This window comes from Nuphar pumila, chromosome 6 (genome assembly GCF_984573655.1).
Source record: "Nuphar pumila chromosome 6, dmNupPumi1.hap1.1, whole genome shotgun sequence".
Taxonomy (NCBI): domain Eukaryota; kingdom Viridiplantae; phylum Streptophyta; class Magnoliopsida; order Nymphaeales; family Nymphaeaceae; genus Nuphar; species Nuphar pumila.
This window is the reverse complement of record NC_143254.1, coordinates 112,882,869-112,998,818: the sequence shown is the minus strand read 5'-3', so window position 1 is coordinate 112,998,818 and position 115,950 is coordinate 112,882,869. Positions and strand designations below refer to the sequence as shown.

General features: G+C 37.4%; 1 protein-coding gene across 2 annotated transcripts; it reads right to left on the bottom strand.

Annotated features, from left to right (window-relative positions):
• Nucleotides 1–39,323: 39,323 nt before the first annotated feature.
• Nucleotides 39,324–101,810, bottom strand: LOC149835753 (uncharacterized). Of its 2 annotated transcripts, XM_090008732.1 has the most exons (7): nucleotides 101,554–101,810; nucleotides 77,296–77,388; nucleotides 68,163–68,310; nucleotides 54,425–54,719; nucleotides 54,111–54,165; nucleotides 40,431–40,542; nucleotides 39,324–39,698 (listed from the first exon to the last, which is right to left on the bottom strand). In XM_090008732.1, the coding sequence occupies exons 1-6, from the start codon at nucleotides 101,668–101,670 to the stop codon at nucleotides 40,468–40,470; spliced, it is 783 nt and encodes a 260-aa protein (XP_089864858.1). In that variant the 5' UTR covers nucleotides 101,671–101,810; the 3' UTR covers nucleotides 39,324–39,698; nucleotides 40,431–40,467. The 2 variants fall into 2 exon arrangements, with proteins under 2 accessions (XP_089864858.1, XP_089864859.1); XM_090008733.1 differs by lacking the exon at nucleotides 77,296–77,388.
• Nucleotides 101,811–115,950: the final 14,140 nt, after the last annotated feature.

The window sequence follows — 115,950 nt, the reverse complement described above, 5'->3', positions numbered from 1 at the left end:
CAATGCAAACCGAACTAACCCAAACTCCAAACTAGACCCGTTTTGTAATCAAACTCGTTTCATACCCAATCCAAACTAGAACCATCTTGGACCGACTCATCACCCAAATTGACCTCAAAACCGTACCTGATTTATACCCAAACTCGTTTCAAGTGAACAACAATTTTAAAGAATAATTATTTTAGAAGATAATGATTTTTATTCATTGTGAATATCACACAATATTGGTATTTTTTTTCGTTTTACATTGACATAATTGATTACTTTCAAATAATGTTTGATTTTTTTTTTATAAATTTTGGTATGCTTTAGACTAGTGATTCTTCGAAGCTTTTTCAATTTATGAGTGACATAGTAGTGTTATAATTTCTCACCTGATTTTCTGTTTAAAACCTGACCCGATTTATACCTGAACCTTGTTAACCCATACAGGCCTACAATTTGACTCGTACCAAGACTGAATACAAACTTGAACTAAATTGATGTGGTGTGCTTGGAATGAATTTTTAGACTCAACTAAAATGGGTCTATTTAAAACATGGCCTGATTTTTTACCTGAACCCATTAGCCCATATGGGTCTACATTTTCATTCGTGCGTATTGGGTCAGATCTGTATAATTTTTAGACCCTTTCTTAAAACAGGTCTAAGAAAACCTCACCTGAACTGACCCAGTTAAACCTTGGCTCGGATTTGATTCATGTCAAACCTGATGTCAAATCAGGCCTGAGGATTACTCCCAAACTATGTCAGAGGGACATGCCGTTTTGGCTGCATGTCTCTGGTGACACGAACGGACACGCAGACTCGGACACCAAATTTCAATATCTTTAAAATAATATTTTGATTCTATTTCAGTAAAAAAAGCCATTATGGTGTTAAAATACTCAAAAAATAGTTTTTATTGATTAAAAAAATAAAAGATTTTGTGTCCTCGTGTCCCATTTTTAAAAAACAAAATTGAACTTTCAAGTCGAATCTGAATTCCCCCGTCCTTGTGTCCACTAATCATTGTGACATGGCTCCCAAACCAAACTATCATGAATTTATTCCAAAATTTGTTTTGGGTTTGACATTTATTTTATACTCGTATGGGTCCAGGTCTCGTTATCTAGTGGGTTAAAGAGTTTGGATGCAAATTGGCTTGGCCTAGGTTAGAGCAATCCTGGTACAAATTGAGGCAAGGGGCTTCATACATTGGAGCATGAATGAGTTTAATTCTTTATCAGTTCGTCGTTGTATGTATTGGTAGGGCTAATAATTAAACAAACTGAACTACATGAGCTTGAAGTGTTCAAGCATGCGAAAGCGAGTATGAGAGTGAAGACAAACAAACTAATACCATGAACAAAACAGACGAGGAAATAGAACAAGAATGTAGAATCTCTTACCATGCTCTTTTGGTGTGTTCGTTTTGAATTCCATACATCAACAATAAGTAAAAGTGTAAAATCTGTAATTTTTTGATACTTCACGAGAAATAATAGTAAATTAAGGTTAAAATATTATTCAAAATTAAGTTATAAATTTAATTATAATTCAAGTATTATTTGAGATTCAGAATAAAGTTTGATTTGAGAATTTATTCTGAATCTGGGTTTTGATTTTTATCGGATCTAATCTGAGTTTAACCTGAACTTAACTGAATCTTAATTTGAGCTTTCATAGTAGTGAGGATTCAAACTAAGTATATATTTTAATTTAATATTTTATTGAATTTTGATTTCAATTTTGAAAGTTTTATCAATCTGAATTCTGATTCGAAAATTCAAATTTGAATCGGATTTGGATTTGAATTCGGATTTAATAAATGTCTTGAACAATATAATTAGATTTGAGACTTAATCAAATGTTAATTCAAGTTTGAAACCTAATGTACGAAACTAAAATGAAATCAAATAGTCAATACGACAACAGGTTTGTCGACTCGGGTAAGAATCATTTTGGAAGGGAATTATTAAGAAAATGATATTTTCAGAAAAAAAATTATAGTGATAACACTATAGGGTTTATAGGGTTTAGAAAAAATTATTAATATGTGAAAGGAACCCCTACACGTCCCTAGGTCTCATCGACCTCATTGAGGTTCGAATTTTTCAGAAAGTATTTCTAAAGAACTTGAATTAACCCTTAAGAAATAAATGGATGTTTATATTTAAATTTGTAAAGATTTTAATTTAAATTTAATTGAAATTCAAAGTTAATTTAGGCTTAAATGATATTTAGAATTTAAGTATAAGGTGAATTTGAAATTTCAAATCATATCATTCGGTAAAATTAGGATTTTTTACCATTATTGGAATTAATTAGAATAAATAAATTAAATATTTAAATCTTTGAAAATATATTAATAAAATTTATTTAGGCATGAATTTATCTTAACTAAATGCATTGGTATTTTATGTAAATTTTAAAGTAATTTATGAAGCATTTTAATTTAATTTAAAATAAATTTAACTTGAATTTTATGGAATGAATTTCAAAAATTAACTAAAGTTTATAAAATGGTAGGAGTCCATAGGTGGGCCCTCCCATCCTATGTGGCATCCTATCTAAAGTTTTAAATTGATTTAAAACAAAAACAAACTAGAAATTGAAGTTAAAATCAAAAGTTGCCAAAAACCAAGAAAAAAGTTGAAAAAGTCAATACTTTCCAAAAATAAAAAATAAGCCCCCATATGGGTAGAGCCATTTTTGGAAGACCCTAGAAGGGTCCAGCAAGGGATGGACCCATTAAGGGAATTGGAAACTAAACAATAAGAAAAGGAAACAAAGAAAGAAAAGAAAAGAAAAACAAAAAAACTTAGCAAGTCAATGGCTTGCCAAACAAGCAAGCCATGTTTTGAAAATTAGTAAGCCAAGGGGGGGAGACGTTCCATGCTTATGGGCCCCATAAGCTTATTTGACCTCGTACAATATATATAGTACCTAAGCATTAGAGAAAAAAAAGAAAAGAGAAAGGTTAGAAAACAAAAATAAAAACATGGGCTGGAGGTTAGGAGATTTAGAAAGGTTTAATAGAGGAGTCCAAGAGATATTAAAGGGGCTGGGAGGGGATCATGCCCCACCCTATTGAAACTTTTTTTTGTGCTCTCTCTCTCTCTCTCTCTCTCTCTCTCTCTCTCTCTCTCTCTCTCTCTCTTTTCTCTCTTTTCCCCTCTTCTTCCTCTTTGAGTTTTTTTTTTCTCCTTCACTAAGCAAGGGGATTCAGACCCCACGTTCAACTTAGGCTGAGCATAGAACCGCAGCAACCATACGAAAAGAGATGAGGTGAATCGTGTAAGACCCGCAAAATTATCTGAGGATTTCACTGTTTGCATTAAGTTGATATACATATATATTTTCGTGTGGTTATGAGGTTGAATCACATAATTAGCTATAATTTGATTATGTCTTGTGTTTCAGCTTTATGCGCGCGACCCGAAATCGTGTAAGTACACTGTGTAAGTAAGAAGAGCCTAAATCCGGACGAATTAACTTTTGAAAATTTAAGGGTAAGTTTATTATATATTTTTATAGTTTGTTCCTGAATTTGGGACCTATACGATAGTACGCGAGTCGTAACGAGCGTATTTCTTGCAAACGAAGGGGAATTTCTCAAAGAAGCTTTGAATAATTCATGTCAATTGAGATTGGGGAAATGAGTATTTGATTTATTAAAGTCAAACTTTATTTCAAAATCGTTAAATGAGCATTTCTTTTTTTATATTGTTTAATTCTTCATTTTGGGTTTTGGATTTGGAGTTGGCTTGGATCCATGGACGTCCCAGCCCCATCATGCGCCCCTCTAGGAGGACGTCTATGGCCATGAGGACCAACTGGTCCATGGTTGACCAGCTGGGCGGTGGCAAGACTGTAAAAACCTAACTTGAGATTTAAATCCCAGCCATGGGTTGGCCAAGTGGGCGGCAACCCATGGCAATTTTGAAAACCTTTTTGTGCAGCCAAAAGGTTGCACATGCACTGAGTGTAGGGGGCGGCAAGCCTTGGACATCCTCTGTAATTTTCACAAACATTAAATGCTTTTTCAAAACCCCTTGAATGGCGTTTTTGAAACAATGTTTATATCATTTCAAAACTTGGTTTTCTATTGGAAGTATGGGCGGCTATGGGGGGGCGTGGAGCACCCCAGCCCTCCATCTTCCCTCTTTAGATCTCAGTCGTCCAATCGTGAAGCCCTAGCTACTTAAGGCTTTGGGAGGGAAAGAGAGAGAAATATTGGGCGATTTTCTCTCTCTCTCATCTCTTCTCTCCTCTCTTGCTATCCTTTCTTCTCCCTTTCTCCCATCCGTGGACGCCATCTCCGTCTTCACTATCAAAGCCTCGAATGTGAGACACCTCTTCCCATATCCATGTTGTGGGTTTCGATTGAGCAAGCGTCTACGTGTTCTTGCATTTTCGTGAGTTACCATTACACGTTTTTATTTCAGATTTATGGATTTTAACGAGTATGCTTGCATGCATTGTGAATGTGGTTTTCGGTAGAGCATGCCTTCATGAAATTGTTTTTCCTTGTTATGCAATGTAGCTGCACAAAGGGTTGAGGCCATTCCACAGTCTTGCATTTTTCCTTGGTTTTATTGTGTTTTCTTCATTATTTTGGGCTTGACTCGTGGTAACCACGGTGCTGCCATGTTATGGCAGTGAAACCATGCTGCCAAGGCATTTCTCATTTTGGCAAGGAGGCCTTAGACCGACCCTATGCTCAGCAGCCATACCCAGCTGGGTCGACCCTCTTGGGTTCGGATGCTGCTGGCTTGGGAAAGGCAGATCAAGCTATGGTGGATCGCACCATTGCTTCATTTTTTTTCTTGTATTTTACTTCATTTTCGTTCTAGCTGGCCATGGACGCCATGGTCCATTTATCCTTCTTTTTCTGTTCGGTTGGACCAGTTCCAACCAGCTGGGCATGTTCAACAGGTGCATCCCAGGCCGACCACAAACGGGTCAGCCTGGGCGCCTTTCCCCTTTGTGGCGTGATCCTTGGCCGAACCCACCAACTCGGGTGGGTGTGGGTCGGTTTTCCTCTGGCCTGACGTGGTCTGGACCGAATATGGTCCAGACCTGTCAAAGGCCTGTTCCGAACTAGGTTCGGTTGGGGCGTCTCTCTCTCTTCCCATTTCATTTTTTTGCAAACCCATGCCAGAGCCCATTTCGGGTAGCTGGGGGTTTTCTGTTGGCCTGACGTGGTCTGGGCCGAATCTGGTCTAGACCTGTCAGAGGCCCGTGGTCAAACCCAGTACGGTTAGGGGCGTCTCCACCCTCTAGCCCCAAAGGCTAATTTCGGTGGGCCAGGTGGGTTGCATCTGGGTGCAAGCTGCAGCCTTGCACCCTCTGCGTTTTGGAGTGGGGACTGAGCCTCACTTGGGCCTGGACACTCAGTCCAAACTGTGCTCTGGGCCAAGCAAGTCCTGCAAGGTCTGGACCAGTCCGTCCAGACCTGGGCTATTTCCCTAGTAGTTGCAACCTGTGTGTGTGTGTGTGTGCGGACTTTTCCCCGGACTCGGCACACCTAGTCCAAGGCTCCTGCCCTTGTAACAGGGTCAGGTTGGCGCCGTGAGACAACATAGCCTGTTGTCTTCACTTTTCGGTTCAGCAGTGTTGCCCAATTGGGCCTGCTGTGTGCGCGTGGTGCCCCATGGCACCAAGTGGCGGGTCGGTTGGTGAGTCTGTTTTGGACAGACTCTCACACAACAGCTGGAATATATATTCCTCCATTTCATTGCGCCTTTGAGCTCCGTTAGCGAGCCTCCCGGGCTGCAGCCTATGGGCTGCATGTGAGTTTATGAGTCAGGTTCCACATGCCCCGACAATTCCATAATAGTTGACTTGCCATGACGTAGACGAAAAACACACGATCGCTCCAAAGCAAATATAAATATATACATAGTTATGTATGCGCAAAGAGATGGTAAAACCCGTCGATTGAGTAGTATGGTTTCACACTGTTATGCATGTGCCCGCCTTTGCATAGAACGTAAAATGCTTGCAAATGATACCCTTTTTTAATGCCTTTAAATAAAACAAGGTCTTTTTGAAATTAAGAGATTTATGACACTTCTCTTTCTCTTGTCATACACGGCACAACACAAATTATGTAAGTGTATCATCGTTGTGCTAAGTATCATAATGTACGATAAAACATCTCAAAGCACGTGCATTGTTGCACATTCTAGCACAAGAGCAAGTGTATGAATGAATGCGATCACAAGCTCATATTCGTGAAATTTGGATGCACGAATCGCTTGACAATTAAATGTGTCCCGTTTTGTACAAAAGAACTAGAGGCACTTGGTATGATTGAATGGTCTTATGAGACTTATGTGATAATTGGAACGCATTGGCGAGTTGGTGTGGGTGATGGCCCCACCTGTGAGACGTGCTCGCCTATGTTAAAGACATAGTTTTGTATGTTTCTACACATCTCGTGTTTTTTTTTCTAGAGATGCCTTACCGTGGCGAAATGTTTCTAACTGTCTCATCGTAATGCTCAATGCTCTGTATCATCACATTGCTAGTTCACATACTTGTGGCATGATGCACATATATGCACACTTATATCTACGTACAATTCAAGGCAAATTATCTATTCTGCATGACTTATTCTCTTGTGATGTTACGTTGGTTGATTATGTTCTGTGATGCGTACCATGTTACTCTGAACGGTGTAATGGATAGTTGTAGTCAATTTCTCATGTCTTGCTTAATTGCATTGACTCGTGCTAGTTGTTATCGCTTATTGCTCCATGTGTAGCTTTGTCACTCTTGTATACCTGCTTATGCTATACTTGTTCAATTATTGTGAATGAATGAATGAATGTATGAGAAATGATAAGATTTGCTTTCGTTTTTCACATATTGGTATATTGTGTTTTGGTTTGTCTCACCTAGGGGTGGCAATTTCTGACACGACCCGCCAACCTGCCTCTTAGGCGGGTTCGGGTTGGGCTTAAGCCAACCCGTTTAATAAACGGGTCGACCCGCGTAACCCATTTATTAAACAAGTCGGGTTCGGGTTGGGGGTATGCCAACCCGCCAACCCGGCTGACCCATTTAATAAACGGGTTAGGCGGGTGGGTCAACCCGCCAACCCGCCTGCCAACCCGCCAACCCGACCCGTCAACCTGACCCGCGAACCTGAGAACCCGTTTACCCGACCCAACCCATTTATTAAATGGGTTGGCGGGTCGTGTCGGGTTACCCGTTTATTAAACGGGTCAGGTTCGTGTTTGCCACAGCTGACCCGTTTAATAAACGGGTCGGGTTCGGGTTGAGGTATGCTGACCCGCCAACCCGTCGGGTCGACCCGCCAACCCGACACGATTGCCACCCCTAGTCTCACCAGTACTGACCCCATTTTATGGGGATACAGGTGTTGCTTCTAGGCATGCGATGGAGTTCGATGTGCGGCAGAGGACATGAACTCACTCTTCTAAAACCTCAAGATCTTGGCAGTGTTTTTGTAAAGGGAATGGTTGTACTATTTGTAAATTGTGAATAATAAAAGTTGTTTCAAATCATGTTGTTTCACCTTGTGATCCGCCCAAAGCTTTCCACTTGCTTTCCCTTTTAGCACTTCCGCATTTGCACAAATGTTTTCAAAAAAAAAAAAAGTTTACCCTAAATCCAAAGAATTTTCAAAGTCAGGAATTCTGGGGCATTGCAAATCGAGTAGAAGAAATCTGCGTGTTTTCGATTAGAAGAGGCATTTTTATCAAAAAGGTAGGTGGATTTATACTTCTCTTGCAAAAACAGAACCTGTAGCATAAATTTCACTATTTTTTCACAAGAATAGATTCTAAACAAACCCTCCCATGCATGAGTTTGTCTTAGGGCCATTGAAAGATGAAAAAAGGAAGGCTTTTTTAAGAGAAAACCTCTTTCAAAAACATGTTTTGCTCAAGTAATTGTTATACATAGTAATACCTATCACAGTAATCGCTATCAAAAAAATTGCTATACATAGTAATTGCTAACACATTAAATTGTGACATACATGACATATTTATGTATCTTGGTCGCACTTTTCTCCTCTTCAACCCATCCCTCCAACCTATGCCTTTCTTGTTGCTCCATTGCCTTCCACTACTTTTCTACTACTACCGCCCCTCGCTCCATCATCTATGTCGTCTGCTTTTCAATTTCTTTCTTCCTTCTCTTCCTTATACTTTTCTCTTTCCCTTTCCTCATCTTCCTCCTCCTGCTTGTTCCTTTCTCTTTCCTTCTCTTTCTCATCCTCATTCTCCTTCCTTTGCCTTTCCTTCTCTTTCTCATCTTCATTCTTCTTCATTTGCTTTTTCTTCTCTTTCTAAGCCTCTTTTTCCTTCCTTTGCCTTTCTTTCCCTCATCCCGATGCTTCTTCCTTTCCTTCTCTTCCTCCTTCTTCTTCAATTGCCTTTCCATCACCTCCTCCTCCTACTTATTCTTTTTTTGCCTCTCCCTCTCCTCCGCCTACTTCATTTCCCTTATCCTCTTTCGCTGTGTTGCACGCTCTTTGATCATCTTTTGCCTTTCCCTCTCAAACCCCTCCTCTTTATTCTTCAATTGTCTTTTCCTCCCCTCTCATCCTCCTCATTCTTTTTTTGCCTTTCCCTCTCCTCTGCCTTCTTCATTTGCCTTTGCTTTTCATTCTCCTCCTTATTCCTTTGTTTTTTCTTCTCTTCATCATCCTTCTTCTTCATCTTTAGTTCTTCATCATTCTTTCTTTGATCTTCAGCCTCAATATCTGATGGATAATCCTCTGCATAATACAATTTCAATGCTTTGTCCCTGTCTTTATCATTCTCAATCTTCATTATATTTTGGTACCTTTCAAAATGCTCAGATAGATGGGACTGGCGGACAACTTCTCTAATACTCATCCCATAGAACACCACGGTATTTCTTCTTTGACGAGCTGCAAACATTGCTAACCTGCACAACACATTAATTTAATTGCATCATTATACGTTACAACCGCCTTCCCAAGTATATAATAATATAAATTATCCCATTTGTTAAACGATCACCAACATTACAAATCGTCACAATATTTGGCTTCATAAGTAAACATCGTTGTAAGATTTAGCAAACTTAAGTACAAATCAAGCTATCTTCATAAATACACATCAATATTGCTTTAAATATATAAATCGTAGCGGATTCAAACTTATAAATTGTTGTATAAATCACAACCTTCATAAGTACATATCGTTGCAATGTTTGGCCTTCGTAAGAACCAATCGTGCTAACAGTTTTTTGATGCCCATAAGGTGGATATGTACAAATTGATTTTTTTTCGTATGATAATAGGTGTTATTTAGCATGGAGACGACCACTGAATTGTAAGATTTAACATTCAGATTTACAAATCAATTTGTTTGCATAACGAAACCTTACACAAAACTCACTGAAACGATAGGAGTTTTGGTAATCCTACAGTTGAGTAAGAAACACCCAGAAGGTAGACACAACAAATGGTGGCAACGATGCTACCACTGCGCATAAAACGAAAAAGGATGCTCTAGCGATAGCAGAAGAAAGCAAAGGATGCTCCGACGGCAGCAGAAGAAAGCAAAGGATGCTCCGACGGCAATAGAAGAAGGCAAAGAATGCTCCGATGAACTTTGCTGCTTAGGGCAAAAACAAAATGTTTGGACTTTTTAAATTCTTAAGTTAAAGCTTCCTACGCAAACTTTGCTGCAAATTTTGGCGCGTTCATGATGCGTCGTTTCACTTTTCTAGATAGAGGGCAATTTTGTCCTTTTCATGAACCGACGTTTCAGTTTTCTAGATGGAGGGCATTTTTGTCTGTTCCATGAAGAGAATGGCAGTAAAGGGTACTTAAGTCTTTGCAACTAAGACACTATTTAATGGTAACACACGTGAGGATACAAGCCGCACGTGATATTATATGTGGCGCTCATTGGGACCCCAAACACAAGATGTAGCTAACGGCCGTCTTCGGGGGGGGGGGACATATAACCTGCTTCCAGGAGGGTGTTGTACCTGTGTGGCCACTGGTATTGGTATTCGTACATCCTAGGGCATGGGACATGCCAGTTTCAGATTTGACCTGATCTAGACATTACCTATTACCTATTATGTTTGATCATTTCATCCATTCATCATGGTTGTTTTCATCCTTCCATGTATTTTGTTTATATATATATATATATATATATAATGTATGGGCCACTGGAATATGAGAACTAGAGTGTGAAATGGGATTTTCAAGGTTTTTTTTGTTTGTTTTTATAAATCCGACTGTATGGCTGTGATCAACATGTTTGGTTTTAAAGGAATCATCCGATTGTGTTGCAATGCATAAGCAGAATTTTTCAAGGCTTGAAAATCAACGACTCAAAATTTTCGTAAATATTCAAGCATAAAAAAATCATGTTTTTTTTTGTCGCAAAAGCATGATTCAACAGTCGATTCTTAGCAAATAGACCACACTAAATACATCTGCAAGGTCGGATTCACAAAAACATGGGAAATGCTTAGTGCACTGGTGTGAATTTTGAAAATTGCTTTTTAAAACAATATTTTTAATAAAAACAAGTGTGAAGGCCAGACACCAAACAATAAAAACCGGCTCACACAAGTGGTGGAGTCCGGGTCGATCTCAGGGAATGAGAAATACTTGTATTCAAACACAAGCTAAACTACTCTTTATTGCCAAAATAAAAAGAATTAATTAAATAACTAACTAACTAAGAGAGTACGACCCTACGCAGAGGGCTTAACAAAATAATTAAATGGTTTTATTACAAACCCAATTAATAAAATAAAATAACACCCTAATCTAAAAAGAAAAGAAAAGGCTTCAGTGCTTCGAATCTTCTTCTCCCTTCTTGAGGTAATGTATGTTTTCTTAAACTTTTGCTTTTCTGAGGGCTCCCTAAGGGCACTTCTGAGAGTCAAAATCACTTTTCTCGCACGTTTACCCACTTCCTTGCAAAACACAAAACAAACGCGAAGCAGAAACAAGAAATCTACGAAAAATATCAACAGGACATGCCAAAAATCACAAAAATATAAATGAATAACACGAACTAACTATAATACTAATTATAACAACTACCCTAAAAGACACAATGGAAGAGCAAACTAAACGTTACCTACAACAACATAAAGAAGTTAACAGTGAACCTATACGGTGGAAACACTAAACGTTTGGAGAAATCACTCACGACTAATGAATAGGAACATGACTTACCATGAATATACTATATTTACGTGACTCTGTATGCTAATAGTACTAAGTTAGAAAACTAATCAAATTTACATCTAATGCAATGAGATGACTAATGTCTAACTACAGTGAGTGAACTAACTAGGATAATAACTAGTTAATGAAATATATGTGGACTATTAACCAAAACTTAACAACTTAATCAAATTGACAACTAAGTCTAATGCCATATGCTACTAAAAATTTAATACACTAAGATTAATGCAAACAGAATAAACGCTAAATGCAATGAGTTGTGAAACTGATATGTGGAACAACGACTAAATAACACAGAAATACCAAAGCAAAGGACGTTGATTCAAGAAAACTAAAACAATTTAAGATCCTATATGCAAAGACCGACTAATAATAATCAAAATTTTATTAACAAAAACAATGCTACACGTAAAAGACTACACCAGCTGAACAAAGAAATAAGAAAACTGTAACATGCGTCTATCACGTTGATTGTCAACAATGGTGGACAGGAACACTAACCCAATGTACTAATAAATAACGAATGCCTTTAGCAAATAATGAACTAACATGATGATGAATTAATAAAATGAATCCAGAAAAAAACTAATGCAACATTTAAACAATGACTGACTAATGCAGCTACGTCAATGCAATAAAACAAAACAGAACAACTAATGTATGCCCAGCACAGAAATCAAATAACGCTATTGTATGTCCAGCAGCGTCAATCACACGTTGTATGTGTGGTTGACGCTGTTAGGTAAACAAGTTTTTTTTTTCTACAACTTGAAACGCTGTAATTTTTCTTTTGTAAAAACCTAGACCTCTACTAGATCATGAACGACTCAAATAAACCTATGACAAAAAAAAAACATGTAGCCACTGGTTGAACAAAGTAACGACAAAAATGCAGAACATCACTAAGAAAATCTATTCTTTTCATCTACTATCTAAAACGATAAAAGAAAAATTAAAGCCAAGAACACTTTACGCTACGGAGATGGAGGAAAAGAAGTTTACCTGAGCAGCTGGATGGGTTGAGGAAAGAGCGGCCTCTCACGATCTATGCCTGTCATGCTGCACCCCTTGATGGTAGACGATGAAGAAGATGCTGGTGAAGAAAAAGGGTAGAGGAAGGGAGGAAAGACGTAGAATAAAGAAGAAGAAGAAGAAGAAGAAGAAGAAGAAGAAGAAGGAAAAAAAAAGAAACTGGCTGGAAGGAGAGAGAGAGAAAGAGAGAGAGAGAGAGGGAAAGGGGGGGCATGAGTTTCAAAGGGAGAGACCCTTTTCTTCTCTCAAACATCTAATTTATAATGTTTTAATTAGGTTTTGGGGAAAAATTTCAAAAGGAGTCTGTATATATTTCAAATATTTCAAACAACTTCATTTTTTTGAAAGTATTTTCCAAAAACTTAATTAATTTCTCAAAAAGGCTCAGAAAGGGTTCACATTGCTCAATTTAATATCTGATAAAAAACTTTGAAAACCTTCGCAAACAAGCATTTTTTAAGCAATTATTGACATGATCATGCATGAAAAATATATGATTTTATGTGTAGAAATTATGCATGATCAAATACCCCCATGCTTATCGTTTGCTAGTCCTCGAGCAAACTGAAGCAAAAACAAAAAGGATAAACTAAAAAAACCTAATTCACTTTCGTAGGAATCACGGTTGCATTTAGCGTATGCAACAAGCCCTTTAAACCCCTGGGTTACCCCAGTGGACGAGTAAGGTCTCGTGAGGGTTTACAGTGATGCTACCCACAAACATCTGTGTCAAGTATGCATAAGAATTTTAAAATACAAAGCATTAGGCCGTTAAGGAGTTCGTTTCCACAAATATTTCATGTCATTGCATCATCAAAACATGATTAGAGTCTTCTACTTGCCACCACAGAATAAAATATTTTCTTTCACTTTTCTAAATAGCATAATCATTTATGTTTCATCCTCAGAAATTCAAATATATACATATCATTATTTACTTATCCTCACTCATATGTGTTCTGCACAGGTTTTCTCAATATTTTCTTTTAAGCAATGAACTTTTCTCTTTTATGCTCTTTTCTCTTTCTTGATTTTCAATTTTCCACATTTTTCAAATTTTTTTTTTCTTCTGAGCACTATACCCAATTTCCAGTTTTTGTGACCCATGTAACGAGCTTTGGGTCAGTGACTCCCAGGCCAGACGACCTTAGGGCACCAGATACAAAGTATCCCTCAGACTTAATTGCTCGAGTCACTAGACCTTCAATTTTCTATAGTTTACGTATAGTCTACTTCTCTGTCATGTGCAATGTCAATATCTATTAGGCTCTCTATAAAGTCCATGTAACGAGCTTTCGGGTCGATGGCTCCCAAACCAGATGGCTTTAGGGCACCAGGTGTAAACACCCCTCAGGCTCTACTTGCTCGAACAAAATAGGCCACAGATATCAACGTAGACAAAAAATTGACTTCCTTCATTATCCTTTTCGACATGCAACTCAAACACTTCAACTTGTGTCTAAGCCCATCTACTAGGAAGTACGAAGATATCAATCAACTAAACGTATGCTCTTTTTCACTTTTTGAGCTCATAAATGTAATATTGTTCATTTGCTTATTTTTCAACAATAAAACTGTGCATATTCATACTTGTGATTCAAAATAGACTCTAACATGCATCTATAATCATTTCTTTGAAATCAACATAAGTAACCATGGTTTTCTAGATCCGTGTTAGAAAAAGTTTTTCGTGGGGCTTAAAAATTCTCTAAAAACGTTAGATGTTGCAAAGCAGTCATATAAGTTCAAACTCATTCCCTAAAAGCCTAATTTTAATGAGTTGACATAAAAAAATGCAAGTACAACGACATGAAAAGTTTAGGTGTGCAAACTAAACCCTCCCCCATGCTTAAATGACACTGTCCTCAGTGGCACTCCCCCATGCTTATATGAAACTAAGGGACTGCATATGAAAAACAAGATAATCGGGAGAAAAGAGCAGAAGTCACCTGACATGTAAATGCATGTCGTACGAATGCACAAGAATGGATACCTGATCTAACAATATACTCATGAGATACAAGAAAGCAAGGCAAAATAACGAAAAACCATCTATGATATTTACTAGATCCTACTAAAAATACAACATACAAACCTGTGCTCCCCCTCATGCATCCATGAGGTTAATAGCCTCAATGTCTTGCTGCACCACCATATCAGAAATGTAGGGCTTCAGTCGCTGCCCATTAACTTTGAAAATGCTACCCGTTCGAGGGTCCAAAAGATCTACCGCTCCATGTGGAAAAACTCTATGGACTATGAATGGTCCATCCCATCTAGACTTCAGCTTCCCTGGAAAAAGATGGAGACGTGAATGATAAAGCCACACCTTTTGACCAGGCTCGAACTGCTTCCTCACAATATGTTGATCATGGAAATGCTTGGTTCGAGCCTTGTATATTTTGGCACTCTCATAGGCTTCATTGCGCAACTCCTCAAGCTCACTCAACTGCAACTTCCTCTCAGCGCCAGCTTGGGCCATATCAAAATTGAACTTCTTGATAGCCCAATATGCCCTATGCTCCAATTCAACAGGAAGGTGGCATGGTTTCCCAAAAACCAATCGGTATGGGGACATGCCAATCGGAGTCTTGAAAGCAGTCCTATAGGCCCAAAGGGCATCATCAAGGCGCTGAGACCAGTCCTTGCGGTCTGGTCGGACTGTTTTTTCAAGAATCCGCTTGATCTCCCTATTGGAGACCTCGACTTGGCCACTAGTCTGTGGGTGGTAGGGTGTGGCAATCCGATGATGTACCGAGTATTTCCTAAGTAAGGAAGCTACTTGTACATTACGAAAGTGCGTACCACCATCACTAATGATCGCTCTAGGGACTCCGAACCGACTAAAAATGTTATGCTTGATAAATCGGAGCACCTCCTTATGATCATTGGTTCGGGTGGCCACGGCCTCGACCCATTTGGAGACATAATCAACCGCCACTAGAATATAAATAAATCCGAACGAAGGCGGGAAAGGACCCATAAAATCAATGCCCCACACATCAAAAATCTCAACAATCAAAATAGGAAGGAGGGGCATCATATCACGCTTGGCGATGCGTCCCGTCTGCTGACAGCGCAAGCACCTCCTACAAAAATCGTGAGCATCTCTATGCAATGTCGGCCACCAAAATCCTGACTGGAGGACCTTTGCGGCTGTCTTTCGACTAGAAAAATGACCTCCACAAGCCAAGGAATGACAGAATGATAGAATGGAGTCATACTCCTCCTCAGGAACACACCTACGAATCATCTGATCCGGGCATAATCGAAACAATTCTGGTTCCTCCCAAAAATAGTGCTTTACCTGCGAGAAAAATTGATCTCTCTCATTGCGGTTCCAGTGCGAAGGGTACTCTCCAGTCACCAAAAAGTTGATGATATGCGCGAACCAAGGCAAACGCTTGACATGAAAGAGCTGCTCATCCGGAAATGAATCATCAATCTGCCCCTGATCAGTGGATGTCTCCACTGTCAATCTGAATAAATGATCTGCTACAAGATTCTCACATCCACTCTTATCTCGAATCTCGAGATCAAATTCTTGTAACAGAAGGATCCATCGAATGAGACGCGGTTTGGCATCCTTTTTACTCATCAAATATCGTAATGCTGCATGATCTGAGTAAATGATGACCTTGGAGCCTAACAAATATGATCGAAACTTCTCAAGAGCAAAAACTACGGCTAGTAATTCCTTCTCTGTGGTGGTATAATGCATTTGCGCATCAGAGAGGGTCCTACTAGCATAATAAATCACATGAGATCGTCGCTCAATCTTCTGACCGAGAATCGCTCCAACCGCGTAATCTGACGCGTCACACATAATCTCAAATGACACTGACCACTCAGGAGATCGAAGAATAGGAGCAGTAGTCAAAGCTTCCTTCAGGGCCAAGAATGCCTTCAGATAGGCATCATCAAACACAAACGACTGATCTTTCGTTAGCAAGTTGCACAACGGTCGAGAAATCTGGCTAAAGTCCTTAATGAACCTTCTATAAAAACCTGCGTGCCCTAGAAATGATCGCACCTGCCGCACAGAGGTCGGTGGAGCTAATCTAGCAATGGTCTCTACTTTGGCCTTATCAACCTCGATTCCTTTCTCAGACATAATATGTCCAAGAACAATCCCTTGTCTCACCATGAAATGACTCTTTTCCCAACTAAGAATCAGATTTGTCTCCCTACAACATTGAAGCACACGAGATAACTTTTGGATACAATCGTCAAATGAAGAGCCATAGACCGAGAAATCGTCCATGAAAATCTCCAGGACATCATCCATCATATGTGAGAAGATCGCCATCATGCACCGCTGAAATGTAGCCGGGGCATTACAGAGCCCAAACGGCATTCTCCTATAAGCAAAAGTGCCATATGGACAGGTGAACGTCGTTTTCTCCTGGTCCTCGGGATGAACGGCCACCTGGTTGTATCTTGAATAACCATCCAGGAAACAAAAATACTGCTGGCCCGCGAGTTTCTCCAAGATCTGGTCGATGAACGGCAGAGGGAAGTGATCCTTCCTAGTTGCACTGTTCAACTTTCTATAATCTATGCATACTCGCCATCCCGTGGTAGTCCTCATGGGGACACTTTCTCCTTTTTCATTCGTCTCTACAGTGAGCCCAAACTTCTTGGGGACAACCTGGGTAGGGCTCACCCACTGACTGTCGGAGATGGGATAAATGATCCCTGCATCCAACCATTTGACTACCTCCTTCTTTACCACTTCCTTCATATGGGGATTTAGTCTCCTTTGCGCCTCTCTTGAGGGTTTAGCCCCCTCATCCATGATAATCCGATGCATGCAAAAGGAGGGATCTATCCCCTTCAAATCTGCCACCGACCATCCAATCGCCTCTTTATGCTCGTGCAAGACCTGTAAAAGCTGACACTCTTGTGTTTCAGTCAGGTCTGCGGAAATAATGACAGGGAGAGTCTGATCCTTGCCTAGGAAGGCATACTTGAGTGAGACCGGTAAGGGCTTCAACTCAAGCTCAGGCAGACTCTCTATGGATGGTCGGGCTGGCTTTTCTGCCAATTCAGGAAGCGGCTCGAAGTGCCAGGTCCAACTCAGATCACTTGTCTGACTCTCTATCGACCCATGGCCATCTTCTTTGAGTGATTCATCAACCTCCTCCTGAGGTGGATCACTCAATAACCAGGTATGCTCTGCTTCTACCAGGTCCTGAATGAAGTCGACCTCGAAAGAAGCCTCATCGCCGGCAGGTCCCATCGCCGCATGAAAAATGTTAAGCCTCATCTTCCTGTTGCCAAATGAGACATCCATCGCACCTGTGCGGCAATTAATGCACGCATTGGCAGTGGCCAGAAAGGGGCGTCCAAGAATAATGGGGGTCTGTCGCATATCATTAACTCCCTCCATATCTAAAATGATGAAGTCGACAGGGAAGTAGAAGTCCTCTACCTTGACTAACACATCTTCCAAAATCCCTCGCGGGACCTTGATTGATCTATCTGCAAGCTGCAGGGTCATAGGTGTTGGCTTCATCTCCTTTAATCCAAATTTGTCATAAAAGAAACCCGGCAAGATATTGACACTTGCCCCAAGGTCGAGCAATGCACGCTCGACAGTGATGTCTCCTATGACACACGAAATAATTGGAGTCCCTGGGTCCTTAAGCTTTGGTGGGGTTTGGTGCTGCAACACCGCACTCACCTGCTCAGTCAAGTATATCTTCTTCGGCACTTGTGACTTCAACTTTCTTTTCTGCGTACAAAGCTCCTTTAGAAACTTTGCGTATGCAGGGACTTGCTGAATGACATCAAGCAAGGGGAGGTTTATCTGAACGTGCTTGAATATCTCAAGCATCTCCTGCATATTCACTCCATGTTTGCCTAATGACTTCGGCCTCTCTAACGCCTCAGGAAAGGGGGCTTTGGGAGTATAGGACTTTGAAGGCTCAGATGGTAGAGCCCTCTCGCTTTCCTGAGGTGGGACGGTAGGGACAGACTGCTTCTCACTCGTTTTCTCTTTTTCTTCTGCAGCCTCCCTCGCTTGGTATTGCTTCCCATTCCTGAGGGTGATTACTGCTTGAGCCTGCTCTTGATGGGCATCTGTCATATGCAAGCCATGCATCGGCTCCTTACCCCTAGGGTTCACCACCGGTTGGCTAGGTAAAGCTCCCTCACTCCGCCTGCTAAGCGCCTCAGCGAGTTGTCCCATTTGCGTCTCAAGCTTCGCAATAGAATGTGTATGGGAGCTCAGATTGGCCTTGATATCTGAGAAGGCTTGCAACATCTTGTCCTCAAAAGACTGGCTGGACGAAGGCTCCTGGGACTGAGGTTGACTATAAGTAGGCTGAGCTGAAGGGTAGCTGTTTCTCTGAAATCCAGGGCGCATAACCGCCTTGTCTGGGTTGTCTTTGGGACGGGTTGGGAGGTTGGGCTTGTGGATTTCTCCATGAAAAATTGGGATGGTTCCGCCAGCCCGGGTTATATGTACTGGAATATGGATTGGGTGCAGGTCTAGCAAAACTCTGCGCCATCTGAGCTTGTTCCTGGACAAACTCAGGGTACTGTGGTGCAACGGGGCAATCAACAACATGGTGTGCAGGGCTAGCACACAACGCACACACCTGTAGGACTCGAGAGGGACCCGACAACAACTGATCCAATTTCTGGGACAGTTGGTCGACCTTGTTTTGCAACTCAATGTGCATCCCTATCTCGAATATACCAGCCTTCTTCGCGCCATCTTGCACAGGTGTGGCCCTCTCAGATCGTGAAGCAGAAGCATGGTGCATGGAGTTCTCGCTCAAGGTCTCAAAAAGGGACTTCATCTTCACTTTTAAGCATAAAAGTGCCCCCACAGGCAGCGTCAACCATTTGACGGTTCTTCTCAGTGAGACCATCATAAAAATATTGCACCAGCTGCCAACGGGGCACCTGGTGGTGGGGACACTTGCGGAGAAGATCTTTCATCCTCTCCCACGTTTCATGAAACATTTCTCCCTCGATCTGTGAAAAGCTGGTGATGGCTTTTCGATACTGGTTCGTCTTACCAATTGGGAAGTATTTCTTTAAAAACTCCCTTTGCATATGTTCCCAAGTGGTAATTTGAACTGTATCGAGGGCCTTCAGCCAATGCTTGGCTTTATCCTTAAGGGAGAAGGGGAATAACGTCAACCTTAACGCGTCATCTCCAAAATTGTTGATCCGCACCGTAGAGCAGATCTCGAGAAATTCGTCGAGATGACGGTATGGGTCTTCGTTGCTAAGGCCATAAAAGGAGGGTAACATCTGGATGACACTGGCCTTGATTTCAAAATGGTTCGCTCCCACATCAGGTCTTGTGATGCAGGAGGCAGGAGTGTATGTGTTGGGCATGAAGTACTCCCTAAGAGGACGGATCAACTGCTGATCTTCAGCCATGGGGCTGGATTGATGGGCTCTCCTAAAGAAAGATTCGGGATCCTCAACAAATTCGGCAAGCTCAGGTTCAAGCGAACGTCGCCCGTGCATGCACCAAAGGGTAGACCGGTGCAGCAACCGTCCTAAATTGGGTTTTTCTACCTAACTAACGCGCTAGCGGCCAAACCACACAAAGCGAGTAACACAAACAATTACTGAAAACAAGAAATAAACAAGCACCACGCAGTTGCACTCAGTAGAGAATTTACAAAAATGAAATCTATGTGCACGGTACCAATCGTACACAGTCACTTCTAAGGGGATCCTAATGGGTGAGCTGTGCAGAAAAGTAAGCTTGTCTCTACGGTATGCACACACGTGGTTCTAAGCCTAAATGCGAAAAGCAAACTAAACAATCCTAATTAAAGAACTGAATTAAACTAACAACCTATAAATACGAGAACAAACACAAGGCAATAAAGTGAATACTAGTATTTCGCCGTTCCCCGGCAACGGCGCCAAAATTTGGTGTGAATTTTGAAAACTGCTTTTTAAAACAATATTTTTAATAAAAACAAGTGTGAAGGCCAGACACCAAATAATAAAAATCGGCTCACACAAGTGGTGGAGTCCGGGTCAATCTCAGGGAACGAGAAATACTTGTATTCAAACACAAGCTAAACTACTCTTTATTGCCAAAATAAAAAGAATTAATTAAATTACTAACTAACTAAGAGAGTACGGCCCTACGCAGAGGGCTTAACAAAATAATTAAATGGTTTTATTACAAACCCAATTAATAAAATGAAATAACACCCTAATCTAAAAAGAAAAGAAAAGGCTTCAGTGCTTCGAATCTTCTTGTCCCTTCTTGAGGTAATGTATGTTTTCTTAAACTTTTGCTTTTCTGAGGGCTCCCTAAGGGCACTTCTGTGAGTCAAAATCACTTTTCTCGCACGTTTACCCACTTCCTTGCAAAACACAAAACAAACGCGAAGCAGAAACAAGAAATCTACGAAAAATATCAACAGGACATGCCAAAAATCACAAAAATATAAATGAATAACACGAACTAACTATAATACTAATTATAACAACTACCCTAAAAGACACAATAGAAGAGCAAACTAAACGTTGCCTACAACAACATAAAGAAGTTAACAGTGAACCTATACGGTGGAAACACTAAACGTTTGGAGAAATCACTCACGACTAATGAATAGGAACATGACTTACCATGAATATACTATATTTACGTGACTCTGTATGCTAATAGTACTAAGTTAGAAAACTAATCAAATTTACATCTAATGCAATGAGATGACTAATGTCTAACTACAGTGAGTGAACTAACTAGGATAATAACTAGTTAATGAAATATATGTGGACTATTAACCAAAACTTAACAACTTAATCAAATTGACAACTAAGTCTAATGCCATATGCTACTAAAAATTTAATACACTAAGATTAATGCAAACAGAATAAACGCTAAATGCAATGAGTTGTGAAACTGATATGTGGAACAACGACTAAATAACACAGAAATACCAAAGCAAAGGACGTTGATTCAAGAAAACTAAAACAATTTAAGATCCTATATGCAAAGACCGACTAATAATAATCAAAATTTTATTAACAAAAACAATGCTACACGTAAAAGACTACACCAGCTGAACAAAGAAATAAGAAAACTGTAACATGCGTCTATCACGTTGATTGTCTATCACTAAGAAAATCTATTCTTTTCATCTACTATCTAAAACGATAAAAGAAAAATTAAAGCCAAGAACACTTTACGCTACGGAGATGGAGGAAAAAAAGTTTACCTGAGCAGCTGGATGGGTTGAGGAAAGAGCGGCCTCTCACGATCTATGTCTGTCATGCTGCACCCCTTGATGGTAGACGATGAAGAAGATGCTGGTGAAGAAAAAGGGTAGAGGAAGGGAGGAAAGACGTAGAATAAAGAAGAAGAAGAAGAAGAAGAAGAAGAAGAAGAAAAAAAAAAGAAACTGGCTGGAAGGAGAGAGAGAGAGAGGGAAAGGGGGGGCGTGAGTTTCAAAGGGAGAGACCCTTTTCTTCTCTCAAACATCTAATTTATAATGTTTTAATTATGTTTTGGGAAAAAAATTTCAAAAGGAGTCTGTATATTTTTCAAATATTTCAAACAACTTCATTTTTTTGAAAGTATTTTCCAAAAACTTAATTAATTTCTCAAAAAGGCTCAGAAAGGGTTCACATTGCTCAATTTAATATCTGATAAAAAACTTTGAAAACCTTCGCAAACAAGCATTTTTTTAAGCAATTATTGACATGATCATGCATGAAAAATATATGATTTTATGTGTAGAAATTATGCATGATCATGCACACTCTAGTTCTCATACTTCTAGTTCTCATATTCTAGTGGCCCACATATATATATATATATATATATATATATATATATATATATATATATATATATATATATGGGTTAACATTTGGCAATGATGACATGAACATCAAATGCCTCTTTCTTTTTCATTTTTTTGTTTTTTCATGAAACCAACCTTATAGATGTGATTTATATGCTTTTTTAGTGGGAATCGGGTTTTGAATCACCTGATTATGGCATGTAGGCATGTTTATATGTCTTTAAAAATCAATGACCTATAATGTGTGATACTTTTTGGGGTCATAAAATCATGTTTTTTCATGAAAAGAAACATGATTCAAAAGCCCGCTCTTACTATTTGAAATATGTTGAGTACATCTATGAGTTCTGATTGGATCAAAACAGCATGTGCCTATGACGAGGTGGCATGACATCATGGCACCATTACCAAATGTTTTTCTTGTATCCTATATATATATATATATATATATATATATATATATATATATATATATATATATATATATAAGATTAATATTTGTTGCTATTGAAGGCACAAAACTATTGAGCTGAAAATCATTGGTTCAAGCTTTATCAACTCAATCTGACCACATATATGTGTTCAGCATGATTTGTTGGCTAAGGATCAAACCTTGAATCATGTTATTGTGATTTAAAAATATGATTTTTTTGATTCATGAATTTTTGTGCATTGTGGGCCATTGATTTTTGAACCCCTTTCAAAACTCATTTTCTACTAAACAAACATAAGGTCCCATGTACATAAAAATTAAAAAAATATGGAAAGCAGGTAATTTATACTTCACAGTCTCATCCCTTCAATAGAACCATATATATATAACTTTTAGAAATTTACGTGTTTATGCGTTGTACCATTATTACCGTACGTATACCAGCACCCTAACCCATACCTATGTGACATAGCTTGAAGGTAGTCACTCGTTTATTGTTTACCTTTTTGGGATGGTAAAATATGAGCAGTAAGGTTAACAAATCTCTGTTCTTCTTTAACTGCTTCCCAGGTAATCAGTGTCAAGTTCTAATGCTAAAAAAAGGAACACAGACCAAACACCTCTTAAAAATTAAAGCATACCTGAAAGCAAAAATGAAATTGCTAGACAAACCCCAAAGGAAGACCACTACATGATATTCATTTTTGTAAGTTCTAGTGCCTCTGGAACTCAGTGTGTGTCAATTGAGATCGTCAACCCCACTTCAGAAGAGCTAAAACCCACAAAACTCCTGAGATTTGCTGGAGTTGACCAACCAGATATACTAAGACATGTAGAATACTATTGATGTGTGACTAGAGTATTTCAGTTTCTTGGTCCACTACCGTGATCTTTCTCACGATCATTTATAATAAGCTAACAGACTAAGAGCAGAATTAGTAGTCCCATGCTTAGCAAGTAATCCTGATATAAAGCATCCTAGCAAAAGTTACAGTACTTGAAGGCTGTGCTGCATTCTTGCTGCAACAGAAAAATTGGACTTCAATTTATTTTAAAAGGAAAAGTAGATACAAGTAGGCAGATATTATAAAAAACAAATCAATAAATCTATTTTTTGTCATCAGCTTGATGTCCATCTGATAACCTTTAACTGAAAAGAAAATGGTTGTCGAAAGGAACTAATGAGCAGTGATCCCATGTTTTTCGTTGGCAATGAGTCATTTTCTTGCTTTCCAATGAGTCATTTTCTTGCTTTCTACTATTTCTTATGTATTTGTTTGTTGCTTGCATGTGTTGATAAGCTATTTTTGTGATAATTGTAACTTCTCATTTGCATTGGTTCTGATAGTGATAAAGAAATGTTTGGTTCTGATTTTCATTATAGCAATGGTGTAAGACCACTTATTTGTCTGCACACATTGGAGCCTTCAGGTGTCTAGATCTATTGGGGATGCATATCTTAAGAGGACAGAATTGATTCTTGATCCATCATTCTCACGCTTCCGGCTTGCCGAACCACTCTGTCGGCCTGTGTTATCTGCTGAACCATCCATATATACTAGAGTTATACGACCTCAAGATGAATTTTTGATATTTGCATCTGATGGCCTATGGGAACACCTGACGAACCAGCAAGCTGCTGAAATTGTGCACGCTTACCCTCGGAAAGTAAGTATATTCTGCTTGCAATAGATGCATGATTGGCTTGTATTTCATTGTTTTCATACACCTATATCTTATGGATATTCCATTTTACTACCCGTTCTGTTTCCCCTTGTATTTTGGAAACTTCATAAAAATCACTGTACTCCCATCTCAGCAGCGGTATCCATGTGACATAGCCATACACACTCTGGAGAAAAGTTGACTTGGGTACAGCTACTCCATAATTCCCATTCCATATTTGCCTCATAAACTAGTATGAAAACTTCATAAAATGGTTGTATCCTCGTATCTGCGCCATATCAATGTGACATAAGGTTTAGGCTTGGACTTTCAGCTTGATCGAGTCCATTGAACTGGTGACTTAACACAGTTGGGCGGACCTGGTCCAAGTTGGTTGATTCCTTATTTTGTATTAGATTTTTAATTTGCTAAAGGGAGGTAACTTTTTCTACTGGACTTGGCCCAAGTTAACCGAAGCAGGTTATATGCCCCCCCCCCCTCCCCACCCCAACATGCATGTGCGTGTTCAGGGGGGCACCCACATATATAAGCACATGGGGCTTGTATCCCCGTGTGTGTCAGCATCACTTAGCGTCGAAGTCTGGTGCGGTTGCAAAGACTTAAGTACCATTTCCTGCCATTCTCGTCATGAAACGATGATTCAAGAAAAAAACAAAAATGTCCTCCATCTAGAAAAAGGAGGATGATCTTAACTCTTCAAAGTCCAAACATTCTGTTTTCACCCTAAACAGTAAACTCTTATGATATCGTCGATTCACCCTTTGACGATGCACATCTGCTGTAACAGGAGCTCCCTTTGACGACACACCATCTGTCGTCGGAGCACTCTTTGCCGTCGTTTTCTATCGTCGGAGCACCATTTTCCATCGTCTATTGCCACTGGAGCACCCTTTGCCGTCGTCTGCACAGTTACCACCATCGATTGCATCTACCTTTTGTGTGTTTCTCCTCCACTGGCGGATTACCAAAACTCCTACTACTTGTTATTATAGTTAGTAAATGTTTTAAGTTTTGCTTTTTGGTGTTTAAATGTGATAGGGAATTGCGAGGAGGCTTATATGAACAGCCTTGCAAGAAGCAGCCAGGAAGAGGGAAATGAGGTATCCGGATCCGAAAAGGGTTGACAAAGGTATTCGGGGCTTCTTCCATGATGATATAAGTGTCATTGTGTTATTCATAGATCATGAGTTGCTTGGTAGGAATGTTGCCTTGACAGATCTCTCAGTGAGAGGATTTATATATGGACTCAGTTGGAACCTCAGATAGGAATTAATAGGCATGACAATCAACCGTGAGCACATCGCAGCATGCGGTGGCGTGTAAGTCCCTTTCTACATGTTCTCTAGCTGTCCTTTTCACCTAGTCAAGGTTAGGTGTGCCCTTGTTGATCTTTCAATTTACATTTTTTCAACATCTCAATGATGGCATTTTCATTTTAATGGTTTTCCGTTTTTTTTTTATTATTATGATTCTTTTTTTTTGCATGTATATGTCTATGATGTGTGTATGGTATGCACGGCTCGTGTACCATTCATGGTTGTGAACTTTGTGTGTAAAGTGGATGTGTTCATATATGCATATATCTATGTACCCATCCCCACCTTAAATGAACATTAAAACATGTGGCGATGAAAGGTTTCATACCATTAACGTCTTTTAAAGAGAATCCAGAGCTGCATCTTGGTTGTTTGGTGTCTTTTTCCTTCGCTTTTGAAACAAGGCCTAGGTGTCCCATGAAAGCAGATGGGAGAAATTAAAAGAAATAAAAAGGAAGATCCTCACCCACTAGTTCACATGGCCTGAAGATCTGTCACCTCTTCATATTTCCATGAAAACATTTCCTCTTTGTAAGAGTGTCCAATGACCGGCTTTCTTTTGTGTCACTACAAAATTGTCCGAGAAAGAAGTCTTGGCATGTTTACTTCAACGCGATCTGAAGGCGTGTAGGGGTATGCTTCCCATGCAAACCTGGTGAGTCGAATAAACTCGAGGCTCACAGCCCACTATCATAGGGCTGGTAAACAAGCCCAAAAAAATTAACTGAGATAGCTCGTTCAAGTTGAGCTCGAGCTCATGACAAATCCAACTGAACAGAGTTTGAGCTGGCTCGTTCCCAAAAAGTACGTTGTTTCAAAGCTGAAAGTAATAGAATTTGAACCTTAGACCTATTGAGCAGAGTTCAAACTTGCTTGTTTAAAGTGAAAACCCATCATTTTAAAGCTAGAGGCAAATTCTAAACATATTGCTTGCAAGTCAAACACTTCGACTATTTATTCTACATAACATTATATGATAAAATTTATCTAAATTATTATCACTTAACGAGCTTGCATGAGCCAAGCGGAGTCCATCATTTCATGTTTGGCTTGTCAAAACATATTTTATGAGTTTGAATGGGGACTGTGTTGTGTGTTCTATCCGGAAGATGCATTGTTGATAGGAGCCCCACGAGCTTATATACGTGGCACTCATTCGAACCCCGAACATGCACTGTAGCAAACAATGCATCTTGGGGGGAGGGGACATATAACCTGTTTCGGTTTGAATGAGCTCTTTATCAGCTGCACCACCTACAACTCGTCTCATTACCCAGCCGTACTAACCCAGGTTGGTTTGTCAAATTGACCTAGCTAGCCAACTTGAGCATCCCAAACATCTGTCTGAGTCTGAACTTTGTCGAAATATTTTGCACATTTATGAGAAGGTGCAAAGAGCCCGTTGACTTGAACACTTTTACTAAACCAGGCAGTGCATCCCATGTGTTCCTATTTTGTGTCTCACACGAACCATTGCAGGCTTATTAAAATAAAAGCCGCCTTCAAGTACTCAGGTTTGTATTCATGACCCAGAACCAGCGGCTCTCCCTGGTCTCCATGATGTTCTCCAGGGTCTTTGTGCTCTTTTTCCTGGTTGCCTTCTGTGAGCTGTCTATTTGCAAACCGATGGCGTCAGGAACGCAAGTGGAGATACCATTGTCCAAGCCCATCAGTTCTGCCGTTGATGGACCTTCACATTCAGCCTTTTTGAAGGCATTTTATGCCAACAATGGGCAACGGAACCTTGGCAGGTGTTCTAATGGATGCAAGGAATTGCCGGGTCACCACGTTTGCTGCTTTAATAGGATTTGCAAAGACATCTTGACCGATTCACTTCACTGCGGTGCTTGTGGTCATCGTTGCCCTTATCGCAAGAGGTGCTGTGGAGGATTTTGCACCGATACAGAAAATGATAGAAACCATTGCGGAAAATGCAAGAGGCGGTGCCCAACCGGTGAGCCATGCATCTGTGGCATGTGTGGCTATAGCCACGGCCATGCTTATGACCAGCAGCAGGGTTTGAGCGAAGGTGGACCATGAATATGTCACGATTTATGTAGTAAAAGTAATATTGGTATGGTTCAGTAATAATCTCGTTTGATAAATACAGCGGATGTTAGTGAGGCATATATAGATAATGTCAAGGGTCTAGGATTGCATCTCTCTCTCTCTCTCTCGGCGCTTGCAAAATGCAGTGAGCCAATGGTCAGCCTGTCCAAGCCTCGACTTGGTGACTCATGTTACGGAAGTCCTCTTCTAGATGGCATGCACACAGAATGATTATCTGCAGTTACATGTATCGAGATCTTGAGCTTGTGCTTTTTTCATCAGACAAATTTTATTAAATAAAGAGAATTGCAAAGTGCACTTTCCAATTGTTGTGTTTTGATTGGTTAGGCTGGGGTGGACGAAAACATGAGAAACCTGGCACCCATAGATGGCAGGATTCACAAAGTCATTCCACCCAAGAAAACAAAAACTCAGTTCTTAATTGTATGTGTTGCACATGCCTCCTAGTTTGTGATTTTTTTTTAGAGAGAAAGCTGAGGTTAGGCAGACCCTACCTGTTTATTAATATGAGCAACATTTACAGTGAATGTAAGAGAGGGTTTCAGTTGAGAAGCATGGCCGTTCATTGGCGATTTTCACCTGGTTTAGTGAGGGGGCCATGCTGTTACACCTGAGTGGTATGGTACAACCAACAACAATAAAAACAAAATAGAATCCAAAATATGAGCTGGTAACAAGATGGTTTGGTTATTCCTGGGTTTAAACTACATTCGGACACCAATTCTGCTACTCTACCAAGACCAGACTCCAGAGTGGATGGAATACTGCACAACCATCCAACCCTAAGCTAAAATAATAATTTACTTCTGTTATTCCATTTTTCTGATGAGGCAAACTGCGGGATGCATCCCTTTATGACTCTGGAATGCATAACTGAAATCTTTTTCATTTAATTACACAAACAAACTACACCCAGGATTGGAGTGCTCTTAGCTTACCAATACTATGGTTGCCGTCCCTTGTCAATTCTGAGAGAGCCTCTTGTTTCGCTTTGCAGAAGAGAATGCCCATTGGGGGTAGGGAGCGACCTCCTCATCCACGAGCTTGCCTAAGACCACATAGGGATGTATGCCTTTGCCTTTGGCACTCTGTCGAGGATCGTATCTCTGCAAAAACTCAAATCTACTTGTCACTGGCTGGTCGTGCTATGCTCTGTTAGTTTTTGCAATCCCAGTTCACATGTTGTCCCTCTACAAAATTCCCAAGAAATCAGCGAAGAGAATAAATTGCATCATGTGGGACTCTTTATGGTGAGCAAATAGTGCCCCTCTTGTCAAATGGCACACGGTAACCCAACCGATTGATTATGGAGGAATGGGTGTTAAAAGATATTCTTCTGCTTAATAAGGCCCTTGTGAAATGGTGGTAGGCCCTTGTGGTAGAAGAGGTCATGGATGTCCTTTATGAAAAAAAAACAAAAATTGATCGTGTTGTACAGCTAATACGATGCATTTTTTGAAATGCCCTATAAATTTAACTATTCTCCTCACGTCCAAAATTGTAAATATTTTATTTTCAAAATACCTTTTTACCTTTAGAACAATAGATTTTTTAAATATATGCAAATTTTTTCTCAAATATGTGATTATTTTTTATAGTTGTTGGAAAGCTGAGATATGACCCTATAACTTTTTTGTTTTGAGTAAGAACTAAAAACCCTTCTAGTATTTTGGTTTTTGAATTCCAAAATTGAGATAGAAGCATGTTCTGCAAACAAGAACAAGCGCAAATGCATCTTTTCTATCTGTTCTATGCTATTTTTCATCTACATACACTAAAAAAGAGAATAGAGATAAATCAGGACATTAGCTTTTCAACACCACCAAGATGACCTTGATCTGATAAACGATTGGGGAGAAACGTCATCTGGTCCAATCTGCATAACATGCTTCTATTTAGGTTTTGGATCTCAAAAAAGGAAACCATAGGGGTTTTTTTTATTCTAACTCAAAACAAGAAAGTTATAGGCCTATATCTTATCTTTTCAACAACTATAGAAATATTGTTTTTCGAAATCAGAGCGAAGAGATACAGACATGAGAATAGATACTATTATACAAAAAATATATATGCGATTTTTGCATATACTTTTTGTGATTTTCTCTTAAATACATATGGAGTTCCTCTTATATATGTGGTTTTCTCCTAAATATATGCAATTTCCTCCTATATATATGTGATTTTTCTCTTAAATATGTTATTTTTCTCCTAAATATATGTGATTTTCTCTTAAATATATGTGATTTTTCTCCTAAACATATGATTTTCTCTTAAATATATGCGATTTTTCTCCTAAACATGCAAATTTTGCATATATTTTATGTAATTTTTTCTTATATATATATATATATATATATATATATATATATATATATATATATATATATAGTTCCTCCTATATATGTGATTTTCTTCGTAAATATGCAATTTTCATATATAGTTATTATGATTTTTTTTAATTATATATGATTTTCTCTTAAATATATGCAATTTTCTTCTAAATATATGTGAAGTTCCTCCTATATATATGATTTTTTGTTCATGAAAACCATATATATTTAAAAAGAAAGTCACATATTTAAGTAAAAATTGATATAATAGGAAAAAATTACATATATTTAAGAGAAAAATTGCATATATATGAGAAAAATTAATCATATATATTTAGGAAAAAATTGCATGTTTAGGAGGAAATGACATATATTTAAAAGAAAAATTACATATATAAGAGAAAATCACATATATTTAGAAAAAAATCGTATATATAAGAGAAAATTACATACATTTAGGAGAAAATTGCATATATAGGAGGAACAACACATATATTTAAGAGGAAATCGTAGAAAATATATGTGAAATCACATATATTTTTTCTACAAAGTAGTGTTTATTCTCAAGTCTGTATTTCTCCACTCTAACATTGAAAACCTGTGTTTTTATAGTCGTTGAAAAGCTGAGACATATGCCTATAACTTTTTTGTTTTATAATGGTAGAGTCGAAAACCCCATTAGGGTTCCTATTTTTGAGCTCCAAAACTAGAATAAAAGCATATTTTGCATACTGGAACAACTGAACAATGTATCTTCTAGAGAACGTTTCTCTCCAACCGCTCATTAGATTAAGGTGATATTGGTGGCATTGAAAAGCTAATGTTTTAATCTATCTTTGTCTTTTTTTTTTCTCAATATTTAGTGCATGTAGCTGAAAAATAGTATAGAATAGAAAGAAAATGCGGAGTTATGCATGTTATAGTCTGCAGAGCATGCTTCTATTTCGATTTTGAAATGTAGAAATAGGAACCCTGTAGGGGTTTTCAGTTTTAACTCAAAACAAAAAGTTACAGGGCTATGTCTCAGCTTTACAATGACTATAAAAATGTAAGTTTTTGACATCGGACCAAAGAGATATAAATATGAGAACAATGATTGTTTTGCAAAAAACAATCACATATTTGAGAGAAAAATTGCATATATTTAGGAAATCTCATATGCGAAGGATAAAAATGTCTTTTAAAAATCAAATATTTATGATTTTGGACATGAGGAGAATAGCAAAAATTATAGGGCATTTTAGAAAATGCATTATATTTGTCCTACAATACAATCATTTTTAAAAAAAGCACTAGGCTCTTCTCCACAATGCTATCTCTGAACCATCGTTTGGCATTGCTAGCTTTCTATTCTAAATGATTTTAACTCACATGTTGAGATTCAAATAGCCAGTGGAGATAAGCTCAGCTTATGGTGGGACATCAAGTGTGGAGATGAAGCACTTGCAATCTAATTTTCATCTACCTTCCATATCACAAAATTCAAAAAATATTCGATGAAGGATTGTAGAACAGGTGATGGCACTTGGATAGTTCAGTTCAAGAGGGCACTAAATAGTTTTGAATGGCTACAATGAGGCTAGCTGCTTCTGACTCTATATGCCCAACTTCAGTCCTCTTGCAAGCCTGACTTTGTCTTTTGAAAGTGTTGTAACAAGGGAGCATTTTTTGTCGCTTCCTTTGTGTGGGCATTCAACTATATTGGCTGCAACCCTTTTTCATAAAGCTCTATTTAGAGTTTTAATTTGTCACCATGCACCAAAACTTTTGTTTGGCTGGTTTCTTTGTAAAAGATTAACACCCAAAATCAAACAAAGTCCAAGGGGTACAACTTGCTAGCAAATGCTACCTTTATGAAGCTGCTGAAGAATCAACTATCCATATGTTATTGCATTGCCCCAGAATTCCTTTGGCTACTTGCTACCAATCCCCCCTTTCTACTCTATACACTTGAGAATCTAGGGAGACATTCACGCAACAATTCAATGGCCACAACAAGATTTGCAATGGGTCAGGAACCTTAGGTTTGGTATTCGATTAGTTTCTTCTTTCTTATGTATATTGATATCCCCCTCTTATTTTCTTCTCCTTTATCCCTTTCTCCCCCCTTTATTATCCTCTCTTTATGGGTAACTGCTCATCACCCATGAATAAATTTTTTATTATTCTTTCAAAAGAAAAAAACAGAATTATAGCTAAATCAAAAGATTTTGCACAAAGGGATCCTATTTTTAGAATACACGAGCCATTAGATTTAGATAACAATCTGAGTGCACATGTTAAGTTCCCATACTTTATACTCCTCAACTCACTATGCCCATCATCTTTATTTAGACATTATGATACAAATATTACAAGGCATGGGGATTATTCAATTTTCAAAATACAAAATCTACTTGTCCACCTATTACAAGGAAATTTTTTCCTCATGTAATCTCATTAGCTACTAGTTGTGTAATACCTAAAAAATTTGTTTAATTTAATTTTAAAATTTGAGCAAAATTTAGGTTAAATTCAAGCAAAATTTAAGAGGTTAAATTAAATTTGGACCCTAGTTAGATTTAAAATTGGTCGTAGATCTAGTAGGAGATCCAAATTAGCAATTTTGAATTTGGTTTGGATTAAAAAATGCATTTTTCAAAATGGACCGACATCCATTTAGGTTCTTGTTAAACTTGGATTGGATACATAAACAGATTTAGAAATATTGATCAGACTGTATTTTGGACCCAATCCAGAGTCACTTTAGGATGCCACTTGAACCATATGGGGCCCAGTGGGGCACCACGTGTCAATGTGGTGACCCACAAGGGGTGTGAAGGTGGCTAGGGGTGTAGTGATCTTTTACACCATCTCTATGCCAAGTGGCAAGTCCATAATGTGTAGAGGTTTTTCAAGTGGGTCTCATAACATTTGAAATTTGTAATAATTATCTAAATAAAAATAATTAAATTTTTTAGTAAAATAGTAAAGTTACTAGAATTTGGTAACTCAATCTTTTACCGAGTAGGTAAATGGAACTCAAATAAATTAATTAATTAATTTAAATAGAAGATTCTAGAAGAGGGTGGGACACCCCTTTAGTGGATCTCACATGGTAAATGAGGTCAGTTACTTATTTAACTACGTTAGTGTGGGTTAGAAAACAATAAAAAAGAGGAAAATAGGTGGGTCGACCCCTAGTGAGTCCTATATGGATAAAGATGAGAGATGGTTTGAGAAAACACATCTTCCCCATTTTGGGGATTTGGCTGGGCACCCCTCTTCAGTGGGCCCCACCAAAGGGACAAGGAGGTGGTTTGAGAAACCACCTCTCCACGAAAAGGGGAGATACCCCCCAAATGTCTCCCTTATCTCTCCCCTAATCTCTCTAACTCTCCTCTTATCTCTCTATCCCCCTTATCTCTCATAGCTCTCTCTCTTTCCCTCTTGTTATCTCCCTCAACATAGAGGAGGTGTGAAACCATTAAAGTTGCATGATTTAAAGCTTTAGCAATTGGCGATGAAGGTGTGAGAACCTATACACGCACATACGTAATATGGTTTTCTTATAGTGACAGTGGGGATTCAATGCATAAATCATGCATTTTTCATGGTAGGTTCGATCGGATCTAAGATTGGATCAAATCAACATCCTTTCTAGAGATTTTTGAAGGATTGGAATTTGAATTTTTATAAAAATAAAGCTAGATTTTATAGTACTTGGTTACAGTTTCTTTTAAGGTTTGGCAAAAATGCGAGTTGTGTTAAAACCTATTATTTTCTATTAAACTTACATTATTTGGATTATGTTTTGGCATACCTTATGATTCATCTGATGATTTGAAATATGTTAAGGTGTTTTTATGGGTTTTGACTTGATTAGGTTGCATGAGTGCATGTAGTTTGTTTTAGAGGTGTGTTTTTCCATGATCTCAATATAAATGAGCATATAGAATCATGCTTAGGGTTGATTTTACTGAAAACATGAATATTGGATGTTTGAGTATAGTTTTCTTAATGATTTTTATGTGTTTTATGATGTTGAGCATGAAATATGTTAATTTTGCAATGTGCTTGCTTGTTGTCTTGTACAAAAGTGGTTTTTCTATCCAACCAGAGTCGGTAGAAAAATCACAAAAATTAGAAACAGTGTTCGACGACTATAAAAATTTATAGAAATCTCCCAGATACGTAGGAGAGATCCCATAAAAAATAGGAATCAATTTGGTATTCGAAAGTGGCCCAAACAAATGTTGCAACAAGCAGCAGATTTGTTGTCTTATGTGCAGGACGTGTTTAAGTAGACTTTATGAAAAAAAATCATAAAATCAGGTTTATCGTATGAGTCTGATTTTTAGAGAAATTTTACTTAACTCATCAATGGATCAAATAAAAATAGAACAAAAATTTTATGCCTTACATGTGAGGCCCATAAGCTACCCCAATTTGGGTGAGTTTCTGGATTTTGCAAAAATCCAGAATCTTTACGGTGCCCGGACAAGGTTCAATGCATAAAATCTAGAAAATCATAGGTAAGGAGTTTTTCAACAAAATTTAATTCATTAAAAATATGTTGAGTAGGGCAATCATATAAAAATATGTTTGATAGATTTTATTTGTAGGATTATGATCTATTTAATAATTATTTTAAAAACTTGGGTTCTAACCTGTATTGTCAAAACAGAAAAACACACTACAGTCTGAAATTTACTACGGATAGTTGGGATGGAAGTTTTTTGAGCTTTCACTTGGAGATAGAAGTTGACATCCCCTGTTATGTCCTGAATTTTTGTTGGGCTTGTGTGAGCTCTATAGATGAGTGTTATGTGTGTTTTGACAAATATATTGCTTGAATGTTAGTGTGTTTTGGCTAGTGAACCATGTTCTAAATTATATGTTTTTGCTTATACTTAAGTAAAGTTTAGCTTGCATGTTCTTATTGGTTGGATTATGATGTAAAATTTATATCTATGTGACATGTAACTATTTTGTTTTTAGTTATGCATGATTGCATGTTTGGTCCACATAATAGCTTATAGAGTTTAGGCGCGTAAATGAATTGTGTGGGTGCAATGCATAAATGAGTTGGTTGCATAAGTGTGTGGTTCATGTTATGTGGGTTTAGATTTTATGCACTATGATGTGTGAGTCAGAGAGTATGTTAGTGTAGTAAGCCATGAAATGGATGCACACATAGGCTCACAACTAAGCCAGGTCAAGGGTGCATCTGGTAATTGAAAAGGCTAAACATACTCATCACACACATATGAGCCTTAAAGAGGCAGAACTTAGGGTTGCCCAGAAGCAGATGCAGAGGTGTGACCTATGAGATATTCAAATGGGCTATCTTAATGAGCTAATGGTACCTTAGAAAGGATGCAGAGGTATTGAGCTCAGGCTTAGTGAGGCATCATAATGGGTTCCTCTATTGAAACCTAGGGCTTAGAAGCCTAGTGCTTAAAACACCGAGTTTAGAAATGAGCCCAATGTCATAAATATCTAGTAGCCCATTTTAATCCAGTTTTACCTTGGAGGGGGTAGGGGTACACATGATCAATTGACCATATTGTGTTTTTCGGAAAGCAAAAGCATCTCCTGGTTCGTAGTCATCGGTTGTAAGGAACCGAGCTACCAAAGAAGCTTAGGTAGATAGTCCTTCACTCTGTATAGTAAGAATCAAGATTTCGCATAGACCACTATAAGGTTCTCACGGCTATAGGTCGCTCCAAAGGATAATTTAGACTCTTTGTATCCTTGAAAAAATAATATACACATATAAATACACACCTCTTGTGATAGATGAGTTAAAGTAAAGCCATAAGAATGTATCCCCGGATAAAGAAAGAAGAACAATGTAATAATGTGTTTGGGCGGTTCACAATATTATGTTCCTATTTGGTCTTAATATGAATTTAATGCATATCTGTTGAGTCTACATGCATTGATTATCTCACTTCACATAATTGATTTTTGTGATTTTGATTACTAATCTCTTACTGGTGAGTAAGAGAGGTTTGTGAATGCCGGTATGTCAATTACGATTCTAGATATTATAATCTTGATCTGCACATTATTATGCCATGTGATAATTTATGTTATGAGTGCTTTGATTTCATGTAAAAAGAGCAAAACTTATGGTTGATTTCTTTTTATGTTTATGAATTGTAATAACTCTACTGTCATTCAATGGCCTTACACATATTACTCGAAGGTAACCAATGAGGCTGGCTTGTAAGGATGGGAGACTTAGGGCTGCACCTCTGATTGATTATGTGACTAGTTCAAGATTTGAAATGCCTTTAATTAGAGGCATAATTTGATTAAATTGATTCTAGTCTCGCATGTGTGAGTTTGAGTTTGTAACCCTTACAATCCTTAAAATATGTTTTCAAATTAGTCTTCTGATGCATTCTAAAACAAGTGTTTTACAAAAAAAAATTCATATGTTTTTTCCATTTAAAAATTAGGGCGTTACAAGTTGTATTAGTCTACACAAAATCCATAGGCATATTATCCATGTTACATAGCCAAGAATCTGAATAAAATTGCATATAACAAACCATAGCAAACCTAAGGTAGTCAAATATCCAGGGTGCTTTCCTTTAGGGGCGTAATATACAAGAGAGTAATCTTCTAGTGCATGAATTGTTGGATTCCATAATCTCTAGTCGAGTACCCTCTCCATGCCTTAAGCCGGACCTTGCTAAGGCACATGACAGCGTTGGGTTTTTTGATTGAATGGATAGAAAAGGTGATGTTATGTGTGTCTACGCCGACCTTCTAATCAATGGATCTCCTTGATAATTTTTTCACAGCTTAAGGGGCATCAGACAAGGTGATCCTATGTCACCCCGCCTTATAGTTATGGAATGCCTTGCCCAGAGAATCCTATATGTGCCTGAATTTGAGAAGCTGTGATCCCCGAGGCTTGCTTGGGGCGGCCCCTCTATTCATGCTCTCTTCTTTGCTGATGATGCGTTTAGAGCTACAACCAGTATCATCATGGCTTACCACAATATATTCAAGGAGTTGGAGGAGCAAGCAGGTATGAGGGTGAATTCCTCTGAGTCCCAACTCATTTTATTGAATGTGTCAGAATCAGATCTCCTAACTATACTAGGTTGGTTCTTAGGCATACTGCCAATCACCTACCTTGGCCTCCCCTCTTTTATGGAAAACTCATAACCGAAATGTGTCGTGCCCTTATTTTGACAGTGTTCAACGGGTTCGTATTCCTTTGGCAAATCGCTGCCCACTTTGCTGCTTGGATTTGGAGAGTAACCAGCACATACTTATATAACTCTTGCTCGATCACATCAAATGTATGGGCTTTCATCATTAAACAATTTGGGTATATATAGTCGATGGCCAACAGGGTTTGTGCGTAGTGAACAGTGATGGAATACAGTCAAGCTCCGGGAGGAATGGATCCAAACCTGCCGGAAGGTCACCTTCACTAAGGTTATCTGACCACAAACAAAGCCTTTCATGATGGTGCGGGGTCGCTCCCTCCAGCGGGATCAGAAAATGTTGTATTGAAGTTTTGATCGGTTAATAAGATGGTAATTTCCCCCGCGCATTCCACCTCTGATCTGACTCAAAAGAGTTGATTGGTTCACCTACTTAGAGAGTTCTTCTACGGACTGAAGTGGAGCCAGGATCAAGAAGCCAAATTGCGAGCTTGGTGCAGGTTTGGGTTTGTTCCAAGCGACTGGCGCCATAGGGATACACAGGCTGAATTGCAGTTAGTTACCAACTGTGACTCAAGGAATGCCAGAGTAGCATTTGTGTTACTCAGGATTAATGGAGAGATCATCCTAACCGATCATATTAGTAGCTCTTCCGGCATACTCATTGTAGAAAATCAGATTTGGGTGCATGTGTTGGTGGATATGGAGCACTCTCAGATATCTATTGTGAGCAATAATCAGAGTTGGATTGTTTTTATCAAGGCTGTTCCAGATGGGACTAGGACAACTCCTACTGGAGGGGAACATCTATGCTATTGGCTTCAGTCCTCTTCTTTTCCACGGTGCTTTCCCTGCCTGGGAATCTGCTCCGTTCTTGACCGTAGAGCGGACATGGTTGACCAGCAAATTTGGGCTGGGGAAAACTTCCCGGTTGAACCTGAACTTTACTCATTTCTTTTGGTTGTATTAGTAGGTTCCATCCATGTACATTTTGTTGGCTGCTCCTGATTTATGCACCATGTATTTTGGCTTGTATAGTTCAATAAAATGGTAAGGGCCTTTTCCCCATATTTCCCGGAGGGAAAACAAATTTGTAGAGATCCAATAAATAACAAAAAAACAGATGAAAATCCTTAGAAATTTCCAGGAGGAAAGGTCGGGAAGAAAAACCCTAAATCTAATCAAATTTGATATGTTCAGCTCATCATGCCCAACCCTAAGCCTTGGTTGGTGACAACGTAAAGACTTTGTCAACCAAGTTGAGTCAAAGATTGTTTTCACTGGGTCTCCAAATGACTTGATCTGAGTCCATCCATCGGCCATGCTTGTTTCTAGCTTCCGAATTCAATGAGTTGAATCATAAGCAGATCCACAATAATGTCAAACAAAGAACATATCTAATTTCACATATCTGTGTGCCCTTGTCACTCTATGAAAATTAGTTTGATTATGGTTATTCTTCTCAAAGCAGAAAATGGATCAATGATGAAATTTAGGAGGGAACAAAGCCTGGATCTGTCAAAACCCAAGTTATTGCCTATTGTGTGGTTTTTGGAGAACTAGGCTTACGAAAACCTAGTTTCATCATTGTTTAGATTGTCAAAAACCTGTAAACATAGTTTTTTTAAGTTTTGGGTTGCCAAAACTCGAACAATAAAATAAAAAAGAAAAAAAGCATGGTCCATCTCAAAAAACAAAAAGAAGCATGGTCAGTTTGGGCTAATCATTGGCTAGAAAATGCCCAGGACAGTACCGTCCTTGTCAAACACAACCCAGGCCATTTTCTGGTCCCTGGCTAGTGAATAAAAGCCAAAAGTAACTTTTTGAAAAAAAAAAATTTATAGCCATTTTCTAACTAATGACTGACCAAAATGGCCTTATGCAATGCCTTTTTAAAGAAAATGAAAAAACACATTTTCAACCAATCAGTCATTTTCTGACAAAGAGAATATCAGCCTGATCATTCATTTTCCGACCAGTGACTGATTGGAAAATGGCCGACTTCTATATGATGATGGTCGGAGGGGGTGGCAAGGGGTTTGAGAGACTAACTGATTTCCCCTTAAAAAACTGGGGGAGACCAGTTTTTCCAAAACTAATTTCCAAACCAAATTCAGTTACAACAAACTGAGCTTGATGTGGTCTAAACATACCAAACCCAGTTATGATCCATAATTGGGTTTTAAGAAATAAACCAGGTTCCTAACCTGATTTAGCGCATCATCCAAATGCACCCTTAAAAATGTAGCACACAATTCCTGCTCTCAACATGCAGATCAAAGAGCAAACTGTTCCACTATATGATTGATAATCCGAACTATGGGATTAAGACTCGTGCTCATCACGGGACTCAACATTGTCATAAGCCCAATCAGGCCTTGTTTATCTTTACATCCCCATCGTTACACTGAAACTAAGAACACCAATCAATGAAGAAGGAAAAAAAAGTACCCATGTTATTTTTTCTTCATACATGAATTATTTTCGACATCTTACATTCAATATAAGATTGAGCATCAACATGTGCTACAAATATATAACATGAACACGCTCCAGGGAAAAAAAACACAGATCAACTCAAATAGTATGCTCGCAGTAACTAGCCTGCTTACATGTGCCCTTGTCAAGATAGCGCTTATGTCAACTGGTACCTGGCCACGGAAGATGAAAACTTAATTTTAGGGACAAGGACTTTGATGATAAAAAATTATAACCAATTTCAACATTAAACAGAAAAAAGTCCCTTATAGCAGCTTCTGACCTTTCTACTGATTTAGACTGAACTTTTTCTATCTGGAGAACTAAAAAAGTTATTAACTACATACAGTTGGATTCTCTATCCTCAATAAGAAACTTTAAGCAGATTTACTTGTTTTCATCTAATTTATTTTGACAAAATTAATTTATGTTCATCAAAGAGATCTTATAGATCTCTCTCTCTCTCTCTCTCTCTCTCTCTCTCTCTCTCTCTGCACAAAGAAACAAAGGCATGTAAAAGTATTCCAACCTCCATATTCAAACTGAATCACTTCAATTCTAGATTCTTGGAAAGCATTAACCCAGATTATGCCTATAACCTATTCACAACATTGATGAATTACGTTCAGATAGCAACAGTAAAGGATCAGTGTGTGAGGGAAGACTCTGCAGATAGTTCCTTGCAGAGAATCCTTTCACAGAACTGAAGTCCAACGTGATGATTTTCTGAAAATTTGGAGGTAGCATAGAAACGAGAGCACACTAAACTTGCAGAAAGTGGTCTATTGTTCTAGTCACCCTGCATGGGACACAGAAAAGCCACTATTTTTGGTGAAATTGTGGCTTTTCTATGGGATGCAAATGCACTTGAAAGGATAGCAGCCGATGCTTATGTTGGAACAAACCTCATCCCACAAACTGGAAGCCAGTCAGAATTGAAGATTAAGCCACGGCCAGTTTTTCACATAATGATTTGTATGCTGCACTGCAATGCTTGAATTTTTCCTCTGCAACAACCTGTTCCATTATCAGGTCAGTAGGAAATCCTACTAGAAATTATACATGTTTCAAAAGCTACAGTAAAGTCAGCTGACTAGGTTTTTCCATGTCCAGGTAGCAAAGTCACAAATATGTGGTCCAAGCCTATCTAGCAAGTGGTTAATTAAAACGAGGCCATACACCATGGTGTCCCTGCTTCTATTTTCTTTTTCAATAAAAATAAGTTTACATGACGCCACCAAAGATTGAACAAAAAGGTGAAAAGTTAAGATGTAATTTTTATACCAATTTGTTTTTGTTATACAAGACGGGCCATAGCCAGATAGGATCCAGACCATGTTCATTCAATTAGTGACCAAATCATCTGAGTCAATCAGATCACCATGAACTAGATTTGAGAGATCAAGATCTATATTTTACCAATGACAGTGTAGATCAAGATTGACTATTTGAAAAGAAAGTCAAATATCGAATCATGCTCTCGACAAGAACAGTAATCAGACATCAATCTGTAAAAAAAAGACGCAAGATAAACAGTGTGTGTGAGAGAGAGAGAACCTCATATCAAATAAATAAGAGCAATTGCAGAATTTTTTATATGACCTTTGGAAGGAATCAGACAGTTACACCATAAATTAACTCTAGGCTTCTTGTTACAATAAGCACAATATGGCACAAACAGATTGATTCAAAGAGTAACAAAATCAGAACACTTAAAACCCTTCTTAATGACAATTTTGGACACTTAAAACCTCTCACTCACTCTCTCTCTCCAATATGACGATGTTTGCACTCAGCCACTCCATTCTGAGTTGAAGTCCAGCGACAACATTTGATGCAGTATGTTATATTATTATGGAGGTATTTGATGAAGTCAATGGAGAGGTATTCTCCACCACTATCGCTATGAAAAGCAACCAGTTCGCAAGTAAATTCGGTTTCCACACAAGGCTTGAATGTCTTGAAGGTAAGAAAAGCTTGGACCTTTCCCTTGAAGAAAAAGATTCAAGCATAACGACTGTAATCATAGAAAAAAATAACATAGTATTTTGATTTGGACAAGGACATAACTGAAGCTATATCCCAAACATTGGACAGCACTAATTCAAAAGGAGAAGAAACGCGCTTCTTTGAATTTACAAATGGCTACTCCCGACTCTTATAAATATGATAGTTTCAACAAAAGAGAGTAAATCATGCTTAGTTCTTAAGGGAATAAAACTTTTATTCCATACATCATATAAGAAACCAATATTGCAATGTTTTAATCTACAGGGACAAAGATCATGGCTAATCAATGCATGTCCACTTTGTGTAAAGATCCTTTACAACAAAAGATGAAGAGAAAAAAGATGTGAGAATCAATTTGGTCAATCAACTGGGACATAAAAATAAGATTACACTTTATAATTGGAACAAGAATACAAATATGCAATTTAACGACTCCAAAACCAGCAGGAATCAAGGTTGTCCCTATATAAGTAATGGCACCGGTTTTCCCATCACAATGACTATATTTCTTTTACCATGATAAGGAATAAAATGAACCATCTTGGATCAACAGTGACGTGTTGAGCTGCCCCATAGTCCACATACCTAAGTCACATGGATACAGCTGCGGATACAGCTATACAACAATTTATGTAACAAGATGGGAAATGGGAGGCAAAATAGAGTATCCATGTGACCAAATGCTTAATAAAGAAGGAGATGTGCCTTGTGAAGTGGAAGCAGAACTCTGTTGCAGACCCGGTTGACAGGCTTTTAAAACTCATAGTGTCAAAAACCTGCAAACTGGTCCTAGATGACGCATAGGTATGAAAGAACAAATCTGACTTTTTTCACTATGTTAAGGATAGGATTCTTTTGGTTATGATATGAACCTGGGTTTAGCCAGGGAGATGACTTTGTGATTTATCTCGAGAGATCTTATAAGAATATATGTTCGTATATTTTGTTCATGAGAATCAGATGTTAATATGAGACTCAGATTTATTTAAGGAACAAGGATTGTGTATTGGCTATGATTGAGCCATTTGAGGGCCTTTTTAGGCTACATGCTCGTGCCTTATTATTGAGATACTAATTGTGAAATCCATCGATACGGTGATTTATAATGCTGATGATTTATATGTGCATTTTTGTTGTGTGATTGAATGTACATGGTGAACATGTTTTAAACAAATATGTGCACACTAAGAATTTTGCATAAGCTGCATATATCCCTTGAAATGCTTATGTAGTCAGTTGGGAACCACTGAGGCCATGTAGGCCAGGAGCATGTGTTGCTTCAAAAGTTTTTATGCATTGCAAAATTTGTATATGGAATTATTGGCTTCTCAAAATTATTGCATTGTTAAAATATAACGGATCAGGGCTTGAGTTGGGTTTTACATGTTGATTTGCAAAACGGTTCTTGTATTAAGAACTTGACATTGTTTAAAAAGATAAAAGAGACCAAACAGTGTAATTAATTCTTTCTAAATGTCCCTTCCACAATGTGAGAATATTAAATGGCAGTTTTGGAAAAGCTATGAGGATACTAAAACTCTATGTGTGATTGTAACGGATCAGGGCTTGAGTTGGGTTTTACATGTTGATTTGCAAAACGGTTCTTGTATTAAGAACTTGACATTGTTTAAAAAGATAAAAGAGACCAAACAGTGTAATTAATTTTTTCTAAATGTCCCTTCCACAATGTGAGAATATTAAATGGCAGTTTTAAAAAAGCTATGAGAATACTAAAACTCTATGGATGCTGATTTTCCTGATGTCCCGACATTAGATGTTAATTTCTAATGTTCCGATGGATGGTCCTGATTCCTGATATTGGTCGAGAAACAAGTGTGGAACTCAGTAATAAATTACAAATTGTGTTAAAGCTACAACTGAGAACCTAACTTACACTTCGAGAATTGTTGTGCCTGTTTTGAGTATCCACGGGTAATGAAAAGTGGAATTACAATTGTAAAAATTTAATAGGGAGATGCATACAAAAAAAACTCTAATAATAACTTAATAAGTTATTCATGCATTTTTATTGTTCTGCATTAGTTCATGCATTCATACTTATTTTGTCTCGTATGAAATTTGTTATTGCATGGTAAATTAATTATGAAATTGTTGTTGTTATATTCCTCTGAATTTATGCATGAATTTGGTTTATACTCTTTTTTTTCTATTTGGATTTTTAGAGGAATTCATACAAAGAACTCTGGTTCTTACCCTGTATTTCAAAAATATTTTTCAGGACCGGGAGCTCAATGATGGGGTGACTGCTACATGGAGCCTGCAATTTTACGTAACATGTTCTGATGTTCTTGACAGAGTGGCTCTATGTTACAGACGATTTATTTATTTCTGGTTTTTATGACATTCATTTTATTGGTTAATAAAGTTGATTATTTCTTTGTTTATTCAATGCACTATCTCTTGTGGTTTGGTAATTATTAAATTTATGAGACTCCGGATGCTTGGGTTTGGTTTTCGCAATTGTTTTAAAAAAAAATCACTTTTCACGAGGATAAGTTGGGGTCATTACAATCTGGGTGATACTGGACCGACTGACAAAGAGCGCGCATTTTTTGCGAATCAAGGTGAGTCATAGCTTGGAGAGCTTGGCAGACTAGTACATCGATGAGATCGTCAGATTGTTAAAACCCCTACAAAATCGAGAAAGGAAGAGGAGAGGGAGAGAGAGAGAAAGAGAGAGAGCTCGAATTTTCTTTTCTCTATTGGGAATCGGCAACCACTATTCTTTCTTAGCGGCTGCACTAAACATCATTAAGTTAAATAGGTTTTACAAGACTTTTACATAGACAAAACTGCCCTCTGTTAGTAATGTGTATTACATTATATACACGTGAACCATATGGATCCTCTATTGGATCCATATCCGATCCGATCCATGTTCTAATACCCTCCCTTAAGTTGTGCATGAGAGTGAACCATGTGCAACTTGTTCTTCAAGTACCAAAAATGGTTACTTGTGAGACCTTTTATGAACATATCGACAACTTGGTCTTCTGAAGACACATAAATCGGTTCAATCTCTTTGTCCGCTACCTTTTGTCTGATGAAATGTTGATCAATCTCAATATGCTTGGTCCGACTGTGATGGACGGGATTGAATGCAATTTGTATAGCACTTCTATTATCACACATGAGAGTTGAACTTGAGATACTCTCTCCCATCTCTGTAAGTAGATGTCTAATCCAGGTCACTTCTGCTGTGGTAGCTGCCATAGATCTATATTCTGCCTCTGTGCTAGATCTTGCCACAGCTTTCTGTTTTCTACTACTCGATGAGATAAGATTGCTTCCAATAAAAACACAGTATCCTGAAACAGACCTCCTCTCATCTGGGTCTCCTGCCCAGTCTGCATCAGTATAGGCCAATATGTCATGTTTCGGTGCTATCCATGAAGATTGTACATAAGTGAGTCCATCACCTACCGTGCCTTTTAGATAGCGAAGAATACGTTTGACGACATCCATGTGACCGGTCTTTGGTTCATGCATGAACTGAGATACTTGATTTACAGAATATACAATGTCTGGTCTAGTAAAGGTAAGGTACTGTAACATGCCCACTAAACTGCGATACTTGCTTGCATTAGGATATAACTCACCATCACATATACTGAGTTTTTGATTGACAACATGTTAAAATGTAAACTGCAATATATATATATATATATATATATTATTTAATATTATTATATTTTCTTTTATTATTTTCTTTTTCTATTTTTTTATTTTCTTTTTTAGCATCTAGTTCAATAGAAACTAGATATTTTGATCCAGTCAAGTTCCTGTTGGAACTTGACTGTGCCTGTTGGAACTTGACTGTGCAAGTAGCTGTTGGACTGTAGTCCAACAGCTATAATAAATGTTGTTGGACTATAGTCCAACAGCTATAATAATAAATGTTGTTGGACTGTAGTCCAACAGCTATATTAAGAGACGTTGGAATCCAACGTCTCTTTTTGGAGAGCCCAAAATGAGCTCTCCTCTCTCTCCCATTGTTTTGTATATATAGGGGTGAACCCCTTCAATGTATACAACCATGCTTCTTAAGCATTTTGTTCATGAATAAAGTATTATTTATTTTTCAAGTGTTCTTCCCTTTATACCCTTTCAAGGGTCATGCTTGTAGTGTCTCCAATAGACACTTGTTTGTGAGTTATTTGTGCATTTGTTGAAGACCACCATTTCATTACATGGTATCAGAGCTACGAAATCCTTAGATCTTGAAGTGCTTCCGCCTCGATTTCCGTGCCACATTTACAAAAGGTGTTTCATCACCTTGTTCTTGGCTCAAGAAGATTTGTTTGAAGAAAGGCGAACTTGTGCTACAAAAAAAATTGGTTTTGTATCCTCTCTTATTCCTTTGTCTACTCTTTTTCTTTTCTTTTTATTTTTCTCTCTCTCTCCTCCTATTTATTCCTCTCTTACCCTTGTAAAAGATGGATGACAATGATAAGATCACCATCATTCCTATGAAGCTAAATGATACTAACTATGTAATGTGGGCTTCGATTATGAAGCACCACATTTGGGGAAAAGGTTTATGGGGTATAGTGGATGGTTCCGATTTGGAACCTAAACTATCTCTTACCAAGAAAGAGGGTGATAAAGAGGTTTCTCTAACGGAAGAAGAGAAGAGTAAGGCGTTAGCCACTTATGAAAAGAAATGGAAAGAATGGAGGATAGGGCATGCAAAAATTATGTCATGGCTCATCAATAGCATAGACATTAAAAAATGCTCTAGTCTAGCTAAGTTTGAGCATGCCGATAAGGCTTGGGAATACCTCAAAAACATGTATTCCCTTAAAGATATTGCACATGTATGCAATTTACAAGATAAAGTTCGGACAATGACTCAAAAAGATAAAACTATTCGAGAATATTATAATGAGTTGTCCGAACTTTGGGAAGAGTTGGCTCTTCTTGAGCCCAAATGGCATTGTGCCGAAGACATCGAGCTTCGCCAAAAACAACTCGATATGGAACATTTCTATCAATTTGTGAATGGTCTAAGGCCGAAGTTTGAATCCACCAAATCGGCCCTTTTACATCGTGGAAAAATTCCTTCTATTGTTGATACTATAGAAGAGCTCACTGTGGAGGAAAATAGACTTAGAAAAAGTACTCCAAAAGTTGATGATGACTCCGTTTTAACTGTATCTAGACCGGGGAATCATACTCGTACTTACAAGCCGCCTCATTTTGGAAGGCAAAACGGCGACTTTGATAAAAGAAAAGTTATTTGTCATCATTGTCATGAACCGGGGCACTATAGGCCTCAATGTCCAAAGTTAAAAAGAAGAGAAGAAAAAAGAGTTGCATCTGTTGAATCTGAGTCAAAAGATCAAGATGCACCTGTGTCTATGGCTCAACTGATGGAAATCCTTCAACCTCTTCTCAAAGGGGTATCCTCCTCAACCGAAGCCTCAACTGGAGCGGCAGTTGCATCTTTCTCCGGTCCAGGTAACTTTCCTTGGCTTTTAGATTCTGGTGCTTCTTTTCATATGACTCCAAATGTTAATAGTCTATCCGAATGTCTTAAAAATGACTCAAGTGTGTCAAAGGTTTTTACAGCCGATGGCACATCTCTCGAAGTAAAAGGAATAGGATGTTTTGAAAATCTTCAAAAATCCAAAAGATTTTTTATCCCAGAAGTTAGATATATCCCTAAACTTAATTTGAATCTCTTATCTGTCTCGCAAATATCTGATTATGGATGTAATATCTCCTTCTCTTCTCATGGTTGTTGGGTACAGGATCGCCAGTCAGGAAAGCTGATTGGGGAAGGCCATAGAGAAGGAGGACTTTATTACATGGACTTTTTGGAATTACCCAAGAATGCATTTTGTTATAATATTCAGAAATTAGAATTGGATTTATGGCACAAAAGGCTTGGCCATCCTCGTATGTCTAAAATTCAATATTTTCCAAGTTTGGAAAAATTTTGTAATTCTGAAAATTTTTCTTGTAAAGACTGCATTCTTGGCAAAATGAAAAGGTTACCATTTCTTAGTAGAACTTTTGTTTCCTCACGACCACTTGAGTTAATACATTCGGATGTTTGGGGCCCCGCACCAGTTATTTCCAAAGGTGGTTATACATATTATGTCATTTTTGTTGATGACTTTTCTAGACATACTTGGATTTATTTTCTTAAACATAAATTTGATGTCTTTGCTAACTTCCAAATATTTCATAAAATGGTTAAAAATAAGTTTCAAAATGATATTTCTGTTTTTCGCACTGATTCAGGGGGAGAATTTATGTCCAACGAATTCAAAGACTATCTCAATTTACATGGTATTACACATCAAAGATCATGTCCACACACTCCACAACAGAATGGCCTAGTCGAACGCAAACATCGGCACATTATGGAAACTACTAGGACATTGCTAATTGCAAATCAAGTTCCAAAAAGTTTTTGGGCTGAAGCGGTTCTAACTGCCACCTACCTCATTAATAGGATGCCATCTTCCTCATTAAAGAATACAACTCCAATAGAAAAGCTTGTTAATTTAACTCCAGATTATTCTAGATTAAGAGTCTTTGGATGCAAATGTTTTGTTTTCACCAACAGAAATGATAAACTCTCTCCTCGTGCAATCCCATGTGCCTTTTTAGGATATGCTGATAATCAAAAAGGCTACAGGTGTTTCGATTTTCAAAATGACAAATTATATGTGTCAAGAAATGTATCTTTTTTGGAAAAAGAAAGCTTCTTTGAATTTGAAAAATCCAAGGATGTCACTGAATACTCGTTTTTAATTTATCTAACTTCAAAATCCAATGAATGTGATGTTGGATATGACCTTGACAATGATCAAAGTCCTATTGTTGTTGAAAATGATGATAATGAAGAGCAAATCCATAGGGATGTTAGTCTACGATATTCAAGACGTAGAGAGCAAAATCTTCCATGTGCATTACAAAAATACTCTGAAGTCCCACCTAGAAGAACGTCTAGAATCTCTAAACCTCCAGAAAAATTTGTGTCTTATGAATCTTTTTCACCCACGTATAGGGCCGCCATTACATTAATACAATCATATGTTGAACCATCATCCTATTCTCAAGCAAAAAATCATATAGAATGGATAGAAGCCATGAAAATAGAATTGGATGCACTAGAAAAGGCCAATACTTGGACGATACAAGATATTCCTCCGGGTAAGAAACCTATAGATTGTAGGTGGGTATACAAAGTCAAAACCAAAAGTGATGGGACCCTGGAAAGATATAAGGCCCGTTTAGTAGCAAAAGGATATGCCCAAGAGTATGGCATCGATTATGAAGAAACATTTGCTCCTGTGGCCCGTATGACCACTGTTAGAACTTTAATAGCCTTGGCCTCCATTAGAACATGGCCTATCTTTCAATTAGATGTCAAAAATGCTTTCCTGAATGGGAATCTCGTTGAAGAAGTATACATGGAAGCCCCACTTGGTATTAGTATCCCTAAGGGTAAAGCTCTTCGTCTAGAAAAAGCTCTTTATGGTCTTAAACAGGCTCCAAAAGCCTGGTATGACCGATTTAGTCATGTTATGCTTGATATTGGTTTTCAACCTTGTTTAACTGACACTGCTTTGTTTGTTAAGAAATCTGATGCAGGCATCATTATTCTTCTTCTCTATGTGGACGATATGATGATCACCGGAGGCGACAAAGAGGGAGTTGCAAATATCAAATCTCTTAAAACTCACTTTGAAATGACTGACTTAGGTTTATTAAGATATTTTTTAGGCATCGAAGTTGTTTATTCCCCTCGGGGGTATTTGATATCTCAATCTAAATTTGCTCTTGATATCGTTTCCAGGTCTGGAATTACAGATGATAAGAAAGTAGACACTCCAGAAGTTGTCAATGTTAAAATGAAAATTGATGATGGAGAACTTCTTGATGATCCTACTCCTTATAGACAACTTGTTGAAACTCTTTCTTATCTTTCCATTACTAGGCCAGATATAACTCATGCGGTTCATACAGTTAGTCAGTTTCAGCATGCTCCCACCTCCGTGCACATGGGAGCGATTTTGCGTATTATTAGATACTTAAAATCCTCTCTTTCACGAGGACTCTTCTTGTCTGCTTCATCTTCATTAAATTTAATTGCATATACTGATGCTGACTGGGGAGGTGATCCCAATAATAGACACTCAACTACTGGTTTTTGTGTGTTCTTAGGTGAAACCTTAATTTCGTGGAGGTGCAAGAAGCAGCAGAAAGTCTCTCTTTCCTCCACCGAAGCTGAATACAGAGCCATGGCAACCACCACTATGGAGGTTGTTTGGCTCAGACGATTGCTAGCAGATATGGGAGCTAAAGCAATGCAAGCTTCAAAGATGTGCTGTGACAACAAAAGTGCGATCTACATTGCAAGCAACCGGACATTCCATGAGCGCACTAAACACATTGAGATGGACTGTCACTATGTCAGAGAGGAATACTTACATGGAACCATTGATCTGCCATATGTTACATCAGAATATCAATTAGCAGACTTCTTCACCAAGCCTCTCGCTGCTCCCAGATTTCACTTCCTCTTAGACAAACTTTCGCTCATTGTACCGTAAGTTTGAAGGGGAGTGTTAAAATGTAAACTGCAATATATATATATATATATATATATATATATATATATATATATATATATATATATATATTATTTAATATTATTATATTTTCTTTTATTATTTTCTTTTTCTATTTTTTTATTTTCTTTTTTAGCATCTAGTTCAATAGAAACTAGATATTTTGATTCAGTCAAGTTCCTGTTGGAACTTGACTGTGCCTGTTGGAACTTGACTGTGCAAGTAGCTGTTGGACTGTCCAACAGCTATAATAAATGCTGTTGGACTATAGTCCAACAGCTATAATAATAAATGTTGTTGGACTGTAGTCCAACAGCTATATTAAGAGACGTTGGAATCCAACGTCTCTTTTTGGAGAGCTCAAAATGAGCTCTCCTCTCTCTCCCATTGTTTTGTATATATAAGGGTGAACCCCTTCAATGTATACAACCATGCTTCTTAAGCATTTTGTTCATGAATAAAGTATTATTTATTTTTCAAGTGTTCTTCCCTTTATACCCTTTCAAGGGTCATGCTTGTAGTGTCTCCAATAGACACTTGTTTGTGAGTTATTTGTGCATTTGTTGAAGACCACCATTTCATTACACAACATTGGGTGTAGGCACAGGTTTGCAATCTGTCATTCCTGCTTTGGCCAGAAGATCAAGAGTGTATTTGTGTTGAGTCAATGACATTTTTTCATCCTGTCTGTCAACCTCTACACCAAGAAAATATCTCAGTTCTCCAAGATCTTTTATCTTCAATCGTATACTTAGTAAAGCTTTAATTCATTGAATATGGTCTGGAGCATTACCAGTGATCACTATATCATCAACATATATAAGTAAGAAAACCATAGAGGTTTCATCCCTGTATATGAATAAAGAATGATCTAGTTGGGAACGAATGAAACTGTGGTTCTGAATCTCTAAGGAGAAGCTTTCAAACCATGACCTGGAGGCTTGCTTTAAACCATACAGTGCTCTGGTCAATTTACATACATATTCTGTTGGGTCTCCCTCTGCATAACCTTCAGGTTGCTCCATGTAGACCTCTTCTTTTAAATTCCCATGAAGGAATGCATTCTTAACATCAAGTTGACTAAGGGTCCACCCATGTTCAATGGCCAGGCCAAGGATAATACAAATAGTTCTCATTTTCACCACTGGGTTGAAAGTCTCATCATAATCTTGACTGTATTCTTGAGTGAATCCTTTGGCAACAAGACGTGCCTTGTATCGTTCAATGCTACCGTCTGGTTTATACTTAATCTTATACACCCATTTCGAGCCAACAACATTTTTGTCTGGGGGACGCCCAACTATTTCCCATGTTTGACATTCATGAAGTGCCTCAATCTCCTCATTCATTGCTTCAATCCATTTGTTAGATTGAACAACTTGACAAAACCCAAGTGGCTCCTCATGTTTTTCAATCTTGGATAGAAAGACCTGAAAATCCATAGAAACATTATCATAACCCACCCATTTTTCAATAGGGTGCCTTATTCTGCCTGATCTTCTTGGTGCCTCTCTGTTGCTGGACAATGCCACGTGTTCTTCAATAGGTGTGTCTATTTGCTCTCTGGGTCTTCTGGCATAGACATTTCCTTTGTATCTCAAACATTCTGTTCCCGATATCTTATCTGAAGTTGTCTCATCATGGATGCTTTCAGGAGCCAAAGTGGTATGTTCAGCAGCATGTGAAATAAGTTCAGCACTGAGCCATGGATCATGCCAATTATCAGATGCGTCATCATGTTCATGATTGTGATTTACTTTATTTTTCAGAAAACTATTTTCTTCAAAAACAACATTTCTGGAAATTATGATCTTCTTATTGGCAGGGTCATAGCACCTGTAACCTTTGTGTTCATCTGCATAGCCTACAAATTGGCATATAGAGGCTTTGTTCGGAAATTTAGTTCTCATGGATTTATCAATGTGTACATAACATGTGCATCCAAAAAACTCGTAACTCATCATAATCAGGATAAACACCGAAGAGAACATAATAGGGGGACTGATTTTCAAGGATAGTCAAAGGGAGACAATTTATCACATGAGTGGCAGTGTGAAAAGCTTTTGTCCAAAGACTGATGGGCAAGTTACAATCATGCATCATGCTCATTGTACTTTCCACAATATGTCTGTGTTTACGTTCAGCAATTCCATTTTGTTGTGAAGTGTACGGGCAAGAAACTCTACGATGTATCCCATTATCTTGGAGAAAATCTAAAAATTCTTTGGAGGAATACTCACCACCTCCATCGCATTGGAGAATTTGAATATTTTGGGAGAATTGAGTTTTAACATAGGCATGAAAGTGGCGGAAAATAAGAAAAACCTCTGATTTGTGTTTTATAAAGAATATCCAGGTAAAACGAGAGAAATTGTCAATAAAAGATACATAATATTTGCTTCCAGAAAAGGAAGGATTGGGGGTTGGGCCCCAAACATCAGAGCATATTATCTCAAAGGGCATGGAGGCTCTTTTATTTATTTGATGAAAATGAAGTACATGACTTTTGCAGACCTGACAACTGGGACACATTTTATCCTTCAATGAAGGTGAAACAAACTCTGAAAGAAAACCATTGGACACTAACTTTTCAGTAAAAACTTGACTACAATGACCAAGATGAGAATGCCAGAGATCTGGCTTATTACATTTGGATATACTTAGGACATTTTTAGAGATATGGTCAGACTTGGGCTTCAGGACACTGGAGGCTGGATCTTCATTGAAGACATACATGTTTCCACGTCGCTCTCCTTTAGCGAACATCTCCTTCGTTTGAAGATCCTTGACAAAAACAGAAGTAGAAGTAAATTCCACAGATGAATTGGTAGAGTCAACAAGCTTAGAAACAGAGAATATTTTTTTTTATATTTGGTGCATGAACAACATCAGATAAAGGAATAGATGACTCAAAAAAAGGAATGAGGACGTTGCCTATGTTTGAAATAGGGTGGTGAGTCCCATCTCTAGTTACAATGTTAGATTTACCAAAATAAGGAGTCAAAGTAGAGAACTTACTTGCATTGCCAATTACAATGTTAGGTTAACCACACCCAAGGTCATATCTGTCCAAAATGATCAACTCTGACTGAGTCCATTTTGGACAAAAAAAACCTATGAAATGGCCGCGAGCACCCCCTCCCTCCCCCCCCCCTCACACACACACACACATTAAAAAAATACAAGGAGAGGGGCACATTAAAAAATAGTAGAGGGTGGGGGTACCTCGAGCCGCCCCGCCCCCCTATTTTTTTATATATATTAAAATATTAAAAAAATCATATATATATCCTCCCGCACCCAAGTTTTTTTAAAGTGCCGCATCGCCGCACCCGTACCCGCACCTATGTGACATAGTTGCCAAGAGATTTGATATAGAGAGATGGAGAGGTAGTATAGTAAGCTTGGTGTAAGATAGCAGGTTTTGTTCCCTCATTACCAAGTTCAGCCATGGAGATCCTATATTCTAGAGTTGAAGAGAAACACAAGATCTTCATTTGAATCAAACCAAAGCCAACACAACTTTATTTAGGGCGAGATAGTTGTTTCATTTGATTTTCCTCAAGCTGATAGTGAATCCTAGAGGATAATGTCATGATTAAGAAAAGAATATAACTAAAACAGATTTTTTATAGAACTTCAACATTCAGCAGCTTGTATAAAATAAAGGATAACTTAGAAGAGGTAGTACAGTAAGTTTGGTGTAAGATAGCAGGTTTTGCTCCTTCATTATCAAGTTCAGCCATAGAGATCCTATATTCTAGAGTTGAAGAGACACAAGATCTTCATTTGAATCAAACCAAAGCCAATACAACGTTATTCAAGGCGAGATACTTGTTTCATTTGATTTTCCTCAAGATGATAGTGAATCCTAGAGGATAATGTCATGATTAAGAACAGAATATAACTAAAACAGATTTTTTATAGAACTTGAACATTCAGCAGCTTGTATAAAATAAAGGATACCTTTGAAGAACCTTGATGGCGGTCTGGATGCCACTTTAAAGCATAGGCTCTATACCTGAAAAAGAATGTAGATAGCCTTAAATACAAAGACAACCAATAATTTATCAGTTAGCTTGAATAAAACTTTAGCAGCATCAAGAATATTAAGGAAAATAATATCCTAAAGAGCAAAAATGAAATGTAAGAAAAAGAAGAGATACAATCAAGCGAAAGGATTCAACATAGTACAGTGATAAAAAGGATCCGATAAACCATACAATGCAATGAAGGCATATATATTCAATCAGACGGAGCAGTTAACAATTAGAACTTACGCATTCTTAACATCTTCAAGTTTGAGTGGACCAGAGGCATTCAAGCCCAGAGCCAGTCTGTCAGAAACTGAATCTGATGTGGCACAATTATTTTCCGCAGAAGAATCATTTGTATCCTGTGCTCCATACCTCCAATTCCAAGTGCTTCTTTGGTAATGGTCAGAAGAATTTCTCCAATGGGAGTTTTCTTCCATAGTGAAGGACCAATAGTAATATCGTTCCCCAGCAAATGCAGACCAAAATATAGTCTCCACTTCCTCATCTTCAACAAAGCAGAACTGGAAACCACCTTTCTCTGAAAGCAATGATCAGTTCATCAATTAAATAACTTGCAAGGATCAAATTTAAATTATTCTCGTACACACTTTCACACAGGAATTTGCCACAACAGAATTCAGATCAATTACATTCAATGGAATACATTGCACAGATACAGAAAAGTAGACGCGTGCATATTCTGCAAAGTATGCAAACGGAGACTGCATGTGCAGTGAATCCATTTATTATCAGTAAACTCATCAGAAGCATCTGGTTTGCAATTCTTAATTAAGCCATGGGTATAGTGGCATGCGAAGGATATCACAGCCATGGGAAATTTGTTGGCAAGAAGCTCACATGGCATAAGCATCTGACAATGCAACAAATAGTCCAAGTCGCTATGGAGACCACAGGAAGGTTTATGTTATTCCTCTCATGGTAGAAGAAAACTTCAATTGATGAAAATAAATAAAATTCAAGGACCTGTTACCATAAGCTGCCATCTGATGAATAAGAGCAAAAGACATCTGAAAAGCGTTCTCTTCATCCATCAACTGAAACGTGCTACAATGACTCCAAAGATAGGATAGGAAGCCAAGAAAAGGTGGAGTTATCGACAAGCCATCACCAAAAGCTTGCTTCAAAACAGGAAGGAACAAGCCAGACTGAGAGAGTTTCTTATGGCACTTCACTTTGAGTTTGATGGGGGTGAGGAGTGACATCCATAACAGGCCACTTTTGCCCTCTGTGACTCATGCACTGGTAGAGTTGATTGCTAAAGAGACTAAGTCTCTTGGCACGTCTTCCTGGTGATTCAGTAATGGTTGTTCCTAGGCAGTCAAGTGGTACATTTGGTAGTAGAGGTGTGGAAGAGCTGGAGGTAGCGGTGACTTAAGCTCTATCCAATGTCACTATTGCAAGGGATTTAAACATACAAAAAAGTTCTTGTCCAACTTTGAGAAAAAAGAGAGGTGGAGCCTATGTGGTGAGGGCACTAAGCCCAAGGATGACCACACTAAGGTTGGTGTTCAGTTTGTTGCTCCTTCTACTGAGAGATCCTCAGAGCAATCAGATGTCAGTCAGCTCCAACTTTTAAAGAAGATGCTGCATATGTAACAACAGATTCTTCAGCTAATAGCTCCTTGCTCAGTCAACTATTGCCCCTCTTCCTTTGGTACTGCATGTAATATCTCATAATTTTTCCTATATTTTTTATTTTATAAATATATTTTTTAATTAAATGATTATATTTCTGATGTCTGAAATTAAAAATAATATAAAGAAATATATATATAATATATGGACTGACATCAAATGGATTTGGACATGGTCCAGGATCCATTGACCGAGACCTATATATATATATATATATATATATATATATATATATATATATATATAGGGGCTGAAATCTAAATGGACCTGGACTTGGGTCCAGCCAAGACCCATAGACCATCCATAAGTCTTTAAAATAAAGAACAATTTAAAACTTTAACTAAAAGAAATATATATATCTATATATATATATTTTAAAGAGATAGTTGGGGAAGAGTTCTATTGTTTTATAAGAGAGAGGCTAAGTCTCTCTCTCTCTCTCTCAAAAATGTCTAAGTGAAAGAGAGAGAGAGAGGGCCGAGATAAAAGAGAGAGAGAGAGAGAGAAACCAATGTGTTCTCTTCTTTCTTTGTCAATGACCTGTTTCTACCTTCTTTTCTTCCTCTTTTCGCGTATTTGCAGCAAAAGGTATGGGATCTTCTCTTTTCCCAATAGAACGGGGATTTAGCATGGGCTAAATCGCGTAGGTTTAAAGAAAAATCGAATCTGCGATTTTTTGCATGTATAAAATATGTATTTTCAGCGTTCTTGATGCTTGAATGTGATTTTCTGCATTCTTGAACATGCCTGTGATTTTCTGCATGTATAAAATATGTATTTTCTACGTTCTTGATGCTTGAATCTGATTTTCTGTGTTCTTGAACATACCTGCGATTTTCTACATGCATAAAATTTGTATTTTTAGCGTTCTTGATGCTTGAATCTGATTTTCTCTGTTCTTGAACATGCCTGTGATTTTCTACATGTATAAAATATGTATTTTCTGCGTTCTTGATGCTTGAATCTGATTTTTTCTGCATTCCTGAACAAAGATACGCAGTATATATATATATATATATATATATATATATATATATATCGGCTTGCAACTTGGACTGTATTTGCAGCTGATATATCAGTTTGCGATTTTGCTGATGTTCGGAGCTCGCAGTTGATAGATCAGTCGGCAATTTACCGGATGTTTGCAGCCTGCAGCTGATATATCAGTCTAAGATTTTCATTGGTGTACGCAGCTGCCATTTGTAAAACATATATATATATATATATATATATATATATATATATATATATATATATATATATATATATATATATATATCAGTCTATGTGTTTGACTATGTTCGCAGCACTGACATACATGTATATCAGCCTGTGATTTGAACTGTTTTCGCAGCTTAAAATATAGGTATATCAGTCTGCAAATTTGATTGTATTCGCAACACTGATGTAAATATATATCAGCCCGCGATTTGGGCTGTGTTCACAGCCTAAAGAACATGTATATCAATCTGTGAATCTTGATTTGTGTTTGCAGCACTGAGGTACATCTATATCGGTCTGCGATCTGACCTGTTTTTTGCAGCTTAAGTACATGCATGTCAGACTACATTTTTATTGTGTTGGCAGCGCTGATGCACATGTATAAAAGTCTGCAATTTAGACTGTTTTCACAGCCAAAACACGTATATATCAGTCTGCATTTTTTATTGTGTTCGCAGTCCTGATATATATGTATATCAGTCTGCAAATTTTGAACTTTTTGTTTGCAACAGAAACGTATACATGTCTGAAATTTTTGTTACGTTTTGCAGCATATACATATGTACATCACTGGTTAGAGTTCGCAGCATATATATGTTGTGAACATGCTCAAAATCACACACACACACACACACACACACACACACATATATATATATATATATGTGTGTGTGTGTGTGTGTGTGTGTGTGTGTGTGTGTGTGTGTGTGTGATTTTGAGCATGTTCACAACATATATATGTATAGCTGTCTGCGATATTTACAGTGCGATATTTACAGTGTTCGCAGCATATATATATACATATATATATATAATTGTTTGTAATCTTGACAGCACTTACAACAGAAATATATATATATAGACATGTCTGCGATCTTGATAGAGTTCGCAACAAAAATATAACATGGACATTTATTCAATCCTAGAATTTTTAACTATTTTGACTTCTCTAACAGTATGGTAAGACAGTTGTACATGGTTCAATATGCATCAAATAAATTGTCGTGATTGTACCATGAATTGTGTAATGAACATGAAAAGTTAATTCTTTACGTTCATCGAAAAATCTTGCAACGCTATCGGATTGTGGTATTTGTTTATTAAATGTTAAATTGTAATTTGCATTGCAAAGATTTTGTTAAAAAATTTGGTTTTGAAATAATTACACTTTTGATGTGATAGAGCAAGGGCTTCAAATTGTTATTGCATGTGAATTTGCATAATTGTTTTTGTGTTGAAAACTTTGAATTTATTAAGAATGATAAAAGAGACCAAACAATGTAATAATTTTCTTCCCTCGTGTCCATCTGAAAGGGTGGGAGAACCTTGGATGGCAGTCATGGGGGGCCATGAGGATACTAAACACCATTTACATTTGTTGTCCCCGAGAACCTGATGTGTGGTTCGTGTTTTTAGCCACGGTTATAGGAAACTTCAACCACTTTGCCTGAGAGTGGTGTTGTCAACTCAAGAAAGTGGCGTCAATGGACCCGACATTAGGTGAGAATTCTTAATTATCCGATTGATGGTGTGAATTCTTGATGTCGGTCGGGGAACAAGTGTAGAACCCAGTAAATAAAATACAAATTGTGTGATAAGTTACTACTGAGAACTGCCTTGAACCTCGGAAAATTTTGTCAATTTTGAGTATCCACGGGTTGTTAAGGAAGTGAAAAAAAAAGTGTGCATTAAGTAAGAACATGCATGCAAAATAAAATATCGATTAATGAACTTAAAAGATATTTATGCATGTTGCACCAATTTCATGCATCTTAAAATATTTTTTTTAACATGAAATTCCTATTTGCTTGCTTGAACCGCTTAGATGGTAAGTTTGTTATGATGATATGTTACTTGTGATCCCTCTTAAACTTATCTTTGATTTACTTTACGTTATTTCCTTAATGTTCAAATTTAAGAGGATCTCGTACAAGGACTTCGATTCTTACCCAGTTTTTAAAAATGGTTTTCAAGTACGGAGGAACTATGATGGAGGAACTAACTTAAGCCGGAGGGCACGAGGGTTATGATCTGGTGGCCCGGGTTCTGATTTACACTAGACATTTTATTTTGATTTGAAAAATGTGTGGAACTTAATTGAAATTATTTGATTGAGTAAATGTAATTGCAATTAAAAAATTTTGAAGGTCAGTTTGGGATCGTTAGAGAGTTGGTATCAAAGTGAGTCAGAACCACCACCATAAAGATCATAAACTCACTCCAGAAGCAGTCTCCCCATCACTGGTAAGAGATATCTTGTGAATTTGTGTTTCCTTACGGTCTTGTAATTATGAAAAAAATTTATTTTGACTGTACGGAGTCTACGAACAGTTATAATTAAATCAATGTATGATAGTTTAATTTGTATGCTTGATGTGATTATGTGTAATCTCTCTTATTTTCACACTTAGTTAAATTTGAGATTTTCAAAAATTTGGCTAAGTATAGAAGAAAAATTGGTAGATTCTCGATTTTAGGTCGATGCTTTGGAGTCTAGGCTTGGCCCAGGTCTCATTGTCAAGGCTAAAATGAGCCACTCAAAACATAATAAAAAAGTTTTATTTTCGACTTTTAAATTCAAGCGAAATTCAAGTTATTTTCGGACAAAATTTAGAAGCGAAATTCGAGTTATATATCGTTGGATGCGTCTCGAAATTCTGAGTGTAACGACATTTTATTTTCCTTGATTCGGGCTACAGTTGGCTCAAAAATTGCATTTTTACAAAAATTGAGCAGTTTTCGACAGAGTTTCCAGTCGAGGAAGCGGGAGCGGGAAGCAAGGCACTTTCAAAATTTTAGGAAGCGGGAAGCGTGGGATGACTTAGAAGAAAATTACGAATCATCTCGGAAGCGACCTAAGAAGCAAACCGAAAGCGAAAAAAATAAAAATAAAAAAAATGAAAAAAATAAGTGAGGGAGAAGCGTGGGGGAAGCGTGCTTCCCATAAATGGGAAGTGTGCTTCCCATAAAAGGGAAACGTGCTTCCCATTTGTGGGAAGCGCGCTTCCCTGCATGTTTCACTGCATATTTCGGAAGCGCGACGTTTCGCACTTCTGAAATGTGCTTCCCCATGCGCCTAGGCGCTTCCGATAACTCTGGTTTTCGGTTCGGATCCAGATTTGGATCGGATCGAATATGATGGATTTGATCCAAATTAATATGGATTTGGACTCTACCCAAGACTCATATTAAACTGGTATTGATCCAGCTCAAGACCCATTTGGATTTTTGAGATGGGTTTGGATCTTAGATCTGAATCCAAATTCATGCCCAACAATTTTTCCAACTTTAAATTCATTAGAAACCTTTAAATTGGAGTTAATTAATGTGCCCCCCAAGTTAATTTGGTAATTTTTGGAAGCTTCTGAAAATTTATTTATTATTTAATATTAATTAATTAATTTAATCTAATTCCGAAAATTTAATTTGACAATTGTTTAGGACTCTAAGTAGAGCCCTTAAACCCATATAAAATCACTTTAGAAGTGTTCTAGTTCAATAATATAATTTTTGGAAGCTTCTAGGTATTTATTTATTAATAAATAATAAATAATTAATAATTAATTAATTTTAAATAATTCCAAGATTTATTTTTTTAGAGTATTTAGAACTCTTAGTAGAGCCCTTAAACACACCTAGAAGCATCTAAGAAGGTTTAAGAAACATGGAGTTCCAATTGAAATAAAACTTTGAAAAATTCAACTTAGAGAGTTTCAAAATTTTCGGAACTCTAAGAGAGAAGAGAGTTTCAGCTGGGGCTGCACTCGCTTCTCCAACCCATCTAGAGCTCTATAAATAGATTAAAAAAAAGAGAAAAAAATAAGAAAGAGAAGGAAAAAAAGAGAGAGGAAGAGAGAAAAGAGAGGAAGAGGAAGAAGGAGGCTCCTTCTTCGATCGTCCAACGCTTTCCACCATCGTTCTTGTTTTCTTTTTTATCTTTGCGTAAGGTACGGGTCTTTCTCTTGTTTCGATTGAGAAAAAGATCATGGATATGATTTACATGCAAGATTTTAGTAAAAATCTATGGGAAGAGAGTAAATCTTAATATTTACTCTAATATGGGTTTTATGTTTCTCTTTTCCAGAGTTTATGTTGGGGAAAATACATAGATTAATGTTTGTATCCCAAAATCGGGAGAGTTGTCATGTTGGTAACATGTGCAAATCTGGCCCAGATTTGGCATATGAAAAATCTTGGAAATCTAATGCAAAAATCGACATATGAATGTAGGTTTGTGAGAAAAGTTGTTCATACATGCATATCTACAAGTAAATCTGCATAAGCATGTTTATTTGGATACCAATCTATGCATACCTGGATACATGTTTGCTTATCCATGTACTTTTGAAATATGCAGTCGTAAATTCTTGTATTCTAATTGAAGAGACATATATTCATGCATACTTAATTGAAGAAGAGCTGCATATATTTGAATGTAAATCTAGCTACATATGATTACCTGAATTTTAATCTAAACATGCATGCAGTCTTGAACGTGAAGCTCCTTTTATGCATACATACTTGCCATGTAAATCTTTAGTTATAGGCATGGTTGAATGAGGAGACTGTTTTATCTTTTAGAAAACAAAAAGGGGATGTTGGCGTTTCAAAAAAAAAAAATGGTTTTGATGGGCTGGCTGACAGACCAGCCGACCCCTGTTCGTCTGGCCTGATATGCCAAGCCCTTCCAGGCTCGGCTAGGGGTCTGGTCGGGCCAGACCTGGCCTGGTGCTGGCTGGTCAGCCTGGCAACTCAGCCAAGTGGCTCGGCTGGGCAGGCGCAGGACCTACCAGGCCAAGCCAGATCGGCTATCTTCCTATCTTTGTTTGATAGATTGTTGGATATATCTTGGCCTTCCTATCTTTGGTCATGTTTGCTAAATTCATCGATTCAGAGAGGTATTGGCCATGCAATCATTCACGCTGGTACCAGCACTACATTTGCAGTTCACAACCTTATAGTCTGCAACATAGGGACGTAAATACAGGGTCGAAAGTAACACTATAAGCAAAATACTGTGAAAGGCTTTCGGAATCAACATCTTTGATTTTCAACCTGCACTGCATACTTGCAAACTGTACAGAAAAAAAAATTGGGGACCTCCATTGGGGCATGGATACAAGAGTATATATATAGAGAATCTCCTCTGAATTTCAAACTGTATATGACATATTAACTGGCTTTTTAAATGCATATTCATGCGACGGTTTATGAATGACAAAATAAGACATGTTTTGAATTCCGTTGCTTATGTTCAGATTTATGTATAGTTGGGGTTCAGATTCGAGTATGACAAATGTTCATATTTTTGCACATTAAATGCATTGATTTGTGCGTAAAGAAAACTTCAATTTGGTATGCAAATTTTCAGATTTGCGTATGATAATAGATCTGGTTTTATGCATGTTAAGAATGAAAATTTTCTCATGCTTGGCTTGATACATTATGCTTGATTAAGATATTATTGCATAGTGGCTTCCATGTGCATGTGCATACATGAAATTGATGTATTTTTGGATGTACATAACTGCATGAATGTTCACATGTTTTAATTAAGATGATTTATAAATGAAAGCATGTATTTGGCATGAATAGTGAACACATGCATATGAATATTGTTGTTTCATGCACATCTCTAAATTAGTATATGTGATTGTGCATTGACAAAGCATGTGAAATGAATGCAGATGTTGCATATTCTTTGCCACGGACGGTGGTCCCGTGAAGAGTTTCACATGTTGATTTGCAAGCTTATGTTATTAATTCTGCATGTTGAATTGCAAATTAAAGAAAATGAATTAATAATAAAATAAAATAAATTAAAAGAACAGTGTAATCTACGTTTTCTTGATGTCCTTTCTATAGTATGGGAATCTTGGACATTGCGGTTTTGAAAAACCGTGAGGATACTAAAACTCCGTGTGTGTTGTTGTTGTCCCAGAACCCGATATTGAGGTTCTTCTCTTAGCCACGATTTTAGGGAGAGTGTCACTTTGCCTAGGGGTGATGTATAGACATAATTGTTAGTTTTTGTATACCAAGAAAGTAGCATTACGGTTGTTGATTTCCAATGTTCCGATGGATTATGTTGATTCCTGATATCGGTTGAGGGCTAAGTTTGGAACACAGTAATAAAATACAACTTGTGTGCTAAGTTACCCTAAGAACCTAACTTGACCTCGGGAACTTTTACCCGTTTAGAGTATCTGCGGGCAACGGTAATAAAAAGAACTTAAATTGTGTGCATTTAATAGGGACACGCATATGAAAAGAATACTCTGATAAAAGATAATAATTTATTCATGCATATGCATTGAAATCATGCATATTCCTGCTATGCATTAGCATATTTACTTGTTCCCTTAATTGTAATATATTGGTGAATGCATGATGTTTGTTCCCTAATGTATGTTAAATGTCTTTATTGCTTAATTTGTGGTCCCTGTTGTTTATTAAATTGTTCTTATGCTTAATAATGGTTCTCTATTGCATTAATAGTTAATTGAATTATGAATTTGTCATAATTACATCCCTCTAAAATATTTCATGAATCTTATTTATGTTTTTTTTACTTATTTGTTTTATTAGGAGGATTCGTACAAAGAATTCTTTGGATTTTGACACCCCTACTTTTGTGTTTTTCACAACCTCATATGCCTAGTGAGGCGACTACACAACTGCAGCTTCTTTTGAGACATCGTGGCTCTTCTTTTTGCTTTATTATTATTTTATTTGCTTATGTCTTAGACTCTATGCATTTTAATAAATAAAGTTTGGGTTCGGTATGGTTTGAAAGATGAGTATAAGCTCTCTTGTGGTGGTGGTTGTGTTTAACTGTAAGGGCCCTGGGTTTCTAGAAATGTTTTTGCACTTGAAAAAAAAAATTGTCACTTTTTCATGGGTACGAGTTGGGGTCGTTGCATTATGCAAAATGTTCTTAAAATAACTTTGAAATAACTAATCTTGGATTTCTTAGATATTTTCTTAAAATTGAAGTTGCATATTCCCCTCGCAGGTATTTGTTGACCAAAATTAAATTTGCAACTAAGATTATTGACATGTTTAGAATTACTAATGAAAAAAAGAGTTGACACTCCAGAAGTGATTATGCAAAAATGAAGATTGATGATGGAACACCTCTAGAGGACTCCACACCTAATCGTCAAATGATTGGAGCACTTATACATTACCCAACCTTATATATCTCATGTAGTTCATACAACGAGTCAATTTCAACACTCTCTTACCATAGTGCATATGAGTGTTGTGTTGAGGATTGTTAGATACATTCAAAATTCTATTTCTAAAAGCTTTCTATTATCTTCTTCTTCCCTCTACATCTAATTACTTATGCTAACTCATTGGGGAGGGAAATCCTAATGATCGTTGTTCAACCATAGGTTCTTATGTGTTTACAGGTGATTTTCTCATTTTGTGGAAGTGCAAGAAGCAAGAAAAGGTGTCTTTGTCATATATAAAACCATGGAGACTACAATTTCAGAAATTGTATGATTGACGTGACTTCTTAAAGATATGGGGGTGCATTTGATGTCAACTTCAAAATTGTGTTGCGATAACAAGATCGCTATCTATATTGTTGGCAATCACACATTTCATGAAAGAACTAAGTATATTGAAATGGATTGTCATTATGTTCAAGAAGAGTATTTGAAGAAGACCATATCATTGTCTTATGTAACTTCTGAGTGTTAATTAATGGACTTCTACACCAAGGCACTCTCATCTCCTCAGTTTTATTCTCTTATTAACAAACTCTCGGTTATCTCACCGTAAGTTGAGGGAGAGTGTTAATATGCATATACATACTATTAGAATATTAGAAAGATGTTGGGTTAGTCAAGTCCTTTTGTTGTTTTCTTCTGTCTTTTGTATTTATGTTTTTTGTCTTTTCTATGACCTTTCCTTTAATAGTTTTTGTCTTTTTGTCCTCATCTTTTGTACATAAATATATTTTGTTATGTTTTCTTTATTTTGTTTGTGGTCTATTAGAGGACCTTGTGCTAGCCGTTAGAGCTACTCAACGGCTAGCTAAACCAGCTGCTAGGAAGCTCTAACAACTAGTCTTCTTCACTCTTGTATTTATATGGGACTTAGTCCCTCTTGTAAATCATGCATATTTTATGCATTTTGGTGATTAATAAAATTATTTATTTTGCATTATGAGTGTTTGTGGGTTATGAGCAGTGTTGTTAAAAATGAGCCTCAAGGCGCAAAAAGCGTGCCTCGCCTCAAGGCGAGGGCCTTTATGCCTTGAGGTGCAATTAAAAAGCGTAAACCCAAGTAGGCGTATGCCTCTTGCGCCTTGAGGCGTACACCTTGAGGCGAGGCGCGCCTCAGCGTGAGGCGCGCACGCCTTAAATTGTTGGTCAAATGAGGGTTAAATCCCTCATTTGACCAACAATAACATCTCACCCCCGACCCTAATAAGGGTCGGGAGCCCTAATTCCCCTAATCTCCTCTCTCGCAGCCCCTCTCCCTCTCGTCTCTCGCAGCCCCTCTCTCCCTCCCTCTCTCTCTCGTCTCTGACAACCCCTCTCTCTCTCTCTCTCGTCTCTCACAGTCCCTCTCTCTCGTCTCTCACACTCTCTCGCTTTCCCGCCTCCTCCTTCTCGCCGGAAGTAGCCGCGACGCCGGCAACCTTTGCCAGACACCAGGTAACCCCGACCCCCTTCATTCATCCTTGGCTGTTACTACTACCTGTTATTTTGGATAGTGCTGATCAACAGCATAGACAAAAAAAGAACAAGCTTAAATGTTTAAAAGTTGGAAATGTAGTGTGAATGATTACTGATGTAAAAACACTGATTTGGTCCTCTTGATGCTTGCAACCATGTATCATTTGTGCTGCAACCATGTATTTGCTTTGCTATGTTGAAAACTATTCCATTCCCACTCTTTCTGCTTGGTATGTGCAGTGTAGAAAATGGATTTTGTTCTGACATGACCAGGACATCCTTGCATAAGGTGACCAAATTGGTTAAGAATTCACAGGAATGTGGATCAGTGTGGACCAAGTGATTCACATGCATGGATAGACAGTGAGTATTTGAGCCAGCTGCGTGGATGGTTTTTCAACCAAAAAATTGTTATGTCCAATTGCCATTCACGTGTAGATTTTTCGGTTGGCTTACTGAGATATCTCAGTGATTTAACTGCCAAGCCAAATTCCAGATATTGAGGTTTTGATAGGAGCAGTATCACGGTGCTGTAGGCCATTAAACAGAAAAACAATCTGGACCATGTTTTCGTATAAAAAAAAAAACAAAAATAAAAAAAGATGCTTAATAACAACATAATCAAGGTCATGGTCCAGTTTCTTCAACCATACAGATAAATAAGTTTGTTTTTGGCAATATAGTGGATCTAGTAAGAACCCTTATAATAGGCATGCTTCTGATTTGATGTTTGCTTAAATATTGCTAGAATGCAAGTCCAGTGTTAATTACAAACTCTACAGCTGTTTCAGTTTCGATATTCTTCTGCTTGTCCTTTTCAAGTATTAGCATAATAAATCTATATGCCATTTGTATTCTGATCTATTGTTTATAAACTGCTCATTTTATCCTATTTATCTTGCAGGTGGTGTTTGATAAGTTGGTTAAATATTGCTAGAATGCAAGTCCAGTGTTAATTACAAACTCTACAGCTGTTTCAGTTTCGATATTCTTCTGCTTGTCCTTTTCAAGTATTAGCATAATAAATCTATATGCCATTTGTATTCTGATCTATTGTTTATAAACTGCTCATTTTATCCTATTTATCTTGCAGGTGGTGTTTGATAAGTTGGTTAAGCCTTCTAATAATATTATTGATTACAACACAAGGTAATGTAAGAAATAAAAGTATTCATCTTTATTCAATGCTTGTTCAAGAGGCAATTAATGTTGTTAGTGCTAATATGCATTTTGTTGTTAATGTTAGTTTTTTATTGAATGAATGCTCATATTTTATTTCTTAGATACTTACATAGATCAAGTTGTTGCATTAATGTTACTTTTACATGTTAATCTCATATTTTTTCCGTATTTATTTGAGATTTTTTATTTCGTGTTGGTTGTTGCTTCATCAATAAAGCATTTCTTATTTATTTATAATTTTAGATAATTTTTATAGCTTGTTTAAGTTTAAAAAAAAATTTGAGGCTTACGCTTTGCGCCTCGAGGCTTACACCTCGCCTCAGATTTTGGTGGAGCGCCTCGCTACACCTCAACGCTTTTCACAACACTGGTTATGAGTGTGCTCTTGCTCTTAGTAGGCACTATGTTTTTGAATCCTTGAGGAATCATTACACTCTACACATTGATGAAAGGAACAAGAAGTTAGAAAGACACCTTGCCCTTGGCAGATGTGCCAAAAAATGGAAGTGCTGATATAGGAAGAGAGATGCCCATTGCCAGATAGTCACCAGAAAATGAAAGTGAGGACAAAGGCATACCCTATGGATGGACAGATGGTTGACAGAATGGTGATGATCAATAATATGATGATAGTTGTGATGTGGTGGGAGCAGGGTCACGATGATGATGATTAATGTTCATTATATTGCTGGTGATGGTGGTTTGATGCAGTACTTATGCATGATGAGGATGGTGATGATGATGAATATGATGATGATAATGAAGAAGAAAAAAGTTAAAGGTGATTATGATGATGATGAGTGATCATCATGAATAGCAATGCAAATAATGGTAATTATAATAATTTTCAATCATCATGATTAGGATGACATTAATGGTGATGGTGCAACCTTCATGATGATAGTCAATCATTTAATTGGTGATATTAATGATAACTGCAATATTATTAATGATTTACAATCATAAAGGCATTTGAATATTATCATAGTGGTGTTTAATAATAAAACCTAGAAAACATGTTTACAAGAACAAACTATCCTTCAAACAACATTTTAATCCTTTTATAGCAATATGATTTACAATTTTTGTTTAGCAAATTATCTCCCAAAACATGTTTAGCACAAACCAAATTTTGGAAACTGTCATCTGTGGCCCTGACAGAAACAATACTTTGAGTAGAAAAAGGAAAGGAACTACCGAGACATTTGAACAGACAATGATCTTACTGTTTTTTCTATAACTTTCCCATGGAGATTCATCTGAGCTACGATTCCCTTTTGACCTTTTGGCATCACCAAAAAATGCCTGTTTGTACCATGAAGAGGCTGTTCTTGATGTTGAATAGTCATGTGGATCATCACCAGCCTTCCAGCTCTGAAGCCTCACAAAATATTCAAAGCGGTCAGCTATCTTTCTAACATTAATGCGAAGTGCTAAGAAAAAGATGGAAGTCAAGCAAAATAGGACCAAGAATAACAGAAACAGCATTTTAAACTAAAAACGTTCAAAAAGATGATATCAACATGTATACCAACTACAAATAGATCATACTTGATCTACAAATGATTGCAATGCTGCCTCATGGAAGTATTTTAAGACATCATTATTACAATACACATTTTGGGAATGCTAATGGCATATTCACTTAAAATTTGTGCTTATTATGAGCATATATTTCATATATTGGTACTAGACCAGAACAGCACAATGCTGTCATTGCAAGCAAACATGAAGAGCATACCTAGTACATGCAAAACCTTAGCAAGTGGCTCCACTCTACAAAGCCAACATCTGATTGCATTTAAGGCTGGGAAACAAACAGAGCTGCTTATGGCTCCCTTCTGTTCAGCTCACATGAAGCTCATTCAGGTCCATACGATGACAGTGAGCCAAGACATGAGTAGCCCATGTAGCTTAACGAGCGGGGAATGAGAAAAGGTGCTTGGCTCGGCTCGGCTCGGCTCAGCTCAGCTCGTTTAGGCTAATTAAACAAGCCAGCGCGAGCTGGATTGTTTTTATTTTATTTTATTTATTTATTTTTTCCAAACAAGCCAGCTCAAGCTCAACTCATCTGGCTCATGTCCATCACGCGCATGAGCTTGGATCAGTCACAGTGAGCACAAGCACAAGTTCGAGCTGGGACTGGATCTAAACAAGGTGATCCTGAACAGCTAAGTTCAGCGCATTTACCAGTCCTACTTCCATTCCTAAGCTAAGAGATATCAATCTATTTCATCAAGAGATTTGCTAAATAAAGAAGGCTGATTGAGGCCAAAAATGGGCAGCTAAAAGAAAGGCAGGCACTTCTTATCTGTTGGATACCTTCATACAAAGGGTCTAAAGTTGAAATAATTTGAGCTGTAACAGCACAATGTCTCAATCTTTATTCAATCATAAAATATCACCCTTCTATGAACCATAATAGGTAACAAAGACTTTCAGGTCTGAATCAGCTAACACAGCAATATGCTAAGTATATTTCATGGTAGATATCACCTTAAGCTAGAGACCTAAGGCACATCTGTTTTCCTTTAACTGCTATTTTTAGGGTAGAGAATATCTCATATGCATTACATAAGTGGCCTATCAAGATGATCAAAAAGATGTCTTGCAATTTCCATGCATGGGATTAAAATGCAATTAAACCCTGCAGCAACTGTAATGAAGTGCCGGATGAAGTCTCCAAGAGCAAAAACAAGAGAGCACGCACATACACAAATAGCCACTAATGGGCAAAAGAACAACACAACCACTTAAAGTGGTAAGGCACCCAAAAGAAGAGGAAAAATATATATTCCACTCAAAAGGCTTCAAAGAAGCATACTATACAATGGGGAGAAACCCCTTTATTTATAGGCAAAAGAGGAGACCTTGGAAGGGCTCCTAGAGGGACGTTGGAGCCCTTACAACGGTCATAAATATGACCGTTGGAAGCTCCAACGTCTTCCTAGGTGGGGCCCATTCCAAGGTGGAAAAGAAAAAGAATAGAAAAAAATAAAAAAGAAAGAAAAAAGGAAATAAAAGAAAAAGGGGAAAAATTACAATATGTGATAAGAAGTAAAAAGACTGTTTTACCCCTATATGGGTCTATTTACAAAAGATATAAATATATATATATTTATATATGTAGATAGACACATAGACATATATATAATTAATATATATATGTGTATGTGTCGTGATCTATATATATAATTATATATATGTACAACATATTTTAACACCCCCCTTCAAACACACGGTGAGATCACCGAGAGTTTGCTAAGGAGAAAGAAGAAACGAGGCGATGGCAAAGCTTTGGTGAAGAAGTCCGCCAACTGGTACTCGGTTGGAACATAAGGCAATTGAATGGTGCCGCGTAGGAACTCATCACGAACATAATGGCAATCCATCTCAATGTGCTTTGTTCTTTCATGAAAGGTGTGATTGCTGGCAATGTAGATAGAGCTCTTATTGTCGCAGCACAGCTTTGAGGGAGTTGAGAATGAGACTCCCATATCTTTAAGCAAACTTCTTAACCATACGATCTCTGTGGTGGTAGTGGCCATCGTACGATACTCTGCTTCAGTAGAAGAGAGGGAAACTTTCTGTTGCTTCTTACACCTCCAAGAGATAAGTGATTCTCCAAGAAACACACAATACCCTGTGGTAGAAATACGATCATCGGGGTTACCACCCCAATCAGAGTCAGTATAAGCAAGTAAAGTAAGAGGTGAAGAAGAGGGTAAGAATAATCCTTTTGTTATGGTGCCTTTCAGATATCTGATAATTCTCATGACAGCAGCCATGTGAATGATGGAGGGAGCAGTCTGGAATTGACTTGCACTATGAACTGCATGAGAAATGTCGAGTCTAGTGATGGATAAGTATGTGAGTGACCCAATCAATTGACGATAAGGTGTGGGATCAGCTAAAGGAGTGCCATCACTGGCTCTCATCTTGGCATTGATTATTTCTGGCGTCTCCACCTTCTTGTCATCAGTCAGTCCAGACCTGTCAATAATGTCGGAAGCAAGCTTCATCTGAGAGAGGACATACCCTTTGGGAGAGTATGCAACTTCAATACCTAAAAAATATCTTAGATAACCAAGATCAGACATATCAAAATTTTCTTTAAGAATATTCTTAATAAGGTTAATACCTCTCTTATCATTACCTGTGATAATCATGTCATCAACATATAATAACAGAATTGTAATGTGATCATTAGAATTTTTAACAAACAAAGCAGTATCAGTATAACATGAGGAGAAACCATTATCAAGAACTACTTTGCTAAAAAGATCATACCAAGCTTTAGGTGCTTGTTTAAGACCATAGAGAGCTTTATTTAACTTTAGAATATTTCTTTTACCAATTTCAAGACCTGGCGGAGGATCCATACGTACTTCTTCATATAAATTTCCATTTAAAAAAGCGTTTTTAACGTCAAGTTGATATATAGGCCATTGTTTAATGGAGGCTAAGGCAATTAAAGTTCGCACACTAGTCATCCTAGCTACGGGAGCAAAGGTTTCCTCATAATCAATTCCATATTCTTGGGCATAGCCTTTTGCAACCAAACGAGCTTTGTATCTCTCAAGATATCCATCACACTTGGTTTTAACTTTATATACCCATCTACACCCAATTTCCTTTTTTCCTAATGGTTGGGGAATAATACTCCAAGTTTGAGCTTTGTTAAGAGCCTCTAATTCAACTTTCATTGCTTCAATCCAATGTGGATGATCTTTAGCTTCTTTAAAGGAAGTAAGCTCATGATATGAATGAATTAACATAAGACAAGTCCTATAATTAGGTGAGAAAGATTCATAAGATACAAATTTTTGTGGAGGTCTACTATTACGAGAAGATCTCCTAGGTGCATTAATAGGTTCTTCTAATGAGAGATCTTGAGAATATCTTTCAAGAGCAGGTTGATGTTCAATTCCTGACCGCCGGGTATATACATTCATTTCATTAGGATTCTCAACTTGAGAATCATTATTATGTTGGAGTATATCATTATGATGGGAGATGCCATCACAAGTATTATCGCAAGTACTTGCATCTGGAGTTTCAATTCTAAGAGCAAGATCAAATAGGAAGGAATAGTCAAGGTTTTCTCTAGATGTGTGAACATCAAATCCATTTTGATCTTCAAGAAAGTTTACATTTCTTGATATATAGAGTTTATTATTTCGAGTGTCATAGCATCTATAACCTTTTTGATTTTCACCATATCCAATGAATGCACATTCAATAGCTTTAGGTGATAGTTTATCTTGTCCTTGAACAAGCACAAAACATTTACATCCGAATATCCTTAATCTATTAAAATCTGGAGTAATTTTGAATAATTTTTCAAAAGGTGATACATTTTTTAAAGAAGCAGAGGGCATACGATTGATTAAATATGTTGCGGTAAGAAGAGCTTCGGCCCAAAAGTTTTTAGGAACATTTTTAGAAACAAGAAGTATTCTTGTAGTTTCAATTAAGTGTCTATGTTTTCTTTCCGCAAGACAATTTTGTTGTGGGGTTTTAGGACAAGATCGTTGATGTAAAATTTCATTTGTTTTGAAATAATTTTGAAAATCTTTAGACATGTATTCTCCTCCAGAGTCGGATCTAAATATAGCTATATTGATTTGAAATTGGTTTTGAATAAGAATATGAAATTCTTTAAAATTATTAAAGACATCGGATTTGTTTTTAATAATGTATACCCATGTATATCTAGTGAAGTCATCAACAAAACTAACATAGTAGGAGTAGCCTCCCTTGGATAGAACGGGTGCCGGTCCCCATACATCGGAATGCACAAGTTCAAAAGGTCTTTTTGACACAAAACTACTATGAGAATATGGAAGTGAATGAATTTTTCCAAGGATACAATCATTGCATGTGAATGTATTTGTATTACAAAATTTTTCCAAAAAAGGAAAGAGATACAATTTAGAAACACTAGGATGTCCAAGTCTTTTATGCCAAGTCTCAATATCTTTGGATTGAACATGATTACAAAATGATTTGGTTGGCAATGACAAAAAATCCATATAATAAAGATCCCCTCTTTTATGGCCTTGCCCAATCCGCTTCCTGGACCGGAGATCCTGCACATAGCAATGGGTAGGTGAAAAAGTGACATTACATTCAAAATCGGTAATTTGGGAAACTGAAAATAGATTTAAATTAAGTTTTGGAATAATTCGAATTTTGGGAACAAAAAATTCTTTGTTTTCATTATAAGTTTTCTCAAGATTCCCAATGCCTTCAACATCCAAGGATGTTCCATCGACAGTGGAGACAAAAGATTTAAATTTATTGAGACTTGTTTTTGATAAGAGTGATGCATTCGGAGTCATATGAAAGGAGGCACCCGAATCAAGAATCCAAGAGGTCATACCTGGAAAGGAGGAGATAGCAGCGCCGGAAGTGGATGGTGTAGAGGAAAACTGAGAGGAACTCATCTTCATGAATTGTTGAAGAGTTTCGGTAAGATGAGCAAGAGACTCTTTTATGTCACCATCTTTCTTCGAGTCTTCAATTGGAGGAGCTTCACCAACGGAGGCCACCTTCTTTTTAAATCTTGGGCAATCCGGACGAATATGGCCCGGTTCATTACAATTATGGCAAATGATTTTCCTTCCTCCACCACCATTATTTTTGAAAAAATGAGGTGGTTTGTATGGCCTTACATTGTTGCCGGGTCTAGATACGGCATGAACTTCATCAACATCTCGTTTTAATGCCAAACGAGTCTCTTCTTGACATAAGTTGGCCAAAATATCACTTAGAGGAGTAGAGGCCCTATGGAGAAGGGATCCTCTAAGTTGCTCAAATTCGGGGCGAAGCCCATGAATAAATTGGAAAAATCTTTCTTTTTCCATTTGCTCTTGCCTCATAGCAATAGCACTACCTTCCCATTGGGGTTCGAGAAGGACAAGTTCATCCCATAAAGAAGATAGGGCACTATAGTAATCCCTAATACTCATATCACCTTGTTTGGTAGCTCTTACCTTTTCTTGTAGAAAGAAATGCCTAGCAAGGTCTCTTTGAGTGTACATGCCTTTCATAAAGAACCAAGCTTCATTAGCCTTCTTGAATTTGGCGAGATTTGCACAAATCTTTAATTCAACATTGTTCATGAACCATGCTAAAATTTTAGCATGTTCACTTTCCCAATCTTCTAATTTAGAAGAGTAATCAAGAATAGCCTTCTCTTTTTCCTCTTCGTTCAAAGCTTTTTCCTCATTACCTTCAAACTTAGTCAATCTCAATTGTGGTTCCGGAATGGTTCCACATACATAACCCCAAAGTTTTTTACCTTTGAGATTGTTTTCCATAGCGGCCGCCCACATGCGATAATTGGTCCCATCCAATTTGAATGAGGTCGATTTTTGCATCCTTGTTGGCCATTTGTAGAAGAGGAATATAAATGCACGAAAGAGAAGGATATTACTTGTCAAAAGAAGATCCGATGAAGCTTTATCAACCAAGGCTCTGATACCATGTAATGAAGTGTCGGATGAAGTCTCCAAGAGCAAAAACAAGAGAGCACGCACATACACAAATAGCCACTAATGGGCAAAAGAACAACACAACCACTTAAAGTGGTAAGGCACCCAAAAGAAGAGAAAAAATATATATTCCACTCAAAAGGCTTCAAAGAAGCATACTATACAATGGGGAGAAACCCCTTTATTTATAGGCAAAAGAGGAGACCTTGGAAGGGCTCCTAGAGGGACGTTGGAGCCCTTCCAACGGTCATAAATATGACCGTTGGAAGCTCCAACATCTTCCTAGGTGGGGCTCATTCCAAGGTGGAAAAGAAAAAGAATAGAAAAAAATAAAAAAGAAAGAAAAAAGGAAATAAAAGAAAAAGGGGAAAAATTACAATATGCGATAAGAAGTAAAAAGACTGTTTTACCCCTATATGGGTCTATTTACAAAAGATATAAATATATATATATTTATATATGTAGATAGACACATAGACATATATATAATTAATATATATATGTGTATGTGTCGTGATCTATATATATAAATATATATATGTACAACATATTTTAACAGCAACAACTCATAGAATTCTCATTGCAGGTTTGCATGACTTCTACAATTGGCTAAAATTGACAATCATTTTGGTTGTTATTTGTGGTTCGTCGATCACTCACACTTCACTGGATGTTGTATGCCTAGTCCATAGTTGCCAAACAGCAGCATGTGCAGAAAGCACTGAGGGACGCTATCTAGGGATTACTCAGGCATGCATAGAGAACACAGAAGCAAATAAAAAACATGGACATATAACAGGAAAAAGACAGCATAAATTTTTTGTGACCCAGAGCTATCAAGACATAGAAATATGTGTATGATAAGACTTTTTCCAGAAGCATATCTTCTAAATCAAGTCACACAAGAGTTTGAAAAATTTTCATCTTCGAGATTATATGGACCAGCATTATTCGTGAGAGAAGAGAAGAATATAAATCCTATCAAATGGTGGTCAACATTTGGATCAGAAACACCTCTTCTCCAACGTCTTGCATTGAGATTGCTATCTCAGCTTGTTAGTTCATCCTGTTGTGAAAGAAATTGGAGCACAAATTCTCAAATCCACACCATAAAGAGAAACAAACTCACCAGCAAGCGTGCAGAAGATTTAATATATGTTCATTCAAATTTTTGACCACTTTCGCGAACCAATGATGAATACAGATAATAATTTGCTCTCTTAGTTATTTGATTTTTTCGTAGTTTTTTATTTAAATATACTTGTATTGTATTTAACATTTTCAAATTGGGTTTATAATGCAGACAAGGAACATCCAAATTTTGGGATGTAAACCCAGAAAAGTGTGACTTCGAGGGAGAGCATTATTTCAACATGACAAACATGGATTTATCTGAGCTCAGTCTTCCTTCTAATGATGTATTTGATGATGAAGAAGAAAATTATTAAGATCCATTATCTCATCGTCATATACAGTGTAGGATATACTTTTGGCATGTAATTTAGTTTTTTTTCTACTTTACTTATTTGATTGATATTTAGGTTGATTTATGTAATTTTTTTACTTATTTGATTGATATTTAGGTTTATATATTGCATGCATGAATGATATTATGAGAGTTTTAACTGTTAAATTATGACAATGTTAACTGTTAAAACTTCAAAATTATATATATATATATATAATTTTTTACATTTTTGCCCTGCTGCACCCCCGCACTCAAGGTTTTTTAAAGTGTTGCACCCCCGCACCCGCACCCATGTGACATAGGTTTTTAGTGTGTTTTAATTTCTGATTTTTCACCTATAGTTTATTGTAAATTAAGTTGTTAAAATTCTGATTTTTAGGCTGAGTATCAGCACCCTAACCGGCGGCCAAAACTGGCGGGTAGAGATAGTCGGTTAGCCTAGTTATATCAATTTTTGGTATTTCTTTTAGTTGGTCTCGCTTTTCCTAGTGAGTTGATTGTTTTAAAGCGTGTATAAAGTCATGTTAATTTCTACTTTTTGTCAAAAAATTTAGAGATTAATGTGAGTTTAAGATTACTTTCAGTTAGTAGTAGCATAGGTGCATCTAGGCTAGTCATTAGCATCTAATTAGAATTTTAATGTCCTTTCATTTGTAACAACTAACAAGTGTGTAGTGCATATTTGTTTTGTGCTTTTTCTTGTTGTTTTCTGCAGGTGGTGTGTTGTTAGGTGGCGTGAGGAACAACGAAAAAGGGTGGACGCAGTGAAGGATATCCCACATAAAAAAACAAAAGCTAGCCGAGCAAAGAAGGAGCTTGATTTATTTTATTTTTTTTAGTGTAGGGCATTAGGCCACATTATTATTTGGGTTGTATAATCTTTTATTTTCGCTTGAACCATTGTAATAGGTTTTTGCGCATGTGCTTACATTTTCTTTTATTTGAGGCAATAAAGGTGTGTTTTGTTGAAAGTATGAAAGTTTTAACTCATTCCCTGTGTTCGACCCAAACTTCACCACTAGTATGAGCCGATTATTATAATTTGGTGCACGGTTTACACGCAAGATCTTTATTGAAAATATTTTTAAAAATACTTTGAAGAAAAGTTGCATCAATCATCTCAAAAAGTATTTCATGGCAAGCAACTAGCACAAAAGTTGTGGATGAGGATTATGAAACTAAAGTTATGTCCTAGATCAACCAAACCACATTTTTTACAACTTTATAACTCATGATTAATTCAAGCTTAATCTCAGGTTTAGCCATATGAAAAAAAAACTCATATACCAGAAGCTCCTAGTGTTTTTCTTTGAAAATAAAAGGTAAGAAAAAATAACAAATAAAAGCAATTGTTGCTGCAAAAACAAGCATGCCCTCAACAATAATTGTAACCTGAAAAAGATATTCTGCATAGGCATTGACATTCCTCAGCAGTGTTCTTTTTGCTTCCATCCTTCTGAACCTTTTTGCATAATTGCTGCATCTCTGCAATAAAATCATACAATGCCAACAGAAAACAATGTGATAAAATTAACTTCACATTCAAAACCATGTTTAATTAATTGTTTTGCCACTGGCCATGAGCAGTGATGCAATTTCATTGTAGCATATAATAACGGGTAGTTGCATGTTCCAAGTTAAAAGTGTATATCAATATTCAGGTTGGAGACCAGTCTATTCTTAAAGTAACTAGAGTCGACCAAATTCTCGAGTAGATAGGAATGATACATGAAACCCAAAAATGTACCACATCAACAGTTTTTGGAATTTGTGTCACACAAATTCAAGCAAAGTGTGCACAGACACATGAACACTTCAACTTTGTAGCATATAGTCCCATAGTCTATAATGATGAAAGAGGCGTGTGCATTCATGTATACACATGAAACATATATGCATGTAAATTAATTTCAAAAACAGTTTATATTGTATATTCTCAAGTAATTCAATAGCAAAATTCTATCAGATAGTGAAACAGGTGCTCTAGCTGCACAAATAGTGTGCACATGTGTACGTGTATTAGCCACATATATTGGTCTCAACAATATCTAGCTGAGGAAAAATCTCATCCTATAATAGGTTTTTTAATAAATATTGTGAAAATTCATGGCATTTAAAAAAAGAAAGGTAGAAGTTAAGCAAAGAAACTTAAAATTGATATTAAGAAATAAAAAACTGTTTCTTTTCTCTACCCCGTTTTCCTCCCACCACCTTTTTTTTCCATCTTCCTTACTTTTTTGTCCTTTATTATTCCCTTTTTTGTGTTCCTCTTTGAAATATGCATCCCACTGTAGCATATGTACTTTCTTTATATTTATAAGGGCAGTTGTGTACTTTAGCTTAGAATAGTGTCATAATCAAAGAGGTCCAAAAATGACCATAATGTACTCTATTGTTAGAGAGTGGGGGACGACCTGTTAAGACTAATAACATGTGAATCGGGTTGGATCCAGACCTTGATCCAAAACTGATCTACCATGTATGATTCGTTTGTATTTTCTTCTTGTACCAAAGGGCAATATTGTAATTTTCCATGATAGTTATTACTATAATGACGGGACATCACTGTAGGCCTAGGTAAGATGCCTTTTATATTTCCTTTGTTTCTTCTCTTCTCCTTTTCTCTTGTCTGATTATTGTGCAGGATACGACTTCCAATGGGGTATTTCACATGGTATCAGAGCTCAGAAGAGGTGTAATAACCGTATTTTTCCATTAAATTTTTTTTATATTTTTAGGCGTAATTCGTGTGATTCGGGCATGGATCCAAGTTCTGGATCCATAATCCATATATATGTACAACCTCTTATACATATAAACCTATTAAAAATATTTATAAATGTAAATAGAAATAAATACAAAAAAATAAAAAAATAAAATAGGATGGAACAGTATTTCGGACCCTAATGAGCATCGGATCCTCGATAGGTTCGCGGGTCCCGGATCTCCGTCTCGGACCCAGCCCACACCCTACGAAGTGGAAAAAAAATATATGTTAAAGACCGCTACAGGGCTGCCCAATAAGGAAGGGATGGGGGGCGGGATTGCGCAGCCGTCAGGGAGGGGGGTAACGACCCTTCCTTTTTGGGGGGCGCCCTCCTACAAAAAAGGGGGTCCTGAATCTCTTCTCCTCCAACTCTCCTCTCTTCTCCTCCCGCTCCTGTCTCCGCCGGCAACCCCGAGAACATCCTCCCGTCTCCCTCTCAGTTTCACGCGCAACAGCGGGACCTTCGGTGCCGGCGACCTCCCAGCCGCGGCAGACACCTTCTTTCCCTCTCTCTCTGCTGACCTCGCCTCTCGTTGTCCCTCTATCTCTCGACTTCTCTCTCTCTCTCTCTCTCTCTCTCTCTCTCTCTCTCTCTCTAGGAATCACCTTCATGGCATCGGAGCAGTTGACGCCGGTGGAAGCACTCTCCTTCTCGCAACAGCCGCAGCCCCCAAGCGTTGGATTTTTGAGGTACGGGTTTTTCTTTTGGCTTGAATAGGAAAAAAGAACCTAAATTTGATTTAGGTACTGTTTTAAGGAATCCCTAAAAATCTGGATATTTGTTTCCTATGCTTGAGTTGTGAGAAAACAGTATCTTCTATAGTGTGGGTGTAGTTGGTTCTTCCTGTTGTTTTCCAGTTATAACTTTTTGTCTGAATTTGCGGGAAAGTTCGGTTTATTAATGCATGTGCATGTCGTGTCTTGATCGACGGTGGTATTGTTGTATGTCGAGGTGCCACATTTGTTGTTCACTGAATTTCATTTGTATGATCCTCAAATTCCCATAATGATCTCCTCTTCTGCTTGGATTTCAATTTTTTGTGCCTACCATGAATGCGTGATGAGATTGGCAGAAGTTGCTGGTGCGAGGGTTGTTCATTTTCTGATAAACATTAACATGCCCAGTGTGTCCCATTCGTTGCCAAGTCAGAGTTGGGTGCTGCAAACTTCCACATTCCCTTCTTTTTTCTCTATTTGTACATGAGCTATCTGTTATTTTCTATTGTAATTTTTAGTTTTTGAATATTGTATATGAATATTCCATAACATATGGATGCCGGGGGGTAGTGTTCTGATTTGCGCCCGCACAATGTGGTCTCGCCATCATCTTACCTTATCAATTATTAATTTGCATGTTGCTTGGATCTTTTCCTTTGGATATTGGGTACACTATTTAATCAATACTAAAGTTTATCTAAATCTTCTTTTTCATGAATCACTAACACTAAGGTCCTCTTATTGAGGATTAGGTTATAGCAGTCTTAACCTTTATTCCCATGGATTTGATGATTAACTGTATCATGCACTTTCAACTCTCTCTCTTTTTGTATTGTGTGTGTGTGTGTGTGTGGGGGGGGGGGGGGGGGGGGGATTAAGTTACTGGAGTCCTAAACCATGGGTTTAATGGTTAACAATATCACACATTTTCACTTTTTGGGGTATACAGATAAGAACCGTGAGATCCAGAAAGACTTGTATGATTTGGTGTTATCTTGCACATAGAAATATTCCTTGGCAGATTATGCATGGGCATTAGTAATAAATTCTGGTGGCAGTTTTGATAACTAAATTAGGAAATTTTACAATATGCAACTGTAACCACAGTTTAAATTTCTCTGTGGTCCTGTGAAACTAACCTTTCGAATTAGTTACTTTTCTTCATCCTTTTTGTGATATTGCAATTATTCAGTAACTGTGTTTACTGCTACTTGCCTTTTACCAGGGGCTCCATATCTGAGTGTTCATGTTGTTCAGCCTTTTGTTCCCTTTCCTACTTACCTTGTCCTTCTAAAGTGCTTTGAAGGGATTTATGCAACCAAACTTCTAATAACTGCATTTTGAAACTGTTCTATGAGTAGAATCATGCTTTTGCAATCCTTGAATCATCTAGTTATTGGTTTGCACTTCAAAGCCTCAGAGTTAATTCTTTTTCTGGTTAGAGTTGATTGAAAATGATAGCGGTGGACGTGGCTACTACATTTTTAAATCTCGTCTGCAAGGTGCAAAATCAAACATTACTTAAAAGATGAAACAGTATAGAAGTCGGAGGAGACAAGCTAGAAAGCATAAGAGTGAATAAATTGTAAGAGTAAGCTTTAACCACCAAACCATTCCAATACCGCAAAAACTAATCTAAGAGTTTGAGACACTCTCGTATTGATAAATTAGATCATTCTACTAGGTTTTAGAAAATTATTCCATGTATTATTCCTACCTCTGTCATATATCAGAGAATTTACTGATAACTTCTAAGCTCAAGCTGATATTTGAAACACATGGATATATTCCTTAGTGAGCATCTGGACTGACTTCTAGTACATATTGAGTAGAAGCCTATCAGATATTTCATATGAATAATGAACGCATGCTTATGAATGCTTTATTTATTACGCGCACATTGTCAATTAAGCATATATGCATGTGCATTGAGAAGTGTGTGACATCATTTCATAAATAGCATGTTATTATGCTTTTTGCATATGATGCATCGATGATCGAACTGAATCATCACGGGCCCGATGAGCCTTGAGCGTGGATTGCTCCTTTACTTGTTTATATACATCGCAAAAATTACATTTGACAATTTTCTCTATATTGCAATGTTCTGCATTTCCCATGGTTGCCAGTTGAGGAAGCGGGAGCGGGAAGCGATACGGGAAGCGGGAGCGGGAAGCGAGGCACTTTCAAAATTTTAGGAAGCGGGGAAGCGTGGGACCACTTAGGAGCGATTCGGGAAGTGTCTCGGAAGCGACCTAGGAAGCGTCTCGGAAGCGACCTAGGAAGCGTCTCGGAAGCGAGGGGGAAGCGAAAAAAATAAAAATAAAAAATAAAAAATACAAAAAAATTGAAAAAAACAGGGGAAGCGAGGGGGAAGCGTGGGGGAAGCGAGGGGGAAGCGTGATGGGAAGCGCGCTTCCCATTAAAGGGAAGCGCGTCCCCCATTAAAGGGAAACGCGTCCCCCATTAAAGGGAAACGCGCTTCCCAAAAAAGGGGGACGCTTCCCCCCACGCTTCGGAAGCGCGACGTTTCGCGCTTCTGAAGCGCGCTTCGGGGAAGCGCGCTTCGGGGAAGCGCGCTTCCCCTTTTAGCTAGGCGCTTCCGGTAACTCTGGCATTTCCCATGGGTTAGAGCCCCGTGATGAGCCTCGCATTTGAAAATGCAAATTTGTGGTATTAATTCGGCATGTATGATTGTGGATAGAAAAGCATGTGATATGTAATGAATGTATTGGCATGTTTCTAATGATTTTTGCATATGAATGCATGGGTGATCAAAGTGGATCATCATGGGTTGTGGGATGCCTTGAGTCGGTGTGCTTCTTGCCTTACTTGTTTATGTATTGCAAATATCATATTTGATATTCTGGTTTTAATTGCACTGTTTTGTTGTTGCAACGAGTGGTAGACCGTGAAGAGCTGCGCATGCTGATTTGCGAGCTTAAGTTTGCATGTTGATTTGCAAGCTTATGTTATTAATTTTGCATGTTGATTTGCAAATGCAAAAGAGATGAATTAATAACAAGATAAAAAGAAAGTAAAGAACAATGTAATTTATGTTTCCTTAATGTCCCTTCTTTAGTGTGAGAATCTTGGATATTGCGGTTTTGGGAAAATCGTGAGGATACAAAAACTTTGTAAGCGTTGTTGTTGCCCCTGAACCGATATTGAAATTCTTCTCCTAGCCATGGTTTTAGGGAGAGTTTGTCACTTTGCCTAGGGGTGGTGTGTAGACACAATTGTTGTTTTGGTATACCAAAAAAGTGGCGCCAATGAATGTTGATTTCCATGGTGTTCCCGACATTGGATGTTGTTTTCCAATGTTCCGATGGATGGTGTTGATTCCTGATATCGGTCGAGGGCTAAGTTTGGAACTCAGTAATAAAATACAAATTTTTTTGCTAAGTTACCCTGAGAACCCTACTTAAACTCGAGGATTTTTACTCATTTGGTGTATCTGCGGGTAACGGTAATTAAAAAGAGAAACTTAAATTATATGCATTTAATAGGACATACATATGGAAAGAGAAACTTTAATGAAAGATAATGAAATGTTCATGCATTGCACATAAATCATGCATATTTCTGTTATGCATTAGATCATGCATGTTTACTCGTCCCCTTAGTTGTTATATGTTGATAAATGCATGGTATTGTTCCCTAATGCATGTTAAATGCCCTTATTGTTTACATTGTGATCCATGTTGCTTAGTTAATGTTCCTTCATGCTTAATGTTTATTTCTTGTTTGTATGAATGGTTAATTGTCTTATGAATTGGTTATAATTGTATCACTCTAAAATATTAGAAAAATCTTATTTATGTCATTTATTCGTATTTGATTCACTAAAGGGACCTGTACGCAGAATTCTTCGGAATCTAACATCCTACTTTTATGGTTTTTCGCAGCCGCAGGTGATCAGTGAAGTCGACTAGTTTCTGAGAGTATACGAGGGTTACATTTGCTTCAGACTGCTTCACTTATGGACAGAGTGACTCTACTTTTGTTTCTTTTAGTTCTTTTTATTTTCTGCAGTTGTTACTTCACTCTTGACTTGAATATGAAACTCTTATTGATTCATTAATAAAGAGTTTTGTTTGTTTGGTTATGGATGATAAATGTAAGTTCGTTTGTAGTGTGTGATTATCCGACTGAAATTGGAATTGTAAGGACCCAAAGTCTCTGGAAAGATTTCCGCAACTCGTAAAAAAAAATCTGCATTTTCAAGGGGTATGAGTTCTGGTCATTACAAGAGGTAAGGCCCGTTGATCTTTGGCTGCAAACCCTTTTAACCCAAAAATCTCTAAAGGTCGAGTATGGACGAGTAAAAGTCAGATATTGCAAGGCTCCAACAATGCTTCAATATTTTTTTGGCTCAGGGAAATCATCATCATCAGGAGGGGCATTGCCTAACCGAGAATGCATAGCCATGCACTGCAGCATTCCACTGCGTTGGAAAATATCTCGAAAACACTTGTGCACACAGTTTCTACATGATAATGGAATTTAATGTGAGTTAAGTTGTCCTAAGACTTCTCTACAAAATGGATTTGCAGAACGCAAAGACCATCATATCGTGGAGACAGCCCTAGCAATGACGTATAATGCAAATTTTAAGGCTGGTTTGTAGTTAGAGGTGTTCTATACGGCAGTCTACTTAATAAATAGGATACCTCTGTCCAATCTTGGAGGAGATTCTTCCTATTTTTTGCTATATGGAACGCACCGTGATTACTCTCTGTTGGAGTCCTATGGATGACGGTGTTTTGTTCATATTGATGGTATGTTGAGAGACAAGCTATCTCTCAGGGCTACCATGTGCCAATTCATTGGATATGATGATGAATATATGGGATACAGGTGCTTTGATCATGTTGCCAATAAAATCATCATTTTGCATCATGTTGTCTTCCATGAAAATATGTGTGAGAATGTGTTATCGCCCTCTAACAGTACCTTGTTACAGTGTTTCTGGCCATCAACACAAAAGACACATCATGTTGAAAGTAACATTGCTGCACCTGAATTACAAAGGCCAGCAAGTTTGCCCCTAAATGACAATGTTCAGCCAATGGTGCAGTCATCTTTCCAGTTCTTAAAACATGTGTACAGCAGAAGAAAAGAGATGCAGGCTGTCATACATAAGGGCACTCATGTCATGAGGAGTGAATCGATGGCCCAGCAAACGGAATCATCTACAGATTAGCCTACACATGATCCCAGCAGTTCTGCAACTCAAGTTAATCAAGGCTCTAATCGTGGTACAATTCAGGCATCAATTCGATCCACCAGTGATCATTCGGATCAGCCACAAGAATCCTCTACTCGTGTGTCTAGCAGAATTAGACATCCACCTGACAGGGTCAATTATGAATCTTTTTCTTTGGATTTTCAAGTATATGACACTGCACTCATAATGCTCAAGAGTGGAGGTCCTTTGATGAAGCCTGTCAAAATCCACGTTGGACATAAGCTATGAATGATGAAATTGCAGCCTTACATGAATGCAACACATGGGAAATGGTTCCCAGACCTGCGGATAAGAATTTGAATTCCACTGCGTGTATAAGATTAAACGGAAATCTGATGGCAGTATTGAACGCTTCAAAGCGAGATTAGTAGAAAAGGGCTATGTTGAAAACGCTTTTCTTCGTGGCGATATGTATGAAGAGGTGAACATGAAACATCCACCTGGCTATCCCGAAGGAGACACTCGGTCCACTGTGCTTAAATTGAAAAAGGCTACATATGGCCTTAAACAAGCTTCGCGAGCCTAATTCGATACATTCAGCAGTGTAGTTAAATCCCTTGAGTTTGAGCAAAGTCACTGTGATTACTCTTTGTTCGTGCACTGTGACAAATCTGATCTTACTATTGTCCTAGTATATGCGGATGATATAATTATTACTGACAATATTAAGCAATTGAAATTCATTCTTAATGGGTGGTTTCACATGAAGGATTAGGACCTCTTAGGTTGTTTTTGTTAAAATAAATAAATATATATGTGTATATATATATTATGCTTTTGTAATATATATATATATATATATATATATATATATATATATATTACATGTATATGCATATTTATATATAATTTTATTTGTCTTTTGTAATGCCCACTAAAGGCAATTTAGTCTTTTGTACCTAAGTAAATATTCATATCCACTAGGGACATTTTTTGGGTTTCTTTATTATTTTTCTTCTTTTTTTTATTTATTTGACCAAGGGCAAAAGGGTCCTCCCTTTAGAGTCGTTGGGACCCTCCTCAATGGTCGCTACCCTTGGTCTCCATAAGTTGTATAAACAGGGGTCTTTGGCCCCTCTATTCTTAATGCTTTTCTAAGCATTTTCAATGTATTATTCTTTATATTTTAGTTCTCTCTCTTCTCATATTGTGAGTCTTTGGTGATTTGCCCTTTGTGGCTTATTGTATTTTGCCCATTAGTGGCATCTTGTTTACGTCTTTGTGCCTTCTTTGTAGTCACTTTATAACATTGTTCTCGGCACTTGTGTTTCATTACATGGTATCAGAGCCCCTAAGTATTTGAACACTCTTGGGACTCAATTTTGTATTGTTTTTTTTAGTGTGCTCAAGTTTCACACACTTGTTCTTTTCTTCTCTTCTTCCTCTCTTCTGCAATTGCCGATAAAGATGCAAAGATTGATTGCTCATTCAAATTGAATGTGACCAACTAAAGAATGTGGGGGCATTACGAAAAACAACATCAAAGGCAAGAAACTTTAGGGATATGTACGTGGCACCATTCTGGAATCTCAATTAAAGCTCACCAAGAAGGAAGGAAATGAAGAAAAATCCAAGGCCATTCAAGAATACCAATCCAAGTTAAAGATTGGGAAGGTGAGCTTTGGCATGGTTCATGAATAATGTGGATCTCAAAAATTGTGCTAATCTAGTCAAATTTAAAAAGGCAAATGAAGCATGGTTCTCCATGAAAGGTATGCATACCCAAAAAGGCCTTGCTATGGATTTCGTTTTGCAAGAAAAAATAAGAGGAACCAAGCAACGAGATATAAGTATTAGAGATTATAATAGTACTTTATCCCCTCTATGGGATGAGCTCGCACTCCTTAAACCTCAATGGGAAGAAAGTGTCGTTGCCATGAGGCAAGAGCAAATGGAGAGACAGAGAGAGATTTTTTCAATTTATTCATGGGCTTCAACCCGAATTCGAGCAACTAAGAGGATCTCTACTTCATAGAGTATCAACTCCTCTTAGTGAAGTTCTTGCCAATCTATGCCAAGAAGAAACTTGTTTGGCCCTTAGAAAGGATATTGATGAAATTCATGTTGTTTCTAAACCGGGCAACAATATAAGGACACATAAACCTCCTCATTTTTTGAAAAAATAACTATAGCAACAATGGTGGAGGTAAAAAAATTGTCATTTTTGTAATGAACTAGGATATCTTAGACCCGATTGACATAAGCTTAAAAGAAAGGTGGTTTCCGTTGGAGATAACTCAAGCAATACAAACATATGCCAAATCTTTGAAGGGGTCTAACACTTCTAGAGGACCGTCTAGGTAAGGATTCCTCTACTTGGTCATCTAAAGAGTGATCTGGTAAATATATATCTAAAGCATTTTGATGCTCATTTTCCTCACGCCGGGTATACAAACAAATATCATTAAGATTCTCATTAGGATAATCATCCCTTTAAGGAAAATTATTATCATAAGCAATTTTATCGTCACAAATTATATCATTAGAAACATTATAATGATTTCTAGGTAATAAATCAAATAAAAAAGAATAATCAACATTTTCCTTAGGCTTTTGATGTTCAAATCCATTTTGATCCTCAAGAAAAGTCAACAACAACTACGCCTTCATCCCAAAACAATTGGGGTCAGCGATATGAACCAAAAAAGAAAATCATTTTGGGTCTTCCACATGAATCCTTTTCCTCCAATCATTTCTATCCGATGCCATGTCATCGGTGAGGGTCAAAGCATTCATATCCTTTATTATCATCTTCATCCAAGTCTTCCTAGGCCTACCCCGACCTCTTTTAACTAATATATTCCATTTCTCCAACCTTCTAACTGGAGCATCATTAGGCCTTCGCCGAATATGTCCAAACCACCGTAAACGATTCTCTCGCATCTTATTTTCAATGGGTGCAACACCTACCTTCTTACGTATCTCCTCGTTCCGAATCTTATCTTTTATTGTATTTCCACACATCCATCTAAGCATCCGCATCTCAGCTACACTCATTTTTTGAATATGATGTCTCTTGGCAGCCCAACATTCCGTACCATATAGTAAAGCGGGTCTAATAGTCGTCCTATAAAACTTTCCCTTCAACCGTAATGGCATTCTACGATCGCACAACACTCCAGTTGCACTTTTCCATCTCATCCACCCAACCTTTATCCTATGATTTACATCTCCATCAATTTCTCCATACTCAAGAAAAGTCACTTTTTTGAAATATAAAGTTTGTTATTTTTAACGTCATAACACCTATATCCTTTTTTATTTTCACCATAGCTAATAAAAGCACATTCAAGAGCCTTTGGTGAAAGTTTGTCTTGTTTTTTAAAAAGAACAACACATTTGCAATCAAAGATTCTCAACCTTTTGAAATCCGAAGACATTTTGAACAAATTTTCAAAAGGAGAAACAATTTTTAGAGACGAAGATGTCATCCTATTTATAAGATATATTGTGGAAAGAGCAGCTTCGGCTAAACAATTTTTTGGAACATTTTTGAAAATAAGAAGAGTTCTTGTAATTTCAATAAGATGCCTATGTTTTCTTTCGTCAATACCATTTTGTTGAGGAGTTTTGGGGCAAGATCTTTGATTAATAATGTCATTTTGTTTGAGATAATTTTGAAATTCATTTGACATGTATTTTCCTTCGGAATCAGATCTAAAAAAAATAATATTATTTTGAAATTGTTTTTTAATATGAATATGAAATTCTTTAAAAATAAAAAAAACATCCGATTTGAACCTAAGAAAGTAAACCCAAGTGTATCTAGTGAAATCATCAACAAAAACAACATAGTAGGAATATCCTTCCTTATATATGATGGGTGCCGGTCCCTATACATCCAAATGTATTAGCTCAAAAGGTCTCTTTGAAATGAAGTAGCTATGTTAAAAAGGAAGAAAATACATTTTTCTAAGAATACAATCATTGCATGTAAATTCCTTTTCATTACAAAATTTTTCTAAGAAAGGGAAGAGATATAACTTAGAAACACTAGGATGACCAACCTATAGGTCTTCTCTTCTATAGCCTTGCCCATTTGCTTCTCAGATCGGAGATCCTACACATAGCAATTTGCAGGTGAAAAAGAGATACTACAACCAAGATTAGATATTTGAAAAACCAAAAAAAGATTTAAATCGAGTTTTGAAATAATTCTAATTTTTGTAACATAAAACTCTGTCTTTACTCAAAATATTTTTAAGGTTTTCTATTCTTTTAACATCTAAGGATGTACCATCGGTCATAAAAACAAATGATTTAAAAGAGTTAATGCTTGGTTCAGATAAAAGAAATGCATTTGGTGTCATGTTGAAGGAAGCGCCCGAATAAAGAATTCAAGAACACATACCGGGAGTTGATGAAAACACAACACCAGAAGTAGAAGGTGTGGAAGAGTTGTTTCTCATAAATTGTTGAAGTGCTTGCGTAAGTTGAGCAATGAAGTCCTTAATGTCTTCATCTCTTTTTGGTTCTTTATTTATTTTTCTCAAATTATAGAGTTTGTCTAATGATAATCCATTCCAATCATGAGCCCTCAAACTTCAAAGAAGCTAAGCAACATCCACATTGGGTAGATGCTATGAAACTAGAATTAGAGGCACTCAACAAAGCTAACACTTGGAAAGTGGTAAATCTTTCTTTGGGAAAAAAATGCTATTGGGTGTAGATGGGATTATAAAGTAAAAACAAAAAGTTATGGATGTTTAGAAAGATATAAGGCTAGGTTGGTTGCTAAGGGGTATTCTCAATAATATGGAATTTGTTGAGAATAGGTGGTTTTTAGGTTAAGTTCTCCTATATTAGAGGTTTACTGAAATATTATTTTCATAAGGACTTAGATGTAATTTTTCTGTTTTGCCGCTCTCTATTTAATATAGAGAGAAGCCCTAATCTTAATTAACGAGTTCTATTGTGCAGCCGTCTCTCTCTCTCTCTCTCTCTCTCTCTCTCTCTCTCTCTCTCTCTCTCTCTCTCTCTCTCTCTACACTCACGGGTGGTTGTACACCCCCATCTCATTCTACATGGTATCAGAGCCCTCGATCGTGGGAGCGTGATCAACAGGGACTGATTTTCATCAACAAGGAGCAACAACCCTACGGCTTCTTAAAATCAGGTTCGGTGGTGGTTGACTGGGGAAGATCTGATCACAGATCTGGGATGTTACCCAGATCTGTCGTCAGATCTAAGGAGAAGATCTACTGCGACCTAGTGTTGCCGAGACTTGTTTCTACTATGACGTGATTTTTTTTTGTTCCTGAGTTCTTGTCGAGGTGTGTTCCTGCTGTTACAGAATTTTTTTTTTCTGTGTTGCCGTGATTGCTGAGTTCTCGCCTATGCTGATTGCGTGTTATCAGAATTCTGCCGTGAATGCAACTTTATTTTCTGTGTTGATTACTTGTGATACTTACTGGATGTCGTGCCTTATATGTTGGAGAACAGCAGGTGTAGTGAATACTTTGGTTTGCAACTGCAGACTATCATTTATCGTGATGTGTTTGGGCCATCAATGTCCGTGATTTCTGTGGTATCAACAACAACTGAAATTTAGTTGTTTTAGTGGGTTGGTTTATTTCAGAATGTGGCTGCTGTGTCGAGTTTTTTTTAAGGAAACATGGTAGCTTAAGTTACTGTGTCGTGGAAAATAGCAGGTGTGATTTCCTGCTGGGCTGAATTTTATTTCGTGTGTGGGCTGTTGTTTGTTGTGGAAACAACAGGTGTGGTTTCCTGCTGAGTTAAAAAAAAAAATTCCTCTTGAACACTTGTTGTTCAAGTGAGGTATTCTGTTTTTTTTTTCAGTATGGCTGAAACTTCGAAATGTGATTCCAAACTGGAACATATTGGGGAGTATAAGGCTTTTGCCAACCCCTTCTCATATGGCTCTTCCGTAAGGTTGAATGAAACCAACTATGCCAGGTGGTCCAGAACTTTTATGATGTCGGTATCTGAACATCGTCGAAAACATATTTTGTTGGAAGGCGAACCCACTGAGAAATTGGGAAAAGATGTCACTTGGGATGAAGATAATGACATAGTTATGTCATGGACCATGAATAGTGTCGAACCCCATATTGCCGATGGATTGATCTACTATAATACAACCAAACTAATGTGGGACAATCTTCGTGATACATACTCACAAGAAACGAATGTGAGTCGTATCCTGCAAGTTGAACAGGAAATATATAACTTGCAACAGGGAGATCAGACCTTGGCCCAGTACTATGCCTCTGTCAAAGCTGCGTTTGAAAGACTTAATGCTCACAGGCCTCTTTGTTGCTCGAAGCAAAAGGATCATCAAGAACAAACCATGGTTGCTCGTTTTCTTACAAGTCTTTCTTCAGATTTCTCTGTTGCAAAAGTTCAAATGTTGACTGGTTCAGATGTTCCCACTCTTGTTGATGCTTACAATCGTTTGAGTAGACTTGCGATCTCTCTGCCACAATCTCAGCCTGTGACTCAGTCATCTGCTCTTGGTGTCCCATCTAGTTATGGGCGTAGAAATATTCAGAATATCAGAGGACGAGGACGTGGACGTGGTATGGGAGGCAGAGGAAAGCTTCAATGTACATTCTGTGGAAAATCTGGACATTTAGAAGATCGTTGTTGGGATAAGCATGGTCGGCCAATCTCTTCTTCATCAAAGTCATATAACCCTAAAGCAAATGTTACTACTATTGAGGCAACAAATGCACAAGAGAATATCACTGAAAATGAAAGTAGTATCACCCTTAGTCGTGCGGAATATAATGAGTTGATTGCTCTTCGACCTTTGAGTTCCCCCACTCCTATAGCTGGGGTTGCCTATTCAACCGGAAATCATCTCCATCCGAATGATAGTAAGTGGGTTATTGACTCTGGTGCATCCAGACATTTGTGTGGAAATTCACGTGTTTTTCAGATCTAAAGGTCATTAAGGCTCAACTTGGAGTCTCATTAGCCGATGGGAGCTCCTCCCCGGTTGTTGGTCAGGGAAATATTTCTATATCCTCCTCATTACAGTTGAAAAATGCTCTTCATGCTCCAAACTTTCCTCAAAGTTTACTTTCTGTTAGTTGCCTTATAAAAGAACAAAACTGTAGAGTAATATTTGATCCAATGGGTTGTCATTTTCAGGATTTGCTGACGGGGAAGAAGATTGGTGGAGGCTATGAAGAAAATGGACTTTACTACCTACATCATCCAATGGGTTCTGTTCATGCTGCAGTGGAACATTCATTCAGTCTTGTTCAGTGGCATCGTCGTCTTGGTCATCCTTCATCGTCAAAGCTTCGGTCGGTCTTTCCTCAGATTCCTTCCACCACATCATTTCAGTGTGAAGCATGTCAGTTGGGCAAGCATCATCGAAGCTCGTTCCCTTCGAGTCAGAGTCAGTCTAGTAATAAAGTTTTTGAACTTCTTCATGCAGATGTATGGGGTCCTAGTAAGATTCCTACTAGGACTCAGTGTCGTTATTATCTTGTTATTGTTGATGATTTATCTAAGTTATCATGGGTATTTTTAATAAAAGAACGATCTGAAGTTCCAAGTCTTATCAAATCCCTAATTCTTGAAATAAAAACTCAGTTCGAATCTATTGTCAAGATTGTTTGCACTGATAATGCTCTCGAGTTTAAATCAAAAGGTCTGTTACAATTTTACCAAGATCATGGCATCCAACCCCAAACTTCCTGTGCCTATTCATCTCAACAAAATGGGGTGGCTGAGCGAAAACTTCGTCTTCTGTGGGTGATCAAATTCCATTACATATCCTAAAACCTGACGCCCCACTTTTTTCTTTCTCACCAAAAATATTTGGATGTGTTTGTTTTGTACACAAACTTGGCCCTGACCGTGATAAATTAGCCGCTCAAGCTACAAAATGCATATTTATCGGTTATCCAAAAAATCAAAAGGGCTATCGATGTTATGATCATATTTCTCGCCGAGAGTATGTCAGTGCGGATGTATCTTTCTTGGAATCCTCTCCATATTACTCTAATTCTGGTTCCCCACTGCAGGTTGATCCAGCTGAGTCTTTTCCATTACCTATCCCTCATTTTCCTTTGGAATTTGTGCCCTCCTTACCGAACCAAACTTTATCCTCTTCCAGATTTAATAATCCTCCATTGGTATATGTGCGTAGAGCTCCACTTCCGCAAGAGCCTTCATCTTCTTCTTCTCCTGAGGTAAGTTCTACTGACAATAGTGATCTTCAGGATGATGATAGCAGGCCTATTGCTCTACGAAAGGGGACAAGATAATGCACCTTATATCCCATATCTCATTATGTCTCCCATGCCAGAATTGGAGATCAAATGAAGTCGTTTATTTCAGCCTTGTCTGCTGAAACCATTCCTCTGAACTATCACCAGGCAGCACTTGATAATCGCTGGAAGCAGGCTATGCAAGAAGAAATGGCAACTTTGGTCTCTCAGCATACCTGGGATCTAGTTGATTCCCCAGCAGATGCTAACATTGTTGGATGTAAATGGGTATTTACAATAAAGTACAAATCTGATGGTTCTATTGACAGGTAGAAGGCCAGATTAGTTGCGAAAGGGTATACTCAGACATATGGAATTGACTTCTTTGAAACTTTTTCTCCTGTGGCACGGATGGGTACCATCCGTCTTGTTCTCTCAGTAGTTATTCAGCATGGTTGGAGCTTGTGTCAATTAGATGTGAAAAATGCATTTCTTTATGGGGATCTATCTGAGACCGTTTACATGCAACAACCTCCAGGTTTCGAGGTTGAGGGGGAGTGTCAAAAGGTGTGCAGATTGAGAAAGGCGATTTATGGCTTGAAACAAAGTCCTCGTGCATGGTTTCAAAAGTTGTTTTAAGTGATGTCAAGCTTTGGCTTTAATAGATCGGCAGCAGATCATACACTTTCTATAAAGAAAACTAGCTCTGGCATAGTTGTTATGGTGGTATATGTGGATGACATCATTCTTACAGGAGATGATGGGAAAGCTATTGAAGCCACAAAGGCTCATCTTCAAAAACACTTTGTTACAAAAGACCTTGGTTCACTCAGGTATTTTCTGGGTATAGAAGTTGCTAGAAGCCGTGAAGGGATGGTTTTGTCTCAACAGAAGTATGTTCTTGATTTATTAAAGGAAACGGGCATGTTGGGAGCTAAACCAGCAAATATTCCCATGGACCATAAAGTTCAGTTGTTTGAAGAAGGGTCAAAACCTGTTGATAGCAAAAGCTATCGCTCCCTAGTAGGGAAGTTATTATATGTAACTGTGACCAGACCGGATATTGCTTTAGCAGTAAGCAAAGTTAGCCAGTTCATGGACAAACCAACTGAGGTACACTGGAATGCAGCCATAATGATTCTCAGATATCTAAAATCCTCTCCTGGAAAGGGGTTACTGTTCAGGAAAGGTGGAACTCTGGAGATAGTAGCCTATTCTGATGCTGACTATGTTGGATCTGTAGTAGATAGAAAGTCTACCACAGGATTCTGTGTGTTTTTGGGAGACAACTTGATTTCATGGAGAAGTAAGAAACAAAATGTGGTTTCCAGATCGAGTGCAGAATCAGAATATCGGGCTATGGCCCAAACAGCTGCTGAATTGATATGGGTTCGCACTGTTCTTAATGATCTCCAGGTGAAGGTTTCCTCTCCAATGACCATGATGTGCGATAACAAAGCGGCAACATATATAGCAAACAATCCTGTCTTTCATGAGAGAACAAAGCACATTGAAGTTGATTGCCACTATGTAAGAGATATGATTCAAGCTGGTCATATCACTACAAAATACCTAAAGTCTAAAGACCAAGTTGCAGATATGTTTACAAAGCCTCTTGCTAGGCCAAATTTCTCCAGATGTTGTGACAAGCTGAGCATGATAGATATCTATGCTCCAGCTTGAGGGGGAGTGTTGAGAATAGGTGGTTTTTAGGTTAAGTTCTCCTATATTAGAGGTTTTCTAAAATATTATTTTCATAAGGACTTAGATGTAATTTTTCTGTTTTGCCTCTCTCTATTTAATATAGAGAGAAGCCCTAATCTTAATTAACGAGTTCTATTGTGCAGCTCTCTCTCTCTCTCTCTCTCTCTCTCTCTCTCTCTACACTCACAGGTGGTTGTACACCCCCATCTCATTCTACAGAATTGATTATGAAGATACTTTTATCCCAATTGCTAGGATGACTAGTGTAAGAACTTTAATAGCTTTAGCATCTATCAAACAATGGCCTATATATGAATTGGATGTCAAACATGTTTTTTTAAACAAAAATCTTTGTAAAGAAGTCTATATGGATGCCTCGTTGGTTCTTGAAATAGAAAAATGGAAAGCCCTTAAACTTAATAAATCTCTTTACGGTCTTAAACAAGCTCCAAAAGCTTGGTATGACCGCTTTAGTAAAGTTATTCTTGATAGTGGATTTACTTCTTGTTATATTGATACTGCTCTTTTTATTAAGAATGCAGGGGACAACATGCCTATTTTATTGTTATATGTGGATGACATGATCATCACTCAAAATGATAAAAGGGACATTGAGTTTATTAAAAATGTTCTTAAAAATAATTTTGATATGTATGACCTTGGATTTTTAAGGTATTTTCTAGGCATTGAAGTTGCATATTCACCTAGAGGATATGTTCTTTCTCAAATGAAACTTGCATCTGATATTATTGTCAAGTATGAATTAATTGAAGAAAAGGTGGAGACTCAAGAAGTAATAAAGCTAAGATGAGAGTCAATAATGGAACTCCTTTAAAAGATTTCACTTTTTATGGTCAATTGATTGGATCGCTAACATATTTGTCTATTATCAGGCCAGATATTGCTCATGTCGTTCACAGTGCAAGTCTGTTTCAAAACGCTCCTACTACTATTCACATGGTTGTTGTTATGCGAATTATCAGATATCTGAAGAAAACAATAACAAAAGGATTATTCTTGTCTTCTTCATCTCCAAATTTAATTGCTTATACCAACTCTGATTGAGGTGGTAACCCTAATTATCGTATTTCCACCAAAAGTTATTGCATTTTTCTTGGAAAACCATTAATTTTATGAAGATATAAAAAAAAACAGAAGGTGTCACTATCTTCCAAAGAAGTCTAGGGGCAATTTAGTCTTTTGTACCTAGGTAAATATTCATGTCCACTAGGGACATTTTTGGGTTTCTTTATTGTTTTTCTTCTTCTTCTTTTTCTTTTCTTTATTTGACCAAGGGCAAAAAGGTCCTCCCTTAGAGCCATTGAGGAGCTCTCCTTGGTCCCCGTAAGTTGTATAAAGAAGGGTCTTTGGCCCCCCTTATTCTTAATGCTTTTCTAAGCATTTTCAATATATTACTCTTTATATTTTAGTTCTCTCTCTTCTCATATTGTGAGTGTTTGGTGATTTTTTCCTTGTGGCTTATTTTATTTTGCCCATTAGTGGCATCTTGTTTATGTGTCTTTGTAGTCACTTTGTCACATTGTTCTTGGCACTTGTGTTTCATTACACTTTCTTGGAGTGCAAGAGGACCAGCAACCAGATTATTTGATATTATCGCAACACAAGTATGCCCGAGATATTCTCCAACACAGATATTGTTCTTGGCACTTTGGTTGTTATCATTGTTGTTTGCTTACAAGTACTTGAATTTGTAGTTTGGGAGTTTGATGAGTGATGGAGAACGACATTATTTACATCATTCCCATTAAGTTGGATGGGACAACTAGTCATATTGGGCTGAATATTTAAGGATAGTGATTAAAGTACTTGGGTATGATGGATACCTGGATGAGACTAAAAGGAAGCCAGAAACTAATGATGAAGACTTTGATATTGCCTTTGATGAGTCTATCCTAACCAATTGAAGTCCTTGTAGTGGTTCTATTCTCACTACAAGTGATTCTTTTAGGTCCATTTCCAAGATTTGATCTATTACTCATACATCTTGTCCTTAGAAAAAATTGAATGTTTCTCAATTTTTTCATGTGGCATCTCTTTCTATGAATCTTGTTTTTGTTGACCAATTGACCAAATTCAATTGTAATGTTATTTTTTTCTCATCATGACCGTGTTGTGTAGGATCAACCATCAGGAAAGAGGATTGTGAATGGTCATAAGAGATGAGACATATATTACCTAAACTAGCAGGATATGAGTTCACAGAAGGGATCGAAAGTCAACCTAGGAGCAATGGTTTTGGATGATTCCATACTACGGCATCGGCGGCTTGGTCATATTTATAATTTCAAGATTCAGTATCTTGAGTCTTCAAATAGTTTTAGAGAATCCAAGGTGCTCGTATCTGATCGTGTTAAAGAATGTGAGAGTTACAAATTAGCTTGTAAGTATCCTATCGTTACCCGTATTGGTCGGGCCCAAAATAAGATATGTATCGTATCATAAAAAATTGTAAATTTTTAATAAAAACTTTAAAAAATCTAAAAAAATCATGCAAATTAGAAAAACCTAAAAAAAAAAATCTAAAAAAATCATAACACATGAAACAATGATGAATTGCACAAAATACAACCATAAAATCACATATGAAGCATTTATTAAATATCTTGCAATTAAGAACATGCCACAAGACTCATACTTTCATATTACATAAACAAAAATATTATGGCAATAGTTGCACTCGATTTCAATCGGTTTTCAATCATTACTTGAGTATCTCATCGTCATGTCGGATCATCTATCTAATGCCATTTTTGTTGGAAGAGTGTGGAGCCTGGTTTCTACCTTGATATAAATTTCTAATTTTCGCAGATCGTAAGTTGGTGGGGGTTGCAAGGGGACAACGCCCTCTGAGGCAAAAATTTTTGGAGGGTAACTTTGTAATTTTACTCATAATAAAGATTTGTTATCTTAACCCACTTCCTTGAGTGAAAAAATGGTGGAAATGCATTCTTACTAGAGCAAACTGTAAAAGCCCCCCTTGCGCGCGGATCGGCCCCTAAATCGCTCACACGAGTCCTAGGGTGCGTGGATACCTCCCTAATGTCTTCTACACAAATGAAGGAGTCAACCCTCAAGAGGTTTTTAAAAGCCAAAACTGAAAAATTATGATTTGGCCCTTTTTTAAGTGTGTTGACATGCCCCTATCATACGATACAGGCTTGCATCGTACGATACAGATACGATACCCACTCATATCATGATACGAGTGTGTATCGTATCGATATACCTCATAGTAATGACACATATCGTACTATATCGTATGATACGGTATGATACGTACAACATTGTGGTCAACCAACAATCTTATGCACCCAATTAATTATCTTTCTAGTTCCCATAAAATTAATACATCAAATTAGGTAAATAGTAATATTTAATGTGGTGACCTCAAAATTTTCACCACTCAAGATAGATTAACCAAATCCGCTTGGGAAGATGGACCATACGGGATACCGGGTTGGGCAGCGGACGGGTACTCTAAAAGGATGCTTGTGGTTTCCAATGGATCGAACCTACTGACGAAGTGCCTGGGACCTGTGGGTGAGGGGTCTTAGGATCAACACCTTGTTGGATATGGTGCAAAAGGTCTTAAGGTCCTCGTTTTGACGGTTCGGGGATTGGGAAAAGGAATAGGCTAAACAAGCTCATCGAGTTTTCAGGTAATGGTGTGGTTTCGTGTTTTGATGTGAAACAAGGTCAAACGACTATAGGACCTTGTGATAAGATTCAGATGAGGTCTAGGGACGTGGAGGATGGTGAGGTATGGGTCTTTGGTCGTGGGTTAGGCTGCAGGGGGTCTGTAGAGGTCAGAACAGGCAAAACAAGGTTGTCGGGCTCCTAGAGATGGTGGTTTTGGTATTCGGGGTTCTGGAATGGTTCTAAGGCTTGGGTAGGTGCAGAGGTCCACTTATAACTTAGATGCAGACCTGGGAAGTCCTTCCCATGTTTTGGAACTCAGACACACGAACCGCAACACACAATGTCGGATCTCACGGTAGGAAGCTAGATTGTCTGGTCTGGAAGCACCGAAGGCTTGGGCTCTTCAGAGGGGGTGAACGGCCAGTCCTTGGGGACCTGGTCTTCACGTGGATCAGAGAGGATCAGAGGAGATCAAAGGAGGAAAGAGGGACCAGCAGACCCACGGCTAGTTGTCCAAAGAGGTGAAGAGATAGAGAGAGATAAAGAGAGATAGAGAGGGGTGCAGGAGGAGAGAGAGAGACAAAGAGAGCGGGAGAATCAATTTCAATTCTTGCATAAACTTCAAAATAGGTCCTCAAGCCACTTTATAGAGTGAGTGGTCTTAGGTTGGATACATATCCAATCCAAAATAGCAAATCTAACCCATATCCCCCATACACCCTCTAACTGCCAAAACTGGATCCTCACTGGCAGTTATAACTAAACCAGATAGGGGTTTGATTAGCCCAACTGGAGACCCTCCCTAGCCAATCTTAGTTAGCCTAACTAAGTTGTTAAAAACATAATTAAATAAAGGGAAACAAATCATGTTGGACCCAAATTCACAAAATGAAATTAATTAAGCCAAAAGAGAAATAGAAAATAGAGGAGGGGCCTTGCCCCACCAATTTAGAAAGTGGGGGCATCCCACCCTTTCCTTTCTTCTTCTTGTCTTCCTTCTTATTTAGAGAGCCCCCATGTGGCCCCCACTAGATTAGCTTTGGTGGCTCAATCTTTCTTTTATTTCCTCCTTCCTCTCCCTCATGTCATATGTCTTCTTGAATTTGAAAAATAGCTCTCTTTGTAGGAACCTCCCTAAGCTTGCCATGTGTGACTCCTATCCTCTTCCTTAGCTTGAATTAGGAGAGGGCAAGCGTCCCGTGACTTTTCCTCACCTTCACATGCTACCTCAGCCCCCAGATCAACTCCTTGGGACCCACTTTGCCATGTCATTGCCCCCTGATGGGGTGTTGGATCCTAGAACACAAAAATAGGCGCTGGCTCCAAAAATTGGACCGTAACATTTAATAACTTATTATGCACCCAACTAATTATCCCTTCAGTCCCCATAAAGTTAATGGAACTAATTAGGTAAAAAATAATAGTTAACCAACTTGCATCCAAGGTAATTAATTAGGTAGCTCAGCCTATCAGGTCGGCTTAGTTGCCCATGGGCTGACCTGGGCCCGGCCTGTTTATAAACAAGCCAGATTTTGGCCCAGTAGCTATCGAGTCAGAGCCTAAAACCTTGGCCCATGGTGGGGCAAGGTCATCTTGGCCTACCAGGGTGCTCGACCCATTGCCCACCCCTAATGAGTCAATTCTCTTCAAAACATCGTGTATTTTTAGCCTTAATTCATTCCTATGTTGAGTCTAATTCTTATGCATTGCATCACATAAGTTTTTATCTGTTATCTAGCAATCATATATGTTGAAATGGAAACCCTTTAAGGGAATTTTAATGCTGCTTACCTATATCACAAATGCATTCATTACTAAAGTTGTGCCAATACATAGGCACTTATTTTCTGAGAAAACCACAAATTCTAAAATGGATCTTATCCTAGACTTGAATGCCATCAAATTGCCAACAATATTAGAATGTCACTCTAGGATAAAGTAAAAAGAAAAAGTGTGCTTAGAACTCATTTTTAAGATATCAAACCGGATCAAACATTTAAAATGATCAAATAAGTTAACTTGTGCACCTTTTCAAGGCCAATTAGATGGAGTGTTGATCAAGTAAAGAAGAACTAGTGTTACCATGCTAACCTAACATGTCAAGATGAATCAAAACCAATGGAAAACACAGGCATCCACCAATATACCACAAAAACAATTTAAAGGATGATATATTGATATACATAAAGGCTCATCAAAATTATAGCTCAGATCGTTATCTAAAGAGTTTGCTATTTATGAATCCAACCCTATGCCCAACCAAGTACATCAGGGTCATCATTGGAAGAATACCATGTTGGCAAGAATCTCCCACCTAGGATATGATGATATTTATGAATCCTGTCCTGCCTAACACAACAGATCCAGTGCAGCTAACTTTCTAATTAGTCAATAAGTCATTCATATTTCATAGTGAGGCTTAAGGACAATGAAGTTTTATCTTAACAATCACAGAAAGGTGGTCACATTTTTTTACCTCATGCCTATAGTCCATCCAGTTACTAAAATCACCACCACATTCAACTCTTGATTAACAATTAACAGCGTAGGTCCTGTTATTCTCAAAGCATGTTCCTTTGCCAAATCTCATGCATCTTTTGCTCATTTGAGCTGCTTATACTGCTGCACGACTAAATTGGGGCCATGCGAAACTTTGATCTATAGGGTTGTTCATGCACATTTGAAGGATATTTTTACAAATGCTTTGAGTGGCAATGATGATTGCAAGCAGGCATCTGCAGGCAATAGCACCATAGAGCAAATCAAATTCAAGCACAAATTGGTCCAAACATCAGACCATGAAAATGCAATCGAATTGTTGCATGAGCTGTGTGAGAAAAAAAAAACATTTTTACCCAAAAGTCCAAAAGACAAATGATCTCTTTCAATCCAGGTATGTACCCATATATTCCCCGACGATAACATGGGATCAAGTCTGAAACCACTAACTAGAAATACCCACATGGAGAAATGAAATATTTCGCACCCACAAAAAAATGAATATTTTCATTTTTCCTCCAAATCCAAAAGCACCCATGCTCTCATTCAATCAAAATATGCTCCAAATATCATCTCCATGATAATATAAATAAATCAATAACAAATCCAGCGACCAAATTACCACCCTAATGAAAAGATACCCAAATTAAACAAATTTTGAAGAATTTTTTTTTTAAAGGAACCTTTCTTCCTCCCAAATAACAAACTACGGATGCTTCCATCGAACCAAAATATGCATCAATCATGATGTTGGTGTATACAGCAACTATTGCAGAAATAATTGTACGAGGAGGGAAAACACCATTGTCACGAAAACCCAATAAACAATAGTAAGAGAAAAAACAGAAGTTTGTAAGAACACTCACGGCATCCCATTGGGTTCTCCTCCTCCTCTCCAGAACAGCAGTAGAATGAAGGTGGGAAGCTCTCTGCCCGAATGGTATCAGATGAAGGTGAAGGCTGCTCTTCAAGGCATTATTCATCTTTGAATAAGAATAAGATACTTTTGTTCAGTGATTACTTCTTCTCGTCATTTTCTCTCTGTGGTTATGCTCCGATTTGACATGTCTCAGAGGCGAACATCGACCGCTTGTTTCACAATCCCTGAGAGTACCATCGTATCGTCCATAAGAACAACGAAGGTTTCTCTTTCCCTCAAAAAGAAAAACAGAAAAAAGGAGGAACGAAGATTTGGGTTTGGGACGGTCATAACTCGTAAAATTATAAGGCTAAAATAACGAAGCTTTTTTGTTTGGGACGGTCATAACTCGTAAAATTAGAAGGCTAAAATCTGATCGAGCCGGCATGGTCATGCTGCCATGTGACGAGTTTAGAGTGCAAATGCCATTTTAAGGCATGACACGATTTGTATAAAACACAACATTATAGGTAGGAATGCACACCGAACCGAGCTTGGTTCGGGCTCGCCTCGGGCTGGTCCGCTTCATAAATGAGCCGAGCTTGAACTGGTGTATGAAGCTCGGAGGAGCTATCCAGATGAGCTTGAACCACCTATAGAGTCCGAGCCTGATAAGGCTCGGTTCGTTGCTAACCTCATATATATATATATATATATCTTTGCAAAAAAAATCAAATTTGCTTTGTTACTGTAATGGGTAGGGTGTTATTCTTTATTAAAAATGTGTTGCATTGGAATCCTATTTTTTGCGCCTTTTTTCGCATAGAATTTTTAGTATGTACAAAAAAAAATCAGTAATAATAATCAAAAGACATGTTTTGGCTTAATGGTAGGTCCCTTGGTCAAGGAGGTTGGGGGATCAAATCCCTGTAATGCAAAAAAAACTTAATAAATCTTGTTTGTTTAAGCTCGGCTCGGCTTGAGCTCGGAACCAAGCTGAGTTCGGACAACGCCTTACAAGCTCGCTCCGAGCTCAAGCAGATCTTGGACAAAGTGATTTTGAACCGAGTAGAGTTCAAACAGCCCAAGCTCGGCTCAAACTCAACTCGTGTTCATCCATAATTATAGGTACAACCATACAACTTGAGTTAACAACAAACCCTATTGGAAAAGATTCCTTAGTCTGAAGATTGCCCACTCTGAGTCAAATGATGGTAGTGATTCTCTCTAATGCCATTTGTATGACCTTGGATGAACAAAACTATCGAATAGTGGCTCTTCAAATGACTTGTACCGGTAGGTTGACCTTTTTTTTGTATATGAAGCATAACCTCTTTGTCCAGTAAATGGCTTTCACGTCTCTTTAGTTCTTGTTCAGGATTTAGACCCATTCTGATTATATGCTCTGGGTTCAGGAACTTGTTCTTCTATCCATGGATTTTTTATTCTGGAGAGGGAAGAGGGATTTGTTAGTTCTCTTCTTTCATTTTCTCTAATATGTTTTTGAGCTTCTTCTTCTAAGACGCATTGTGCTCTTTGTTCTTTGATTCATTCATCATATCCGGCCTGGATTCTTATGGTTGTATTGAGGTAGTAGGTTAGTTTATGACTTATATTTTTTGATACCCCAGATATTGGCTTCATGAGACAGTGGGTTGGGCTTAAAGGGGAGCCCTTGATCTTCTTCATCATATTTTTTTGAGTGTGATTGTTTATCCCTTTTGGGAAGTCTCTTGCTCCAAGGGTAAGGTTCATGACATGATTTCTTATGTCCACGTAGGTTTTGTTCAGACCATTGCAACTCTTTGAGAGCTTGGTTCAGGAACTCTTTCCATTTCTTTTTATTTTTGCCTAAGATCTAGCGTGTTCTTTGCGGAGATTCATATTCTTTGTAGTCTTGATTGACTGTTTTTATTTCTCAGGGTCTTCTTCCTACTGAGTGTAGCCAAGATTTGTGGCAAAAGTTCATATTGTTGGCATGATGATTGGTCCACCTTCGTCTAGTTCCTCAAAGCTCATTGATGTGGATGATCATCATATGGACAAGACTAACTATCTGATTCCAAATTGGATAGTCCTGATTCTTTTGGACTAGGTGTCCATGGACTGTCACAATGAAATCCATGGGATGTTGATCCATTGTCTTCCTCCCCTAGTTTGAGAGGTTCCCATGTTGGAGCAGTTAAATCCATGGCATAATCAGGTAAATATGGTTCTTTATATGATTCATTGTTTTTTTTTTAGACGAGGAGGTTTTATTATTGGTCTTATCAAGGCTATGACATGTAACAATCCATGGCACACAGATGACTTCATTTGACGCCGAAGTTAGTTTCTCCCATGTACCAGGGTGTGAACTTATAATTATCAAAACAATGCATTAATCATAAGTACACTAACGAATAATGAATGAATGTATGTTAGTACTACTCTTGCATCACCTTAGTAAGGTACTGATCTCGGTATACTTTTAGATCGATCGGGTGAAGGACCCAAATTGTGTTTGTATGGTTAAGCTAGGCTCGAGGACCTCCTGCTTCAGCCCATGAGATACCTATATGTTAAGTTGTAGAGATTTGAGCTACGATGTTTTCAACTATAGCCTTGGAGTGACCCTTTATATCTTCAACATATTATACTTGTTAGAATTGAAATACTTTTCTACCAGACCATGAATGGTTCTAACCCTATTTTATGAAAGATACAGGTACTGAACCTACGGTGTGTGATGTAGAGCACTGCGGCATCAAGATCCAAGGTTTCTTCAGGCTTCGTTAGTCATTTCGTTTACAAACCCAGTTTATCTAGTAGTACTATTTATAATAAATAACTCATTTTAATTTGCTTAAATTAAATATTTTGGTGAACAATGAGTGATCGACTATATACCTGTGACCCACCCGACATCTTCTAAAAACGACGACTAACTATCGCATATTTTTGCTATTGAAGTCTTTTCTAAATTTCGCTGCAAAAAAAAATTAATCCATGAAATGTGGACAAAGTGTTGTTTTGAAAATCTGAGGCGTTACACTATAACCCAAGTAAGTAGGTCAAGTCTATTGCCTTATCCTAAACCTAAGTTAAGCCTAACCAAAGTCCATTCAGCCCACTTGATTTCTGTCGAACCCAGAAACTTCATCAGACTTCATGAATTTACCTAGCCCAAAACGTGAGAAATTTGAATATGATTTTGGTCTCAGTGTTCTTTAGTGTGTCTAGAAATAAACTTCTGAATTTCAGAATTTATTGAGCTCTTAGTACGAAGAACTCGATTTTACAATTCAGGTCTACCATATCCAAACCCAATCAGTCCCTGTATAACCCTTAATTTTCCTGCAACTTTCAAAAATCGTCTCCCTGCCCCGTGTCGTCTACTCCTGAAATTTTAATCTAACCCAGTTTAAGGTGTCAAATCATCCCTCAAAATTTGAGATTTTTCTGCTGCACCATTTGGAAGTTCTGATTTTTCTTCTCGAACCTATAGAACCCAATAGTTTGTCTACCCAAGTTAGCCCACTTTGACTTTGACTTGACCAAACTGAGTCCACCCCATTCCTGTATCCGAACCCAAGGCTCAAGCACACATCACATACTGAGATCAGCACGTAGTAAAATGAAAATGAAAGCCTGAATCATGATTGTAGAATTGAAGGGATCAACTAACAGATCTCATAATGCATGGCTCTACTATTACAACACGTTCTTGTTATAAGTGTCAAGCCGCAGCTTGTTCACCCAACACTAGAAAGTCACTCAGAGCCTGAAGAACTCACAGTAACATATCATGGCTTCACAAGTGTTCTTCTCTTAGTGTCAATAATCCCCAGTGCCATCACTGGGTAAAACCTCTCTTTACTCATAATGAGAAAGTGATTGAATAATATATACATTGTGATTGATCATCTCTTCTAGCAACAAAGAAGCCTCTACAGCCTTGTGAGGTCCAAAAGATTGGTAACAGTAGCAGGAAAATGTCCAACAATTGAAACTGCATAAACCTTCCTCCAAGATAAAAGTAAGATGAGAGGACATACAAAAAAAAGAGGAATTGCAGTACGAGAAAAGTACATCAACAGATAAATGATACAAACACAAGGAGGAAATTGCATGATTACAATAATAGTACAGGCATAATTTTGAACCCAGAGGCACATTCTTGATAATTAAATGCAATATCCTCGATAACATGGCATCAGCAAGAAAAGACACAAGTGCAACAAAAGCAAAGAAACAATGGGTGGCCAATCCCTGATACCTACTTCCCATCAAATAGTAAAACAACTATTATTTAGCAAACCCAATTGTTAGCTCCTTGAATTTAAATTAAAAACATATAGATTCCTCTCCTTAAGCTCAATTATGGCTCAACATCACAACATTTAGATTTTATGTTAAATAACACCATTTAATGTAAGACAGCTTTAATTTATAACGGGTTAATTGAATTTGAAAGAGCAACAATCTTCATCTTTCCTTGCTTCATGAAATTAGCTATGAACTAAGAGATGTAAATTGATGCATTTCTGTAAGGAAACTGCCTCTGTTGTATCTTTAACAAAGTGCCCCAAAAGAAGCCAAAACGTGACTTGGTAGCAGTCAAATATAAGACCTGGAACCTCAAAAAAAGAGAAAACACATTCATAATACAAACAAGAGATTTCATACAGAAAGCACTAAAGGAAACATCATGTCCAACTACTATATCAGTCAGCCATCAAAGAGAGAACAATTTTAATGCATTGAAAAACCTACAACTCTCTTACAACCTTATAATCTCCTTCATTGCAGCAAATCACAACAGCCGATGGAGGTAAGTTACCCGTTCGGTTGTATATATATATATATATATATATATATATATATATATATATATATATATATATATATATATATATTTGTTTTATATTGTACATATATAATCATATACATAATTATATATATCTTATTTATAATGATGTATAGCAGTATTTTCATCATTTAACAACATTGTAATAGGTTGTGCCCATTAGGGGTACTTTAGTTCTTTTATTTTATTCTTTTTTGTTCTTTTTGTTTTTATAAAGACTATTTGGTCAAAGATCAAATATAATTGTTGAGTTCTTTTTGGACTCTATTTGAGACTACTTCTTGTGTATAAATACGGGTGAACCCCCTTCTTGTTCTCCAATGCACTTCTAAAGCATTCTAATTCACTTTGTGAGTATATTAAAAATAAATTGTTATTTATTTTATTGTTGCTTTTGTACTTTAAAGCATGGTATTGCCCTTAGTGGCAGTTTGTATAGGCTAAGTTGGCACCTTGTATTGTACCATGGTGGACTTGTGCATGTGCACGGTGTGTTTGTATTATCGTAAGCTCTTTGTAGTTCTTGCTTTTATTTTTTCGCATATTTCTTGACAATGTATCAGAGCGCAAGATTCTTGATCTTGGTATCTTGTTTGAGTTCATGCTTCGAAAGAAATTTTGGATTGATATATATGACTTGGACTCGAGGCTCTTTTATTTTAGTTGCAAAATTATATTTTTAAAAGTTTATTTTATGATTTTCGCTTACATGATTGCATTTCTATCAAAAATGTAAGAACGACTTTGATTTCATCAAAATCAGAGTTGAAATGCATTTGAAACATGCTCAGCATGTTCCAAGGGCATAGAGGTAATTTCAATGGTTTTCAAGGATCGCCGGTGACCTAAGGGTCAATTTTATCCATGCCCATGTTGACCGATCCTGGTCAACTTTATAAAATTGTTTTTGACAATATCTACTTCGGAAAAATCTCATTTCTTAAACTTAAAAGTATCCATTTGAGGTAAATGGCAATTTAGAAAAGGCTATAGGGTTAGTTAGAAATTAGTTAGCACCTAACTACAACTAAACTATAGTTAAAACCTAATCGAACCAGGATTTTTCCTGGATCAGTAAGACTGGATCTGATTCAGATCTTGACCCACTATGAAAACCCCCTCCCAAGCATATGATTTTAGCCCCTTGTATTTTGAATTTAAGGTTAAGCATAAGCTTAACACTTGTGATAAGTTGGGTAGCCATGTGACCACCCCTTAACACCCTCTTAATACCCAAAATACCCCTCTTTCTGCATATAAATAAGGCTCCTCTCCTCCTCTCTTCATTAGCTCCCTCTTTGCCACCAAAGTGGTGGTTCTCCACCACTTTAGCCACCAGCTTCCCCTTAACCCGGTTTTAGTCCCCTTTAGCCCTAGCTAGCCCGACTCGCCCCTAGCTACTCTGCTCACCCAGCTCATGACCTAATTTCCCTAGTGGTTCAGTTCCCTCAAATCAGTTTTTTTCTATCATTTTCTCGTCACTCGGTTCGTGTAAATTGATTTCACCTCTGTCAACATACTTAGACATATGTAAAATATTGCCAAAAATTCGCATTTGGAAGAAAATTCTCCCAAGATATTTTTGAGAATTTTTAGTCTCTTGTAGATACGCACTACAATGTAGGTCCCTATACCAAATGCTCATAATTTTTTATGTTAAAGATATATTCTTGTTGTGCATGTGCTCGTGTACGATTAGTTATGTTTCGATAATCCCATATGTGTTTTTATTACGCGCTTCAAACCTGTATTACAAGCTTTCAACCTGTATTACAAGCTATCAACTTATATTACGAGCTTTCAACCTATATTATGAACTTTCAACTTGTATTATGGGTTTTCAACATGTATTATGAGCGTTCAACCCCTATTACAAGGTTTTGACTTATATTATGCGTTTTTTATCAGTATTACAAGCTTTCAACTTATATTACGAGCTTTAAACATGTATTATGAGCTTTCAACTTATATTACAAACTTTTAACATGTATTATGAGCTTTTAACCTACATTATAAACTTTTAACCTGTATTATAGGCTTTCAACTTGTATTACACGTTCTTAACTTGTATTATGTGCTTTCAACCTGTATTATGAGTTTTAAACCTATATTATGAGCTTTCAACCCGTATTATGAGTTTTCAAACTTGTATTATAAGTTTTCAACCTATATTATAGGCTTTTAACATGTATTATGAGTTTTTAACCCATATTACAAGCTTCTAACTTGTATTATGAACTTTCAACCTATATTATTGGCCTTCAACCTGTATTACAGGCTTTTAATCTATATTATGACATTTCTAACTGTATTATGAGCTTTCAACCTGTATTATGAGCTTTCAACATATATTATGAACTTTTGACATATATTATGACTTTTTAATATATATTACAAGTTTTTGACATGTAATACGAGCTTTAATCCATGTGTACAAGCTTTTACGTATGCTTATGAGCTTTCTAATAATACATGTATGAATTAATTCAAATGCGTAGGAATTACGAATGCTTAAAGTTTAGATGTTTCACATTTTGGAATACGTATGTTTTGAATTATGTGATAATTCTGTTTTCTGTTAAAATATTGTATTATATAACTGATATATGTAATGAATGATTTCGCTCAATAGAGCGATGGGTCACGACACCCTACTGACTGTGTTAGCATGTTAAAATGTCATAACATGCATGCATGAATCGGTATGGCTCATGTAGGAGCCTGGGAGTTCAAGGAACCTTGATGGTGCCATTGGGTCCATTGGTGTGTATGCTATTGTACTATAAGACGTCAAGACACGCACGCTTGTACATTTTAAGTATGACTTATGATTGTCATTGTACTGTAAGATGTCAAGACACGCTTGTACATTCTAAGTATGACTTATGACTATCATTGTATTATAAGACATCAAGACACGCTATATATTATGAGTATGACCGCCATTGTATTGTAAGACGTCAAAACAAACTTGTACATTCTGAGTACGACTTATAACTGATATTGTACTATAAAACATCAAGGTACACTTATACATTCTGAAGGTCTATACAAACCCTAAGGTGCCAAAGACACCATGTATCGATTTGAAACATACCTATAGACATACTTGAATTTGTGATCCGCCTCATAGCAAAGTATTCTTATATACAGAACAATCGCTAATTGGGTTGGATATACAAAACTATGGTTATTACCCTAAACGGGTATTTTGATCTCTATAATAAAGATAACCCTTCTGGCCCATTTTATTCTAATATCTACCTTGGGAAAGGTAGATGGTACAACCTCGAGTAATTTTAATCTATTTTTTGGAGCAAGGCATCCTAGTGGTCTCCACTCACTCGTATGTCTTAAAAACCTAGACTATCCACGTGTCCTAGGTGATAAATCTCCAACTACTACAGTAGTACATAATGCATCATATTTTTGTTTTGCCTTAGCGGAGACTTCTCTCGATCACTGACCACCCGCTTTACGTCTGCTCAGTCAAGCACCTGAGTTAAAATACCTGATAATAATATAGCCCCGGATGCTTCGACTGTATGCAATGTTGTACTCCCCCACGTACCAGGGTGAATAGTAATATCAAAACAAAGACCTTTATTCCACACAGTTTGAAATAAAAATATGCTCAGATAATACAAACAATTAAGTATGTTCTTTTCTGTATTTATAAGCATGATTAGTGTAAAGAATGTACTTTCCGGTGGAATAAATCTATGTGAAACTGTTAACGGATTGAAAAATCTGAGTTGCACAGATAAATATAAATTATGGCACTTGAATATGTTTTTAATATCATGAGTTACTTGGAATTGCTATATACCTGCTAGACTATCACAAGTCTGACCTCTTTTATGAGCAGATGATTGCAAGTAAATAATACGATGTAGAGCGGATGCAAGATGCTCCAGCACTATCGATGAGCCAATCATTTTTCTTTTTCGGGCATTGAATTCAAACTCATGATATTGTATTTATTTTGCAATATTTTAAATGATACATTATTTTTTTTAATAAAAGTATTTTATTTGTGTTATGTTATCTTCTTTTGAATTCAGTATAATCATTTTGAGAGTAACGTAACCCGCCCGAAGTTTTGAACCCCTGTTTGAAAATATTTTCGCTAATGATTTTAATAAGAAAAGAAAAGTTTTAAATTTTCACTTAATTTTCCAAAGGTTGAAAATTCTGAGGCGTTACAGCACCACTCTCCAGGAAAGGGATGCCTCTATTTCATTTAGTGTCTTTGTACCTCCTGTGTTAGTGTTTCTAAGAGATCACAAGAGAAATCACAAAAAGAAAACAATTATATTAAGCCTATTCAACATCAAAGTTTGCTTCAACAGACCCACACCTTCATTCGGACCAAACTGCAAAGATCGTTAGCCACATCATACACAAGATATACATTAGCAAAATCCATCTATCAGTGTAAGAACACAATTAAAACATAAATCCCCCCACCACACACACACACACACATAAAAGAAAAAGATCCAGGTTGGTAATACAATAACCTCATAGGTCATGAAAAAAATTACCCATCCATCCTCACTTTTCTCTACACAGTTGAATTTATCATATAAATCATGCAAAAAAAAACAACACAATCTAAAAAAAGAGAGAACAAAATATCTTCCTCAGAATGAGAACCGAAGAAAAGATCCCTTAAAGCTATCATACTCGATCTAATTAAAATCCTCTATAAAACCTTAAAAAGTTCACAATTCTTGCTTGCTTCTTGTTTTTTGTTGGATCTGTTAAAATGTAAACTGCAATATATATATATATATATATATTATTTAATATTATTATATTTTCTTTTATTATTTTCTTTTTCTATTTTTTTATTTTCTTTTTTAGCATCTAGTTCAATAGAAACTAGATATTTTGATCCAGTCAAGTTCCTGTTGGAACTTGACTGTGCAAGTAGCTGTTGGACTGTAGTCCAACAGCTATAATAATAAATGTTGTTGGACTGTAGTCCAACAGCTATATTAAGAGACGTTGGAATCCAACGTCTCTTTTTGGAGAGCTCAAAATGAGCTCTCCTCTCTCTCCCATTGTTTTGTATATATAGGGGTGAACCCCTTCAATGTAAATAACCATGCTTCTTAAGCATTTTGTTCATGAATAAAGTATTATTTATTTTTCAAGTGTTCTTCCCTTTATACCCTTTCAAGGGTCATGCTTGTAGTGTCTCCAATAGACACTTGTTTGTGAGTTATTTGTGCATTTGTTGAAGACCACCATTTCATTACATGGTATCAGAGCTACGAAATCCTTAGATCTTGAAGTGCTTCCGCCTCGATTTCCGTGCCACATTTACAAAAGGTGTTTCATCACCTTGTTCTTGGCTCAAGAAGATTTGTTTGAAGAAAGGCGAACTTGTGCTACAAAAAAAATTGGTTTTGTATCCTCTCTTATTCCTTTGTCTACTCTTTTTCTTTTCTTTTTATTTTTCTCTCTCTCTCCTCCTATTTATTCCTCTCTTACCCTTGTAAAAGATGGATGACAATGATAAGATCACCATCATTCCTATGAAGCTAAATGATACTAACTATGTAATGTGGGCTTCGATTATGAAGCACCACATTTGGGGAAAAGGTTTATGGGGTATAGTGGATGGTTCCGATTTGGAACCTAAACTATCTCTTACCAAGAAAGAGGGTGATAAAGAGGTTTCTCTAACGGAAGAAGAGAAGAGTAAGGCGTTAGCCACTTATGAAAAGAAATGGAAAGAATGGAGGATAGGGCATGCAAAAATTATGTCATGGCTCATCAATAGCATAGACATTAAAAAATGCTCTAGTCTAGCTAAGTTTGAGCATGCCGATAAGGCTTGGGAATACCTCAAAAACATGTATTCCCTTAAAGATATTGCACATGTATGCAATTTACAAGATAAAGTTCGGACAATGACTCAAAAAGATAAAACTATTCGAGAATATTATAATGAGTTGTCCGAACTTTGGGAAGAGTTGGCTCTTCTTGAGCCCAAATGGCATTGTGCCGAAGACATCGAGCTTCGCCAAAAACAACTCGATATGGAACATTTCTATCAATTTGTGAATGGTCTAAGGCCGGAGTTTGAATCCACCAAATCGGCCCTTTTACATCGTGGAAAAATTCCTTCTATTGTTGATACTATAGAAGAGCTCACTATGGAGGAAAATAGACTTAGAAAAAGTACTCCAAAAGTTGATGATGACTCCGTTTTAGCTGTATCTAGACCGGGGAATCATACTCGTACTTACAAGCCGCCTCATTTTGGAAGGCAAAACGGCGACTTTGATAAAAGAAAAGTTATTTGTCATCATTGTCATGAACCGGGGCACTATAGGCCTCAATGTCCAAAGTTAAAAAGAAGAGAAGAAAAAAGAGTTGCATCTGTTGAATCTGAGTCAAAAGATCAAGATGCACCTGTGTCTATGGCTCAACTGATGGAAATCCTTCAACCTCTTCTCAAAGGGGTATCCTCCTCAACCGAAGCCTCAACTGGAGCGGCAGTTGCATCTTTCTCTGATCCAGGTAACTTTCCTTGGCTTTTAGATTCTGGTGCTTCTTTTCATATGACCCCAAATGTTAATAGTCTATCCGAATGTCTTAAAAATGACTCAAGTGTGTCAAAGGTTTTTACAGCCGATGGCACATCTCTCGAAGTAAAAGGAATAGGATGTTTTGAAAATCTTCAAAAATCCAAAAGATTTTTTATCCCAGAAGTTAGATATATCCCTAAACTTAATTTGAATCTCTTATCTGTCTCGCAAATATCTGATTATGGATGTAATATCTCCTTCTCTTCTCATGGTTGTTGGGTACAGGATCGCCAGTCAGGAAAGCTGATTGGGGAAGGCCATAGAGAAGGAGGACTTTATTACATGGACTTTTTGGAATTACCCAAGAATGCATTTTGTTATAATATTCAGAAATTAGAATTGGATTTATGGCACAAAAGGCTTGGCCATCCTCGTATGTCTAAAATTCAATATTTTCCAAGTTTGGAAAAATTTTGTAATTCTGAAAATTTTTCTTGTAAAGACTGCATTCTTGGCAAAATGAAAAGGTTACCATTTCTTAGTAGAACTTTTGTTTCCTCACGACCACTTGAGTTAATACATTCGGATGTTTGGGGCCCCGCACCAGTTATTTCCAAAGGTGGTTATACATATTATGTCATTTTTGTTGATGACTTTTCTAGACATACTTGGATTTATTTTCTTAAACATAAATTTGATGTCTTTGCTAACTTCCAAATATTTCATAAAATGGTTAAAAATAAGTTTCAAAATGATATTTCTGTTTTTCGCACTGATTCAGGGGGAGAATTTATGTCCAACGAATTCAAAGACTATCTCAATTTACATGGTATTACACATCAAAGATCATGTCCACACACTCCACAACAGAATGGCCTAGCCGAACGCAAACATCGGCACATTATGGAAACTACTAGGACATTGCTAATTGCAAATCAAGTTCCAAAAAGTTTTTGGGCTGAAGCGGTCCTAACTGCCACCTACCTCATTAATAGGATGCCATCTTCCTCATTAAAGAATACAACTCCAATAGAAAAGCTTGTTAATTTAACTCCAGATTATTTTAGATTAAGAGTCTTTGGATGCAAATGTTTTGTTTTCACCAACAGAAATGATAAACTCTCTCCTTGTGCAATCCCATGTGCCTTTTTAGGATATGCTGATAATAAAAAAGGTTACAGGTGTTTCGATTTTCAAAATGACAAATTATATGTGTCAAGAAATGTATCTTTTTTGGAAAAAGAAAGCTTCTTTGAATTTGAAAAATCCAAGGATGTCACTGAATACTCGTTTTTAATTGATCCAACTTCAAAATCCAATGAATGTGATGTTGGATGTGACCTTGACAATGATCAAAGTCCTATTGTTGTTGAAAATGATGATAATGAAGAGCAAATCCATAGGGATGTTAGTCTACAATATTCAAGACGTAGAGAGCAAAATCTTCCATGTGCATTACAAAAATACTCTGAAGTCCCACCTAGAAGAACGTCTAGAATCTCTAAACCTCCAGAAAAATTTGTGTCTTATGAATCTTTTTCACCCACGTATAGGGTCGCCATTACATTAATACAATCATATGTTGAACCATCATCCTATTCTCAAGCAAAAAATCATATAGAATGGATAGAAGCCATGAAAATAGAATTGGATGCACTAGAAAAGGCCAATACTTGGACGATACAAGATATTCCTCCGGGTAAGAAACCTATAGGTTGTAGGTGGGTATACAAAGTCAAAACCAAAAGTGATGGAACCCTGGAAAGATATAAGGCCCGTTTAGTAGCAAAAGGATATGCCCAAGAGTATGACATCGATTATGAAGAAACATTTGCTCCTGTGGCCCGTATGACCACTGTTAGAACTTTAATAGCCTTGGCCTCCATTAGAACATGGCCTATCTTTCAATTAGATGTCAAAAATGCTTTCCTGAATGGGAATCTCGTTGAAGAAGTATACATGGAAGCCCCACCTGGTATTAGTATCCCTAAGGGTAAAGCTCTTCTTCTAGAAAAAGCTCTTTATGGTCTTAAACAGGCTCCAAAAGCCTGGTATGACCGATTTAGTCATGTTATGCTTGATATTGGTTTTCAACCTTGTTTAACTGACACTGCTTTGTTTGTTAAGAAATCTGATGCAGGCATCATTATTCTTCTTCTCTATGTGGACGATATGATCATCACCGGAGGCGACAAACAGGGAGTTGCAAATATCAAATCTCTTCTTAAAACTCACTTTGAAATGACTGACTTAGGTTTATTAAGATATTTTTTAGGCATTGAAGTTGCTTATTCCCCTCGGGGGTATTTGATATCTCAATCTAAATTTGCTCTTGATATCGTTTTCAGGTCTGGAATTACAGATGATAAGAAAGTAGACACTCCAAAAGTTGTCAATGTTAAAATGAAAATTGATGATGGAGAACTTCTTGATGATCCTACTCCTTATAGACAACTTGTTGGAGCTCTTTCTTATCTTTCCATTACTAGGCCAGATATAACTCATGCGGTTCATACAGTCAGTCAGTTTCAGCATGCTCCCACCTCCGTGCACATGGGAGCGATTTTGCGTATTATTAGATACTTAAAATCCTCTTTTTCACGAGGACTCTTCTTGTCTGCTTCATCTTCATTAAATTTAATTGCATATACTGATGCTGACTGGGGAGGTGATCCCAATAATAGACACTCAACTACTGGTTTTTGTGTGTTCCTAGGTGAAACCTTAATTTCGTGGAGGTGCAAGAAGCAGCAGAAAGTCTCTCTTTCCTCCACCGAAGCTGAATACAGAGTCATGGCAACCACCACTATGGAGGTTGTTTGGCTCAGACGATTGCTAGCAGATATGGGAGCTAAAGCAACGCAAGCTTCAAAGATGTGCTGTGACAACAAAAGTGCGATCTACATTGCAAGCAACCGGACATTCCATGAGCGCACTAAACACATTGAGATGGACTGTCACTATGTCAGAGAGGAATACTTACATGGAACCATTGATCTGCCATATGTTA

Coding starts and splice junctions, on each gene's coding strand:
- LOC149835753 (XM_090008732.1), bottom strand. CDS start 101,670: ATGAATAATGCCTTGAAGAGCAGCCTTCACCTTCATCTGATACCATTC. Junction 77,389..101,553: donor GGAGAACCCAATGGGATGCC/GTGAGTGTTCTT, acceptor ATTTTATTGCAG/AGATGCAGCAATTATGCAAA. Junction 40,543..54,110: donor GCCATCAAGGTTCTTCAAAG/GTATCCTTTATT, acceptor ATAATGGAACAG/GTTGTTGCAGAGGAAAAATT.